Below are 130656 nucleotides of genomic sequence, written 5' to 3'. Positions count from 1 at the left end.
GTTGGTCTACATAATATTTAACCTCTATCACGTTTTAATCACCGTTCTTAGTGGTAGTTAATGGCCATTGGTTTTGATCATGGTTTTGATTAGCCTAAGCTTTTCTCATTTACATGGATGTAAACCAGGGGGCGACAGACAACAGGCTAAACCTATTCCTCCTTGTAGGTTATACCAGAATTAAAGGTGTCAGCAATTCTAGTAAATGCTTGTTGTCAAAATACCTTTTTGTCTTAGTCATTGAATCACTCCACGAGTCCTTAAGTGTCCCCTGAAAAAATATTTCAGTGTTAATGCCTGTTACTCTGTAAACAGACATGGTGCGAACTATAGGCCCCATCTGTTTACGGAGCCTAGTAACAACAGATTTCTTTCAGGGCACACATTTGTAACCTAAAGACAGGTAGCAGATCGAGAGGAGATATTCACTGATTTTGAAAAAAAAATGTGATTTTTGATAAGCATTCTCCTCAATCGTCATGATTTTAACATTTACCCCCATCACCAATAGCCTAATTTAATGGAGGCTAGGCCTATGTCTAAAGTAGCCTAGTCTAAATTGAGACACTTTTTTTCAAGTAGGCCCTAGGCTACACCAATAGCTACTTTCTCAATTTGTATATGTAGCCTAATATTTATAATTAGCCTAATGTTTTGAAGGGGGAAAAAAGTGTTGTTTTACTGTCACCTCCTCTGACTTTAGCCTACGTGAACTGCATGTTTGCTTTGTCCTGCCCAGATGTTTAATTGGTGACCAGTGCACTCTGAATAGGCCTTCTCTTTATGTCCTGGTGTAGAAATGTTAACTATGTTGCATCCGTGTGTTTATTTTTCATATCTGCCGTATCAAGATTAGGATCGTGAATGGATGAGGTATGGTGGAATACTCATTATACAGAAGAGCAATTCCAAAGAGGACTGTTTACAGTGGAAGCCTTTTCATGTGGTTTTATGTGCCTTCACTGCCCACATGGGCGGGTCTCAGTTGAGTCTTTTTTGGATGGTGATGTTGTACTGAGGGACTATGAAGGGAGCTCTGTTCTGCACAGAGGAAATGGGCGTTTACCTTGGAAAGTTTGGATGGAGTGACTTGAAAAATAAAGGAGGTGTGGCAAGGCCGGGAAGAAGTGGACCACCAAGAGGGGCACAATAGAGTGGAGAGTGGTGAAGCTGCTTCTGGGATTTCGTTCGGACAGGCAATAACACGGGTGAGTAGATATTTCCTTGACTTTTCTTTAAGAATTATTTTCTAATGGACACCTTGTTAAATCATGGTCTCACTTGTAAAACATAGATGTCATTTGAGTGAGCCTTTCATGAAATCTACAAACAACACATGCTCTAAAAGTAACGTCTAGCAAAAAGGCCACCAAAAGATTAATTGATTTTTTTATTGACATTCTTAGAGTCATGTTAAGACAGCTAAAAAAACTGGGTCAAAAACCCTGCAAGATTTATTTTGCTTTTAACCAATCTTAAAGTTTTTTTTTAACCTTCCATTCACTTTCATCTGATGGATGAAATCTAGTGTAATGGTATAATTTGACAGTAATCAGGACTACACCGCTCCCACCCATGGACCTCTCCTATACAGATACAGATCTGCACGTACAATTTCACCCTGTCTGTCTATTTTTCTTCTATGTCTTTTTTTGTCTCCCTGCATGTCTCCTTATTGCACAGTTAAATTACAGGTTTTGCTCTAACTATATACTCTGTCAAAAAGCTTTGTAAAACGTAGGTTGAACTACTGGTTGTTTACTACACGCAATGAAGAAAATTAGCCATTCAGGAGAGATTCATTGGGTAAATATTTTGGACCCATTTAGATTTCAGTAGGCCCGCCCAGGTTCTCTGCAGGTTTGCTGTACGATGGCAACACACAGGCCAGTCAAAGAGAAGTTTTAATAACTCATTGCACTCTGTTTATGCGACACAGAGTCTACTCTGTTCAGTGGCTCGGATTTTCCATCTCAAGTTTCAAGGCAAAACAGAAACATAACACTGATTTTTACTGTGGAACCTACACAGTTGTTTAATTGGCGTCTGTCTCTCAACTATTTCCTTGCTAATCGTAATGTTGGATGCAGATGCCCAAGATTGGAAGCCCAAATTGAACATGTTTTGTTTGTTTTTTCGACAGTGCCCTGAAAATGGCATACCTGCTTATGTTTGTGACCCTGCTGCATCTCATCACACTGGCGATGCTTTTCATTGCAACCATGGAGAAGGTAGTAGTCATATTTAGTACCTGGTCTTTGATGATTTTAAGTGTGTTAATTCACAAGTGCAACTTCAATCCAGTTATAGGCTATGTATCATGTCTATTCTCTCTTTTCAGTCCTGGTGGGTGTGGGATGGCATGGAGAACTCAGACCTATGGTACAACTGTAGGTTTGACAACTCCACAGGAACCTGGCTGTGTGCATCCTCAAATGAAACTGGTAAGCAGCAATTTTGAAGTTTGAATACCTCCTTAAAAGAGGATTTTTCCCAAACAGTTCTCTCCCAGATGTAAAATCTGAGGACTGAAGCTGTTTTTTTTGTTTTTTTTACATGTGGATACTTTTGTTCTCCTTCTCAGAGTGGCTTCAGGCAGTGCAGGTCCTGATGGTTCTCTCAGTGGTCTTCTCCGCAGTCTCCTTCTTGGTGTTCCTGGGTCAGCTGTTCACCATGTCTAAGGGTGGACTCTTTTATTTCACCGGACTGTGTCAAGTCTTTGCAGGTAACAGTGTGGTGTAACAATGTGCCACCGACATGCCTCTGTATAATGAGAACATTTAAAAAAAGGAAAAAAATAAGAATGTTACTTTTCTAGTACAAGAGCTTGGAATTGAAGAAATACCTGATACAATAATATGGTGGATTGGTAGGCTATACATCTAAAACAAAACAAACAAAAATAACCAGCTTTTTTTCCTTTTTTTTAGGGCTGACCGCATGTTCTGCAGCCCTCATCTACACATTACACAATAAGGACATCCTTCAGGACTCTAGAGAACTGACCTCAGGACACTTTGGCTACTGTTTCATCCTTGCCTGGCTGTGTGTGCCCTTGTTGCTTTGTAGTGGAGTCATATACATCCACCTACGCAAGAAAGAGTGAACAGAAAAAGGACCGCATTGTCAGCAACAGTTTTGGAGAAGAAAAAAACCTGACATCTTGTAAATCACAATTGCCTATATTATTGTTTTTGTTCAGGCTTCATTAAATTTGATTTTGTTCTGGAATTGTAGATAGGCCTGGATTTGGAAAAAATGATCAAGAAATAATGGGATATCTCTTTAGCAAAATTTAGCGTACTCCATGAAATCAATGTAGGTCTACAACACTGACCTCCAAGCCATGTTTGCGAAAATAGGTCTTTGTTGTCCACTGTTGATGTCCTGTGTTGATCAAGAGTGGCAAATACCCTACCAAAGCAGCATTATGCATCTTATATTAGTGTTGTAGGACTTTTGATTATTTTAATTTCTTTTAGCCTAAAGTTAGAGTTAATTAGATATAGGCCTATATAAATGAAGGCTATATATTTTTGTACTTAAAGCTTTTCTGTATCCTATATTTAGTGTTATTTGTAATAATTATTGCACAAAGAAACAGAACACATGCCAAGTCCATTATATTCTTGTGACCATAAAATATTATTTTTTCTTTGAATGAAAATAAATTAGACTTTTGATGCCAAATAGGTTTGTAAATTCTCAATTGTATTATAGAATGTATGTTAAATTATCGACAGAATGGTGTGTCCCAGTGTATGTGTGCGTATGTGCGCGCGCAAGGGAAACTACTGGTGTCGTTGCCATAGCAACCATAAACTTAAGGTTCTCTGAATAACTGGCTAGCTTCATCTGCTTATTTTATGTTGGGACTTTGGAGGGACAATAGCTTGCTTACTAACTTGTCGTGTGTCTCAAACGGACTTTTTTTTTTAGACAATGGAAACTGAACCTCAAGTTTTGGGTACAACAGCCAAAATAATTCCTCTTGCTTTACCCAAAGGAGAGGAAAAGTTGTGTGAACTTTGTCAAAGATCAGCTAACTTGCAGTGCTCCGAGTGTCGGGTTACATTTTACTGGTAAGATGGAGTTGTCCTTACTATTTTATTCATTTGTTTTTTAACTCATGAATCAGTTATTTCAGTGTCCCTTTAGAGCATTTATTTGTGAAAGCATAATTGCCATGCTTGCAACTTTGTGTAGATTATGTAGAAGCACGTCTCCAGTTTGGACGCTAGGAGGCGGTGTTTGCCACGTTTCTTCACGGAAAAAATCGAACAACAAGTCGGTGTGAAGAAAGCCCACGTGACTGCGTCGTAAGCGAGGGAAGGGGTGGATGAGGAACAGCTGGAAATGAAATTACCACGACAGTTATTTGTGTTCACGTGACAGTTAGAAAATGTTTGCTTTTGTTTGTATGAACAATATAAATATATAAAAAAAAAATATTTGTATGTAAGCAAACATAGCCAAAACTTTCGCGATATCTCTCCAGAATCAGTTACAGATAAGCTAAATCATAAAGATGGTGGCGGGTGAAATCCTCGCAGTACGGTGAGTTCACAGGAGCATGTGTTGACATCCCTGCCTGGAGGGATTTATGTTAAGGGATGAGCCACTAAACCCAGTCCCTTAAAGGGAGCTTACAGACTCTTATTGTCGTTGCTTCCCTCTCAGCATTAGAAATACACAAGTCAAGCACATATCTTCAATTCAAATGAAAGCATATATAGGCTATGTCATTTGTTGTGTCTTTAGAACATTTACTTTTTCACAATTTAGGACTTATACTACATTGATAGTGGCTAAATGACTTATTGGAGGCCTACGTATATCAAATGATCAGGCTGCTAGTTATCTAGTAGGCCTATACACACTAATGTAATGGGGAGACTAGGCTCTTTAGGCAGATTAGGAAATATAATGCAAATAAAGCTCATCAAGGACAAAAACAGTGCATTGGCCCTGCACCCTGAGATGACCATCCTTGATCTTCTGTATGTCTGTGTGCTTGTCTGTCTTGTCAAACACAAGCTATGTCAGCACTACCGTCGACGTGACGTGGCCAGATCACTGACTGCTTGTTGCTTCTGTCCCGAGTCCAGAATCACAAATGCACTGGAGTGAGCGCACATGCTCCACAGTAGAGAAAAAAACAACCCAAGGAAAACCAAGACAGTTTCCACAGGAGTGTGCAAGAGAGGAGAGCCACATGAACAAAATTACAGACCAGTTATGTAATGGCATACAATTTAGTCTGCCCTCTGTGCACTCAGATTATATTTTGGAAATGGGATATAGAGGCTCTGCTGTGGAAATGTTTAGCACTTCAGTTCAAACCAACTGGTATAACTGTGTAGAGACATTTCACAGATTAATGGCAAACATTGTTATAGTATAGGCCTACCGTATGTCTGCTGTTCTAAAGTCGATCTGATCCAAACTTTTGAAACCCATTCTAGCAGAGGGTAGCTACTGTTCTACACCTAGTACAAGTTGCAGCTCAGCAGTTCATTTCATAGCATGGAGAGAAAGGTTCCTTATCAACAGCCACACTGTGCCCAAAACTTAAAGTCTAAGGTGGCTAAAGTGGGAGAAGGAATTTGAAAGCAGCCGTCAAACTTTTTAAACATTAAAAAAAAACATTTTATTCCTCAGTGATATAGAGCACCAACAGGCCGACTGGGTGGGTATCCACGAGAGGATCTGTCCGTTGCTGGTTCCCATTCGCACCGTGACTCTCTTAAGTCTCCAGCGAGCTGGCCGCATCGAAACGCAACTTAGAAAGGTGAGGATGTTGGAGATGAGCCGGGACCACTTATAGGACTGTAAGACCAGAGCAGCCATCTTGTTTTGAGCTTGAGTGGTTTACATTTGTCTCTGTCAATGAAAATGCAAAGAAATGTATGAAATCTGAAAGCCACTCAAAGTCCATTTACGATCCATCTTTTAATTTCAAGTGGTTGTGTGTAGCTGCCAGGTTTCTGGTTTTAAGTTTCCTAATTTCATAAGTTCTCAAATAAATACCAGGAGCGCACAATAAAACGCTGGAATTAACTCTGTTTAAACCGAAGACTGCATAGATTCTGAAAAATACTCATTTGGACTGTGCTGCCATTCAGGAAACACAATGTACTTTTTGTCCTTCCTTTTTCTTTTTCCTTTCCTTTAACAAGCGCAGTGAAATGAAGACTCTTTCGAATTTTGATCCCTAGCTTTTTCCCTCTACTGTTTCCAGATGCGGTTATTTGGTTATTCATGTCAGTGATGTTTCTGCAGTGATATACAAGCTGATTTTGAATATTCCTGGGGTTCTCTTGTGTCATGTAATATTCATGGGAACTGAGTCTGATGAATGAATGGAAGTAACCTGATGTGCACCTTGGGTTGGCTTCCTTTACCTAGACAGAGCTGATCGAGATTTGCAAAACGGTGGCTGAGGGCAAGCTTGCTGAGGGGAAACACCTGGAGGCTCTGCCCGCTGCCCGGTTCTGCCTGCGCTGTTCCATAGATGTCCATGGCCCCAGTACTCTCCAATTGGTCCCTGCCTACCTGCTGCTTGCTGAGGCCAACATGGGTGAGCACAAATTGGTTCCTCAGCTCTGCTTCCAATACACAATGGTTAATGCACGATTGTGAGCGTGTTTGTGTACATGTTATGAGCATATTTGTGAGCGCTTCGGTACTTGCCTTTCCAGGTTTGCGTAACCTAGCCCTGGTGTCGGAGCTCCTGTCCCAGGCAGAGTGGGCGGTACTGAAGAGTCCAGAATGTGGTCATGCAGTCCACCAGCGGCTTCACAGGAGCCTGGGCCGCCTCCACACAGCCACTGGAAACCTTGAAGCAGCTCTGTTCCACTTTGCAAATGATGTCTGTGTTATTATTCACGCAGTACATTAACTATTTTCACCAATTTATTAACTGTCTCAATGCTTGTAAATATTTAAGTGAGTTCTCTCCATTTGTACACTATTTTGTGCTTTTACTGTCATGTGGACCCACCCAACACATGTAAATCCCCAGTATATATGAATAGACCTTATGAAAAAGCAAATGTATGAATCTGATGTTTTTTTCAGATATACTTTTCCAGTGAGGAGTATGGTCTGGATAGCACAGTCACCTGTAGTGGCTACTTTCTCATTGCTGATGTGTTCGCCAAACAGGGGAAGATGTCCATTGCTCGTTCCTTGTACTCTACGGTAAAATACATAACAGATATAATGTAATGTATTTCTGTTTTTCTAATTTTAAGTGGTTCATCATCTATTGCTTCTATTGTAGTTGGCACATACTTGGCATGGCCATCTGACCAAACTCTATGAGACCCATGTCCAGTATCTCCAAAATCCTGGCCTGCTGTTGGAGCCCTCTTATGGTACGTCTTGTTATATCAAATATGTGCAATATCAATGTCATTTAGAACCCATTAAACAATATAATGACGTAGATTTGTGTTTTGTCTACTTGTCTAATTCTACCATACTTTTCAATCACTGTGCATGGTGAATCAGAAAATGACATCATCAATACATAATTTGCTCCATCAGATAAACATCAGATACATTGGCCTATCACTGGAAAAGTAAGGTTAACAGCACTATATTAAGCTGGGCTGTCTGAAAGTTAAAGCCCAGATTTACATTAGCATGCTTAGGGCTGACTTTAGACCAGTGTTAACACATCTCTAGCTGTGCAGCATCCGCATCAATACCCTCTGTCACAGCTGCTGTCCTACATATGATGCTAAGCCTGTTAGCCGCACTTTCCCACAACAAGGTGGGCGTAAAAGGGAAGCGTGTTTGCACATATAGACATTTTATGTTGATCTCTAGTTAATTACAGTAAATGCAGAGGTACAGTACAAAGCTAAAGGATACGTGCCTCTTTGTCTCAATGTCTCTCTCCATGACTTTCAATCAGACAAAGCACATCAAGCTGAAGTGGACGAGATGTTAAGAGCCATGTTGGATGTTGAGCAGAGGGACTCCAGGAAAGAGTCCAGTCGGATTGCCCGGATGGCCCACTGTCTGGCCATGCTCTGGTTCCTCGCAGGAGACTACCCAAAGGTTAGTCACCTCACCAGCTGACCAGGCATTAAGGGTTGAGTCTGACACAGTGACACAGTTCTCCATTACAGCCTTCGTTGTTGGCCTTCTTAAAAAGGCTGTCTCAAGATGGGCTTATCTGTAATTGGTAAAGCCGTAAACAATGAGGTTAAATCAGTCGGAGGTAACGTGACTTCTACCTTAGTTTTGTGTTTGTGTGTGTGTGAATTAGGGCGCTATGATCTAGTGAGTAAGCCTGCACCATTGACTGTACAGTAGGCTGTTTACTAGAGAGCTGAGGGCCACAGACTTGAAACTTGTCAGGGTCAAAGTTTGGTTGGTTTTTAGAAGGAAATAGGTTGGAGATCTTATGGCTGAGCACAAGAGCCTCACTCCAGCAAACAGTCAATATAGAGAGATGCAACATCAGGCAGTTAGAGGTATACAACACTACAATCAGTTTATGTATGGTTCTCACTCTCAGTCATATTCTTATCTGGTGGGTTGTTAGGGCTGGATCAGATACAAGAGTATTTTTTTTACATTACAGAAACAGCTACACCAGTGTTACAAAACTACTTGAAAACAAAAAAGCTGAACACGTCTGTTTACTTTTAATTTTTTTAAATGCCGCCTTTTTCTACAAGGTCAAAATGTTCAGCCATTTAGGCCCTGTGAGGGAATTTTGGGTCTTTAGTTGTCATTTTAATGGTAAAGATTAATAGTTCATATATGCCTATTTTGTGTGTCTGTCTCTCAGACTCTAGGTCAGCCTTGGAGCCTGTTAGGAGACACTTAGGTCAGTTGTATAGATAAAGTCTCATCTCCTTAGACTCCAGAATGTTATGGTTCACTGTGTTCAGCTCTGAACCAAAACATTGGTACGCTTGGTGCCCGAGCCGGGGAGGTGTTAGAGATAGCGCAAGGTTAATACACAGCTCTAAGCATGAGTTTGTCAGAATTGAAGTGCAAGTCACGAGAGTGGCAGATCGGTTCTCCTTGGCCAAGTCTGTAATAAATATCGCTACATAATTCATCCAAGTCTTCTGAAATATTCTTCCACCTGAGTTGACCTCCAACCTTAACAGAACTTCCATCACAAATTGGCGTCACAAACAGGATCTCAAGATAACATCGACCTGGTATGTGCACTAAATTTAGATTTATGCCTTACCATGTCTTTGTTTGACGAGATCAGAAAAGAATATATGTGATAGTTCTAAAACTCGGCCTCAAGAAATAAATTGAAAATAAATGGTCAGCTTAGGGTAGAAAGATAGTCCTCTTTACAGCAAAGTAGGTTCGAGCCCTGTTTGACAAATAGATATTAAGTCCTGTTTGGTTTACACGAAGAGATACAACAAAATAGAATACAACAAATAAGATAAAGCCCTCTATACAATTAAATAGATTAACATTTAGACAATGGAGATCTTGGATGTCGTTGCAATATTGTGCAGTGTATATGTTTTGTATAAGTGAAATACATATGGTATATGTTAAATTTGTGTTTATATGAAACATCCTATCTGTGGGTCACAACATGTGTTCCAGCCAGTCCAAAGCAGAGGATAAGTCTAAAACAGAACACATCAAAACATTGAAGAAAAGCAGTAAAAATGCACAGACACATAATATGACAGAAGACGAAGAAACACAGGTTGCGTTCCGAATCGCATACTTTCTACTATATATTATGTAGAAAAAAGATTTAGGATGTACCGATTCTTGTGGCCAGATTTGGGATGGTGAGAAGTACCCGGATATCCTACTTCCTCCGGCCAAAATTGTTAGTGTTAAAAACTGCATCCTATTTGGGCGATTCTGACCCACAATCCAGTGCGCACGTGAAGTGACGTCACATCGACGAAGCCTCCATATGAAAACAAACGGGGATGCGACGGATATAAAAGCAAGAGGCAAGATCAAAGCGCAATATTATGATGAAATAAAAGAGTAAAAGTGTGTCCCAATAGTATGCCTACTGCATCCTAACTAGATTATTTTTATCGTCGGATATAGTATGTAGAATAGAAAAAAGAAAGAGTATGCGATTCGGAACGCAACCACACATTGAGAAAGTTTTTCCTGAACACACACCAGCAGGCATTGTTGGAAGAAAACATGGCTGGGAATATGTGGTTCCTTACACATCCCTTATGAATAAGCAGACAGGTGGAAAGTGGCCCATTGAGGGGTCCTTTGCCACAGATAAAATGATGCTTGCTAGTTCAACTGTGTATGGCACACATGGAGATCCAACTTGGGATGTTGTAACAATGAGAAGATGTGTGGCAATATGGTTTAACACCTCAGAACTGTATGGAAGTGGGAATGAATGTACTGAACGTGCAAATGTGTGCAAAGGGAAGGATGATCGAGTTTCTGAAGAACTTAAAGAATTGAAGTGCAAGTCACGAGAGTTGCAGTCTGGTTCTCCTTGGCCAAGTCTGTAATAAATATTGCTTCATAATTCATCCAAGTCTCCTGAAATATTCTTCCACCTGAGTTGACCTCCAACCCTAACAGAACTTCCATCACAAGCCCTGGTGCCACAAGCATAGCTTAAATAACATAGCTAACTATGCACAGTTACCCCCTGCTGTTAAATACCCACTTACAGTGGCACAATGGCTGTGGTAGGAATAAGGGCCAGGGCTCATCATGTAAGGATAATGCTAGCGGATTCTCCAGATTTTCCATAGTGACATACAGTTGTTTCTAGACTCTGCTGACTGGATGTTTCTATCATGGGTTAGCATGTGTTTTAGGGTGTGGAAGGATGATGTGCTCAAACTCTGTCTGTCTCCTTTTCCTTACATTTACATTTTTTTTTCTTGTCTTTCATAGCTCACTACTGAGTCACTAGTGGGTTGCAGCATGATCTCTGTACTTTGACAAGTGCACACCTTTAGGAACATACCATTTTTATTATGAGGATTTCTTGTTATTTTGAGGTAAATCTTCATTTGGATGTTATCCAAGGATGGCAGAAGCATTAGAGAGACTATTTATTATTGTATCAGCCTTGTACTCACAGTGCTGAGAGAGCTGTAGGTCAAAATACCACTAAACACACACTTGAGTAACAGACATACAACACATTTTCCCAGCTGTTTTCAAATCCTAAAAAAAAACTGCATGACATCCATGGATGCCACTGGAAACCTCAATGCATTACACCTTGAGCTTGGCATGTTTCCCTCATAGCATCCATGGTTATGTCAACAGTATCAAACTTATTTTCTATCCTAGTTTTCTCTCAAATAGATACTATAAAGGACAGTGTAACAGCCCAGCAGTTCAGGTTGTAGGAAGGGTAAAGTAGGATGAGTTAAGCCGACTAGGTTGGTTGCATTCCAATTTTCAGTGATAGTATTATATAAGTCAGCTTTATTCTCCCCAGAGATTCTAACAGCTGCAGCTGCTGTGTTTGTTTCCGTTTGTGCTTGTATGCCAGGCCCTGGGATTTGGGATCACGGCCCTGCAGGCCAGCCAGCTGATACCAAACCATGACCTGACAGAGACCATCCAGAGCCTGTTGCAGCTGGTGCAGAGCGCGCAGACAGAACCACACCCTGGCTCTCACTAGTCACCACACCTGGCACCGCCCATACATCTGCTTAGAGATCTGCTCCATCAAGACATCTGTTCGGCCCCACACTGATTCGTCCAAGTAAATGATTCCATTTAGTGTTAATCCAGATGATGTGAACTGGTGTCGTAAACTGATAATGAAAATATATCGGGGGAGGAAAAATAACATCCGTCCTCATTAAGATATCTCTAAGCAAATAAAAACTACATTTTGATATTCAAATGATGATTACAGTCGGCCAAAGGAGGAGGAAATACATTTTCATCGGTTTTGAATAATGAGTCATCTTTATTTTAATCTAAAAAAAAAGAAAAAAAAGAGGGATATATATTTACATAATTTTGCTCATTTGTGAATAACATGATTTTGGATTCCAGGTTGTAACACTGTCAGAATTATACAGAAAAGAATAATGGTAAGGGCATTTGCAAGGAAAAACTGAACAAAAACCTTTTTTCTCTATGCAATGTTTTTGCTCATCTTGTACCTAGCAGTCCAGAACCTCCTCATGGATTCAACATATGCAGATAGAATGAAACTTATACCTGTATGTCATCAACTGAGAGCTGGATCATTTCACTGAAGCATAAACATTGCATTTTCCTCCCGCAATTCAAAGTAAATTGTAAACCTTTGAGCAGACCTCAGGTTCATTTTAAAACACAGTGACCTAAAATGAACCCAGTGATTGCTGTGACTTCCTACACATACGTATACACTTCTGAAACATTGAATCATTATATCAAAACAAAGAATCACTTTTAAAATCAGTTCACTGCTAGTGTAATTAGTATTGAATTACACAACAAAATGTTTGTTTTTGGCATTCAGATTCATTTCTAAGTGTTAAGAGGCAGTAAAACATGGAAACACTTTGATTTCCGCAGATATTCCCTTTTTAATTTTCGAGCCAAATATACATTAGCAGCAGTCTGGAATGAAATATCAACCTTGTGCTCTGTTGAGTTGTGATACACAGTGACTAGTCCAGAGGTCCCTATGTTTCTGTTCTAGGCCAAGCACCACACAGGCCAATACACATTCCATAATTTCATGATTTGCACACATTATTTTATTCCTTCCTTGTGTCAATAACATGCAGTGCCCATTTCTTTCAGTAGCTCCCATTCGTCATATACACTTGACCAAGACCCCTTCAATACTCCCAGAGGAACCAGACAATGGAAGGGCATTTTAGAAGTTGTCAGGGTAAGTTTATTAATTCTCCAATGGCAAGGTGTGCTCCATCTGCATATGGATGGTGTATAAACCACAGACTTAAAGAGCAGGGCCTTTGAGAGAAAAGCACATTTCGCTCTTTGGCTGACTTTTTAATGTCTTGAAAGGATATGTGATCCTTGATTCACCCTAATGTACACAATGTAGCGACACATGCTTCAATACAGACAAAAAAATAAAAAAATTGGGACAACTGGAGATAGTTCACTCATGTAAGCTTTTAAGTTGGGATGTGACTTGTTGATGATCAAGTGGCCCGGCCCTTGAATGTCAGGAGAGTGGACCTCAGTGGATTTCACAGTTTGTTTGTCAGATCATTTTGATCAACATTCAACATCACAGTAGTGTTAAAGGTGTTACTCTCTCAGTGGAGCCACTACGATCACTTGACAGCAGACTTCCATTAAGATCTGCCTTTTCTGTTGTCTGGCGGGTTTAGCTTTTGCGCCCTCAAGCCCACAAAAAAGTGAAAATAAAGTCAAGCTTCACAGCGGTTTCACTTTATTGAGACAATATTAGTGCACACAAACCACTTTCTTTTCTTTAGAAATACCATAAATTAGGAAGAAAACAAGGAACAATATAAAACAAGCAAGGAAAAAAAAAGTGCATGTTAACCATGGTATACACCACATTGTCTTATACTGTAGTTTACAACCCTTTTTTCCATTGTTGTTTGTGTATCTTTTTGTCTGGCTGTAGGTATATGTGATATGTTGGACATGTGTCTAGCTCGGATGGATATGTCAGGCCTTTGGGGGGTCAGGGGTGAGATCCAGGCTGCTTCCCTGAGTTGTGTTCAACAGAAAGGGTTAGGAGCTTAAAAAACATGGACGTCACTATGTGGTACTACATAGGGTTTACATTTGTGCTTTTGATCGGAGCTGTAAATTATCCTTGGTGAACGGCATTTACCTCAGCGTAGCCTATGACTATGTTGATAGTTGTTTCAGAAGCCCGATGGGAGGTAAATCAACAGGAACGCAAACCGTAAGCAATAAGCTATTGTAAACTGAAATCCCTGGATTTGTTTTCCTTTCTTTTGCTCAATAAGGAAAATGTAAAATGCTATTCAAAGAGACTGCAAAAATATAGTTTCCATTTGTTTTATTTGTACATCATGCCAACATATGTTGTGGGTTATGACACTTAATTTTTTTTTTTAAACGCGAAAACAACAAAGTAAAATCTACAAATCATATGATTGGGAAATCACATTAATTTAAATCCAGAAATTTTAGCACCAAATTTCAGTTTCAACCTGCCAATATTGCAGGGTTGTACAAACAAGTTTGTCCACTATGTAATAGTTTATGAAAATTTCAATGTTGGCAGTTATTCCAGCCGTTACAGTTCCTTCAGCTGGAGTCTAGAATACATTAAAGCTAATTCACTACCTATATATTTACAAAAAAAGCTAAAAATAAATTTAAAAAAATAATACACAACTACTCTTTTAGCTCTTAGACATTAAGGGAAGGAACACCTGGTGTATCAGGCATGGTATCAGGGGCCATCTGAAAACCACAGGGGCTGATATGTACTGTATGTTTGAACATCTATGTCATCCTATGGCAGTGAGAAGTCACCATTCTGAGGTATATTTTGTTCGCAGGTGTAGAAGCAGCTGTCAAGCTCCATCTCATGTTACCTAAATATGTCATCTGAGCGAGAGAGAAAAAATGCATCTGTTTATCATAAAGTGCGAGACATTGAATGAATTTAAAAAAGCAGCAGTATGCTGCTGCTGCTGGTGAGTTTAATCACACAGGCTATCTCCTAATGTAAAATTTAAAATCCAGTAATGGCACTCAATTAATTTTCATATTCCAGGTTGTGACCTGACAAACTGCTGGTTGTTATTTATGCTACCCTTGCACATGTAAGGGTAGTTCTGCTTACATCTACAGGAGCCTGCTATATTCACAGTGAACAGAGAATTCATTTATGGACACTGTGTTAGCACCCAGGAAGATTTTCTGGTGCTATGTGAATGTAAATCTGGGTTAATAATATTCTTATTTAAGCATGAGAGGTAAATCATGCTGACACCAGCCTATTTTTCACTGTCAATGTAGCAGCTCTGGCTATTTTAATTAGTCATTCAAAATTAGGGTTTTATGGATGCTTATTATAGGACATGTTATTTCAAGTTTACCTGGTTCTAAAAAACGTGTAGAAAATCTGAGTGAGGACTGAATTCATCTCTAACTTCAGTTATCACAAACTATAAATAGCAGTAAATTTGACATGTAATCCCACCATCTCCAGTTTCTGCAGGAAGGCCCTTCAGTGTCCCTAACAGGTGCACTACATTGCTACATTAGAACCGACAGTGTAATGTGCCCATAGCACGTGGATGTGTTCTTCTTTCGAAGATCTAATCACTTTAAGAAACAAAAAAACACTTCATTTCCCCTCCAATCCACCAAACCTGACTACAATCTCTGCAGGAAACCCCTTTTTAAGTCAATATACTGTAGATTTGTCCTTGTACTGTATAATGCTATTGTGTTGTTAGGATACAAATAAGGCAGGTGTATGCCTTTATGGGAATTCCAAACCCACCCCAAAAAAAATTACCACCTTCACCCTCACCATTTAGCAAAAAGGAAACTAGGAAAGGCCAGTTTGGCAGTTATCATCTGTACTATATCCCACTCTTGCCTCCATGCTGCAGTGTAAGCTTAGTAGGGATAGTGGGGTTTGCAGTTTTGGAGCAGAGGGTGCAAAAGCGAGGAGAGTCAGGGGAGCAGCCTCAGATCTTTTGTTTTTTAGTAAAGGAATTAGTAAGATGGCTCATGTTTTGGTGTTTGAATTTTTCTGTCGCTGAGTCTGTACGTGTGTTTGGCTTTTGGCTCTGCTCATGTTTTGCATTTAGCAACCTACATTTTAATAGGTTTTGGATTGATATGCGTCTTATTTTTTTCAAAAGGAATGTCAGTTGCCATGCGTAAAAGATGTGTGCATGTGTGTGTGTTATGCATTTGTGGTGTGTTTGTGTGTGTGAGCGCAATGAAAGCCGCTTGGCTCTCACTCAGTCAATAACTTGATCTCATTGGCGAGGAGGGTGTTGAAGTTGTAAGCCGGATCAGGGAGATCAGGGAGATGGGGCAGAGTGGGGGCCATGGACTGGCGGGGCGAGGACTGGGAGGGCTCGGCCAGCTCCGGGTCACTCTCGCTGGAAGTCGATCCCACGCTCATGTTGCAGGCGGCCTCGGGTAGCGAGCCGCCGCTGCTGCCGCCGCTGGGCACGGGGCACACCTCGGGCTCGCTGTTCTCGCTGGTGCTCGACACCACCGACAGCAGGGACATCTTGCGGGTGAGACGGTTGGGGAGCATGGACAGGGCGAAGTCGGCGACGATGCCCGCCACGTCCATGCCACAGGCCTGGTCGAAGGCAATGAAGCCCACGTTAGCGTTGGCCTCGCAGACCACGAAGGAGCCGTCGTTGAGCTGCAGGAGGTCGATGCCGCACACATCCATGCCCAGGATGTTGGATACCTCTATGGCCAGCTGCTTGCCCTGCTCACTCAGTGGGCACATCATACCTACACCACCTGTGGCAACAATGCATAGAGGGACAATGAAATGGTTAATACCCAACACAATCTGTGGTTCATTTACTTCAATGTTCAGGCGGTCAAAAAATACCTCATTCTTAGAACAATCGAAAAGAAATACATGTGGAGGATTAAAGATCAATTAAAAAAAATAAAACTATAAAAAAAACTTGCTACTATCAATATGCAATATCATAAAATCAAAAAACAAAATCAGAGTTTCAACTTGATCTGTTACATAAATGCAAGGTAATCTTATGACTGGTGTCCTAAATATGTCACAGCGCATTACAGTCTCAACTGGTCCAAAACGGCTCATGCTTTGACACTGAAAATCCCAAAATCGCATCAGTTGGAATGCTGAGTCACATGATATCTCTAGGGGTAGATCTAGGCTTGTTGATTGGCACCGTTCCCAAAATTGGTTTACGAAACAGATGGAGTGTTAAACTTTGAAAAAGCTATGATGAAAGTTATAATATTGTATTCATACACACAGCAATGAATAGAGAGATCCTGTGTCTATCCATAGACTGGTTTATCCAAGAACATTGTACCATGACTCAGATCGAAACAGATTTTCTACGATCGGTATAATCAACACATTGCAAGTAACCACATTAAAAATAGACCAAACTTAAAGATGGAGTCAGTGATTCTGGAGAATTATTATTGTCAAAATCACTTTGTCAAAATCAGTGACTATCTCCTCACAATCCGCTACCTGCACATACTGTACGTGCACTGGTAAAACAATCTAGTGTTAATACACAGCCCAGGCTCTGTAAATGGGCATATTGCTAGTTACAGTGGGTCCCCTTTGTTGAAATACCCTTTTACAGAGCTAGGCAGTGTAGTAACACTGGATTTTGTTTCAGTGCATACATGATGGCAGGTTGGCCTGGAAGGAAAGAGGGGCCGACCAGTTACTATGAGGTCGCTGGTTCAATCCGAATAACTTAACACAGTACTGACAGGCAGCGGATCGATAGGAGATATTCACTGATCTTGATAACTAGTGTTCGCCAGAATCGCTGACTCCTTCTTTAAATGTTCTAGTGTAGCAGTGCTGGCATTGTTTGTAACTGTATTGAGAGGGGTAGAGGGTCCAGTATATGTATGTGTGTGATAGTGCCAGTGGCAATAGCGACATTGACGTCAGGGAACTAGCCTACCGAGGGAGCAGTTGCTCTGCATTCGACCATCAGTAGAGCAGCGCAGCATTGAGCCGATGACTCGGCCGCCAACCAAGACCACTCGCACATCGCGGCCATGCGACTCCTTGACATACTCCTGAAACAGGTAGGGGGTATCGTGGCGGATCAAGTGGCACAGATCTGTCAGGTGGTGTTTGTCCCGTGCCAGGAACACAGCCTTTCCTGGGAGAGGGAAAGGAGACGAGTGATGAACGAAAGGAAAGAAGGAAAGAATAATGGCCTGGTTTCCACGCTGTCTGGAAAACTAGTCCTGTTGTTATTAAAGATGAAATTAAGATGCATGTGGTGTCTGAAACTAGCAGAACATTAGGTGAGGATAACTTCTTCAGAGTTTTGCTGACAAATAGCTGCTTCTGCTGACCAAGTCGCATGCCAGTTCCCATAACTCATATAATAGACAGGACACTCCTCTTAGCAGCCACAGAAAGGCTTGTCACACAGAGGATAGAAGACGCCTGTATTAATTAGCACCTCTTGGCTTCGTCTCCTGCTTGTCAAGCCCTCTGACCCCTGTTCCAGCACCAGGGAAAATCATGTGATGGCTGTTTGTGTACGTGGGCACATTGTGTGTAAGTGACAGTCTGCGATAGATGACAAGGCCGTCCCTTGGTAACATCATAAAGATGTTAAGATGGACTGTGGCAGGCATGATGTAACACCTCACAGGAATGGAACCATGGTCCTGTGATTCAGTGAGACACGTCAACAAGACTCATTTGTATTGATGAGGTAAAAACAGCTTGTACTATATGCACCCAAAGACAAACATGGTCTGAATTAAAATAGTTCATATCCCAATAAGAGCTCAGCACATTTAAATTTGTGATACAGTAGCCTTATACCAAAATGATTCTTAAGGTTTTGAATGTATATCTGCTCAAGAGACCTAAGGCAAGTCAGTCCTCTATCAACAGTCAACCAGGGAAGGGAGGAAAGCAACCCTTCAGATGCAAAATTCCATTACAAAGGATCAAGGGGCACTTTACACTGTGAAAACGTGACAGTTTTCCAGTTTTTGGTTTAAAAAAAAACCCGTTCAGACTCAATTTATCTGACATCTTCACCCGTACACAAGTTTTCAGAGGAAACGGGCCGAAATCGCTGTAGCAGCAGTGCCAAGCCAATAGTCAGCGGTGACACAGCCTAGTAAATAGCTCTTCCGGTACAATTTGATGCATAAAACCTTACTGTAACCGAAAATTAATGCCACTAACGTTCATAAAGCGGTTGGTGTAAGCTTGGGGTTACAAATATTGTAAAAGACAAGCTTTCTGTCCTCTTATTTCACCGCATTGAACTCGTAAAAACAGAAGACTTGCTGATAGTGAAGGGGCTTCGTGAGCGGATAGCTTCCTGTTAGGCGTACTTCAAAATAAAAGTCAACTCACGTGTGTCCAGTGAAATGCTATTAATGTTTAGCCAGTGAAATGCTTTTACTTTGAAGCCGTAGCCTTAATGCTCCTTTTGTTGAACAGTAGCCGCTAGCTTAACCGCTGCACGCTGATAGTGTTTTTAATGTAGAGAGAGCCGTGTCCCTGGCATATAGAAGTGACACACGTTTATTTAGCTAGAAAAACAGGCAGAGCACAAATCTTTCCCCAGCCAAAGTGGCGGGTGGTCTCAATAACTTACTGCGGTAATCGCTTGGACTAAATTGGCGAGTGTTAGCCTATATTTTAGCGCTGCACGACACTCTCCGCTGATCACAGTGATGGTGCCGTGGGAGACACCGTTCATGTTGTCTTCTAACTTTATAACTCCTTGTGGGTATTTTGACAGCAAATGTTATAGACTACGCATGTGTGAGGGTGGAGCCGTGACGTCAGCGTTATCAGGGGAAATGGTTTCGGTGTTTACAGGAAACCAAAACCGTTAAGTTTTACAAAAAATCCTCCCTCGGAGGTGATCTCAAAAACCTGCGGTTTCATGCCTGCGTTTGCTGTTTTCCTGTAAATGATATAGTGCAACCGCGGGAATTTTTCCGCGTTTGCACCGTTTCGTGTTGTCGTGTAAAGTGCCCCCAAGTTAGTGGTCGACCAAACGGCTGCTTTCCCTAACAATGCATGGTGATGGCAGCCTGGGCTACCCAAGGTCCATTGCTATTCCTCCACACAATGGCAGAGTCAGTCAAGTGTCAATAAGCATGAATAGGAAAAGGGTAATGGGGCAGCAGACACTGGGGCTTATCTCCATGGAAGTATTATAGCTTATCTCTTGGAAGCTCAACAATTGTGGTAAGGCGGAAACTTCCCACTTTTTGGGGCAGAATTGGGAAAGTATTGAATATGTAAACTACGAAACAAAAATTATTAACCCAGGCCGTACTGCATGCATCACAAGCACCTGACTCTGTTCTGAGAGTGTTGCAGTGCAGTCTTAATCAATTAACATTCTGTCAATGAATTTAGTATAAGGGTGGTCTAAGCTGTCTTAATGGGGCTGCAGTATGCACATTGTTTAAGTGTGGTGTATTGAATAGAGCTTGCGTCAGGAGGAAGGGGACTTATTGTCTTACCTCTATGGCCACGTGCATTCTTCACCACCACTGGGTAGCCTAGAGGCTCTGCCTCGTCAATCATCTTACGGAAGTTGTCATGCCCACCTGTGAAATGCACGCACGCACACACACACACACACACACACAAAAGAGCACCCAAACAGGGTGGTAAAATATTGAAAAATTGTCCTTTTACAGCATTGTTCACACATTATAGCTAACAGAGGAGAGTGAGGGGGGAGGGAATTCAGCCCGTTACCATGGCAACAGAAATGACTCAAACAGCACGGATGTGGGAGTGTTGTCTGGAGCTTATACTCATTTTTCTGCTTGATTCATGAGATTGAAACAGAGCGGTCGCTGAAGGAAGCATTAATGTGAAGCAGCTGACCGTATCTGACATTGATCCAGAATGGCAGCTTGTGGTAACAGATGTACTACAGATCTATGCCCGCTTTGACAAGAGAAGTGATTCAATGATGTGCAGAAACATTGAAAAATGTATGTGTTGATAACTACTTTCCCCTTGCTCTACCTGTCTATCTATCTTTCTCTCTGCTGGTCTTTGTTTTGTCTGTCTGGTTTTGTCTGTCCTTCAGTCAAGAGAACAGATGTGAGCTACCCCTGTCACACGGCTTTTTCCAGATGCACTGGTTCACATGTGTTTTCGGTGAGAGGGAGAGAGGAGCAGGAGGTGGGGGTAGGTGGGTAGGGTAGAGGAGGATAGAGGGTGTACAGCAAATGTGGGCCTGACCACGTCATAAGCTGCTGAGGTGGAGAGCAGGGGCGAGAGGCAGAGGCATCTTTTATTTTGAAAAATCGTGAGGGGGGCATGGGGTGGGGCATTTGGGGACGGAGGGGGTGGCTGGGTGGGTGTTACATAAGCTTTCCAGCCGCTCTGCATGCATAGCCTGGCCTACTGTGCAGAGAGGCGAATGGAATGTAGGCCAAACACCCCCTCCTCTTTCCTTCTCTCTCTCTCTATCTCTCCCTCTCTCCCTGTCTGTATCCTTCTCTTTCTGCTCTCACAAATGCCACAGCATGTTGTGGATTTTGGGAAAACAGATAGAAAACGTGTGCCGTTGGTTGTCAGCCTTTGTTGCGTCTTATGAGAATCAACAGACTACACCAAATAAAAGCAACAGTATGGCTTGTGCAGGGAGGGCTGTTTCCGCCCATAGCGTTCACTTATCAACAGTAGTTTTGAGAAATGGTTAAAGAACATTATGAATGTATGTGCTTAAATGGACAGCTATGAGGATTCGACCAGATATCTAACTGGTTTTCGCTCTGTGATTTTTGAGTGAGTGCAGTGGAGTAGTGATTGTCTGACTGAGGGCATATTAATCTGTTATACAGACACGTGGACTAAAGCCTGTTATGCAACTAATGTTATTGAAATGTCGAAACAACTCAACAACAACAACATACTTGACACAGCAGTGCGGGTGTTTATGCTAATCCAGTTTACTATTAATGACTCTCTTATATTCCCTTTCATATGTGTTTATCCATAATTACAGACAATATTTACAACTGTTAAGTTTCCCCTGAAGCTAATGTTTGATAACTTACACTCCTGGACTTGAAAACTCAAGTCACTGACTTAAGCAGCAAGAGCTGTGCATAGAACCTATAGCATGAAAAGCAATTTATAAAGTAACAATTTATACTTTGAAGTTAGACTGTGTATTTGGGGTTTCTTACACAAAGTTGTTGACACCTCTATTATACACAGGGTGTCTCTGTATATTCATTTGTGTGGAACACTTCTTTAATGTATCCTGCTCAAGGAATAAGTCAGTATTCTGTAGTGTGCTTAATGCAGTGGGAACTCAGCTTTGTCCAAATGAAGGCCTGTACTTGTTACCCCCACAGTGGGAAGTTGATGTATTAATACATCTAGTTCCATCGCACATTCTTTAAACAACTTGCTGATTAATCGTCATGGGGTAGCACACTGGCAGTTCAAATGTCCTAGTTACAACGACAAGGTGTTACCACAACACATGGACACTGCGAAAACGATAAACGTCAAGCGGTGATTTACCGTAGGAGTAAGTGTCAGGGAGAGGCACCCCGTGGCCGGCCAGCTCCTGAAAGGTCCAGAACTTGTTGACACAGTTGAGTATGGCCTGGGGCCGGTTGATCAGCCGACAGCCCATCTTCTCCAGGTGGCGCAGCACGGTGATGTCGCTGTCAGACTGCACCCAGGGCGTGGGCACCCGTACCACCACCACCTGGGGATACGAGGTCACCAACTCCTGCTCCACTCTCAGGCCTGTAGCGTGGGAATGGAAACAAGAGAACCTTCATTAAACAAACATATTTGATGTATTGGCCTGTCCTCTTTGCTTGGCTTGACAGACAGTAATGTGTCACTGTTTCTCGCCATAACATCCTGAAAAGTCATATTTGCAGTAGTTAGTAACACTGTGAAAGTGGCTGGTGAGATTTGGAATCCATCATCTATTTGTGGGAAAGTTTACTCGTCTTATGGACACTGCTCCAGTTGTCACCACACAGCTAAGACTGAAACTTGGCCGGTTTACAGGAGCAGGCAGCGGCAGCCAGCTCCAAAGCTGGGGGTGTTAAACCATGAATTTGCAACCTGCCCTGCCAGCTGATACGATTATTTACATGCTGCCCATATCCACAAACAGTACTCCTCTCTCTGCATTGCTGCCAGCTCCTCTGCCTTTTGGGCCAATAATGAGCTCCCCTCGAATGAGTAAGGGATATCCTTGCTGATGTGCTGACACTATGCGCTGCTTTGTCTCGATGTAGGGCAGTGGGATAGGGAGATATGTCGGAAACCCCAAGGGTGAAGATCTTGAATTTAATTGCATGCAAACACACAGGAGAGCTGTGTAATGGTGACTTTCTAGACCACCGTTACTTAAAGTGGCTACGAGGAGCTTTCAGTTTTGGTTGATTCTAATGGCACCTGGACAAAAACTGTAGTGTTTTCACGACACTACCGCCAAAGTGTGTGCCAGCGGCGCGTGCATTTTTTGAGGAAGTAGTATGACTTTCTCAAAGATTAAGCTATGCAAATATTCCTCTTCAATACATTTGCTGACAAAGCAATCAGCTGATGCAACCAGCTCTCCCCACCTAGCCAAAGGCAAAACTCTGAGTAGCAAACTCAGATATGTATATAAATATATTTTTGAAAATCACACATGGGTATGTACGTAAAAAATTTTTTGCATCAAGATGCATTGATAATCGATTTTGAATCGAATCGTTGACCTCCGAATCGAATCGTGAGGTGCCAAGAGAGTCCCACCCCTAGTGTGTAATATGTGTACTACAATGTTACAATGATGCAGGGCTCTGATCGTAGAATCGCCCCAGGTTCAGATGGAGGAAATAAAACTGGCCTGGCACAGGATACACTCATTTTTCTATGGGGCTAAAATCTGGCAAATTTTTAACAGAACAGAATAAGATTTTTGAATATAACAAAATATTGGCTTGAAATTTGCCGGACACAGATGGCGAATTCAACAGCCATAGCCAAGGATTTGGCAGCACATTACCAGTGGCTGGTGTTACTTTGTCACCCTGGATGAGAAGAGAAAACAGTGACAGGCCGAAAGATTTTTGAGGGGGTGATGCGACCAACCAGCTCGTCAGGAAGAACAGATTGGGTGACGACAAAACCTGTTGGAACGTGTTGGTATGCACGCACGCGCACACACACACACACACACACACACACACACACACACACACACACACACACACACACACACACACACACACACACACACACACACACACACACACACACACACACACACACACACACACACACACACACACACACACACACACACACACACACACACGTATATTCAGGAAAAGAGGAAAAAAGACACATTTGTAACTGGCACAGCTCTTCACCTCTATCATGACCTGAATTTCAGCCATCTTAGAAACTGCAGACTCACAAGACTGACAGCGCCACACGCTGGGATCACCAAAGGTCACGAGAAGCTCAATGGTAATAACATCAGACAACTCTTAGTGTGCTGGCAGACGCAATGTGTTTCCAGCCTTTGTAGTGAGAGCATTGTGCACACAGTAAGGGTGTGACCAGCACTGATGTTTAAGGGTCATTCCTTGCATGGCCAGGTAGGGAGGGAACGAGAGAGGCAGCAGGCTGACACGGGCAGGGATTGTCTTGTAGCCTTAAGACAGAGGGAGGGGGGGGGGTACAAAGAGGCGAATGAAAAAAGCAGTGTAAGCCATGAAAAGACTGCCACCACCCCTCCCCTTTTCTCCTCCTCCTCACAATCTCAGCATAGAAGCAAGAGGATTCACGGTCTCTTCAGCCCTATTCAACACTCACACACTGATCTGATTGTGTGCCCATTGAGAGTACTGTATGTGGTGTTACAGTGGGAAGTGTCGGGGGATGTGGTCTCATGGTTTTCGACAGACAGTATTCTCTGTTTGCGGTGCTCGTCTCCATCTCCAGGGGAACCAAACAGAGACCAATGAGGCAGCCAGATGAATCAGTCCTATTCATTTGTGTAAGCGTTCACTGTGTGCGCTGCACCGCCTGTCACGTGACCATTGCAACAAAAACTTTAAAAAAAAACCTTCCTGACCATGTCGGTGTAGAGGCAACATAGGTTTTTTCTGGGTGACAATGGTGACATTAAATGCGGGTGTGACCCATTTGTAGTTACAACTGACGGGATTTTCTCAAACCTCTACGAGAGTAACGTCATGTTTTTGTGGTTCAATGGATTGTACATGCGCGTGCCACTTTCAATCTGCCTGACAAAGCTAACAGGCATAACAAGCATTCTGTGCATACCGCTGCAACGTCACAAAGCAGGCGATGCCGACAAACGCTGTGCCAATGTTTGGCTGGTGGTTCCTGCCAGCCCTGAATAGAGTCTGGGTCTGGGTATCCTCTTGTCTACATTAGCCGGACGGGGCGGCCTGTTCCCCCACAGTTTCCTCTGGTTTGGTTTGGGCTAACGATGACCTCTATAGTATACCCCATTTATATATTTGTCATCAGTAGCACCAGGCCCGGAGTGGCTAATTGGGAGAACCGGGAGCATTCCCGGTGGGCTGCTCTGGTTTTTGGGCTGCGAGGGCCGGCCCAGTCATGGCACTGGGTTAAAATATCATTATACCTACTGGTGCATTAAAAATCATTATTAGTCCGCAGTTAAGTTACTGCTAATGGAAACTTAACTGACCATTTCCTACAGCTTCAGTTTCACATTAAAAGCATCTAACTGGCGTAACGTGAGATGACTTTTATTTTGAAGCAGAAACAGGAACTTAGGGCCTCCGAGCCCTGCTGCGTGTCTCTCTCTAGCAGCATGTCTTCCATGTCGGACTACGCGGTGAAAGAATAACTTGTAATTCTGCGCTCATACCAAAGGCTTCATGAAAGTTAGTGACAGCCCCAAGTCATTTATGTTCAATGCATGCTCGGGACAATGGCGACTGGAGCGTCGGTTGCACTGGGATGAGCCCGAATCCGATCATGTGGGGCCTAGGCTATTCGGATGAGCCTATCATGCCTATTCATTTTGCCTATCATGCACTAAATTGACGCAGCGCGTTCTGCCTTAACATGAGTGGCACCTATCAGCTGTTCATCTACGCTGCCGTGGCGGAAAAGAGATAGACCGGCTGCGTTTATGCATGGCCCCGTGAGCCGCGGTCTCTCTCCATTTGGCTGGAAGTTTCTGACCCCGAGTCACCTTCAGTCCCTCCTGACTTTTATTTATTTCAAATCTCTGAACGTGAACCACGTCTCTCTAATAGCAGGCAACGGGCTGTGTAATTCATTTAATAAAATAGATCGTTAAATATTCGATCTGCAAACACTTCGCCTGTTTAGTTCATACAATCTGTTTATAACTAAGAGATTTGCTCAAAAAAGTTTTGTTTTTGTGCGTTGATCACTTAGACCACTAGATTATAAAACGCTGTCTCCTAGTCTAAAGTAATTATTCATTGAACTAAGTTAGAAATTAAAAGAGACGTAGAGAGAGAGAGCGCGACAGAGACAGAGATAGGCCTATAGAGAGACAGAGGGAGAGAGAGAGAGAGAGAGAAGAGGGAAATAAACGGCCAAAATAAATCTTATCTAGATCGATGGATCATACATCTTAGTTTAGTTAAAAATAAAAACGGACAAAGATGAAAAAATAAAATAAAGTGGGCAAATTAATGATTTACTGTGATGTAATAGGCCTACTGTTTCAGACTCTGAATGTTCAATGTCCCCCAGTCAAACGTGTAGGGGCTCAGACAGTTCAAATAACTTATAATGAGAGAGAGAAACAGATGAGAAGTAGGCTACAGTATGAGTAAAATATATCTAATTATTAATAATATGCCAATATTAAATCAATTTGAGGCTCTTAAGGGACAATAATTGTTGGTGAAATTTTTTTCAGACATAAGCCCCGGCCACTTCCGGTTTCATATCCGAATACAGGTACATATACAGATAATTGTGTTTGTTGAACAGATACAGATAATGACGTCTCCGTACACTCCTACTGCACATAGTAGCACCATGGCAGGCACCTGAGTAGGCTACACAGGAGCATGAGTCCACACACAGTCTACAAACACAGAATTACAAGGGTGCAGAGAACAGTGCACTTTTGCAGACGTACATATTAAAGTTGTTATTACATTATATTAATAATGTCGGTCGTGAACTAAAGTGGGCCGGTCTGAGGCATGAAACTCCAGGGCTGAAAATGAGTCCCACTCCGGCCCTGAGTAGCACCCATCAAGACAAAAACCTCCATGTAAACCAAGACATTACAAATTCACAACTATTTAGCTAATGTGAGGCTGAATACCATGTAAACCCATCAACACACACATTCAACAGCCATAGACAAGATTAAATAGGCCAAATTCCAAACCTCAACTATTATAATTTACAGACAAGAGTCATCTTGCAGTATGGTTTAGGGCTGGGAAGTATTTCAATATCGCTGTGTACTAAGGGCCTGAACGTTTACATGCTTAACTGTTTCACCCTGGGGGTGTGTGGCCGACGTCATTGTCATCATGCCCCCCGACTGCTCTTGCATCGGGAGTGCCTTTCTCGCTTGCACACATACATACAAACATTTGTTTGTGTGCCTGTAATTATTGCCTTCATTAATTTCTACCCTGAGGACGGACAGAGTAGATTAATAGCCTATTGCTTTTTTACAAATCCATGTTTATGCAGGTTGAACAGGAGTATAGAAAAACTTTGGGCTTTTTAGCATTGTTCACGTCAACTGGGTTACGTCAGTCTTCAGTACCGTATAGCTTTCATATCTCTGCCGTGGCTTCCCGCGCATGTGTGTGTGTCCACAGTGCCGGCTGACTGACACACACACACACACACACACTCTCTCTCTTTAGACTAACTGTTGTGTAATTTCCGATTTGAAATTAATTAATGCGTGTTTCCAGAACACATTGAAGTCATTTTAAAAATTAGTACTTATGAGCAACTTGTTGTAGGGAATTGATGAGTAACTACTTGGGTTTAGCGACAGAGTGAGTCTACACACACTTTTGCCAAACATTACTCAATGGCTATTTTTATATTTTTGACATTATGTGGCTAGGAAATATTTGTTATCCACCAGGCACAGTGGCACCGGCTGGTAATACTGACTAACCTGATGGTGTTCCAGTTGTGTTGTATGACAGGAAAATCGAAATGCATCTTGATCTTCTTCTCTCAATAATCTGTGTGGGTGTGTGGTAACTTGCAGCCTGTATTCCCTCCACATTTCATACATTGATGCAACTTTCAGCTTCAGAAAGTATAAAGTTAGAAGATGTTTGAGTCCAGTAATCACTGAGCAGAGGTTGTCCTCTTTGGATACTGCAGCTACTGCAAATTGCAAATGTACAGTAAGTGCTTATTTGCGGTTGTATGATCATATACTGTATAAAAAGAGAGGCAAAACCTTCACAACAACTCGGATGTGTCAGGAAGCTACTCACACAACATTAATGACCTGCTATTCTTCAAATTAGCAGGTGATATTAAAGTGTATTGCCAAGTGTGGACTATGAATTGATATGTGCATTCTTAAGTGTGGTACAGTGTAAAGTAAGATCTAATAAATGCTCTGGCAACACCAATATCAGAACCTGAATGAGATATTGCTGCCTAGTATACAAACACGCCATAATAAGTAACCCATAACAGAAAAAAACTCATACTCTCTCTTAGTTGTCTTGAAACTTATATTACTGCGATCGAGACCCATCAACTCTCCCTTTAGTATTGCATGAACACCTGTAAAATAACAGGCAACAGCTTGTAGAAGAATCTCAATGGAACAACTTTGCCATACTGCTGTCTGATCATAATTTAGTCTCATTTATAATAAAATGGAGAGTATGTGCTTCATAAATAACTGAACAAGGGATCAGCAGTAAAGTTACAGTATCATTCTCAACCCCATTTATGTGGATGCTGACACACGCTCACATGTCTGGTGGTAAATTAGGATACCGAGTCTGCCATAATGTACCTTCTTTCTGTTACATGGGTGTGTTGCATTTGCCATCTTTGTGGTAAACGTGTGCCCACAAGGATCACAAAGGATTGTAACATCAATTTATATCAGATCTCTGTCTGACCAACTCAGAGGCCAAATCATGGGATGTGAAATGCCTCTAGTTAGCTGAACACTGGATTTGCTTTTGGTATGTGAGAGACCATAATTGGTTATTAAAACTTAACGTGTGTGTGTGTGTGGGTGGGTGTGTGTCTGCAAACCCATCTCTCCTCCTGGGGACACCTTGAACTCATTAACTTCAGGGTGAAATGTGGACCTCAAACTGACAGGAGAGCACATGTGATGCAAGAGCAGTAGAACCTTTGAAATTGCAAGCTCTAAACACTGTTATCAGTTTTAGGACGGAGACTGCATTCTGACCTATCTTAAAACCAATACTCGCCTCTTTTTGGTTAAGGTTCATAATGCAGCATCTACTACTAGCAGAAAGCTGATCTTTGTGTCAGTTCCAGTATCAGAGTTCCTTTTCTTTATATCTGTTTCCCATATGATATCAACTTTGCAATGCCATGCATTCATTCAGGGACAAAAACATGTTTTTTTTTAAACATGCTCTGCTTTGTAAATTAATCTCTGAAATAGTTTTTAGTTTGTTTATAATAATTCTATATGACGTGTCATGCACTGCGTCAAATGTGTGCAGATTTAATCGAATGTAAGTGTACTCAAGACAACAGGCAGACAGTAGTGGTTATGAATAACTTTAAGGAGGTGGTTAGAGAACACAGTTATTGATCACATGATGGTGGAATACCACTTTTGCTTCCTATGCAGAAACAATGATGAATTTACAAACTAACTGTTCTCCGCTCAGTCACTGCATATGTTGTTGTATACCCTGATGTTTTTCTTAAATTAAAGGCTTTCTTTATGGCAAGTCAAGAGCTGGGCCAATCTGTCCCCTGGCTGTTAATCTGTGATGTCAAGCCAAGGCTCAAAAGACATTTACACAGTGTGCAAGCATGGGGCCAGCATGGATTACAATCAAACTGCCTTGCTCCAGTAGAGGTTGTGTCGCGAACTACAGGTCTAGACAGCTGTCTTACTTCCTATCTGTGTTGTGGCCAAGTTGGCTTTCCTTTTGATGGCATGTCCTAAATGTATTAAGCATTTCATGATAGCTGCTGATTAAGCCTTTTCTTTAGGTGGCATTATCAAGCTAATTTGGGATTTATAGTTGTACCCAAATATTCCTTAGCTGTACAATCGTTTGTGAAATGTATGTAATTTCTCAAATGCTAGGCCTTATTATCCACTGTTAGCATTTGAAACCATATGATTGCTCAGTGTAATTCTTGATGTTACGTGTCTGCGACAGACATGCTGCACAGGTTCACCCTCTATTTATACCACACCCTCTCCCAACTATTCAGCTTCTGCCAGTGCCAGCCTACACCGTTAAATGTGTTAATTGAGACCTACATGCCTCTCATCTGGTGACACAGCCCCACTTCACGCTGCCTTGATGAATTCCATGTGTGTCTGTTTGTTGAGACTTCCTACTGTTACCATCACTTTATCAAGGCCTCCTGACTGGCCTCCGCACCGTGAATTTTATCATATCAAGCGGAACAAGAACAATGTGCTGTGGACAGAGAAAAGCTAACATGACCACAAAAGATATAATGATATGTCAGTAGAAGAGTTGAAGTCAAATATACAGAAAACGTAGACTGAGTGAGTAGTACATTACGATGATAGATTGTAAATTGATTTCCTTTTGGATGATCAATGAAGCGTCAAGAGTAATAATTCATTTAGAAAATTGCAACAAAAAAAATCTGGTTATGGTTCCACTGATTCAAGATTTGTTTATTGTTTTCCCGGCTTTCAATCTGATTATAAACAGTGTGTATACAGGATATAATGAAATCAGTATTAAGAGCTAGCTTTGGATGGCTGTTACATGTAATCATTACCTTTCAGATAGTATACAGAAATCATATAAATGAACACTCTAACTCAACTACTACTACTCTGCTACATGTTTACAGGCTTGTGTCTTTTTAGCTGGGGTGGTTTTTAAGGAAATGTGCCTGGTGCGATTTGGTTTCCACATGACAAACCTCAGTTAACATGTGATGGACTAACAAAACACTGAAACTGCATCCTTTGAGATCAACGTGGAGTAAAATGGCAGCTCTTCAATCTGTTTTCACTAATACACCTATGATTTAATTAGCATGCTTCTGTAGATTAGGATGAAAAACTTGCCCTGTTAAGTGTGAGTAAATCATGTCATCCAAAGAATTGTTAGGATTGCAATTGTACTCAAAATTGAATCAGGCATCACCGCTCGCTCCCCCTCGGTCTGGAGGCAGTCTAGCTGGAAAGTGGGTTAGGCGGTCACGGCAGTGGTTACACTTCGCATCCTTGCTAGCAGGCAAACCGGGCTAGCCCTCCCTCCCCTTGCTTTACGGCAGCCTAGTCCCCAAACAATGACCACTTTCCGTTAACTTTGCAGGTTAAACTGCACCATTAACACACTCAATACACGACCAGGCGTATGCTACTTTATTGATCGGGTGATACTTGCCTAATTGTCCCTCGCTGATCGTAAGCACGATTTGATCCATGAGCAGGCAGCGGAATTCAACATCCTCGTCGGCGCAGCGCTCCTTCAGCGCCCGAAGGATCTGTACTTGGGGATATTCCTGGCTGATACGACGGTCAGTCACGAACCAAACCCGAGAACACATTATGTTTATGTGTGAATTTAAAAAAGGCTAAAAAAAATCCGTCTGAAAAGGTGGCAGAAAGGGATCCGGGGGATGCAGAGAGATGCTCACACAATGGAGAGACCTCGGCGGGTAGCGGCACGAGCAGGCTGTGCTGTGGCTATAGACAAGACCCGGGTCAACCGTCGCCTGGGCCACACTGGCTACGATAAAAAATCTTCTTGATCACCTTTGTTTCCCTTCATTTGCAGCCATTGAGTCTTCCCGCGGCGCAGTTAGTTGAATCCAGACCGCGCGATTCGACACAAGGGAGCCGAAAATGAACAGGAACTTGTCTCTTTCGAACCGAGATGCAGCTCCTGGCACTATTTGCCCGCCGGTGCGAACAAAGCTCAAGCTGTGCCGCTGTATATCTTCCACTTGCCGAGTCAAAACTACCAATGAAGTTTTCCCGCGATCGCAGCGGTTGTGTGGCGTTGCAAACCGCTAAGTCGTCGGTTTGTCTCAATAAATTGAGCTAGCCCACAACGACTACCCTCTCTGCTTCGTTTGGCTGCTATCCACGAGGTGCTGGTGCTGAAAGTACACGCGCTTCGTTTACAACTCCACTTATCCGCGTGCCCGTGCGCGGAGCCTGCCCCAAACTAAAAGGTTTCGAGGGGCGTTCATTTCTCATTGTCCAAACAGCACGCGGAAGGTGTGGGCGAGCCGCACAGCCCTGACCAATCACAAACGTCTAAACGGAATAAGGGGGCGGGCCGAGCCTGGTCGGAGCGCGCGGACGTGTGAGAAAGCAGTGCGTGGACTCTGCAGTGAGCACGAGACCGCGCACTTCCCGAACCGGTTCAGACCAGACGGTGTGGGGAGGTTTGGCGGATACCGACAGCGCTGTATCCATGCCGAAGTGGCAGGAGATGAAACAAGGTCATTATAAGCCAACAATACTATCCGCCTTCCTTTTTTATTAACGTTCTGTGTTGCTTTCCAAGGATTGGGAGGCGTTTATTTGATAATAGCCTAAATAAAAAAAACAAATATTTCAGTCAGACAGTGTCTGCTGTTGAGCAGTGCCATTCGGGGAAACTGTGTTTGCTGAGTAAGAGGGAAACACTTCCATGTGATAATTGTGCGAAATTAAGAGAGTGACCCACTTATCTTGTTCTCTTCTTCCTCTCTGTCTCTGTGCCCGGGCCTGAGTGTAAATGAGTGGTGACTCAGTCAAACCCGAGGGCTGAACCGGGCTGAATCCTACTACGGAGCGAGATTAACAGACTAGCGAGGTATGTCGATAGCCTGGCTCTGCCCACAGGCTAACATGTTGAGGCTTTTTGTCAGGTGATTGGTGCCACATAAGAACAAACAAGAACATTGCTTTAGGTAGGCCTACACCTAAACTACTGCACAATGGACTTAACATTTGTCAGAGATATCCACACAGCACAGATTTCCCTTTGAAATGAATAATTCCCATAAAGCCAAGGCATTATGGGAACTATAATAGTTCCATACTTTACATCATGATTGTCCCACAGGCCATGATGGGTGGAGCCTACTACAAATCCTTAGTTGGCTCACAAAACCTAAAACCCCAATCAGAGATAATGAGACGGCCATCACGATGGGGGTTATCAACTTTGTTCGTAAACCCAGGACCTTCAAGGCTCACAACCTGGACAGCTACCTACATGAAAGCTGAAAAAGAAATGGCAAATTCACGTCAACGTGTTTTGTAGCGTTACGTACAAGCAATGGCCGTGTTTGGCCGTGGTGGTTTGCCAAGTGGCTCCAGCTGCAGACAGACCCTATCAAATAACATGCTGATTTCAACACTAAAAATCTCGACCGGATGAGGTAGACATTCATATTTTTTTAAGTGTGCTAAATCTGAACACAAGAATTGGGACATCCTAGATATTCTTTCTAACATACCAAAGCAGAGAAGTATGGTTATTGGTAAACAGGGATGATGATTCCATTGTCATATAATACAACCATCCCCTTACATAAAACAAAAACCTCTGGGGAGAGAGATACGCCCATCTAGCTGACGTATACCTCCGAGGCGAAGTGAGGGCGGGTAGCTGTCACTCAAGAGACCACGCCTCTAATTATTCATACATTTTTACCTCCAAAAGAAGAAAAACTAGCCTGCTAGAAAAAAATTCACCCCCCTCAGTGTTGTCATGGAGATATGATCTAAACATACAAACTAGAATGGTTTTTTGAACCAGGCCTTAAATAGGTTTAAAAATCCTGTGAAAAAGGCATATTTAACATGGGAGTCGACGAGAAATTGCTCTGTTTTGAAACCTGGCCCTAGTGGCCACCCGATGCAACTGCACTTTTTGTCACTTCTGCATTGGATGCCGGTAGAACTCGCTGTGTTTGGGGTTTAGACTATACAAAAACGCACACAACACACGTCATAACAGTAGACATGGGACCGATCCGATCAAATATTGGTATCGGGTCCGATATGGCTGAAATCCACTCATTGGATATCAGACTGACGCCACCAATCACGTATCGAACCAAATTCCATAGTCCATAGTCCATTGTTGTTGTTGTTGTTGTTGTTTTTTTTTTTTTTTATCCATTAAAAGATCCTGCCAATGTTAAGCTACTTGAGTGACATTTTTAGAGTTCAAACCCCCTCCCTCAGGTGTTTTTCTGCTTATTTGGTTGTTTTTCATATACTGTTGTTAAGAGTTGTTGTTGCTGCACAACAACAAAGCCCTTCTTAAAGCTGGGGTAGCGATCTCCAAAGAACGTTTGATACAAATCGCGGCCAGTTCATCAGGAATCGACATTTTGGCAAGTGGCCTGGGCTGTAACATCCCCGAAACATCCATCCCCTACATACTGGTCGGCTTATGTTATGGGGCTTTTTGTTTTGTGGATATTTATTTTCTTTACACATCCTTTAAGACCTTGTGAAGGAGTTGACACTGATATACTTTCTGAATAACTGTATTGAAACTGTTCAAACAGTTTGAATAAATGGGTTCCAATACAGTTTAATAAATAATAATAAATACATTATACCCAGGGGGCAAAGTGATTTTATGGACATGGAGCGTTGTAAAAGGTTGTTCACCAAAAATGACATCTAGGACCTTCCACGATCACAACCTGGGTGGACAACCTTGTCAACAAGCTGCTGGAAAGCTACAGCGGGCCGACATAGCAAATCAGAACCACTGTTTAAGTGAATGGGGGTGAATGGGGATGGGCTAATGGGTAATTTTTTGAACTTATAGATATCATTATGAAACTTTGCCAGTTGATTACTGTCATTAAAACAAATACTTTTAGTTTTACAGTATTTTCGAATTTTTTTAAATAGATATGAAAAATCATCAATATCTTACTAATGATGCGTACATTTGCATATCTGCAAAGCCCCAAAATCTAGATGTTGGAAGAAAACAAAGTCAATTTGTTTTTAAATTTTGAAAACAAAACAAGTGTCCAACTGCCTGAAGCCTTTCCTAATCACAGTTCAAATTTGATCAATAACCCATAGAAAATAATTTTTTCACACAGTTACATTTCATGTGCTATGGACCAAAAGTGTCCTTTTGGAGTCTCCAGCTGGTATTTTAGGAAACGGCTAGACATTCCCTTGGAAAAAACAGTGTAAAAAATTCATTTTCTATGGGTTATTGATCAAATTTGAACTGTGATTAGGAAAAGCTTCAGGCAGTTGGACACTTGTTTTGTTTTAAAAATTTAAAAACAAATTGACTCAGCTTTTGTCCAACATCTAGATTTTGGGGCTTTGCAGATATGCAAATTTACGCATCATTAGTAAGATATTGATAATTTTTCATATTTATTCAAACTTTTTGGAAAATACTGTAATACAAAAAGTTGTTGTTTTAATGTCAGTAATCAACTTGCAAAGTTTCATAATGATATCTATAAGTTTAAAAAATTCCCTATTAGCCCATCCCCATTCACTTAAACAGTGGTTCTGATTTGCTCTATGTCGGCCCCCTGTAGCTTTCCAGCAGCTAGTTGACCAGGTTGTCCACCCAGGTTGGGATCCTGGAAGGTCCTGGGTATCATTTCTGGTGAACAACCTTTTACAACGCTCCATGTCTGTTTTTCCAAAAAAAGGGGTTTTGCCCCCTAGGTATTAGAAAAACAAAACACTTGAGTCTCTTCCTTCACATTTACATAGTATACGAGAGCTTGCGTTCCCAGTTCAAACTGGCCTATTGAGTCAGGGCTCTAGGATTGTTTGATAACATTGAAAACCACAAATACACATTGTATTCTTAATCTGCTCAATACAGTCATGGACTCAGTTCATTCTTCATTAGGTTAACGTACTTTACACACAAAATAAACAGATTATTTATACGTTACTCAGTATAAAATTTTGTTTCATTGATCAGTGGAAGATATAAAAAAATATGTGTTAGCTCCTCCACCTGGTGGATGGTGAATGACATGCACGTTCATAAGTTACTAAACATTAAATCATAAATATAATTGTTCCATTTTTATATTATATTATGGTATCATTTTCACTCTCATTCATTTCACTAATTTCGTCTTTATTTCGAACAATAAATAAAAATAACAAAGCAAGTATGACATATCATACAAATACATATAACACAAAAATACAATAATTATAAAGTGTCATAAACAATATTTATAAAAATAAATGTTGTGTCTTTGTTCGAAAAGGAGTGAGAGGAAGCCAAAGCTTATGTATTCCCACCCCTTATTCAACGGCTCTTAATTATCATAATGTACATTATTTATATTTATACAATACTCTGATATATACAAAATATACAAAGCCTTTTAAAAAACAAAACATTTTACAAAAATATTGACAAAAATAAACCAACAAACGAAAACAAGGAAGAAAACCAAACAAAAATAAATCACTTATCCCAATACAACCAGTGTAGCTAATATCCCACTCAAAATCACCTACACTGATCCCGGTATCGTTCAAAAAAAGTGTTTCTGTACCTATTTTTAAACTGAATTATGTTTGTGCTAAGCTTTACTTGCTGTTCTAAATGATTCCACAAATTCACCCCACAGATGGTAATGCACATACTTTTAAGAGTTGTTCTGAAATTGTGTTTTTTTAAATTAAGTTCCCCTCTCAAATTATACCCACCCTGTATGCCCATGAAAAGTTTTTGGATGTTTCCCGGAAGTAGTTGATTTCTTGCCTTGAACATGATTTGTGCAGTCTTAAATTGAACCAGATCAGTGAGTTTCAGTCCGTGTGACTTTAGAAATAATGAGTTTGTATGTTCAAGATATCCAACGTTATTGATAATCCTTATTGCTCTTTTTTGTAATGTGCATAACGGCTGTAGGTTGGTTTTGTATGTATTTCCCCATATCTCCACACAGTAAGTTATATATGGCAATATGAGAGTATTATAGAGAGTATGTGATGATTTGTGGTCCAGAATGTATCTTGAGTTTCCCAATATTGCTATGGTTTTTGCCAGTTTTGATTTAACGTGATTAATATGTGATTTCCAACAGATTTTGTGGTTTAAGATCACACCCAGAAATTTGATTTCATATACTCTTTCTATACTTATTTTATCTATTATCAATTGGATTTGAGGGTTTGTTTTATGATTTCCAAATAGCATTATCTTTGTTTTGCTTAAATTAAGACAGTTTGTTGATATCAAACCAAAGTTTTAATTTTTTAATTTCTGTTGTGATGACCTCCAAAAGCTGCTTCAAATTATCACCGGAACAAAAAATATTTGTGTCATCTGCAAATAGAAAAAATGTCAGTATAGTTGATAGACTCTACATATGTAATTTATATACAGAATAAAAAGTTTCGGAACAAACACAGACCCTTGAGGTACTCCACACGTCATGTTTACATATTTGGATTTATGATCACCTATTTCAACAAATTGTTGCCTGTTTCTTAAGTAGCTTCTCACCCAGTCCAATCCAACGCCTCTGATGCCGTACCGTTCTAGTTTAGTAAGTAAAATGTTGTGATTTATTGTGTCAAATGCTTTTTTTAGGTCTATGAATATTCCCACTGCCAGTTTTTTATTGTCAATGCAATTGGTGATTTCTTCGATAAGTTCCATTAATGCCATTGATGTTGATCTCTCTGTCAATCCATATTGATTGTCGACCAAAATATAAATTTTTTCAATTAAATTATTGAGTCTTTCTGCAAAGAGTTTTTCTAGGATTTTTGAGAATTGGAATAGTAAAGAAACAGGCCTGTAATTTGTGAAATGGTGTCTATCCCCATTTTTATATATTGGTATTACTTTTGCTATTTTCATTTTGTTTGGAAATGTGCCGGATTGAAAAGACAAGTTACATATGTGGGTTAATGGCAGGCCTGCCCATAAGGGGTAGAAAGTGGGAAGGCTTTCTAGGGCCCAGCCACTTGGGGGGCCCATGGTCTTTAGAAGCCAAGAACCTAACTAAGCTAAACTTTATTTTTAGATATTTATGTCAATATCTATTAAAAGTTGGGTGTTTACACAGAGCCGCGGCTCCGCTTATGGCCATTTAAAAAGCAGAAGAAAAGCAGAAATGTTCAAAATGTTTCAGATTGAGCACAGCAGAGTGACTGTCTCAAACATAATCCATCCTATAAACCCTTTGTGTGCCAAATGGTGACAAGATTGGGTTTTGATATTAAACAGTTTTGGCTGGATTATATTTCCTGAGTCATTCCTGCTCACGGAAAACACATGTAGGCCTACCTGCTACTTGCGTCTGGGTGTCGTTGTGAAAAGTATTTGGACCCCATGAAAAAACAGGTTGGGTACCTTTTGGGTTTTAGGTTGGTTTGGTTATTCATGTAGAGAACTGCCTTTTTTCATTTGTGTGTGAAGAATTTGTTGTTGATGTTGTTTTTTAAGTGTTATTTATTTCAACAATACCACCAACAGATTTCAAATGGTTTAATGTCATGTGCAGAAATACAAAAAAGTGCAATATTTGGTGCAGTCAATTAGTGTAAATGTATCTTACCAGAAACTAGTATCATAGAAAACGTGCAAATTGTGAAAAAACAGTTCGCTTTAGTGAATACTAAAGAAGAGCAATGTCTCTGTGTGAACTGATTATTTTGTAGAGATCTGTTGATCTGTTAAACAATTGTGGGAATCAAAATTAATTGGTAGGTATGCTGGGCTAAGTCAGAAATGTGCTACTATTTTAAAATAATAATGAGCCCTTGCTCCCCCAACTGTCCCTGCACGTCCCTGGTTGATAAGATACTTAGTCTCTCTACAAATACATGTATGTGTTTATTGAGGGATGAGCGCACTCACACTCATTGTTGATAGGAGTAATGGGTAAGGGGGGCCCATTGACTGGAGGTTTTCAGGGGCTCAGCCATTTGTGTGGGCAGGCCTGGTTAATGGTTCTGCAATTACTTCAATAACGTTTTTTATTATAATCATATCAATATCATTGCAATCAGTAGAGGATTTGCTCTTACATTTTCTTACAGTGTCTATGATTTCTTTTTCTTCAACTGCTCTAAGAAAAATAGAGCTGGTATTTCTATCCCAAAGCTCAGTATACACCACTTCATTTGTTCCTGGGTCATTCATTTTTTCTGCCAAATTTGGTCCCACATTTACGAAGAATTTGTTAAAACCATCAACCACATCATCCATATTATCTATTGTCTTTTCTTTCTACATAAAATACTCAGGGTAACCTGTATTTTTTTTATCCATTTCTAATAATACTATTTAGCACATTCCATAAACCTTTCATGTTGTTTTTGTTATTCTCAAGTATTTTATTATAGTATTCTTTCTTACATATCCTCATTATATTGGTTAATTTATTTTTATACTTTTTATACTTATTTTATGCTTCTGCAGTTGGATTTTTCATAAATTTTCTATACAGTGTATTTTCCTTTTTGCAGGCATTTTTTAACCCCTTATTGATCCAAGGACTATTTGTCTGTTTTTGTCCGTCCGTCACTGTATTGTTTCACAGGACAGTGTTTGTCATTAAGTGCTTTGAAAACGTTAAGAAATCCATTAAATGCTTTGTCAGTATCTTCTACCTCATATATTACCCTCCAATTCTGTTTCAGTAACTCATTCCTTAATGCATTTATGTTTTCTTCGGTTCTCAGTCTTTTGTATTTAAATTGACTGGTGTTCTTTGGTTTCCTATAATTACAGTGATACACAACAAAAACAGGCAAATGGTCACTGATGTCACTGTATAGCAGCCCGTTTATTGTATTGTTATCCATAATATTTGTGAATATATTGTCTATTAATGTTGCCGAATGAGAAGTAATTCTACTAGGTCTTGTTATTGTAGGATATAGACCCATACTGTACATAGTATTGATGAATTCTTCCGTCATTTTATGTTTTTTTGGATTCAAAAGGTCAATATTATAATCCCCACATATGAACATATTCTTTTGCAATGATATTGTAAACATGTTTTCCATCCAATCTTTAAATATTTCAATGTTCGATCCGGGAGCTCTGTATATACAGCTGACAATAACATTCTTGGTCTTTTCCATACATATTTCTCCTGTAACACATTCCAATAAATCATCAACCGCTGTTGTCATGTTTTCCACCACCTTGTATTTCAGTCTTTTGTCCACATAGATAGCCACACCTCCTCCACTTTTTTTTTTGCCTCTGTTAGTATAATTCAGTTCATAGCCAATTAGCCATCAATCCCAAAGTCAACACCTTTCTCAGTGCTGATCCAAGTCTCTGATATTGCAATAATGTTAAATGGAATCTTGAACTGTTTTATATATTCTTTTATGCTGTGGAAGTTGGCATATAGACTTCTGCTATTAAAGTGGATAATTGACATGTTGTTTACTGATTGGAAATGTATATTAAATTGCTCATCTGTGTAATAACTGCAGCTGTTTTTGAAGTTGTTAAGTAAGTTGTTTTCCGTATCAATGTCATTTTCTATGTCTTGTGTGTTATGCTCTGTGTATGCAAAGTTTTCTAGTCCTGTTAGAGAAACATGTTTGTTGTGAGGAATTGTCATGGTGAATTGTGAATTCCATTACCTTGATTTTGTGTATCTTATTGGTATGTATCCAGTTCATTCAGGTCCCTGATGAGTAGTACTTTGGCTTACTTTGTCAGGTGTTCATTCAGATACACATCCGAGCCTTTCAGTCGTCTTCCCTGTTTCAGCAGTTCAGTTTTGTGTTTCCTGCCTGCAAACCGAATTATTATTATACACTTGCTTCTCCGTGGGAGCAGGTGACAGGCCTCGATGTTGATACTGTCCAACTCAATCCCCTTTGAGTGGAGGAACGCCGTCACCTGTTGCTCCACCGATGTGGCGTCCTGCTCGCTCGCCTCCCCTCCGTTCAGCGGTGTTAATGCCCGCGCATATGTGCGGGGTTTGGTCTCCAGCCCAGCCCAGTGACAAGGATGTTGTTCATTCTGGTGTACTGTTCCAAATCACCCACCCTGTTCTCCAGCAACATAATCCGCTTGTCCTTCTCAGAGTTTTGTAGCCTCAGTTCCTTAACTTCCACCACTCAGTGAGTGCATTCAACATTTTATAAATGTGAGTGTTGAAATCTCCTGTGCAGCAGGGTGTGCCTGAAGCAACATGTAAATGTTACACAATCCACCTGCCTCCTTTAGAGGAGACCACTTTATTCTATCCAATGGCCAGAGAATTTGGAACCAAATTAGGAAGGCCTGTGAATTACCGAGCACGACCATACATGCCCCAATCTGGCATAACCATGCCTTCCCCCCATCGTTCACAGACTCAGCATTCAGAGATTGGAGCCGAAAGGGAATATTAACAATAGAGGACCTTTATATAAATGGTCACTTTGCTTCATTTGATCAGCTAGTATCAAAGTTTTCACTGTCGAAAGCCCAATTCTTCAGGTATCTACAGGTGAGGAATTATGTCAAACAGAATATACCATCCTCGGAGTCCCTACCCGCAGATGATTCACTGTCCAAAACTTTGCTAGGCCCATCAGAAGCTAAATACCTGATTTCATCTTTTGCAGGAATATTTTTAGACCGGCAGGACAAATCCACTTTAAAAATAAAGCAAGCCTGGGAAAAAGACTTAAACATTGGAATAACTGACGAAGTCTGGGAGGGAGCGCTAAAAAGCATAAAATCCTGCTCTATAAACTCAAGGCTTCAGTTAATTCAATTTAAGGTCACACTCAGACTGCACTATTACAAGGTTAAACTGCATAACTTTTTCCCAAATCTTTCACCTTTATGTAACAGATGTAAAACTGCCGAGGGTACATTGGCTCACCACTTTTGGGAATGTCCAAATCTTCACAACTTTTGGTGTCTTGTGTTTCAATGGTACTCTATTGTTTTAAATGTTTCATTAACTCCTGACCCGGAAACAGCTCTGTTTGGATATTCAGCAGCCTTGGACAAACAGGACCATAACGCTCGCACAATAATATATAATGAAGTTCTTTGAATTGAATATGGCATGATGATTGCAAAAAGATGCATCTTAAGGATGTGGAAATCGGACCTGGCCCCGAGGTTTGATACTTGGCTAGGGGAACTGGTGGGCATCCTGCACATAGAAAAACTCAAATATGAGCTGTCCAGCAGCACGCTGGGTTTCATTGCCGTGTGGGGCGCGGTGCTCCAACACATCGGGGCCTGAAGTGTCTGACCCCCCTCAACAACACCTGTAGTGGACATGAGAGGTGTGCCTCAGTTTTGTTTATTTTTCTCTTTTTGTTTCTGTGTGTGTATTTATAGCTTGTTTTCTTAATCATTTTGTCTTATTTGTTTATTTCATTTAATTTTTATTTTTTGTATTTCTTGTCTGTCTGGGTGAGGGAGGGGGTGGGGATTGTGTGTGTATTGTATGCGTCTACTTATATTGTCTTTTTGTCTTTATAAAAAAAAAAAAAAAAAAAACCATTAAAATATAAGTTTAAAACAAAATCACCTCAGCTAGTTTACCTTTACATTGATGATGTGGAAGACTTTTATTTAAAACATCGCCCTCTTATTACCTTGTTATGGTATGTGGGTGTGATATACTTCACCTTTAAAGATAATCTGAATGATTGTAGCCTGTTATTTGATATCTATGTAAATGTCATACAGATTATTAATAGCCTATAGGGAACTAATGTCGCAACTTTTGATATTATTATCGACGCTTCTATAATAGCATGTGCTATTACATAACAGTGTGAGTAAAAGGAACTTTACAAACATATTCACTACTTCACTGAATCACTGACATTAATTGGGTTAAGAAGCAAAAAGATGTGCATGTCCTTGAAAAGGAAATCTTGTAGAGTAGTTTTATCTCAGGTGGACTGCTGGCACCTTGAATGTTTTTAACTGGATCCCAGGTAAAGTTTGATCTGTGTCACTATTTTAACTTAGGGTTTGGGAGTCAAAACTTCAGAGCCAAAAATATAAACTTCTCTGACATCACTGGCAATGCCAGCAGGCGAGGGTTGCTTTTTGCAACGATATGAGACATGAGAATATATGTTCGTCATTTAAAATGCCAATGGCGTGTCCTTGTAGCTTGTCACATTTCCCAACGCTAGTACATATAGCCTAATTTAATTAATGGAAAACACAAATAGGCTAAGTGCACATTTATAGTAGAGGGCTTTCAATCGTTTCTGAAACCATGGCAACACATTATTAGGCGAGAGCGTCCTCTGGTGGTGGACAGACCGATTACAACAGTTGAAAGAAGTTCCCAAATCTTTATGTCTGGCCTACTAGAGTTTTCCACATATTTTCTGATGTGCTCAAAATGTCCATAATGGACATTTTTAGGAAGTTATAAAAAACTTAAGAGTAACATTTTCTAATTTGATAGGCCTATTTAAGGAGAACATTGGCAAAAAAAAAAAAAAAACACTGGTCAATTTATTACCATACAACTAAATAAGATAGTACACGTCCTACATAAGCTATAGGAATTGCTATATATTTATTAATTTAATGTTTTAATTTATTTTTATTTTACCTTTATTTAACCAGGCAGGTCATTAAAAACAAATGAAGGCTCCGTATCCGTATCTAACGTAGAGCATAAATGAGCCTTAAGGGTTTACCCAGGGCTCATTCCTAGCCCCCAATCTCTTTTCCTTGTAGCCTATATACACGATATTCCCATCTCTGTCATATCTCATCCATCCACCTCTATGCCGATGACACAGTCCTTTATACCGTTGGTCCCTATAGTCCCCAGATATACTCTCATCCCTTCGGGTTAGCTTCAATAAGGTCCAGCAGGCCTTCTGCCTTCTGCACCCCTCTCAGGCTCCAATATCTCTTCCCTTGTCCTGGACCAAGTCAACCAATAGTAAATACTAGTGTCTGACTAGACAGCACCCTGTCCTTCTCCCGCCACATCAACAGGTTACAGTCTTACTTGGTTAAGTTGCTTTATTTGTTAATTAACAAAAAGCTACATTGTATTTGTATTTGTATTTTATTGGGATCTCCATTAGCTGAGGCCATAGCCAAAGCTATTCTTCCTGGAGTCCACACAACACCTGTGCATCTATACACTGCAGTGCATTGAAATTTTCCTTTTTGCATATCCCCTCTCTAGACAACTTATTCCAGAGGAGGTGTGTGTATTGAGAGGGGATATGTGAAAAGAGAGTGTGTCCCTCTCAAGACACCACACTGCAGAGGGGGGTCCTCGCGCAGGGTCAGCCATAGTATAGCGCCCTTGGTGCTGGGGTTAAGTGCATTGCTCAACGACACAAGGGTATATGGTGGGCAGATGTACTGTAATACCAGCCACAACTAGTTTTGCAACTAACACCCTCCAGCGACTGATCTTGAAACGTTGAAACTCACATATATTATATATACTGTAGATACATTTTTTCGATCTCTTTCAGCTGAAGAGCATAATTCATGAAGAAAAGATCAAGCATTGTATTTTACTGCTTTGAAAGACATATCATTAACAATTGCAAAACCACTACCATCCAGAGGAGTGCAGCACTGAGTTGTTTTTGAGCCTTGGATGGGTCCACTTGGCAAGCTCACAGTATGTTCCATGCCAGCTTGTTAACAATACATCTACTGATGCACAGGCTTGGACACATCATCAGATTGTAGAAGAAAGGATATTTTAAGAACACTCATCAGAAATGTACGCTGTTTGAAGTTGTTTTGACAGCTTAATAATGGTATTTTAATAACGCTAAAGACATAAAGACACTGAACAACACTTTGCATGGAATGATAACAAATGGAAGTTAATGACTTAAAAGTTCACATGATATACTCATGATATATTTCTCTGGAGATTGGAAATTTGTGTTTTGATCGATCATATATTGGTTGTTGCCTGTTCAATTCATGCCACATATCATTGGAAGGCCTGTTCATTTCCCTTTACAATGATGTCCCATTTGGAATGATCATGCATTTGTTGAATGAGAAACACAGTTGATTATGTGGGTGGGCCCAAAGTAAAATGTGCCAAATTTGCGATCACCTGTGCTCAACAGACCAACCAACTCTCTTGCAGTAGTAGAACATGTTCATCATAGCAAACAAATAATTGACCCTGCCATGAATCTTACCCGGACAGAAACTGCCTCATCAGTGCCTCATCACTGAACAAGACATTCTTCCACATGTTCAAGTTCCATTTTAGACACCCGCCTAAATGGGCCTGATGGTGAATGGCAGTCATTGCCAGGCAAGCTTACAAGCACGGAAATTGGCTGTGTGCAGTCTGTTCCCTGGTGGTCTGATTAGAGAGCCGTCGGCTGTAACATCCTGCAAACCTTTTCCTGCAAATGTCTGGAAGACAACTACGGTTCCTCATTGATGTGGAGGTGGATAACCAGCCTTCTTGGGATGCCTTCTTCACGGCCTGTCTTTGACATCAATGTTAAATGAATACAGTCTAAAATAGCTATCATGTCTTGTTAATTCCTTGTTACTGATAGAACGTTAGTTGTTCTGCTAAGCATAGATAATGGTAAATGAGAAACATTTCACTTGGGAACCACCACTCACATAATCAACTGTGCTGCTCATCCCACAAATGCATGATCATTACAAACGGGAAATCATTGAAAAGGGAAATGAACAGGCTTACCAATGGTAACCAATGCAGATGCTTCCACACAGGTCCATGGTACTATTTAGCAATTGACATCCCATAATGTTCTGTGGCTTGTACACAGTATACAAATGCTGAGCAGGCCCGGTTGGTTCTGATTTTGTTTCAAGATGACAAGAGTAAAATATCTACTGTAAGTGACTTTAAAAGAAAATGCATTGTTGAAGCATGGATGGCAGGACTGTCAGTCACAAAGACTGTAAACTTCAAGCTAGTTTATGAAAAACATCAAAATTACAGGCATGCAGCCGAACTGAGGAACAGCTCAAATATAACATTAAAGACACTGACACCAATCCTATTGTAAAACCCCATATAACAGAACATTATGGTTCCATATTGCAGCACATGTTTCGTTGCACTTCTGAGCAGTGTTGAAATAGTTTTTGTTATCAATTCAATTATAAATATGTAATTATTCAATAATTATTTGTATTAATAGTGTTTTGTTTCCTAAAACTTTACCACCTAGCAAAATAATCATACTCCCTGTTATGTTTGATTATTTGTCCTTATAATAATACTAATTATTATTATCCTATAGCCAGTCCATCAGATGATCATGATAAGATATATATTTTTTAAGCAAATACATAAACCTAAAATAGTAGGCTAGTAGGCTAATGATGGTACAGTATTATTTTATTATTTATATTATATGTTCGACATGTGAGGTAGGTCTATGTGCTGTCTTGGTCGAATATCATTAATAGGCTATTGAAATTGGGAACTAGTTAAATGGACGTGATTTCATTTTTCCTATTGTGGTGCATGGATTTATCTTCAACGTGCTCCGGCTGGCGTTGGAAGTAGTTCCGGTGGTTTAGCAGCCGAGCGGATCACTGAGACCGGGGCTCTTCGTTTTGTTGAGCGCTAATGCGAATAGCGGGTCGAGACAGACGAGTCCGCCTGTCATGACTACCGGATGACCAGAGCAGCGGTCAGTTGGACGCCTGCGGAGCGCCGTGCATGCAGCCCGAGTGACAGCGTCAAGAAACCGCTGGAGCTTTTGTCTTCGAAGGGAATTTTCAAGTGCATTATCTAGGCGTCTGGAGCTTCTGAAGCAGAGTACAGGGGGAAAATTGAGCCGGTTCATATTCACCCACGACGGTGAGTAGTCCGTGCAGAAGAATTTCTGAATGTCAAGTCATGAATTGTTGTGAAACATAATGATTTAGCGCGGGGGAAAAAAGTGTGCGTAGAGGCCAGCGGTTTAACTCAACTGCAGGCTATGACAAGTTCGCTGCCTGTCACAATGTGCTTGCACGCAGACATTGTAGCATTGGTCTTTTAACCCAAGCCTCCGTCAAATAAAGTCAACTTGTGTTTAAGTTTACAGTCATTAACCCCATAGTCTCGTAGTGCAAATCGAAACGAGGGGCTTCGGGTAAAACAGCCAGTGTGGAATGCAGCGTTTAAAAAAGCAATTACCCATGTGCTGAATTGTATTGGACGTGCAAATATGCATGAGCAGAAGACAGTGCCTTGCCTTGCACAGCTGAAATCACTTTTTTTGAAGTGATAACAGCGGAAGCTTAATGTAGCCAGACCGAGCCACAATTCAAGCACGGAGAAGACTGAGCTCCATGGTGATAACCTATGGTTGTAACGCATGTAGAGGCATATTCTTTTCTATGACTGGGTGAATGCTTTTTGTTGTAGTTCATACCATCGTGGTAATGAGAAGAAGAGGAAAATAGGTTGGGTCACTTGAAAGAAATTGCTTCGGGGGATTCACAACATGTCTAACAAATTGTTCCACAGCATACATTATTTCGTATAGGTAGGTATGAATGGAATTTAATTTCTTATTGTCTACTTGTGTATGTGTGCATGTCATTCTATCAGTATGCACAGTATGTTTTCATGCATATGATTATGCATACTGTATAGGCCCATGAATCAAGTCATGGTCAGTCATCACACTTTTTAAAAAGATTATGACTTATTACCAGGTCAGATTTACACTGTGCAACCATTTGGGTGAAAGTTGACCTATAATTTACAAAATTGACATTAACCTGTCTGTGTTGTAGGCCTATAGCCTATGAGACAGGTATACCACTACTGTGAGCGTTCCTTTCCAGCCAGTTGTGTGAATAGCTGGTGCAGACAAAGACTTGTATCTTGCCACAACTCCCCATGTTGAGTGCTGCTTTTTCCATCAGGCAAGCAGCTCCTTTTTATTATACGTTTTTTTCCTCTCTCTCGACCCCCCCCCGCCCCCCCACATTTACACCAAGATTATCGATTATGCTCATCCATGAAGAGACCATTACCTTACCATAAACTGTGGCCATTTTATACTCTAAAGGGGTCATTATTGTCTTCATCATGCTGCAGTGTGGAGAGCCAGCCAGTTTACTGTACAATTAATTTCTTCAAAAACACACAGTCAAGGGGAGCAGAGTTTGTGTGTGTGTTTGTGATTGTTATGCTATATGTGTTTGTGGGCGAAAGGCTGAGAAAGCTTTTGGGAGAGTACCCTTCTCTTGATTTGGATGCGCCTCTAATTCCTATCAAGATAAGAGCTGTCTGAACAGATTTTTCTCATCATTATTTGCTCTGAGATTTACTTGCGCCTGTAAATGGTGTTGATTGAGGGTAATTTGGCTTTTTAATTGCTGAACAGCTGCCACACTCACTGCTGATTGCCATTGTAGACTTTCTCAGTAGATCACTCATAGACCCCTAAATGCCTCATTAAAACGTTATGCAGAATCGCATGAAACGTGAAGAGAAGGAACTCTCATAATGATTTACTGATTTTTGTTTTATCCTCGGAAAGGTCGTCGTAATTATCGTCAATGTCAGCAAATGCAAGGAAAGGAGTGTAGAAATTACTTTCTGAAAGTTGAATTATGGGCTATTTGTGGATACAATGCATGCTTTTCTGTTCCTTTGATAATGATGAACTCCATATGCCAATGTAACGGATTGGGACTCAGATGACTGATTGCCTTTATTCCTCTTCCTGCAGGCATACGATATAGTGTGTGAATATACTGTATACTGTATATATCTACTCAACTGTATACCACATGAGTACCATATGAGTGTTTCCCCCACGAAATGTCTTAGTCAAGGTGGTCACTGCCCATCCCTACAGGAGGTGCGGCGTGAAATTTGGGGGGTATTTTGCTCAAAGATGCCAATACGCACTTAAGAAATAAACAACTTTTTATTTGAATACAAAACTGACCTTACAGTTGTGCAATTTTGTTTGCTATGTGCAGGTACAAATTTTGTGCAGGCATGCAGATAGTACAAAATACAATTAAAGAAAACTTCTACTGTTTTGGTGCAATAATATGCAGACACACTAAATACAAATAATATCAGGCGGCCGCCTTAGCCATAAAGTGCTGGGGGAAACACTGTATAATATTTATATAAAATATTTCTCCAGGTTTGTCTCAACATATCTGGACCCTTATCAATGTAAAGCATCACTGTGAACTCTTTTCTTTATAATGCCATGCACACCACAACAATAGCATGAGACATTGAAAATGTCTACATTGCTTAGCCAATGACTGTATAGTAGTTTCATAAGTTTGTAAATGTTTACACTATTAAACATTTTTAAATGTAAAGTCAATAATACACAAACATATATATATATATATATATATATATATATATATATATATATATATATATATATATATATATATATATATATATATATATATATATATATATATATATACATATACCACTTGACGATTGGTGTGCATAACCAAATCATTTCAGCATAAATGGTCAGAAACTATTGCAGGGAAGCTAATCTGCATGCTAGTCGTCCCAACTGGGGTCTTGACCTCACTGCAGTTTGTAGTTCAAAGCGACTTGAGTGGGCAAGCGTCTGGAACTTCAGAGAAGTATTTTCTTCAAGGAGGAATCCCAGTTTTCACTGTACCGGGCAGGTGGCAGACAGCGTCATGCGGTAGTTCAGTGCCTAATAAATGTCTATTTTCAAGATAAACTTCACATTTTACAGTGGCCTTATATTGTGTCCAACCCTTAGACACCTGTGCAATAATCTTGCTTTCCAATCAGCATGGTCACACCTGTCAGGGGTATCTCATGAGAAATAGGAGCAAGAAACAAAATTGTAGCGCTTATATTTGTTTACAGTGTAGATTCCAGCTTTTGTGATTTGCTTATGACATCAAGTTCCTATCCAGTAGATTAAGCTTTATACCAAGAGCTGTATGGATTTATGCCTTGGAGCCGTGACCGTCCTCTACTCTTTATCATGAACACAAGGTAGTTTGGCAGTAGCTTTTAAAAGAGATGAGGAAAAGCTCTAATTTGCTTCAACATGAAGACCTGTAACCTAGCTCTGTAATTATCAGGTCAGTACAACAATACATGATACATATATATAACAATACGCCAAAAGACCTGATATTGGTGAAAAACAGAATAAGAAAACAATTGTTCCTTAGATGTTGATTTACCTAAACTGACTGTATAATATCAAAATCCTTTTTGGAACATGATGATTTGACAATGCATTAGAGCAGACTTTCTCTAAGTACCTCTGAGTTCTGAGTGCTCCCAGCCATTGTGATTTTTGTCTTGTCCCCGGAGAAAGTACTCATCATTTAAATTCAAATACAGAAAATCCTTTTATCTAGCAACAATCCTCTTTGATTATGTTAGGAAAGCATTGCTATGATTTGAAAGAGAAAGATATAAAGATGAAATGGGGAATGATCACTTTTAAAGGGCTGTCATTTGCACTGAACTCAGCAGCGATGCTGCCAGCGACAAGAGTTTAGTGTAGAGCTTCTCCTGTGAAACTGATGTAAGCCTTGTGTCTTCAACACAAGCTGGGAGTGTTGTTGCACTCTGCTGGTTATATTTTAATGAGTAACAATTGTTAGCCAATTTGCATGTAAAACAATGTAATTATAAACAAGCATCAAAAAGCTGTAATACTTCTAAAAAATGTAAATTACTCTCCATTATAAAGCGCAACAAAACCAAAGCCATGCCTCCGAGCCAGGGCCTCGAGGTTTTCGATGCTTGTTTCCATTATTAATGCTATTCACAAGCCAAACTTTTTAGGTTGGTGCAGTTGGGCGCTTTAATCTATTTCTGTTGTAAATTAATGAATTTTTAAAGAGGACTAGTCCTTGCTGAATAGGCCTGGATGTGGGTATGAAGCTTGAGTTGTGGTGACGCAGTGCTGTAGCCCCCTTTACTGTGCAAAGCCTGAGTTCGCAAACAGCATCCCATCTCTCTCTTGGGACTGTTCGATGGGGGAGTTTGCCGAGATGCTGCACTCCTATGTTTTATTTATGAAAAAATATGCCTTTTTAACTTTGTCGTTGTCAGAATCTGAAATTGTGATAGCTTTTTTCCTCGTCGGCAGTTGTTAGTCTTCTGGGTCGCTAACTTCCTCTACCTTGGCAGATGTTTTCAGGTGTTGAGTTCTGTGTGGGCTCAGTGTGAGTTAAATATTTTATTCTTGGCCTTCAGGGATTCAGTGGAAGCTTCTCAGTTTCCTTTCCTTCTTTCAATCAGATTTTCTTTCAGACCTGAGAAAAATTGTGTGAATCAGTACGTTCTATTTCATTTGAGACGCCTCTTGATTGACTTGGTTGACACGGTCCAGCCATCAGTTTTCAGAAGAGTGTTTTGCCATAAATAAATGATCGTCCTCTCTTTTTTTTCCACCTTTTTTTTCTTTTAAGCATTAGGTCAGCATTAGCCTGACCACTGGCTTTAAGAAATAAGGACACAAAATGAATTCCAGTTTGAAATGGTGCATTACATCAATGCCTCTCCAGGTCTCCTTTGAGAATAAGTATACGGTATCAAACGATAATTGCTTAACCCAGCTCCATTGAGAGATGAGCAAGCATCCACCATAAGGGCAGCTGATGTGCCTTCATATCGTATAATTGAACCTTTTCAGTGGTATGTTTTCTTGCAGCAAAGTAGAAAGTAATTAAGATCTTCAATACTGCTTTTTGGACCTTTTCCTCCTTCCTTTGAATGGCCCATACTCCTAGACTTGACAGCGCTCAGTATGCCTACAGACTTTCTTTTGACACATTAGTCTTACCCTTGCCAAGGCAGTCCTTCCCAGAAACCCCCTGTGCTCGGCACGCTCCGGGTGGGTATTTTGTCATTACTTCATTTTCTTCAGAAAATATTTTGATGCCTCTTTCTTTTGGCTCCCCCCCTTCTCTCACCCAACCCCTGACACTCTATTCAAAGTTCTCTATTAAAATGCAGAAGTGAAAAGCCTCTCTCAGTCTAAAAGCCTGCTAGCAGCAGGGGACTGTTAGCTGTTAGTGATGCATACAGCTGAGTGAGTGCATCACAGCTACAAAGTCTAATGGGTGAATACATTCAATCACACACAGACCCCTCAACACTTTTAAAAGGGACAATGTTCCCAGTCATGAAAACTCCATCCAGAGTGCAGAGAGCGATATATTTAAATTCCTTGGAGGAGAAAGATTTCTTGGTCATAAGCGTCCAAATCCTCGCTCTACTTTTTATATAAGTGCCTGTAATCTTTCCTTGCCAACTAATGTCTCAAAACTTCCAAGTTACCAAACTTTACTTTTTACGTGCTTATCTCTTGACTGGGTAAAAGATGAAAATCTGATAGGCCACATGTTCTCCTTTTTTTGCCAGATTCTGAACCTCTTTTGATACCTACTAATGTTAGCCAAATGTCTATCTGAAAATGTTCGTTCCCATCAAATTCGAGCTCCGAGCGTTCAAACTATCTAATCAAACGTTGCTTTTCTGTATGATCAGCTGCCAGAATATCCCCTCTTTGCTACTTTCATTTTCTATTCAACTACAGCTCTTTGAAATCTGCCTGATTGGTAAAGTTTTTGATGTTTCCTGATCAGCGGTACAAAGTTAAAGTGTGTCTGTGTTTGACTAGTATGTGCAAGAACTGTGTTAGCTTTAGTAATTGGTTCTCTCCTATCCCGCAACAAGGAGATCCTTTCTTATGGACAATTTAGCAAAATTTACTACATCTTTTCAGCTGTTTTATTTCTCTTAAACTGCGGTTATTTATGAACCAAAACAGATACATTTTGTTGTTATTGTAAGATTGAACATTCAATCTGGTCTTTTGATTGATCTGAATGAGGTTATGTTTTAGATCTTTTTATGTAGAGTTTAAGTTGTTCTCATAATAACATAATTTCAGTTTATTAAAAAAATTACAGTGTTGAAAGTGACACCAATTGTTAAAAGTTTGACATCAAAGGCACACGTTCTGATAAGGATCTCAACCTGAGTATGATGTAGCCTAGTCATTTCCGGGCCAACATTTTTCCAGGCTTCAAGGGTGACGTACGTTGAGAATATACCAATAGACCATATGGATGTCTCCAGACCAAGGGTTTTTGTCCGTTTAATTTAAAATCTTACAAAAGGACCAAACAGGACAGAAAGGGTTGTTTCCCCTCTCAATGTAAGTCATAATTGTACATATTACTGTAACACCATTCTCCATAACCATTAACAATCACCTACAATATGTTACTGTCTTTAACTGCCTAAGTATAAAGCATTCTGTTCAGAAAGTTTTTATAAGTTTCTATGTGTGCAATACAATGCAATGTATTTCCATAGGAAACTGATAGCCCTAAGATAAGTAGAGATATACTGTAGCTGTCTTCTCTGCAGTGATCATTTTTCTCCCTTGATACCTGGCGGGCCTCTGAGGCTGAAACACAGCAGGTATCAGGAACAAACAGGCACAGTGCCGAGGTTAGCCCAGTCACTGTGGGACCGGTTGACTGAGTCGACTAGGTAATTGGTTGCGTCTACCCACCCAGCAGGGCCCCCTCTCCCCAGAAGCCAAGTCATGCCCCTCCTTCCTTCTCTCTCCGCTCTCTTCTCTTACTCATCATCCCCGATGCCTCACCAGGCTAGCGGTGTGCACAGCTACACCGTGCCACTATATGCAGTCAGCCCACGCTCCCAACTTCTCAACAACAACAGCCACGGCGGCGCAGCAGGTCAGGGCTTGTGGCAGGCTGATTTGCAGCTTGAGCCTGCTTTTAATGAGGGGAAAATAAGTACTTGTTGTTCTGTGTCTTGTGTGTCACCACCCCCATCCCCACCTACCCACCACCACTACAACTGGCAATATGCTACCTTCCCTTCAGCAAGAGAGAGAAAGAGAGAGAGAAAAAGGTGCACTAATTAAGATGGCTTCCTGGGATTTGGGGGGGGGGGTATGGCTTTTCCCACGGTGGCAGTGCCTTGCGGAGGAGATGGGGGTGGTGTTTTGCAAGAGGCCTCATCGGGCATATCTCTTCTCAGTGTTCGACTTTCCTTACCCTGGTACTGCTTGCCTGACATGTTTGGCTTGGTGTGTCTGTTGCTAAACATTTGTGTTTTCTCCTTGTAATTAAACAAGGTTTTTTTTCATCCTGGCTCTCCAGGGGGATGGGTGGAGAGAGAGACAGAGAGGGCTTTGCGTTCCTCCTGGTAGGAAGGCTCATTGATGTTCTCCCACCTTGATTATTTTCAGTGAGCGTGAATGGAGAATGCGTGGGCCAATAGGCTGTTTGTTGTTCAAGGACAGACGAAGGTTACCGCATGGGATGGCAGGGGAAGGTTTCAGATGTAGATTTCTACATCCTTGGGAGACTGAATTCGTTCAGCCGTTGTTATTCATGTACCTTCGTTGTTGGCCCACTCTGTGCCTGTTTTTGTCATGAAACTTATGGTTTTTTGCTGCTTTTTCCCGAATGTAGGTGGTATATCTTCAAAAAGCACCAAGCACTAAACGAGTCAGTTTTCTTTGTTCCACCAGTGTGGTCTGAAAGCAACATCTTCTCCCCAGCGATGAGTAATAGTTACTTGACATTCAGTCCCTTAGTGACAAATTACGAATGTTCTGTGACCGAACCAAGTGCAGAACAGTTGGTGAGGAAGTTCTTTCTTGTGCTCAAAATGATCGTCTCTGTTCTTAATCTGAATCATGCTGAAACTATTCGCACAAGCCCCCACTACTCAAAAAAAAGAGAATGGTTCTTACTCTACTTTCACAGGACACATTTTTAACTTGCCACTCTAAAAATAGCTACAAAATTAAAAAGTGGATGCTTCTTGAGTTTGTTTCATTGTTGGTGTCTGTATGAGCAGGCTCTGAGGTGGGGAGGGTGGGCATGGACTTGACAGGAGAGTGAAGCACGTCGAGAATCAGAGAATGGGAACACAGTGCGGGGGGGTTGGAGAGGGAAAGGGGACGAGCCTTTAGGCTCCTCTAGAGGGTTGGAATTCCTCCCGAGCTGTTCCCCCCCCCCATTTGGCAGGCACTTGTGAAAACAATTCCCCAGCTTTTAGTCACTCTGCAGATCCAATTGCCATTTCCACTTTGGAGGGAACAAGAGTGAGAGAGGCAATCCAGATAGACAGAACACAGAGAGAGAGAGAAGGAGAGAAGATTTGTAATCTGGTTGGACAGATGCCGAGGCCATTTGAGCGGTTATGTGATATTAATATCTTATGAAGGCTGTCTGGCAGTGCAAGCTCACCGTCTTGTGTGGTTTTGTGTTTGTGCGTTTGCAGAAGCAGCCATTGCAGTGGCTTAATGAAGAACTTGTGAACATGCACGAGGGAAGGACTCTACCTTTCACTCCGGTGACTTCCCCAGATGCTTTGGCCCAAAGAAAGATGGAAAGGAATAGGAAGAGTAAGACACTTTAACTCATACCTAGTCCTTCATACAGCTTTGCTTTTCACTGTGTAATTTATGGAAAATGACTGTTTGATAAAAATAAATTCTTATCCATAGCTCACTTTGCAGATCATATTCATGTCCAATGTTAGACGACCAAGTGATGAACATGCCAAAATATTTAGTTTTTCCATTATACAAAGCTTCAGTCTATGTGGAAAACCATGTGCAAAGTTAACATCTGTGTGTCTCTGCCAAGAAAAGTGCTTTCTGCTCCAGCTAAAGGGAGATGAATAGGCGTAGTAAACAAACCTCTTGCTCTTCCAGACTTGAGCCAAGGCTGCTGCACAGCACCCATTCAGTGAGCCAACAGGAAGTCCTCCATACGCCACGTAAACCCAGAGCCTCTTCCCCCCCCCCATCCACTCTGCCCTGTGGAGCACCATGACCTCTGAGTTGGAGAGTAGCCTGACCTCGATGGACTGGCTCCCCCAGCTCGGCATGAGGGCAGCCATCCAGAAGACAGATGCAGGGCACCACCACGGCCATCACCACGGACACCATCCCCATGTTCACCCCCACCACACTCAGCATCACGGCCACCATCATGGGCACGGGCCGGGCAAGAAGATCACCCACGTGGAGCCAGGGACCACGCTGGACCAGGAGGAAGCAGCGCAGCACAGAGACGGTAAACCGCCCTACAGCTACGCCAGCCTCATCACCTTCGCCATCAACGGCTCGCCACGCAAACGGATGACCCTCAGCGAAATCTACCAGTGGATCTGTGACAACTTCCCCTACTACCGAGAGGCGGGCAGCGGCTGGAAGGTAAGAAACAAAACACGATGTGATGTGGAAGTCTTTCTCATTAAGGACTTAAGCTCCTATAGCTGGTTCCATACTTATAATTATACCAGCTGCTGCAGCTAATTAACATTGATTCTCTAACTCAAAGGAAGTCACAACACTCAACACAACTCACAGATCATGGCTGGACTGTGAACAGTTTTTGCAGTTAAACAAGACCACAGAGAACACAGTAAGATTTAAGTACAGTGAATTTCAGGTCTTCACAAGTTGGTTCTGAAACTGGACCGGGGTCCAACTGAGTCCAAAGTATTCTTAGTCTTATCAGGTTGCATTTTACTGACACAGTCTTCGGTATTGTGGTAACATTTGTAAAACCCCAGTGGAAGGGAATGGATCCCTCCAGCACTGATCACATGGTTTCTCATAATCACAGAAACTATTTTAGGAAATCAGTAGCTCATGTAAAGGATTAATCCTATCAGATAGGCTTTATTATAGTAAACATTTATGTAATTCCTTTATAGACATTGTTCTTAGGGTTTTATAGTTATATTGCTGCTCTCTTTGACCGCAGTTTCTTATTAATTGATAGCACGTCATGCTGCTGCTCGGGTTGGTGCGGGTCTCTTTTGAAAATAAATATCTTATTAATCTTGGGTTCTGGTAGCTCTGTTTCAAGATCGCATCAAACATGTCAGTTCTGCTTTCATGATCAGCATACATCATATGTATAATTTAAACTTATCAACTTTTGAGTTCATGCAGAACTTTGTTTTGGAGCAAGTAGGTCCTGAAATATAAAAGGTATTACAAAAGTAAGTATGGCGACAATTTATTTTCTTTGTTTAATCAATCTCGTTTTAGTTTAAATTTGTAGCGACTTGTAGTGCTTCTTTCCCACGAACATTTTAATCTTAAATTCAACTATTTTTAACTGTAGCAACGTTTAAACCCACATTTGATTAAGGATTCAAAATGCAGATTTGATTCTGGATAGTGTATACACATTTAATGAAATGCTATCAAACGTCAACTCTATAGCTAGTGCTCAAAAGGCACAAGTCTGATCCATTGGTTGCCTCAAAGAGCACAGAAACCTTTTAGCAAACAAGGAATGATTGGCATATGCATTTCATTTCATTCAGGCGGCATTATGAAATCCTTATGTTAATGTAGCTATGCAAATCCTGGCTAGCCTGAGCAGAAGAGGGGGCTGTGTTATTGGAGACAAATGAATGGATCCCTGCGGGTGTGTCTTGGGGATTCTCTACCGTATTAGCGAATAAGGGGATAGATGCAGTCCTTCCACTGACACATTGGAAAAGGCTGTCTGCAAACTATCAACCAGTTCATCTCTCTCAGAGCGGGAGCATTTTTTCTTCTTCTCTCATTATTTCTCTCTCTCTTTCTTTCTATCTTCATCTCCCAAGCACTTGCACTTCACCCCATCCCCCCTCCCCTCCTTTTTCCTTCTCTGTATTAGTCACTCACTCCTCTCCTCTTTTCTTCTTTCCCCGTGTTTGTTCCCCGCCTATAATCTTCAGCACACCATTCCCAGAGCAGAGATGGATTCCAGAAACGGGAGACAAAAAGGTTATGATACAAGCCAGGTTATGTTGGCAGAGCTCCTTACCTGCATGCAGGTTTCAATCAATTGGTTTTTAGTTCGGAGAGAGAGGATAGGGGCTGTTAAGAGCATTCAGGCTTTTCTCTCGCTGCAGCTCATGCCTGTCTTCTCCTGCTGGTCGTATTTGGGTGCCAGGATGGTTCACTATCCCATAATTACACCTCTAGATTCATTGATTTCTGCGTGTGGCTGCATTCTAGCAGCATCATTAAAGCACAGTGCTGATGGCATTTGTATATAGCCTTGTTTCCAATAAGCGGTTTGGTTCAGTTTTATTTGCGTTTCCACTGTCAGCAGTTGGGAAGGGTCCAAAAATAAGCGAGCGGAGCCGCACCTAATTTTGGGACCCTTTCGTTTCCACACTTCAGTCTGTTAATAATTGGTCGACAGAATAATTTGAAATACACTGCCTTGTGTAATCTCCTCTGCAAGAGTAAAGACTATTGTATTTATCGAAAAAATGCCTGCGCATAGCTCTTTGTTTATTGTGTGGCGTTTTTCCTTTTCATTGAATTGATCAGCGGGCTACACTGAGTCCTGCTGCTATGATGTCACAATAGTTACGTAGCTGCTGCGGCCAGCATCATTCAACGGCTATGACCCGTAGACTGTATATACTCTGACCACTTTAGTCGCCGTCCGGCAAAACCACACCTACAAAGTAAGGGCACTGTAGGCAGTGGAAACGCAAGCCAGATCTATTGTTACTGTGCTCTGCCAACTGAACTGCTCAGTGGATTCAAGGCAAATGATTTCACTGTAAAGCTGTGTTCCTTTCCCCTTTAGGCCAGGGCCATGTGAACAATACACAATGGTACTTTCAAAGAAGAGTTCTTCCCCAGTCTATGGGGATTACCAATAAAGAGTTTAGCATAGATGTGTGGGGGGAAAAACCCCACTTTCACAACCACTGACCTAAGCATGAATAGAAACAAATGAAGTGCTCCTCTGTAGCACAAGCCGAGCTAAAGCACGAGTCACATTTCTGTGAAAAGGCTGTACACTTATGCTTCCTGGATGACCTGAACTCAACACAGCGGGGGCTTGTGTTATACCAGGGAAAGTTACATAAGTCTGGTTCATTCCAGTTCAGGTGATTGCTGTCAGCTGCACACAGTGGGACGCAGACACACGGAACCCCCTGGCTGCCAGGTTCGGCAGACGTTGTTGGCTCCCGAGAACCTACACGCGTTTTACTGAAGGTACCATCTCAACACTACAACACTCAAGCTCGTCGGTCGTGCTTGCCGTCTCCCACGCCCTCTGCTACACACTCGTGGGCGCACACAAAAACACACATACACAAGCTTGTACACGCATAGAGAGACTCCCACTCAGGTAGGCAGCGTACGTGTGCAGTATGCAAATTACACCCAGGGAGCTCAGCAGGAGAGGAGGGTGGGGGTGGGACGAGTTGGAGAAGAGAGAGGAGACTGCCAGAGAGCAGAGTTTTTACTACCCAACACACGCACTCCGTCTGCTCTGTATGATAATGCGAGAGTGCAGGAACGGCAGAGTTGAAACCGGGACAACACACAGTCATATACACACACACACACACACACACACACACACACACACACACACACACACACACACACACACAAACACAAACACGTTAGTTTCCATCCTTAGAAATCACACAAATTTGTACCCTGGTTGAACACCACAGGTTCGCTGCGCGTGTCTACATGTCGACACACACGCACACACAGACACACACACACACATTCACTCACACTTTCAAGTGCCTATTTAGTTAGCCGTTTAATCATGTAGCTTTCCAAGGTCATGAGATTTCTGTGTCTTTGCTGCACATGAATATGAAGAGCCTTTTTCATCTAAGAAGTAATGATGAGAACCTTTCTTCCAGAGCTGTAGAGGAGGTTTAGAATCTCTAACAAAATATCTGTGAAATGAAATAGCACACAGATGCATACACCATTTGTTTGTGCAGCTCGTTGACGCTCTCAAATTCATCTTGTGTAACCTGCACGCATGGCATTTCTGTTTTTAAAACGAAGGAATAAACTAGAGTGGAGATACAGTATACTGGAGGGGAATGCATCTGGCTGCCTCACATCACTTTTTTGTATAACAGGAACAGCATTATCTACCCCTTGTTATCTTCAATAGTCTCTCCATGTACTGTGCACCACTGTGCACTGCTCTACTTTCCCATGCCCTCTGCAGCTCCCCCTTTGAGGCCCTTTCACAACCACATGTCCCTCCACTCTAGGGTCCACCTTTATACCCCAACTTGTAGTGAGTACGCAGCGGAGACCAAACCCACAGGCGTTTTTTTTCTGTATTGCTTACCATAGTTGTCTCCTATTTGTCGGATTGTACCAGGATATTGCCTTATAGGTGCAGTGTGTGATATAGGTGTATTTTGGATTCTAGTTCTAGATTGCAAGGCTCCACCTCTATTCCTCCTGTTTGGAGAATCTAAAGAGGCTACTGTGGCATTCAAGGACAAGAAGCTCGTTACTAAAGATGGCATCATCCACCACTGCCTTAAGTCTTTCCACAATATCAAGAGATGAGGCGAACCCACTATATATAAAAACGTGTAAGACCGTTAAGTTTGTCCGTTCTGTGCAACATGGAGGCGCGCCCCGCTCCTATGTAGATATAAAAGACTCATTCTAAGGTCATAAAAGAACATCAACTTTTATTTTCAAGTGAATATAAACTAATTTAAACATACCTATGATTATCATTATAATTCAATTTCTACAAATTCTGTTCTTAAAAAAAAGAAGTGCCAATGCCCTTTACACACTGCCCCTTTAATTAGCTTTCCTTGTATGCTGTTTTAGTAATTAATTTCAAGTTCATGTTCTCTTCCATTTAGTATTTATTCTTTTTTGAAAGAATTTTCACTGACATAAGAATTCATCAACAATTCAAGTCATCAAGCAGCACAAATGGCAAACATTCACTGGACAAATTGTCCTATACCATCGTCAATAGGTTATCTTCGGGTTTAGAAATATAAAAACATCTAATTTGGTTCCCTGAACTGGGGGACTTTTCACTATTTTTTATATTTGAACTAAGTCGGTTTAAAAGAGCAGAACTATTTTTCTGTATTGCATGTTGCTGAATATAATGATATAATGATGTCGTAATTCAAAACTCACCTCACCATCCTAACATGTAATGTGCAGGCCTTCCCATTATTTACCACATGAGTAATGGAGACTAGTTTGTCTCACCAAATAGGCTGTTGCAGTCTGTGCTGACTAACCTGCTCTCTTGCGACCCTGAGGCCTCAGGCTTGCTCCCATGCAGCCAAGCTAATTGCCTGTGAATTAGCAAGGCCTAATGTGACGTTGTAAAGGGCAGCGCTACCACGATGGCCTTTGGCCTTTGGCTGAACACCACATGTCACAGACAATCACCTGATATGAATCAGCACTGGGCCATTATTCTAGCTCCAATACTCCCCTGCCTGCTCTGTGGGAGATCTGCTACTCAGTGCAGTGTAGGTCGCTGCACAGTGTCAAGTGTACTTATGTATGTGGAGGAGGGTTGTTGTTGTCTGCTCCTGGTCATTATGTGGCTGTGGCTGCACTGATTCTCCTGAGTGTGTTTCTTTTGAACACAAAGATTTTACAACTGTACTGAGCTTGTTTTGATTCAGCTTTGAGACAATCTGTGGAAAAATCTCTGGAACAGAGTGTGCAGAGTGTGTGTAGTGCTTGTGTACATGGATGGTTCAGTGTACAAGCTGATGTGTCCATGTGTTTGTGTGTGCACACTTTTGACTGAGGAGAGTCATTTTAATGTGATATTGGAGGCTGGGAAAATGCCACTGCCGTCTGTTTGTTTTATTGAGTCTCACCTCTGACTCTGTGTTGATTCCCTCATCCCTAGAAAAACACATGCAGAATTGTAAAATGTTTTTGAGCATTCCCAGTTTGTCCCGTTAGGCCAGTCTGCTGTCCAGATGTGTGTGTGCCTATAGGTCAAGTGGTCTCTCTGGATATAGTTTGGGAAGTCTTAATATACAGTACAATGTACACTCACCGGCCACTTTATTAGGAACACTGGGTCAATTTCTTGTTAACACATATAACTAATCAGCCAATCACCAACTCAATGCATTTAGGCATGTAGACCTGGACTGCACAACTTGTTGAAGTTCAAACCGATCAACAGCTTGGGGAAGAAAGGGGTTTAAGAGACTTTGGTTGATGGTGCCAGACAGGCTGGTCTGAGTATTTCAGAAACAGCTGCGATTTTCATGCACAACCATCTCTAGGGTTAACAGAGAATGGTCCGAAAAAGAAAAAATATCCAGTGAGCGGCAGTTGTGTCGACGAAAATGCCTTGTCGATGTCAGAGGTCAGAGAATGGGCAGACTGGCTCGAGATGATAGAAAGGCAACAGTAACTCAAATAACCACTCGTTACAACCAACTCTAAGGTATGCAGAATACCATCCCTGAACGCACAAAACGTCCAACCTTGAAGTAGATGGTCTACAGCAGCAGAAGACCCCACCAGGTACCACTCCTGTCAGCTAAGAACAGGAAACTGAGAATGAACTACAATTCGCACAGGCTCACCAAAATTGGAAATTAGAAGATTGGAAAAATATTGCCTGGTCTGATGAGTCTCGATTTCAGGTGCAACATTCAGATGGTAGGGTCAGAAATTGGCCTAAGTAACATGAAAGCATGGATTCATTCTGCCGTGCACCATCAACCACATTTAAAGTCACTTAAATCCCCTTTCTTCCCCATTCTGATGCTTGGATTGAACTACAGCACGTTGTCTTTAGCACGTGTACCTGCCTAAATGCATTGAGTTGATGCCATGTTATTGGCTGATTAGCTAGCAATTGAACAGGTGTACCTAAAAAGTGGCCAGTGAGTGTATATAAAAACCTTGAAATTCAAATTCAACCTTGACCCTAAATTCACTTTTTTAATACTTTTCTTTAAAACGTGTTTGTGTAGTAGGTGGAGGAAGGTTGTTGTTGTTGTTGTTGTTGTTGTCTGCTTTTGGTCGTTATGTGTCTGTAGCCGAACGGATGCTCCTGAGTATGTGCCTTTTGGAAATTTCACAGCTGCAGTGACCATGTTGTGATTGAGCTTCGAGACAATCTGTGGAACAGAGTGTGCTCAGTGTTACTCTGACTGCACATCTACAGTGTGTGGTGCTTTTGTACATGTAGTCCTTTGTGTGTGTGTGTGTGTGTGTGTGGGGGGGGGGGTGTCTGGGACGGTCTGATATTGGTGACTGGGAAAATGCCACAGCCGTCTGTTTGTTTTATTCAGTTTCACCTCTGACTCTGTGTTGATTCCCTTGTTGTAACTAAGTCACACATGCAGATACGTGGGGATGTGTACCTACCAAGTTTAGTACTTTTAAGGATACCTACCGAATTACGTATGTACTACCTAGTAGGGGTGTGCACGTGTACACGTGTACACGTTTAACCGTTTAGTAAATCATAACCGTTTAGGGAAAATCAATAAACGAAAACCGTTTAAAAAAAAATCTTAAAAATTTTAAATGTTCTTTTTTTTCCTCAAAGTTTTTAAATATGTTCTGGAGACACGCATTTATTGATTTACATCACTAATAAACTACTTGGGGATGATACAAGCTAGTCGGCCCAATCTGTCTGTCCCTCGGCGTGTGTGTGTGACTGTGTGTATAATCGCAAACACACACACACACGGGGAGGCGCCGTGCTCGAGTAACAGCAACGGACGAGTGATGAAAGATAACCTAAAGACTAAAGTTACCCGGTTGAAGTGAATTACGCGCGTAAGTAGCCCGAACTTTATAACACCTGTTCACCCTCATAAATGTGGACATGTAGAAAGCGATAGGCTATATTTATCAGGAAATGAATGAAGGGCGATAATGACGGCCAACACATGTAAGGCGAACGCGTATGTGTGTGTGCCCGCGCGGATACAACACGGTGGGCGCACGAGGACAATGACGTCACGGTTAACCGTGTACACGAAAAAAATTCCGTCGTGTACACGGTTAGAAATTTTTGTAAACGTTCACACCCCTACTACCTAGTCCTGATTATCTTTAAATCAATCTCTGCCATTTTTCGGTACCTGTGTATTTGGGTGATAGAGAGAGAGAGAGAATCACTGCTGTACAAATCAACGGTAAGGGCAATGGTGAGCTGAAAGCGGTCCCAAGTGTGGTTAAACTTTTCAAAAAAGAAAAACTCAACAAAACTATTTCCCCCCCTATTTTCCCCAACCTCACTTAACTAACCTCGCTGCTACAACTCCTAGATCTTGGGAAGGATATAACATGTACTTCCTCTGAGAAGCGCGTTCTCACGCTATGCCCTGGTAATGACAAACTATGATTGGGGGATGTTGCAGAGAGGAGGGAGGGAGGTAGGGAATAGGGATGTTTTATTTATTGTGTGTGGTGTGTACATGTTTGTTACTACAGAGAGTTAAGTAGTGAAAATACTGAAAATAAGTATGTAACCATCACAGTTAACTATACTCCTGGTCATTGATCTTTTTACATAAAGGTAAATGAGAGACAAGTTGCATCATTTATACTTTCCCGTCTTTAACATGAAATCATCTTAGTATGAGTGAATCAAAATATATACTTACTTACTTACTTACTTACTTACTTACTTACTTACTTACTTACTTACTTACTTACTTACTTACTTACTTACTTACTTACTTACTTACTTACTTACTTACTTACTTACTTACTTACTTACTTACTTACTTACTTACTTACTTACTTATAAAACTATATTTTTATATTGAACAACAAAAAAGTATTTCTAAAATTGGGCATCGTGGGCATCGTTTTTCAGACAAATATTGTTTACTTACCACAATTGTATTTAATACAAACAGTATGAACTGTTCGACAAATTGAGAGCAGTGCCATTTTAGTCTCCTATCATACACGCATACTCACATATACACAAACAGCACACATACATGCAGCTATTAATTATACTTTTATGCGTAACTCTGCTAGGGCTTTTAATTACATACTAATCACTAATAGCAGTCTCAGTATTAAATTCTTAATTAAAAGCGAGGAATTTCTCTTGCTATCTCCCCGAGGATTTGGCATCCATCCAGCACCGCCATTCCCTCTCTAACCAGCCAGGCCCGTAGCGCTCTCCATATGGCTAATAATAGGCTTAAGGCTGGTTTCCGTAGCACTTTGGAATGCAACAATTATACCACAGAATGGGCTTATTCGCTAGTCTTTGGGTTTGTATCCCACAAAGACACGCGGGCCTGTCTTCTGTCAGAGCCTAAATAACAACATTAGACTTTTTTATGGCACAAAAGAGGAAACTTGATCTTTTTCTGGTTTGGAAGGCAGGCCATGCAGATAAAGTGAACACTGGTATCATCAGTTGATGCCAGTATTTTGCGGTGTTGCAGTACGTCTTGAGACCACTTTTTGAAGGTCTCTGTCTCGTCTTGGAATCGACCGCATTTTTACTCTGCCTCCCCCTAGGTCTTATTCAAAGAGGATTTTATATTCAAGCCCAACCAGACCACAACTGTGCGGATATCACTTAACACGTACACGCATACAGTTTATGGCAATAAAAGAGGTGAATGAATGAATCTTTATTTCTATTTTGTGTTTTTATGGGGATATAGTTCTTTCATATCAATTTACCTATGGTTTTTAGCATGTTCAACATTTTAACCTAAGTGTGTCTGTGTCATGCAGAGCAGGAATGGAACTGGTCTGGCCTTGATCCTGTCTTGGCCTGCCTTGGTCTTGACGACACACGCTCACACTGGCACTTTAAGGTCACTCAAGTTGAGATCTATGTACAGGTTCTGGTTGTTAAAACCGCAATGGAGAGCAAAAATACACTCTACGATGTATTTTCCGATTTCAACAGCTTAGTGTGGATTGTGTCTTACTGGCTAACCGGTGCGGTTTCAGTGTCATGAACCGAACACACTTGCTGAACAGCTCAACACAGCTCACCTCTATTAAATGAATGAGTTCATTACTTACTCTTCATTTCATCAAGTGAGAACTAGAATAGAGAAGATGGAGGTTGTCAAACATTATCTGGAAGCCGAGTGCAATCAGAGCACTCCTTCAGGCTCATCCTACTTCCCCTCCTTCCTCTTTCACTCGCTCACTCGCCTCCTCTGCCCCGGAAAGCGGCTGACAGAAGCTGTCACTTCGCCACAGCGCTCTGCTCCACACAACCAGCAACAGGAAGTAAGCCACCGTGACCTCTCGCTGCACTGCAACCTAGTTTAGTCTCTTTTGTTATTTTTGAAACACCGTATTAAAATAACAGCTGAGAGGATTTGTCTGTTTAGATCCGTTGTGAGATGAGAAATCATCCTACTGATGTGACGGGGAGAATGGTAGCTAGTAGAGTGACGTGTCTAACCGGGCACCCGAGGGGTCACAAAATAGTCAAAAAGATTGGCCCTAATCTTTGCTCCTTTATTATCAAAGACTGGCACAGTGTAAGTGTTTATCCACTGCACAGCATGGCAAGGTAAAATATATGTTTTTCAGGTAAAAAAGGTGCTCTTCTAACGATCAGCCCAGCTAACATCTCTGACATGTCTGATGAGTAGACATTGCTCCACTGATGAAGCAGATTTAGGACGCATTTTACTGCAGGAGGCTCTGCTGGTTGGAATGACTAAATCTCAGTGTGCTCTTATTGTGTTGGAGTTTCTTCCTGGATCCCCATAGGCAGCCGAGCAGCATCCCTTTTTCCACCTTGACTCAGATGTCTTTGTGCCAATCACACACACACACACAAACATACACAGTCACATTCTCTCCTTTGCTTTCCATCCCCACACAAACACACACATTCATTGAGCATTAAAATAAAACAGGATAAGCACAACACTGACATAATCATGCCAGGCAAGTAGTTGCCGATAATAGGTCGAATCAAATAGCAAATAGGAATATCGTGACCAATCACATTGAGCTTATTCTTTTAAATTATTTTTTTATTCAATTTTTTTAATCTTTATTTTTGGGGCATTTTTTCTTTATTAGACAGATTTTGGAGAGACAGTGTTGAAATGGGGCAGAGAGGGGAAGACATGCAGAGAACGGACCTGGGTCAAATTCGAACCTGGGTCACATTGAGCATAGTCTTGAGCAAACGACAAAACAAAAAGAAAACTGGAAATAGAAAAAGAAAAAGAAGAAACCATTGTGTATTCATATGTTTGGGCGCAATATGTTGACTCTCCTCCATTAGTCTTTCATTTTAATATACAGTATGCAGTCTGCATAACAGTATTGGTATCGGACGATTTCCAAAACCCAGATATCGGAATCGGATCGTACTAAATAAATGGTGGACCGGTGCTTCTCTAAGTGAAACCGCTTTTTCACGGTAGGGTGCCTTATTTATAACGGCACAACACCTGGCGAGTTGGAACTACGTCCAGGCCAGTATGTTACACGTGCTTATCATAGCCTGCAAACTATGGTTCACTCACCAGGAACTCAAAATACAGTATAGTTCAGCGGATGTTTCAGCAGTTGTCTTTTTGGCTGCAGCTGCAGGTACAGTAGCTGGTAACTGGCAGCGGCTGTATGCAGTGTGTGTGTGTGTGTCTTGTTTTGTTTTTTTGCATGCCTGCCAGACGTGACTGGGGGCGGGGAACATTTCGTTCGATTTTCAACTAACGATTGAGATCGTGACACCCCTAGTGTATACTTCTCACAGGTGCATGGCATCTGCCTATATACACACTAATGAGCAGGTGCATGCACAGGCAAACAGCTCAACGCACACAAATGAATAAACACACTGCACTGTCACACACACACTTACACACTCTTCTCATCCTATAGATGGTTTGTGTGCTAGTGAAGAGGGTGGGGCCAGGGGGAGGGGTCCATCAAATGAAATGAATATTTATTAGATGAGTTTTGAAGTAGTGACTTGTATTCAACCCCGCATTCTCATGGAGCGTCTGTCACTCCGTTGCCATCAGGATATAATAAGGTATCTCAATGATGCTCAGAACCCAGGAGACTTTCACATCTGAGACACCTGTCCGTATGTGCGCGTACCCACACACACTCCTCCTTCCAGCGCAGACTCCCGCTCTTTATTTCTTTGTGCTTTATGTCACCCTACCCCCTTCCAGCTCCTCCTCTGCCTTACCTTCAAACTTCACCACATTTTATCCTCTCTTTATTCACGGTATGGGTTCAGCCCAAAGTTAATAAAATCTCCTCCTCCTCTCTTCTCTCCAAATATCCCCTCTTGCTGTATCTTCCTTCCCTTTCTCTCCGCTTCTCTATTGTTCTGTCTGTGTGCGCACAAGGACTGCCTCTCTGATGCTACAGTGTATTCATCCTGAAGGGCATGGGAGAGACTCTCCTGAATGCTATTGTGTGGGTGTGCATTTGTGTGTGCATGTCAAACTCCATAGGCCCCGACGTAGGTTAATACCCTGGCCGGCAAACCTATGCCCCTTTGACCTCTGTGTCCCTTTAGACAAAGTTAAGCAGAGCTTTCAGTGGGATTTACACATTCACAGACATGAACGGCCCCTTTCTTAAACTGCTATGTAATGGAGACTCCAACAGTTTACCAATCCACATTAGTGAATTTTTTGTCAGACGAAAACACTTTTTCTCTTTTTTTCTTACTTCATGCTGTTCAACCCAAGCCCCAAACTCAGCGATTTTTACCAGCGTCCAATAAGGAAGTTACCACAACAGTAATAACCCGGAAGTGCCACTGGGGGTGATACCAAGACTGAGCAATTTTTCTTTGACTCACTTGTTAGACAGGCCGTTTTCAAAGTCTTATTAAACCTATTTACAGCCTGGTCCACAAAGCCATTTTAGTCTGTATGTTTAGGTCATGTCTCCATGACAACACTGAGGGGGGTGAATTTTTTTGGACCACGCTAGTTTTTATTTTATCGGAGGTTAAAATGTATTGGCGCGATCTCTTGAGTGACAGCTCTCCGCCCGTTGTTCCTCACTTTGCCTCGGAGGTATACGTCAGCTATCTCCCTCCCCCCGACGTGAGGCGGAGTAAAAATCTCACAAAATGGCGACGCGCACAAACCAGGATTATTGGATCTCTCCCTCTCCCCTTTCCCCCCTGGAGGTCATTCACCTCCTACCAGGCCATTGCTTAAATAAGACATTGTTTCTTAGCAATTTTTGCCTGTTTAAATAAAGGTTGATGATGATGATGATGTGTGAATAACCGAGGTCAGCCCGGATGCTACATCCATATTATTTACTATTTATGTGTTCAACAAACCCCAACGATTCTATACGACTAAAGTCTTCCAGGGAGAACACGAGTCATTAGGCCGAGTAAACAGATAATTGAACATTGGAGTTTGCATTACAGAAGCAGAGCAAAAGATAGGGAGTCGTCTTACTGTATACAATTTACTGTATGTAAGAGCATAAGAAATTTGAATTTGCTTTCAATTAATCGTGATATTGATTTGAGGTCAAATTGCCCAGCCCTAATTTCCGACAAAGTTACAAATAAACATCTTTTGGTATTAGATATAAACTACTCTGCTTAATACCGACATGTTGCCAGTGCGCCCAATTTCACCAACCAACGATTTCAATATAATCAGCACTGATTTGATTAAGCCTTGTTGCCTCACTTGTGAAACGTCACCATTCAATAGTGTTAAATTGAATTTAGAGGAAATGTCATCTCATATTTCCCCCTTTTATTTTTAACTCAGCTGCCATGACCCCAATCCTCCAAACCTACCATCTTATGTAACTTCAGTCTTCTCCGTGTGACCTGTTTCTTTGGCATATCTGCGTGCATGCACACACTCACACACTTCTCTAACCTGCACTTTACCTCATCTGTGCACACTCGCATACACTTACTTTGGCCTTTTCAACTGTCAGCTGTCAAACTTGTCAATCTTTCTTTGATCACATTCACGGACTGATCCCCACACACACACACACACACACACACATACACACACACACACACACACACACACACACACACACACATATATACACACACATACACAGTATTACACTCCTTTACTTGTCTTTCCCGTCCACCCGTAAGCATCTTACCAAAACCTGACTTTTTGTCACACATCACATTATATCACATTGCATTTAGTCAAAAAGTCATCCATGCTTATCCAGCCCGCCTTATATAACTAACCTCTTCAACTGAATCTTACGTTTAGCTGGAGCAGCAGCAGCACCCACTATCTCACCCTAACATAAACAGTGTACACTGTATATACTGCACATGCATGCACAAAGCCTCATCTAATAATAACTGTAGAAATGTTTGACCTTATTTTTCTACAACATTAATCTCCAACTCTCTAAATATTTCCTGTACAATCAGTAACCATTATGATGTTTGATTGGAAAATTCCCTGGAATCTAACTATATATACTGTTGTCATTTAATTATTATAATATTATTATAATTATAATTAATTATTTGTCCTTAAATCTAGTCAAAACTTTTAAATCAGACTCTTTCCACAATGTGTCCACTAAGTTGAGCACTAACTTTAAGTTTAAAATATACAGTGCTTTCACTTTACTCTGTTATCAAATTGAAATAGATGTCTTGTTATTCACCAAATTAAATTCTGACGTGTAGTCTCAGAACGCTTGGATCTGCACTACAATTTAAAATGTAAAAATATAGACATTAAATTCAACCTAGCATATGGCTGGACCGCGTATGGTCAATCATGGCCAAATCGTTACACAGATAGTCAGTAGTAGTGACTGTATTCACCGTTAAAAGTAAAAGTTTCATCTTAGTCATTCAGGCAGACTGGAGACTCAGATCTTTAGAGTTGACTGGCAGGTTCATGCTTGAAAACCACTTTATACAATGTGTCGTCCAACCACGTCAAAAATAAATGGTGTAGTGTCTATGTAGTTGTTCTGAACAACTACACTGCAAGGCAGCAGTGAAAGGAATTGTTTAAATAATGTGGAGATAACTTGCCGATTATTTCACCATGAGTTTGTCTCGACTGTATAGAGAGGGCAAATACTGTCGATAGAGAATGTTGAGACATTTGCACTGGAATCTGCCATTGTTTATGTTGTCATTTGTAATGGTCTCATACCAACGTTATGAACCGGTAGTCTCACCCAAACAGACACACTCACACATGATGCCTGTGACTGTGTGTGATCCATCAGCCACTGGGCAGGAATGGCACAGTGCCATTCATCAGGCAGACTGAGCAGTGGGTGGAAGGAGGACAGGCCAGGTGGATCTCGTTATCTCACTCCGTAGCGCTGTTAATCACTACATGTATCGATGATGACTGTTCCCTTCCAGTGAGAGGGGATTACTGTTTCTGCAACACCAAGGAAACAAGGCATATGGAAATATGGATATGTGCAGTCAGTGTGTGAGTGGGGTCAGACTGATGCTCTCCGGATGGAAGGATAGGCTCTCTTCTCACTAAACAATTATATATAAAGACACACACACACACACACACACACACACACACATGCATTCCTTCCTGTACAGTACGTCCTTGCAGACCACCAAGGCTCACCACAGTACATTTTAGAAATGACATAGTCAATTATTATAGTTGTAATGATCATTCTGTTAATGGAGAGTACATAACATCCAAATTGAATTGAACGATAATGGTTTAGGATAATACAGTGGTGGACTGATTACTGACATGCTCAAATTTATCCCCAAAAACTTGAAATCAGCATGTATTGATGTAAAGCTGATGGTATTCTGTGGTTTTTAACAAAACATTTGGGCAGAGGAATTTAACTCAAGGCAGCAGAGAGAGCCAGAAAACACAAAAACAGCTGTAATATGATATCCACAATCCCATATGATATTTTGAATATGAAGAAAATAGATGCTTAGCTCTATGGATGCATGGCAATGTTGGTCTGCACTTGGTCCATCATTCTGGCTCCTGACTGAAATATCTCAACAACTACTGGATGGATTTCCATAAGATTTGGTGTTTTGTTTTTTTCATACTGGTTTCATCTAATTTCATCATCACATCAAAATTTTAATTAGTCAAAGATGTCGTTTTATGACCAAATCCCTGCGAAAATCATTTCACGCCCATCAGCTGTACTTTGTGTTTTGTGCATGCTTATACTAACTGAGATCACCATGCTGTCATGATTGTGAGCAGGATGATATGGGGATTTAGCTCACCGCTGTGTCTGAGCACAGCCTCACAGAGCCGCTAGCATGGCCGACTGTCTCGCTTAAACATATGGTCTACATTTTTAAGTTATTTATAATTTGCACAGCTTTATTGCCAGTACACTACTACACTAAATAACAATGTATAAACTAAATGGGCAGGACTTTTTAATTCAATTCAATTAATTCAGCTAAAAAGAGACAACTCTTACCGAACATAATGCCGTGAACAAATTCATGCCGAGAACTGATTTCTAAAGTCGGCACTGGCAACCGTTTGGTTTGGTACGCACCCCCAACCAAGAACACACACGCCTAAAAGTGTCAAGAGTGTGCCAAGTCTAAAATACACAGGGTTTTGCAGAGATTGCAAGTAGTGTACAGGTGTGCAAAAAACTGCTTGGGTAACAAAATAAAATGGTGTAGCTAAACAAACAATAGAGGGTTAGCAAAGTCGGCCTGCTGAAGTGACGGCTGGACTTGGTGTTAATGATCCAGCTTCTCCTCCCCACAGGAAAGTGTTCTGGAACAGATGGTTTACCTCTGGGCTCGTGACAGGCAGTACTCCTTAGCCATTTTCACCACCGGACTGTCACACGCTTCCTTGATAGACGGCCGCAAAAAAAAAGCCAGTGACCCGTTAAGTAGAGCAGATGGAAAAAAAACTGCCAGAGTTTTTTTTTACCAGGAGGAGCAGGGCGAGGCAGAGGTAGAGGTAGACTAACATTACACCAGAGACGGAGAGAGAGAAAAAGAGAGAGAGAAAGAGAGAGGTGGTTTTTGTAAGAGAAACAAAGCCAGTGTTGAGCAGTGAGAGCTCAGGAGAAAGTGCAGAGATATACCTTCCATCCCTCTGTCTACTCCCCTCCTCCCCCCCAGTGGTATTAATTAGCAGCAGCAGATGAGTGGAGAACGGCAGCCTGAAGGGAGAACAGGTTCATGCCAGGGTAGCCTGCACTGTTGTAGTCTCTCTCTCTCTCTCTCTCTCTCTCTCTCTCTCTCTCTCTCTCTCTCTCTCTCTGTCACTCTCTCTTTCTCCCTCTTTCTGTACACAACATACACAAAAGGACGTGTTACAAATTGTAGACATGTCAGTTTCCAATCACTATGGTCCACTCCAAACTATGAAGTTGTTATATCCTTTAATAATGGAGGAGTAAGCCCTCCCTCACATACTCAAAAATGCGTTGAGCAGTATGGGTTTGATAGTATAATAACCGTAGATGTAAATTATTAAGTATAAAAAGTGAATGTATTGCTAAATATCTCTGTTTCTCTCCGTCTGTCTCTCCCTGCAGAACTCTATACGACACAACCTGTCCTTGAACAAGTGTTTTCTCAAAGTGCCTCGCTCCAAAGACGACCCCGGAAAAGTAAGTATTTCCTGGACAATGTAATGCAACAGAAAAGCTCAGCTTGAGTTACAGAGCGACACACAATGACAAATGCGAGCCTCTTTCCTCAAGCTTACAAATAAGGCGAGGCTGCGGGGGTTGCGATTGACCTTCACGTGTTTAGGCGCCCCTCTTGTCGCATGTTGTGCCCACACATAAAGTGCACCCGAAGACACCCATCCTCGGCTCTCATTCTCTGTCTGTAAAGCACACGCACGCACACACGCACGCACACACACACACACACACACACACACACAAAGAGCGTCTGTACTTAAAAGCAATTTGTTGCACCATAACTAACTGAATGCCTAATGCTGCTTTCTCTGTTTTTCTCAGCTCTTCCGATATTGATTCTGCCAAGTCATAATGTGGTACAGGCAGTAATGAATAATAAGTATATGTAGGTACACTCCTTCAGATGCGAGGACGTTCACGCATCTGTTATGCTTTATTAGGCCCCATTTCTCTCTCTTTTTCTCTCTGGCACACACACAATCAGAGTTGCCATGGCCACTTCAGGTGCGTCGCTTTGATAACAACAATTTGTCAACTCCGTGTTTGTGTTAAATCAAAGGAATTGCTCCGACAGGGGGAAAATATATAATTATAGTTGATCTCTGGAGCTTGCCTTCACAAGATTATTTTTAATAAAAGCTCAAATGTCTACATCTGAACTCAATCACAGGGCTAATGTGAGAAGTTGTTCACAAACTGAAAGGCCCAAACTTTTCACTGTGTTTGAGTTGCAGTGGAAGGGGGGAGTTTCTCCAGGCTTTGAAAAATGAATTGGGAGGGAAGAAGGTATCAATAATTCAAACTCAATCCTTGGGCTTTATTGGAGGCCTTTAGACTACGAAGACACAAAGAGAGCAGCTCCCCCCTGATTAGCCTGACTTGGACCTGACCAGCACCTTAATTCACACAGTGGATCGAAGCGGTCAATAGCTTGGCATGGGGAGGGGGTGGGGGGTTCATGTTTGCGTAGAGAAGTTGAATGTACAAGCTCCGATTGAAACCGTAGAGAGAAGGGAGAAGCTAAATCATGCATGTGCTTACGCTAATTGGCTGTGTACTGTTCAGCGATGTGGGACTAAGAGACAGGGGGAGGAGAAGAGGCAAGGATGGTGGGAGGTGGGGGTGTATGTTGAGAAACTGTGTGTGTGTGTGTGTGTGTGTGTGTGTGTGTGTGTGTGTGTGTGTGTGTGTGTGTGTGTGTGTGGCCTAGATGAACCTCCTGAATTCAGTCTGCAGCTTTGGACCTCCTTGGGAGGGAAGAGGAAAAATGAAAGGGATAAAAATAAGAAAAAATAAAAGGAAAAAAATCAGGCCAGGAGGAAATCAAGGATCTAAAGCAATTGATTTCCTCCTGTCTCATTGTATGTGTTTATTTTGGAGGCTGCCGTGTTTACACATTGTGAATCAGAAGGATTGTGGTGGATTTTCCGGGGAAAGGAAGCAGAAGTATACACCACAGGAAATCAAAAACCTACAGATAACTGATTGGATACACGACTAGAATCAAATCTATATTGATATAACATTGAACTGGACAATGTGCGGATTGTTTTTCCATAGGAAATTAAAGTCCTTTAAAGGTTAGTTGGGAATATTTTTTTTGTCTGTTTAAATGTGTTGAGGCCAGTGTCTTGTTTTATGCTGTTGTATGGCTGGAGTAAAACCATCACTGCAACTGGATTGATGGGTTTGTTTAAAAAAAGCTGGATATATGATTGATTGGATTGACTACCAGTTTTGGGCAGTAATGCATCCGTCTGTAAAGCGTTACAGTTTGCAGCACAGATGTGGTCTTGGAGTTAGGGCTAGGCGATATGACCTAAAATGAAAAGGAAACTGCCTATATACTGAAACCTGTGTAGTTTTTGGGATGTGCTCTGCTGGCACTGCTGGTTCCACTCACCTATACACAGGTGTTTTTATTAGTGCTGTCAGTTTTAACGCGTTATTAACGGCGTTATTAATGTTTGTTATGCTATGGAAATGGCTTTCTGCAATATAGGCTACCTTAGCAGTATGTTATAATTCTGTATTATTTGCATTCAGAACTACCTATGTAACTGACGGTCCATTGCGAGTACAAGGACAAGTGGGTTCCATTTAAATACCCCGCTCCTCCCCTGCCCAGTCTCCCTCCGCACTCCAAGTTCCCTCTGTGCAATGTATGCTGTTACGTCATACCAAGGGCTGAGGGTAAATGAACGAGGGGAAGTGCAACTACTATTGGAATGCAGCTCCAGAGTCACAACACAGAAGACTTTACTAGTGAAGGTCGCGCAGCTGAGCTAGGAAGTGCTAGGTTCCGGTTTCTGCTTCAAAATAAAAGTCAGAATTGACTTGACGTTTCGCCGTTTTGTCAGTTAAATAATTTTAATGTGAAATTACGCTGTAGGACATGTTCCGTTTGAATTGACAGTAACTTAACTGCGAGCCATAGGCTATGTATAGTTTGTGGTGTTTCAGTTGTTCTAACATTCTAGTTGATACAACAGCATGAAAAAACCACAACGTTTCCTAGGCCATGACGAGCGTTAATCGCGCAATAAAAAAAATTACGCCGTTAAAATGGGTTTGCGTTAACGCCGTTAATAACGCGTTAAACTGACAGCACTAATATATATATAGTATATACAGACCAGTGAAAATGAAATTCAATAATTTCACTTTGTATTTGAATACCCTTGTGGTGTTGCTTTTTTGGTTAAAGTGATAACTCTTCCACCAATGACTCCTTATTAAAGTTAAGTAAGCCAAAGAAGAATATATATATGAAGGTGTACCTAAACCTATAGAGTGATCAAAAGAACTGGTAAAATACACTAAACAAAGGGTTAATAACACTTTTTAATTTGGGTCTCTCTGCAGGGTTCCTACTGGGCCATAGACACCAATCCTAAAGAAGACACAGTACCAAGCAGGCCAAAGAAGAGGCCACGCTCTGGAGAAAGAGTAAGTAACCTTAACCAAGCCTTATAAAACTCTTGTTTTAACACTTCAGCTACCTTGTTGACCATTGTGCAAATGAAAATGTCTTTGGAGAAAATGAATTGTTTAATTGTTTACCTTGTGATTTTCTTCTTGCTGCATGTAATGCTTGCTTGAAGGATATTTACCAGTCTAAGAAAAAAGGTTAACCCTAACCCAAGGATTTGGCGTTCAAAAATTATCTTATTGTAATGATGATGTTACAAAGCCAATAAAATAGCGCAGACCTTAAATACATTGTGCACTTTACTCCTTGGCATGGGTACACATGCAGGGTTATCTTTAATACCAGATTTGCTTTGTGCCATTTGACCCACTTTGATTATTGGAGAATGTAATAAAACATGACTGTGTCTGATAGACATACCCCAATCTCCAGCCCATGTGTTATTAGGAGACACCAGGGCCTCCATCATTATACAGATGATAATGACATGTTAATCAATGTCATTATATAAATTCATCCAGATTAAATAGGGGTTGGCAGGCATACTCGTGTCTCCCAGCTTTGCAGATTTTAAGATCCCAAAACAGACATAGAGTTACAAGCCACAGAATAGATGTGAGAACACCCAATGTAAGTATGCAAATGTATTTGGGGGAAATTGATTGACAGCGGCCAAGGCTATAAATACATATAACCCAGTCAGTCAGCAACCTGAGGATCTGGGATACAAAAGCAGTGAGCTCCATGATGTATCGCAGGTGTCGTATCACCTCCGTCTGTTTGTTAGCACAGTCATAACCAGTGTTTGGGTTTAAAGAGTAACATTTCAGTACAGCCTCCAAAGCAAACTATCAGGCTCTTTGGATAATTTTCGAAACATTCAACAGTTTAAATTCTCTTTTGACTGCTACTGCTCGACTGAGCTTAAATTAACCGTTAGCTAAGTGTAATGCTTGACAAGGTTACACCAACTGATCTGAGCAAATGACACCCGTTTGTAAATGCTGCCGTACTGAGAACTACAGAGATAGTTTTGTGGAGCTGATAAGCTTAATCAACTTTGTCGACTCATTTGGCAATGGCTCGAATGTAACCAGCATTTATTCACATGAAAAATGTACGCACTATAGCTTTAAAACCAGCATTCAGGGACCCTCCATGTTTTTATATTGGATGCTGTAGAATAGATCTTTGTATCCAGCAGCTGACCCACTGAGATTGTTGTGAATTCACACACCTGACCATGTTAGTTGTTGCTTTAGAAGAAAACCTCTTTCTTTTGTCATGGTTCAACATGACAAAAAGAAATCTCCCTTCTTTTTTTCTCAGCCGGTGTCTCTGTCACCGTTTGTGCACTTTTTGATCATTATCTTTCCAATGCGATTTGTTTATCTGTTTGTCTGCCACCCTTCCCTCCTCCATCTCTCCATCCCTCCATCTCTGCCCGTATCGTATGCTTCAGCCCTCTCCTCTCCCGGGGAAACTCAGGCAGGCTCAGAGGAGCAGCAAAGTGCACAATCACAGTTGCTCACTGTGGAGGAAGAATTGAGGTGAAATAGAGAGAGAGAGAGAGATAGAAGAGGGGATGGAAGGAATTGTGAAAGAAAGGATGCAAAAGAGAGAGAAAGAGACATCAAGGTAGAGAGAGCAGAGGGGGAAATGTCAAGCTGCAAGAGGGAAAGGAGGGGTAAAGAGTTCGAGGGAGGAGAGTGTTTCGAGGCTTGCGTTCCAGTTAATTACCACAGAATCCCCGGGGCTGCCGTTAGACATATTTTCTTCACTGATTTTTTTTATTTTTTATTACAAACATTAATTAATTCAGAGCCTTGTCATCTCGTCTTACATGTACGGGCCCTTCGACCCCTTTTCTTCCGCCTCACTTGCACCGCTGGCAGACACACTGTGGGGCTGTCACATGGGCTAAGGACAAACAGGGCATTTTTTTAAGTACTGAGATTTATAGCAGTGTTACCGCCTGGGGAAGAAAGGAAAGGCTAAATATGTTGCACTGTTTTCATTGGGGTTTTTTGTTGCACCTAGGCTGCACCGTCAAAGTCTCTTAAAGTCTCCTGATGACAGCGGCTGTGCAAATGCAAAAGATTTGAAGTTGGCAGCGGGGCTAAACGTCAGCAGCATAAATGCATTGTACCAATGTGTAGACAGGCAGTGTACACATATAGTTTAGTACCCGGAGTCTTCGGCGCCCTAAGCATAATCACTTTCTTTCATTTGCCGTACACCTCTCTGTCTGCCTGTCTCTCTGTCCGTCAACACTCAATTATCTCTCCAGCTATTCTTCCCTTTCTCTCGCCCTTTTTCCACAAGCCTCCCTCACTTCCTCTCTTCACCTCTCCGTTGTTTTCTTCTTTTTAAGTGCTTCTAGCAGGGAACCGGCAACCCATTTCACTGGGAGTTTATCATAAATTAAAGATTGCATTGTTGGCGACCAATCCTCTTACTGTAAGCAGTTTGGGAAAGGCAGGCGAGCTTTCTTGAACCTTGAAAGGAGTCAGACAAGGAAATAAATATTGTTCTCTTTAAAAATAAATTAAAATAAAATAAAATACTCACTTGCCGGAGTCAGTTTTGCCCCTCATCGATCTTGAAATAGTCATACCCTCACACTCCATTATCCCAATTAATTGCTATTGCAGATACTTCAATAATGCATGAGGATGGCTTTATTTATCTTATCAAGTGCCAGTGACGTGTCCACTTTTTCAGGCTGTTTCAGTGTCCGGCAATTTAAATAAAGTTCACCTAGACTAGTTCACATAGTCCGAGCCTGCGGCATGGAGGCGAGGGTTGTCTGGAAAAGGCCTACAGATGATGACTTATTTATATTTGTGTGTTTGAATTCTTAGTGTGTTAGACTTGCTTAACCAGGACAGTGTGACAGTGATTCCTTATGCACAGTACAGGGGCCATCACATTGAAAAAGCTCAATGGAATTTAGCCAACATTCTTGAAGCATACATTTATGTCTTAATTGTTTATTTGGTATGTGGATTGGATCCCTCATTTCTCGTTCTCACTGCTCTTTCCTCTAATTCAAGGCATCCACTCCGTACAGCTTGGAGTCTGAGTCTCTGAGAATGGACTGCGTTATGTCAGGAGGGGCATCCCCCACTCTGGCCATCAATGCTGTCACCAACAAGGTAGGACACCCAAGTTTGTCTTAGCAGATGTACTTAACTCCATTAAGCAAGAGATGCTGATAATGAACAAGTCGTATTATGGATCCAGGATCCACTTAATAACCTGCAGAACTTTTAAAAAGTTAAATAATCTCAGAAAGGTGCTACTTAAGTAGCCATTTAGTTCTAATGAATATTCATATATTAATGATGTGTGATGATTATTTTTGACGGATGAATTAATATGTAGTCATTTGTGCTGGCATCTGTGAGGAAAGTGTTAAACGTTGCAGAGGCTATAATTAATACTAACAGGATATAAGACGTGCCGAAAACTACAGCAGAAGGAGTCATTGACTTTAACACCATAAGTGTTACACACACACACACATACACACATGCATATGCTGACTTAAAAAGCTTGACTGGAGGTGACTGTCTGTACGAGGGTCAGAGATCAACTAGCAACTGGAACCTTTGACGCCGGATCTGGACCACACACACACACTCACAGACACACACACACACACACACACACACACACACACACACACACACACACACACACACACATGCACACAGACAGACTGACAGAATGTGCGGTACGTGACCTTTTCGTCTGACCCCGACCACCCCGAAAATTTGAACCCACAGCAGCAGCAGCACACATAACTTTTAAGTGTTTGGTCTAGGCATGATGTGAAGGTCTGGACTGGACACCTTATTCCACCTTTTCTCTTCTGCACTTTCAAAGATCTTCAAAATTCCCAGAGGTTCATTATTGTGTCAATACGAAACACATTTATGAGAGTTTTTTATTTATTATCATATTACGACTTGAGTTGTCTTTTTAAAAAATTGTTACAAAATCCTTAACCAACATTAAAATAGCCATGTATTCACTTACTGTATTTACTTATTGTAGTCTTTATATCCAATTTATTGTCATTTATCTAGCAAAATGATTAAGCACCCGCTGGTTCCTGCCTCTGTAATGTGGAAAGGTCGCTGCTGTTTTCGGTTTCAAATCATTAGAAGTTCAATGCTTTCTAAATTTTGACTTTGTCGGACGTTTTGGGTTTTGGGAAGGTGATAGGTTTGTAATCAATTTTTTTTACATCTTATTTTATGACAGTATTTAATTCAGTTGGTACCATTACATTTACATCACCATTATTGTTTGAATAATGCCGTCATTGACTCCATCGACTCTGCAAATGTTTCTTCAGTTTTATTAGATACACACACACACAACCTAGTTATAATATTTGACAGAAAACAGAGAGAACCATTAACAGCCAAGGAAATGAGCATCAAGCGATTATCTTTGCAACATTTCCCCTGACGGTTTGCCTTATCAAAAAATTGAAGAAAAAAAATTACACACATTTAACTCATTCTGTCTCACTCCAGGAAAAACTAAAACTTGACTTATCTCAACCATCACTATACATGTTGAAAGCAATGATTCAGAGCAGGGAGAGGAAGACCTTGACGATAACAATGCCGGTGTCTGGTGTCCACCCACATCCACACAGGTGTCCACAAAGGCCACCACAACAAGACATCTTCAGGAGTAACTCATCAAAACACTTCTACCAACTAGAAGATGTTGTACCTAGCAGAGGCACTGCTTCCAGAGAGCCTTAACTGTTGTCTTAACCAAAGGCTATAATTTCACATTTGTCTATACAATTAAATGTAGCCTGGAGGTAATGCTAGCTTCTCAAGCAGTGACAGTCAAACAAAACAAGGGAAACATGATTCAACATAAACCCTGAGGCATTTCTTTTAAAAGCCTTCTAATCTCTCTCAATATACTGTGCACTTCCTCTTGTTCAAACTCTCCCAAAGTAAAGCAATTTCTTAAGTTACCCTCATTAAATTACAATCACAATTTTCAAGGGAGAAAAAAAAAAGCATCATTAGGTTTAAGTTCTTTGCTTTTATGTAGCAGCAGGACCAATTTGCATAGACCAGCACCTAATTTCCCCATGTTTCCTCATGAGCTGCCTCATAAGTTAATGGTGCATGGGTAACTACTCGAGGTGGGCACTGTTCACTTTAGCCTTGATATGAATTGGCAAGCAGACGGTGGGCAATGAAATCATGAATCACTGCCTTTCAAGGAGCTTATTCGGTGCTTTGCTTCGAAATTTTGGCCCTTGTAATTGCGTTTATTGTCACATTAACATGGATCTTGTGTGTGTGTGTGTGTGTGTGTGTGTGTGTGTGTGTGTGTGTAGGTAGCGCTGTACAACCCCGAAGCAGAAGGCAGTGAGAGTCCTGGGAGTCTGGGCAGCAGTCTTTCAGAGCAGAATTTGGCGTCCGTCAACCTTAACAACCTGAACACCGCCGTCAGCAGCAGCAGCAACCTACACGGCTACACACCAGTGAGGCTTTTTCTTTATGTCTGGGGTGACAGTCAAACCATCGATGCAGGAACATGTCTATTCTTTCTTATTTCTCTCTCTGCACAAAGACAACGGTTAACCAGACGCGACTACCTCTGTTCAAGTACATTCCTGCCTTCTCTCACTTTCTTCTGCTATTTCATCTTGAAGGGTATTTTCTTTATATATGATCTGTATTCACTCAATTCTGATATTGTCTGGATGATTCAGTCAGCAGTCCAGACACTCTGAAGATAGATAGAAAGAAGGTTGTCTGCTCGACCCTTCGCAGACTGAGGAGATAAAGATGTGTGCGTACGCTGGCTCTACAGCACACACTGATGATAAACTCTCTTCTCCTATTTAATGTTTAGACCTTGCAAGAAAATACAGCCAAGTGTGCTTTGATGACATATGCATTATCCTGGACAATACACACACCAACGGACACATTCTAATGCCTTTTTTTTAGCCTGCTAATTTGATCTCACCCACTTACTAAATATTTAAGAAAAGTTTGAGCTTTTAAATGGCTTTTTCAGTCAGTGCTTCCCATTTAGAGAATATCTATAAAGATCTATGATTTCTTCTATTCAGAGGTGTGGAAATGTAATTGAAAGGGCAGATTGATTGTAATAGCAGCTTATTGTTGAATGTTGCTTTAATATGCACTGACTATTTAGCTTGTGAATTTAATATTTTTTTTGCAGCCTGCTATCAATTCATTAATTACATTTTTTTTTATCGGAGTATAAACCCCCCTTGAGATAATAATACATTTTATTTCTGGATGCAGCAACTAGTTTTCAATTCTGTTTGTAGCGCCTCACACCCCTCAGCGTCGACCAGCACAAGTAAATTGTAAAGCTGTGGTAAATGCTCAGTGTCGTCCCTTTGTATTGACAGTTTATACTGCTCTAGTATTAACGAATTTGGGACAAAAGGGCGAAATTGTGTACATTTAAGAGGTTTATCCTGTTTAACAGCAATGAAGCACTTTGATTTTGCTTACTCTTTGTCATTTAACACACACACACACACACACACACACACACACACACACACACACACACACACACACACACACACACACACACACACACAGGGTTATTTAAATCGAGGCTGTCCCATGTCGTCTGCTGTTATGGTGCCTGCGGTCTTGGCCGGTGTAAAGTACACCCCAGACTTGGCAGGCCACAGACAGAGACGTATTTGGCCAGATTTTACACTGACTGTTTAAATGATTCTGTGTCATTTTATTAAAGAAGGTCCTTTGGCTATTTAAAGTAATTAGTCTCAACCAGTGAGTGTGTTTGTGTATGAAATGATAATAAGTTTCCTTTATGAAGCAGAGACTAGATTGTCCGACCCTTCTGTCAGGAGCTAAACTGTCCCACAAGTATTTAAAAACAAAACTGTTCATCACCATCAGATCACATGCAGAAAATGGTTGACAACCTTTGCATTTAAAATGTGAAGTTTTACAGGTCTAGTATGGTGAAGAGGTTTTACTTAAATTGGCACTTGGACAGACATAAATTAATATTTTACCTGTGGTTGTTAATTTCTTGATTTCTTTGTGTGAAATGCTTGAATCACAGAATGGGATGCACTTCACTGCACACTCAAATCGATGAACTCATACACACACATATAGTTAATGCAAAGATGCAAATGCACATACTGTATGTACCGCACATACATTTCATACCCATAAGTAGATGTATATATGACTTTTAAAAAGCTTTTAATAATGTAACCATGTAAACAGCAGTAATTGCTAGTCGCTAGTTGTATTTGACTATGGGGAAAATATTTAGACATGTCTTAATGCTGTTGTCAAGCAAGCAGTATGACCACATGATCTCCCTTCCTATAAATTGAAATAAATACAAATGTATTCCCTTCAAACTGGAAATGCTTATTCATGCATCCCAGATGATGAATCATGATTATTTTGGTGACCCACTGATTATTCCAGCATGATCCATGACAGGGTTTACTTCCAAAACAGATTTTTGCATTTTTATAACATTTGTTTTGGGATGTTATGCTCCCATAGGATAAAGCAGTGAAAGCTGTTTGAAATGTTGCTATGTTTCTTCATATTTCCTCTTAATTTATTATATTCTTCCATTCTGCTGCAACAGCCTGATTTCCCAATTGTAGTCATTACAGTAGGTTTCCACTCTAATCGAATGATTGGGAATATTGATGTTCCTGTAGTGCAATTGATGTCTGGACGTGTGTGTGTGTGTGTGTGTCCCTCTTAAACTAAGCATAATACAATTTTAAATTCCAGTCTCGGCTCAAAAACATTTGGTCAAAAATTACAAGAGCTGTAAAAAATAATAATAAATAAATCCCAACTCTCATTATTTTCCCCCTTGTAACAGCTGCTCCCCTTTTTACCATCAATCACTTTTCCCTGCTCACCTCCCACCTGCATTAGCAAAGGTCAGTGCAATCTCATCTCGTTAACCTCTCATTTTCTAGAGGCCATCTTTTGTTTTTCCTCTTCCCTGCCCCCCCCCCCCCCCCCCCCTACTTCAGACTTCATCTGTGATCTAGTCCAGTGGGATCGGGGTTAGTTCTGCCTCATTACCTGGCCCAGGCCATACCCATAGCCTAACTGACGGTGATTACTGCTGGTGGCATCACTGGCAGAGACCGCAAAGAAGCTGAGAAAAGTTGTTGGAACGGCTGCCATTATTGATTGAAGTAGATGTGTGCTGGCTTATGTTTGTGGAGGCACACCAAGTCACAGTGTATTGCTTGTGTTTTTCTGGGCGGATGGTAGCATGCGATGAGACGACAGAGGGGCGGAGGAAGATGGGCGATGTTCACAATAGCAGCAGATAGAAATTTGGAGCACAGTTTCTTTTGTTTCTGTGTGTTGAAAGCAGTGCCAGCAAAACTTCCTTTTAATTGCAGGGAAATTGAATTTTGGTCGTGATCATCAAAAACAATTTTGTCGAAAGAATTAATGTGAAAATCCAATTTGAAGGGCACAATTGGAAAATAAATTAAATTTCTTGTAAGTGAATGTGATGTTTTATTGGGTATTTCTTTAAGCTATTTTACTATGCCGTTCTCCGCAATTGAATATGAGGTTTCCCAGTTTAGACTCAGCTACTACCGAAAGACTGTGTGTTTCCCTGTGTGTTGACTGACAGGTAGCAGTACGCTCTATTGCTTAGTTGCCGCACACTGTTCACTTTCTGCTTTCCTTCTTTTGCAGTGCCAGGCTCACAAAGCTCCTGTTGGAACATACAGTAATTTATTAAAGATGAACGGCGGGATTAACAGAGGGTTTAATTAGTGTTATTGCACACTGACAGATTATGATATGATGGGTGAACTCACATAACATTCCAGTGATTGACTGTTTGACATTAGCAGCAACAACTTGAATTATAAGGCCCTTGTCTTACTAAACTATAATATGGGGATCAGTGACACAATTAAATACAATCTACAATCCAGTATGTGAGACTTTTCAGATACTGAAACACTGCACAGTTTCTCTTTTCTTTTTTATTACTATTTGAAAAAATGTTACAACGCATTTTTTTAAATGATGGATTTTATGATTGTGAAGTAATTAGATATATATTACTAGGAGATGTGTCCTCTTCCTGTCTCTAACACTAGGCAGTCCATCTAAACATTAGGCGCTGCATACACAACTGCTAAAATCTGCATAACTACCTTCTACACCACCGCTGGCTCTCAGCAATTTCACTCCTTCCGCTTCCACAACGTCCTCCTGTATTAGCATTTAGCTGCCTATCCTATATTTTTGAATAAAATTATCATTAAATGTTATATGTCATGCTCTGTCAGGGAGCTGAGGGAAAGCCTGCTGAGATTTGTTTCCAACCATCTCTTGAGCAGAGCCACTCCATCAAACTAAAGTGTGAATGTTTGTTGCAAATAATGATGAAAAAACCTTGTCATGGCTCAACGGTAATCTATCATGACTGTGCACATACGCATATGTTATAAGCTAGCAAGAATGAATGGTATAACATTTTGGAAAAACCTTTACAATAGGCCTACATGATTTAAAAAAAAGTTTTCTCCCCATTGTACCGTGCTTTTACTGGTCTCATTTGAATGAATGGGAAGTCGTTTTTTTTTTTTTTTTTTTCATTTATTACATGCTGATGTAAATCTGACAGCAGCCCTTTCATTTTTTAATTCTTTAATGTATTTTTCACGTTTTTTTTTCAATTCCTCTCACAGTTTATCCATTCTTTCTCTCTTTCTCTTCGTGTCTTGAAGGTGAATAGCCACTCGGAGCCCTCGTCCCAGTCCCTGAGCCTGCAGCAGCCCTCCCAGCAGCAGCCTCCCCCTCCCCCTCCTCCTCCACAGCCCCAGTACGCTCTGCCTGTCCCCGAGGCCCGGGACAAGCAGCTCTGCTTCTCTGACTTTGAGGACCTCAGCGCTTCTTTCCGCAGTCTCTACAAGTGCGTCTTTGAGCAGTCCTTCTCACAGCAAGGTGGGTGTGTCGACCCTCCTGTTTGTTACGTGGATTAGTTTGCATCTGTTCCTGTGTGTGCCTGTGCAACATCTTAATTGACACATGTGTTTGCAGGTGGGGGGGGGGGGGGGGGGGGTGAAAAAAGCCTTGTAAAACCTCTATGTCAGGCTTCATACGCATAATTAACTGTCAAGCTTATTCGCTCCTTATGAAATTGAAATAATTTAACATTGCTTTTACGTGGCAGTAAAAGCGTTCGGGTATTAACCTCCACCGCACGCTACTCCTACTCTATTTATTTTAATAAACAAACAATTTGTTGTTCCGCATATCTGCATTTTACGGCTTGCTCAGTCAAATGAGTAAAGGCAATTAAGAGGAAGAATTCAACAGAAGGAGAAAAGAAAGGGAAAAAAAAGCTCACAAACACATCTGCAGTCGAGCAGAGCAAAAAAGGGTTCTGCAGCTTTGATAGCAGCTAATTAGATTGGTTCTAAAGTTTGGCTAGTATCCTGCTAATTGCTTCCTGAAGCTTTCAGTTCACCAGGCCTCCTCCCTATAAGTCCCCCCCCCTCCCCCCCACACACACACACAAACACATCACCATCCTCCCCATCACCTTCCCTCTCTCGCTCTCTTCTCCCCGTACACATCCGCACGTACGTTCTGTAACCGAGGAGATTGATGCGCTCTGTTGAGCTCCGCTGTCTGGATTCAACCTCTGACAAAGTCCCCTTCAGTTTGTGGTCAGGGATGCACACACAGAAAAGATAAGACAAGCGAACAGAAGTTGTGGTGGGGGGGGGGGGCGGTGTCATACAGAGAAAGAAAATGGATTTAGCAGATCCTTGAAAGGCTCCTTAAGTGTGAGGCTTAGCAGGAAACAGTGTCAGCAGCAGTCATTGTATTTGAGAGTTTTAAGTCACAATGAGTCACCCAAACGGCGGAGACCCACAGAGAGAGTCCAAGACTACGTGCCAAACTATAGCTCAGCTCGGGTTTTGTTTCTGACAGCTCTTCATCTTTGTACATTTTCACATTAAACAATAGAGTCAAAATGAACACAAGTGAATGCAAAGCCGGATGTGTACAACAACAATCTAAGCTTCAACCATAATCTACTCACCTCTTATGTCACATCTACATTAAAGGGAACATAAATTGTACTGGGTATGTTTCAGTGCAGTCCAGAACAACTTTATTTGTCCCCTTGAAGATAAAGCCGAATTTGAATAAAAGAGACTTTAACATGAAGGTAAAGTGGAACGACTCCCTGAGGGGCAGGAGTGAAATTGTATCCACTCGGATGTGCTCAGATAGACGCAGTATGTTCATCGATTTCCTTTTCTTTTCTTTTTTTTTGGTCACAATCACAAACAGAACTCAAGTCCCTTCTGTTCCACTCCACTGTTCTCTTTGAAATAGATCTTTACAGTACTATTCAGGCCATTCCTGTCTTTCAGTGATAAGCAATGTTACAGAAAATGAATGAAAAGGTGGAAAGATTCTCTAAAAATATTTTGAACAAACTTTAGAATGAGTGTACTTACGGAAGATGTCAGAAGTCTGACAAGGCTGCACTCCAATCCAGTGATTATCCACGTGAAACCTTTTTTCTAGAAACATTCACATTTACTTACATTAAATGGAATAAAATAAAATAATATGAAAGCCGGAAGAGCACAACCATGGTCTGACTCTGTATCAGAAGAAAACACAACTGAACGGCCCTGGAAATGTAACAAGGTAGCTGCTAGCTTTACCGCTTCTGCAGCTGTCAGTATCCTTGATGAGAAGTAAAGGAGGTAAAACACCACTCTTGGGGTGAACCTGTGTATTCAAAGAAAACGAACAGCCATTGACAAGGCTGTCTGTCAGTCAAAAGAAAACTCAAATCCATGCGTGTGTGTGTGTGTGTGTGTGTGTGTGTGTGTGTGTGTGTGTGAAAGGCTCTCATAACAATATCAAGGAGAATGAAAAAGTTCTCTGTCAGTTTTCCAGACTTAATTATTTTACAAAAGCTACCTGAAGGTCAAAACTTCACTGTGAAATATTGTTTCTACACAAGGTATGAGCCCTGTAAATTGCATCCTGTACTCCTCTAGAGATTGTGACCTTTTTCTATGTCCTTCGACAATTTTTTTTATTTCATTTTTGAACACTGTCCATCGTTTGGTAAACATTTTTCACACAACATAAATGTCTGCACAACATGATAAACGGAAGCTGGTCAACCTCAGACATTTCATTTGGCATTAGATGATATCAAATAAATTAGGAAATCAATATAGGATTGACAAGTCACTTAAACGTGAAAATATATGAATGATTATTCCGATAATGGAAATTCACCACAATCAACATATTGCAAGTATCTTTTAATGTGATTGCCGATACAATCATATATGGTCCTACCCTTTACCCATGCTTTTTCCCAAAGAAGCATTTATGATTGAAATGCTCAGGGATTTATGAGCAGCACCAAACAAATATATCTTAGTGCTGCTCTGCTCTTAAGTACAGGTCACACACTGGTATTCAAGGTCTTAATACGCTGATTACGTTCTCCAAAAATAAACTTTTGAGTTGCAGAGCGAGAGAGCCACTAGAGAGACACTGGCGCCAATACATGAGTGGGTGTAAATATGTAGAGAAAACGCCGGGGAAATAGCTTTTTTTTTAAGGCGGATGTTAAGGGCAAAGTGAAGTGGACAGCAGTTTGAAGGTTAAATGCATACAATTTCCCCAGATCACAATATTACCTTTTCCCTCACTCATTCCTTTCAGCTATAGTTTATCCTCGCCTTATACATATTTTATGTTGTGTGTTCTCTTGCAGGTTTGATGGGTATGCCTGTGGACTCCAGCCAACAGGCCAGAACTGCCTGCTCCTACCAGCACTCTCCTGGTGCGGGAAACCACCACCACCAACACAACCACGGTCAGCCGTCACACCACACACACCACCCCCAGCAGCAGCAGCACCTCTCCCCTCACTCAGCCCACAGCCAGCACCAGGCCCATGGGCAGCACGGACAGCACCCTACTCACTCCCACCAGAGTCACACTGGACAGACCTGCCCTTCAACAGGTGAGATAGATATATAAATACAGTCATATGAAAAAGTTTGGGACCCCCTTCTAATTTTGGGGATTTTTGTTAATCATTAGCTGGGATTTCAAAGAAGCAAATTCCTTTACATATATGACATACCTTAGGTAAACAGAAGCAATTCAGCGGTGTCATTTTGTTTATTGGAATAATAGAAAATATGCAATAGGCATCATAACAAAATTTGACTGGTGCATAAATTTGGGCACCCCAAAAGAAAAATTTCATCAGTACTTAGTTGAGCCTCCTTTTGCAAAAATAACAGCCTCTAGACGCCTCTGGTAGCCTGTGATGAGTGTCTGGATCCTGGATGTAGGTATTTTTAACATTCTTACATACTAAAGCGATCCAGTTCAGTTAAATGTGATGGCTGCCGAGCATGGAAAGCCTGCTTCAAATCATCCCATAGATTGTCGATGATATTCAAGTCATTGGACTGCGACGGCCATATCAGAACATTGTACTTTTCCCTCTGCAGGAATTTGAACTGTGTTAAGGGTCATTGTCTTGTTGGAATATCCAACCCCTGCCCAACTTCAACTTTGTGACTGATGCTTGAACATTATCCTGAATAATCTGTTGAAACTGGGTTGAATTCATCCGACTATCGACTTTAACCAGGGCCCCAGTCCCTGAAGTGGCCACAGCATGATTGAACCTCCACCAAATTTGAAAGTAGGTAGCAGGTGTTTTACTTGGAATGCAGTTTTCTCCTTTCGCCACGTAAAGCACTTTTTATAAAGACCAAATAACTTATTTTTTGTCTCATCAGTCCAAAGCATTTTCTTCCAATATGAATCTGGCTTGTCTAAATGAGCTTTTGCATACTCCAAGCAACTGTATCTGTGGCGTGGGCGCAGAAAGGGCTTCCTTCTCATCACCCGGCCATACAGATGTTTTGGTGCAAATTGCACTGAATTGTTGAACCATGTACAGATACACCATCTGCAGCCAGATGTTCTTGCAGGTCTTTGGAGGTGATCTGTGGGTTGTGTGCAACCATTCTCACAATCCGCCGCATATGCCGCTCTTGTACTTTTCTTGGTCTGCTAGACCTGGGTTTAACTGCAACTGTGCCTGTGTCCTTCCATTCCCAGACAACATTCCTTACAGTAGAAATTGACAATTGAAACCTTTGGGAAAGCTTCTTGTAGCCTTCCCTAAACCAATGACAATGAATAATCTTTGTTTTTAAGATCTTGGGAGCTGTTTTGATGATCCCATTCTGTCTCACTTCAGCAGAGAGTCAAAGAGAAGTGCAACTTGCATTTAGGCACCTAAAATACCTTTTCTCATGATTAAACAGACCTTTATATGAGGTTCAAGGCTTAACAACATAATTCAACCAATTTTGTGTTTGAAGTCCTCAGTTTTACATACTGTTACATGCATTAAAATCAGCAAAACCACAAGGGTTCCCATATTTTTGCACAGCCAGTTTTTCACATTTTATTTAATTTCATAAAACTAAATACTGCTTTTCAAAAAATCTTTGTTTGGAAAACATCCCAGTACTTAGCTGTTCCTGGTAAATGAAAGACATACCACTTTTATCTTTTTTGTGTGAAAGCAGAGTCAATTATAATGCCGGCTGAGAGGGGTTCCCAAACTTTTTCATATGACTGTATATACCGGTGGTAGGATGGTCTTGAGGAATGGTGGCCGACCTGGCTGGTTCGGGCACCGGACAGGAGGGTGTTAGTTGTAAAACTAGTTAGTGACTGGTATTACGTCTACGGTGCCCGCCCATCTCAACCATTGTGTCCTTGAGCAAGACACTTAACCCCAAACTGCTCCAGGGGCTCTGTACTACGACTGACCCTGCGCTCTGACCCCCTCCGAAGTGTGGTAACTTGAGAGGGGGTATGCGAAAAGACACATTTCAATGTAACCATTGACTAATAAAGTATATAAAGCCTTGATTCCATTGAGCCATGCGGTGAGGAATTTGCCTTTCCATTGTCAAAAGTTGGGAAGAGGTACCAAATTAATCGTACCGGTAGTGGAGCTTCACACCGCACTCCGTTGATTGGTCGGCATAATAATAGTCATAATAGTCATTTCCGTGCCAGAGATAAACCACCGCTTGTAGTCACCTCGGCAAGAGTGAAGAGTCTTGTGTTTTGCGAAAAATGATGGTGCGTATCTTTCTTCCTTACATTGAATGTATTGGCAAGCTACACCCTGTCCCGCTGCTATGATGTCACAGTAGTTACATAGCTGCCGCTGCAATCGCCTTCCGACATACAGTATACCCCACCTAACAAGTAGGAACACTGTTGGCAATGGAAACGCTAGCTAGATCAACGCATTACTTTGGGAGCCTGGGTCTCAATATAAGAATGAATCTACACTACTGCAGATCTAATCCTTGTGTAATGAATTTACAGAGTAAACACTAGTTTGCCATTTCATAATATAGATGCTGCACCGCACCAAACAAGGATTCTACTTCTCCTGACTCCCAAAACCACACTGGGTTGTAAATGCAATTCGACCTAGCACGCCAGAATAAGCTTGCCTCTGCACAGACTCATTGCATTTATATTATACTCTTCCCTCTGTAGTGTCCCATGGCATTCAATATCATGAGGCCGGGCTGATACAGACAGGCATATCCAAAGCTTCACAGAGGCTTTCCTCTTCATATTCCCAGTCTCTGTTTTTTTTTCTTTTCTTCTCTCTCTATTCCTTTGTGTCACTGCAACACAGCTCTCGGGTCAAAAAGAGGGACTATTCAGACATTATTTATCTAGGTTAGTTTTCCCCTCAACCGAGCTGAGGATGAATGAAAGCCATCCCTCTGTCTTTGATCCACAGCCTCATAATGTAATGTTGTTTAGTTTGTGGCGGTGAAAAGCATCTCCTTCCCCCCCCCCCTCTGTCAAAGCAGAGCTGTGGCTGGATTTATTTCTGTGTCAAGTCACGCCACCTTGTGGTTGACTGGAGAGAAACATGTCACTTTTGAATCTGAAACAGATTCTCAAATGTGAGAATGTTCAGCATTCCTCAGTTTTATATAATTGTATCGTTAATTGAACATTTAACAAACAATTTTTACCAAAATTTCATTTTTAAACAAAACAACTGAACAAGGAAAAGTATTTGAAATAACAATGAGACAAGCTTTATGTTTTAGCTAGCAATTACACAACATTTCTAAAGGGGTGTGTGTGTGTGTGTGTGTGTGTGTGTGTGTGTGTGTGTGTGTGTGTGTGTGTGTGTGTGTGTGTGTGTGTGTGTGTGTGTGTGTGTGTGTGTCAGACTGGTACCCTAACCTGGACTGGCTGAAGGAGAGCTGCCGCATTGCTACCAGCTACAACTGGGCAGACGTAGACCTCTCCCCATTTCAAGGTAACACACACACACACCACACATACACACTGTGAGCAGCATCTGAAATTAACATTGATAAAGCCGTCTGCTGCAGCCTGTTTCGATGCGGACAGAATTGATAAAAAGCTTATGATGCCAATCAGTTACTTTGATTAAACCATTAGGATTCCTCTCTGCACACTCATATGCACTCACCCTCTCCAGGCACAATATTGTAATATCTCAGGTCGTAACAGTACTGGCCTAATAAAAGTCATTATTCTGCATCTGAATGGTTTGCCACTGTCTGTTTCCCTCTGTAGTTCTCTCTCTCTCACACACACACACACACACACACACACACACACATACACACACACACACACATACACACACACACACACACACACACACACACACACACACACACACACACACACACACACACACACACACACACACACACACACACACACTGTCTCCCTCCTTCCCAATTGTATGATGTGAATAATCCAATTAGGCCCCGGCTCAGTAACAACCTCTTATCACGGTCAGCGCACAAAGGCCGCCAACATCCCCACACGTTGGATGACGGCGGCTGGTCTTATAACACACCGATTTCAACTGCCACTCCTCTCTCTCTCTCTCTCTCTCTCTCTCTCTCTCTCTCTCTTCCTCCTCCTCCTCCTCCTCCTCCTCCTCCTCTAATGCTAGACCTCCCTCACACTGTCCCTGGCTCACCTCTGAAGAGCAGGGGCCGTGCCTCTCTCGTAACCGTCTCCGCCAAGCACAAGCCTTATGAATTCTATTTTGTGCAAAATATCGGACGGCAGTTTGTTTACCAGAAGCCTAGGCGTGTCTGTGTTTTTGAAGGAGTAACTAAGAAAAAAAAAGAAAGAAGTGTTCTACGTTCAGGGTCTGGTTCTACAGCGTTTGGAATTTGAACAGGTGTGCCGCTGTAATATACAAATATTAACATTCATGCCCTATTTTCTACAGTGTTTACATAAGCTAGTTAGTTCACCTCATTTATATCTTCGCATATCTTTTATCATCCGTGCGTTAACCTTCTAAACCCTGGAAACCAAGGATAGGCGCTAAGAACATTGTATTAACGTTAAGATGAGACAAATCAAATGCTTGATGTGAATGAAATGAATCACAATGGCTAATTAGATTAGGTGCAGTTGTGCAGCCGCCATAAAGCACGTTTGAATGATTTGGGATGTTAATCTAGACACACTTATTCAGTGTTTATTTGTTTGATAAAAAGCTGTATTGAAGAAGTAAGGAAGACTTTGTTTCTTAGATTATTTGCCCTCTATCACATAACTCAGCAGGACCACCTGTGTAAAAGTCAAACCATTTTCTAACTGTATTTACGACTAATGTTCGTTGGGGGAAATAAGAACAAGATTTAGGATTTACAAGATCAATACAGATACTGTTAAAGATTGTGTTAGGTAACATCTGGTGAGACTGTGTTCCATTGCAGACACTTTCTTGGCTCTTGACTGTGGCTAAGGATTATTTAGAACAGCACACCGCTCTGTTTGCATCCCACTCCATTCATTCAGAGAGCAATTAAAAAAGCTTGTTGCTTTAGCTTTCTAATTATATAAACTAGGCTGTTAAAGTTTTAAGTGCCTTCATCGTCTTGATAAATACGCCAACTTTCTAAATTTCCAAGAGTGTGTGTGTGTGTGTGTGTGTGTGTGTGTGTGTGTGTGTGTGTGTGTGTGTGTGTGTGTGTGTGTGTGTGTGTGTGTGTGTGTGTGTGTGTGTGCGCGCGCTTAAGATGAAGGCCGGGGTTGGCTGTGCACAAAGAGGAGAAAACCTCCTACTCAGGGCTAGACCATTGCCCCAAGCCAAACAACCTACTCCCTTTCTATTTTATCTATTTTAGGTGGAGTTAGCGATTCTGAAAAACACTTATTGTCAAAATCAGTGAATATCTCCTCACGATCCGCTTCCTGTTCGCACTGTGTGTTCGCGCTGAAATCAAAATCTGTTGTAAATATACAGCCTAGGCTTTGTTAACAGGTATGTGAACAAAAGGGGCCCACCCCTATCTAGCAAAATTACCGTTTACAAAGCCTAGGTTTTGTATACACACTGGATATTCTTTCAACGCGCACACAGTAGGCTACAAACAGGTGGTGAATTGTGAGCAGATACAGTATTTAGTGATTTTAACAATCTTAGGGTCTCAGGGCAGAGGGTGTCATAATGTACGGAATGTAAAGCCCACTGAGGCAAATGTCTTTTTGTGATATTGGGCTATATAAATAATGCTGATTTGATTTGCTTTCTGTGTGTCTTGCAGGTCTGAAGGAGAGCATGCGACAGGCTGAGCTCAACAACTGGTCTCTGGACCCCGCCCAGATGGCTGACCTGTGTTCCTCTATAAACCGCTTCTTTGCGGCCACAGGGGTCATCCCCCCTCAGGGCGCCTCACACCCACAACCTCAGGCCCAACATCAGACACCACCTGGGGCAGCGCAGCACCCGGCCCAGCCACACGGGGCCATGCACCCAAAGGCCAGCCAGCACAACCAGCACGGCCAACACAACCAACACATCAGCACGGGTCAGCATATAATAGAGTGGGGGCTGTACACACCAAGCATATGTTCCGTATACTGTATGTCTCAATCAAAATAAAAGTCATTTTTAGACTTTGATTCTATGGTAAAAACTAAAGAATATGGATTGTGATAAAGAGTAGAACTTATTTTGTCCGCGAGGTATAAGGTTTCTTAAATTTTTGACATCTTGGGGATACAAATAAATGTTTACAGACAAAAGCTATGAATCATGAGCTTATCCCTCTTGTTGCCTTCGCTTGGAGATGATTTTAGTGGATTAAAATAATTACAGATTTCCTCCCTCAGAGATTAAGTTATGAAATAGTAGATAATAGTTCTATCCACAATACTACTTGGTCACTTCCCACCTGTTCTTCACTACTGTGTGTGTGTGTGTGTGTGTGTGTGTGTGTGTGTGTGTGTGTGTGTGTGTGTGTGTGTGTGTGTGTTGGATTACAGTCTATATCCTAACTGTGCCATTGTTTGCCCATCATAGATGTACAAGAGAACTATGACTGTTGTCAGCTTCATAGCAAGTTACGCTATGAGGGGCGGGATTTCTCAAGCTAAGCATCACATAGCAGTTAAACTGATAGCAGCTTTGTGTTCCGTGAAGACACATACGCATGTGGGAAAGTAGGGACACTAATCTCACAGATAAGTCATTGGCCTTTTGTCTGTTCTGTTCTCCCACAGGGAGCATGTACATGGATTCGAGACAGAGCATTTCCTCTCTAATGGGCCCGCCAGGTTACCCCCACATGCCCCCAGTCAGCAACACGGCTCCATCCATGACAGGTGACTCCTCCTTCGCTCTCTTCACAGGTCAGGGGGAGCATATAGGAATGCAGTGTGTATGTGTGTGTATTGAGAATAAACTATAGATGTATATACAAGGGTGTCACATACTGGCTCGATGTAACGGGTACATTTAAAGGGCTACCTCCAGTAATGTAGAGTAGCACTTTCATAATGTTGGGCCACTCACAAGAGACAGATAAAATAAAAATAAAAGGCAAATGGTCAAATGTAATGCTGCAGGGGCTGAGAATATCCTGCATAATAACCTTGAGAAAATTTAATTTTCTAATCTTCATGAAGATACAATGGAATATACTTTTATCGCATTGCATATGCAATGCGATAAAATCCTTGATCATTCAAGGTGCCACTCCCTATATTTATTTCAAAATTGCAACAGTGTTTAATTGAAATCACTTAAATGCTATAATACATTTCACACACGGCACCACAATATAATCACTAGTTGTTTCAACCGGTCTGGTTGTATGAGACCTTTGAGACATGGTGGACTGTTCGATGCTGATTTTGATGGTTCTATACTTTTTCGGCTTAATGGACATTTTTGGTTAATCCCACTCAAATGATATACAGTTGTGTTCAAAATAATAGCAGTGTGTTTAAAAAATTTAGTAAAGATCAAAATCCTTATCATAGCTTTTATTTCCAAACACGCAAATGCATTGGGGACATTGCACGTTCTATTCCAAATCCAAATATGAAGAAACATTCGTCAAATGTTTCTTCATCTTTACAGAAAGTGAAGAAAAAGGAATATTAGACTGTTCAAGAAAATAGCAGTGTCTGCATTTTTCTTTACAACTCAAACATTTAGGGCCAGTTTCACAGACATGGATTAAGCCTAGTCCTGGACTAAATGGAATTTTGAATGGAGATTGTCCATTGAAAGTACAATTTAGTCCAGAACTAGGCTTAATCCATGTCTGCGAAACCGGCCCTTACTGTATCAACTGAAAAATGCATGAAGATTTAGCTTTCCTATGAATCACTGAACTAATATTTAGTTGTATAACCTCTGTTTCTGAGATCTTTACTTAATTTTTTAAACACACTGCTATTATTTTGAACACAACTGTATAAGGAAATAATAACTCAGTAAGTGGCGTTGATGCAGGAAGTGCATGTGACTTGTCACTGTGTGTGTATCAAGTATCCTGTACTGAAGCTTGTGCTGTCCTCCCATGTTCAGGCCATCTCTGCCAGCTGAGTCAGCAGCAGCAGCACAGGCTGCCTCTGGGACACTTCCAGGTCAGACGGATGCTCACCGCAGACGACATCCAGGACGACTTTGACTGGGACTCCATCGTCTGAACTGAGTCAGCCACATGGTGGAACAGAGGTATGGAACTGGCCCCACCTGCTTCTCTCACTCCAGCCAAACAAAAACACACAACGAGACAATCCAACAGAAAAAACTAATGGGAAAGTTATTTTGGTGAACTAGCTGGCTTTTCTTTTTTCTGATACGAGCCGATGGTGAGTCTAAAGACAATCATAAGAGAACAGAGACTTATATGGGATTGGACCAAGCCAAGATGTGGAACACACATTGTTCAAAGCAAAAGGCTGCCTGAAACTCTTTGAACTTGTCTTTTGTTTTGTCAACTGTCCCTGCCCCTCCCCCCAGTGCCATCAGGGTTACTTACAAGTCGCCAAAGTGTTGTCAAATTGTCTGTGAATTGTTTAAATCTTTTGTGTTTCCTGCTACAACTTGTGTCCCTCGTCTTTAAAGTTACATCTTGAAATGCCTGAAATGAAGGAAACCTTGTCTTCTCCAAACTCCCTGCGGGAAATCTCCTAACCTGTTTTTTCTGATCTAACCACCTCATCCTTTGCTCCTTGTAACATTGCAGATTTTAGAGAAAGAAAATAAAATGATGGTGATCCTCTGGAATCAGTAATGGTTGAAAAAAACGCCACCTGCTGGTGAAAGCAGGCACCACATACAGTAGCTTCATTTGCCTGAAAAGGTTCTATGCATCAAGACTTGTTCTGTTCTATACTCTTTTGTTCTGTCACATTCGACATCTTTGCTAAACTTTTCCTCAGTTTAATTTATCATGTGAAAATGTTGTTATTGTGTGTGTGTGTGTGTGTGTGTGTGTGTGTGTGTGTGTGTGTGTGTGTGTGTGTGTGTGTGTGTGTGTGTGTGTGTGTGTGTGGAACAGTCCATAGTGCCATGTTCTCAGGGTGTAACATGCGTGTCAGACCAACACAAAGCCATTTCCAATCTCTGTATGTGAGGTTACTGTGTGTTGTACGGCGCTATCAGTGTCACTCCCTGTTGGCGAACAGCGGTCCTCCTGTTGAAAAAAAAAATGTAATCTTCACTTGTCAGTTTATAAGCTAACTGATATAAAATACTGTGGAATAAGCTTTTAATTTAGTCAGTAGCTCAAAACAACAGCCACTAATTCAAATGAAAATGAGACGTCGGCTAGAACAACAACTTTGCCAACAAGAATACGAAACACTTTCCTGAGATATAATTCAAGGTTTTTTTTCAAAGTTTTTTGAATTTTTGGAAAGTTGCATACGAATTATGAACAGGCAGTGAAGGTTGGCCATGATTTCGAGACGCCTCATTTAGGAGACGACAAGCATTTTTTTTTTGCACAATGCCAAACTTGATAGCATCTAGTGGAGGAGAGGAGTCAAGGAACACATCGAACATTTGTATTTCTTTGTTTCAAAAGACATTGGAAAAAAAAATAATAGATCAGCGAAGGAGCAAAGACTTAAGAAAAGTTTTAAACGCTCAACTTTTTTTTTTTACTGTGATGTTTAATTCTGTCTGTGTGTACGAGTGTGTATAGTCCTCTCTGATTTACTTAGAGCTCGAAGAAAGAAACATTTGAAAAAACAAGTCATTTGTATGTATTAAGTGAGTACAAAGTGAAATATGGGACCTTAAAGTGCTCTTTGATTTGGAAGATCTCAGTGATTGTTCGAATGGTCAAAACAAGGTCTCATTGTAGAAAAAAAACAATTGAAAATACTCTTTATTATTGCCATTAAATGCTGTATTACAGTGACCAGCATAATATATATATACAATATATATATCTTGTATGTTTGTGTGTGTAGTTGTCCTTGTAAATAACAGTATGTTACTCCTATGTTTGCCCTTGAAAAACACAGACTGATGAAAAAGAAGAACTGCAAATGGAGAGAAAGTATTTTGTTATTTGTCCTTCAGGAGACAGTTTGTACATATCTTCAGTATATTGTAAATAAGTGAGAGAGAAAAAAAGATGGCATCGGCGTTTTGTGTGTCAAATAATCGGTGTATGGCGGTTCAACGGTTCAAATCTGTTTCAGTGTTTATTAAAATGTCATTGACCATTTTTACTGCGCTTACCTCGCATCTGCTGTCATTCTTTCCAGCAGTTGGCATGTTTGAATTCAACGGTCGACGCTTTCACATTGATTCTGGGCAGTTTCAGGTGCTCTACATGATTTTGAACACGCTGATGCAGCGTTTTGGAGTCTGGGAGAAAAAACAAGAACTAAAATAACCAAAAATAAGAATTAATTCTTGGATTAATGACATAACTTTCTACTGCTTGGCTGTGTGCTGTTTTGACCCTCTCAGCTTGTTGTCCAACAGGTGTCAGCCTAGTGCCAAGCAACAGTTTGTTTGCCCTCCAGCGCACGTAAACCCAGCAGCCCACCCATGCTTGCCTGTGTGAAAGTCACACGATGTTCTAACTGTATTTACGGCTCCTGTTCATCGGAAAACCCTGTTTTGAAAGCAACCCTCTCTTGCTGCTGCCTGTCAGCCACAGATGTACGCTGTCACTTTTCTCTTAAAGGACAAGATTGATGATTTTAAAGATCACTACAGATGCATGAGGGATGCCTGGTTCATTCTCTGTTTGCTTATATACTGTTAAAGATTGTGTTAGGTAACATCTGGTGAGGCTGTGTTCCATTGCAGACACTTTCTTGGCTCTTAACTGTGACTAAGGATTATTTAGAGCAGGCTCACAGCCCTGTTTACATCCCGCTCCATTCATTCAGAAAAGCTTGTTGCTTTAAGCTTTTCTGATTATATAAACCGGCCAGTCATAGTTGGAAGCGCCTTTATCGTCCCGATAAATAAGTCAATGCTCTACTTATCGCTATTGTCCAAGTGTGTGTCTTTGTGTGGTGTGTGTGTGTGTGTGTGTGTGCTGTTGATATTGCAGGGTTTTTAGCAAACAAGCGGGCCTTGCACCAAGAGGAGGGAGAGAGAGCGTGTCCCACACTTGGGGCTGGACCACGAGGGGTCCAAACCACCTTACTGCCCCAATCCAGACACCCTCCCCTCAACCCGCCCAGCCCACCACCACCAGTACCAGCACCCCTCCTCCACTCTCGGCTCAGTCACTCAAGACACACTCTTTTCTCTCTCTCTCTCTCTCTCTCTCCTGCCGTGTGCCAGTCCCTCTCTCTCTCTCTCTCCCTCCACTTCCTCCGAGTGGCCACAGCTCCTTTCTTCTCTCTTGTCCTCTTGACATCCCTCCACCACTTGTATTCCAGCTGCAAGAGAGAGAAGAGAGCGACCAGCCTTCCACTTCCACAACAAGGATCTCAGGCAGCAACAACTTACTTCTCCCCAAACTTCTCCCAGAGAACTTTTATTTTACACTCGTGACCTTTTTCGGTCCTTAACCCTTCCCCTCCGGAGAGGCTTGCCTTGGTGTGTGTCTGGCGTGTGCGGCGGCGTGTGTGCGAGGGCTCCGGTGTCCTGCTCTTTGCCCCGAGGGAAGTCCCTAAAGGTTGCTACTGACCGAGATACACTTTTCCACAATCCACGATGAATGTTCAACTGCTGCTCCTGTTGGCCCTGGTTGGCCCTTTCTGTGCCTTCACACGTGCAAGTAAGTGAGCTCTCTCTCCCTCTCTCTCTCCCGCTATCACCCCCGCCCCGCTGTTAGCACACTTTGTCCCCTCCATGTGCCCACACCTCTCCACTCTTTGTCTGCTTTAATCCCTGTTTATCGAAAAAATAATAATAAAAAATCTCCGCAGGCTGCTTTTTGGAATACATTCAATTGAATTTGTGTTTGCTTAAACATTTTAACTTAGTTTCTTATGTTCAAATCACTTAAAAAAACTATTTAATGTTTTTGTTCTGTTAATCCATCACTGGTAAACCGATAACCGTAAAGTTGTGACGACTGCCGGCTGTAGTCCGGCCCAAATGTTCCACCCATAGACTGTGTAGGTTCCACCTTAGCTATGTAGGTTCCACCTTAGCTATGAAATAAGCCTGATGGAAAAGCAACACTGATTGAATTTGTTAACATAACTGTGAGGGGGACAACTCAAATGGATAAACTGTGTGGATTTTAACAGACCCACCTACTGTACCACTACAGTGTCACTTTCTCTCATTTTCACACCAATCCCAAGCTCTATAAGCAGGAGCAAAAAAGTTTGATTTGGGGGGAAATGTGATGTAATTGCAGAAGCTCCGCTGCCTCGTGTCTGTAAATTCTTGGCAACCGGCAGAAGAGAAGAAGGGAATATCCTTTGGAAGGCTCCCAAAAAACAGCGCTCATACACAGGGAGGGAGGGAGAGAGGGCTAGGGAAAGAGGGGGTGCGCTGTAAACTGTAATACACACCGTAGCCTACGTATTTATCTGAAAGCTTATCCACTGCCTCCTCTCACTTTACTCTCTCACTGCAACTACTTTTCCTCCTGCTTTTTTTTCTGCTTATGCTCGTCACTTTCTCTCCCTTTGTGCATGTTTTTTCTCTTTCTTAATTCCTTTCTTTCAGCTTCCTTCCTTTGCCTTGACCAGCAGTTGAGCTTGCCCAGGCCTAAGCAGCAGCAGGCACAAGGGGGTGGGGTGGGGTGGGGTGGGGGGGTTGGTGGTGGTGGTGTGGCTGAGGCCTGAGGGAGCTGTAGGGCAGGGCTGCGTTTGCGTGTGTGTATTAATAGAGAGAGGCTCCATATTTAAGAGGGTCATATGGATGAGAGAAGAGCAAGAGACGGTAAGAGAGAGAGAGAGAGAGAGAGAGAGAGAGCGAACACCCGGTACATGATGAGCTGTAAGAGGCGCCCCACCCTACTTTACCCCTATGTTGTTAGACCGTGTGCCGCCCCTTGGCATTTACCCATCTTTGGTGGGGTATTAAGCTTTACCACTTAAAATCCCCCCTCCCCACACAAACACACACGCACACACACACACACACACACACACACACCCCTTTTCCCACTCTCTTAACAGTTCTCCGCCTTTCTCCAACTCTCTGCCCCCTTCCCCTGTTCCAGCTTGATGAGTTTGGACCCCGGGGACAGGGTTGGTGTAGACCTGGGGTGGGGGGGATACGAGAGGGGCTTGGTCTATTTTTAAACAACAACCTTTACTGGTCGGACACGACGTGCCTGCCTCATTCCCATGGAGGTTTACTCTGACAAAGAAGTGTTTAAACTTTTTAGAATGATTCCCAACTCAGTCGTCTCAGGCTTCCAAAGAAAGGGGGGAATAAAGTCAATGTGCAAGCCCTATGCTTAAAAAATGGGGTCTTAACTCCCTGGTGCTTGCTCACTTAACTAGCGAACTCCATGTATCCTGTAAAAGCCCCCCCCCCCCACTACCCCTCCTCCGGTCTCCTTCTTAATGAGCTTTGTCTGCCTTCTCTGGGCCTATAACATCCCCATCACATCTGGCTGCTGAAGGGAGAGGTCAATGCCCTCGGTACATGCCCACTTCTAGAAGTGACTCAAATGTTGCGCTCATGCTCCAAATATGAGACACATACCAATAAAGAGGTCCGCGGAAAAGGAGCACTTCTCACGTCAACTGAGTATCACTTTGAGAGGGAAAAAGAAGCTCAGTCATACCTCCAAAATTTTCCGTAGAAAGAAGTAGAAAGAAACATCTGTTTATGGAAAAGGAGTCTGAGGCCATTTTGGCCAGGCCCAGGCCCCTGGCCACTGGAGACACTGTAGCATGGCTTCAGAGTAAGGACTCCCAGTGGAGTGTTATTTGTGTGTGTCTCCTCTGTTAACACTGACACAAATGTCTCATATCTGTAGCACCTACGTGTGCTGCGGGGTGAGACATGGTGCCAGGAGAAAGTAAGGGAGGACAGAGCTGCTGACTAAGGAACACTTACACAATTGGGTGGGTGTGATTTTATGATGTGGGATTGGATTTGAAGGACGGCAACATTACAGGTACATTTGAATTGTAGGTCAAGGCTGTTAAGTTGGACGGTCAAAGGGCTTCCAGTGATGCCACAGCAGGATCTGTTTATTTTGCCATTTCTACGGTGGTTGCATCCAATTGTTGTCTCTACTCCGAATCATTACAATTTAGGAATGTAATCAGTAATCTGTTGGTCACTGAGATTAAAGGCCCACTTGATCTAGGTCTAGGCCACTTTCTGCCCCTGGCCATTACAGTCCAGATGGGAGCCTGCTGCTTGCTGCACGTCCTATCTTTCAGTTAGACCAGGAGGGGAAGATCACACACTAGTTCCTGTGTGGAGTGGACGCTCATTGTTTTTGTGTCTGTGATAACACCGGCTGAGAATATTCCACTCCAGCACGTCTCCTGCTTTAAAACCTTCCCAGTGTACACAGAGCATGGCACACCCCAGTATCTCCGAGGCGAGCGGGGGAGGTTTTCTCCGCGCGCCATCTCATCGTAGTGCGGACGAGATGGGCAGGGCGCTTATCTCCCTCACATTTCCCTCCTCCAGCGCTTGCAAAAACATTCCTGGGCTCCAAAAGGTGGACACTCACACTCCCTCACACCGTCTGCGCGGGGCCTTTCCCTCCTACACATGACTGTGAATTAGTAGCATTCTCTCTCTCTTGCACACACACACACACACACACACACACACACACACACACACACACACACTTACACACACGCTGGGGCCTCAATGACAGCTGATTGTGATCGTAATGGATGGAAGCTGCTACTCCCTCCTTTTCGTGTCTCACACTATACTCACACTGTGTATCGTTGTGTCCCTCCCTGGCTCTTTCACTCTCTCCGGAGGTTGTATATATGCCAGGCAGGAGTGATGCCCCATATGGGTGCCCCCGCCTCTTTTTTTCTGCCAGTTTTTTTTGCCTGTATTTCTTTACAACTTCTTTTAGACTGTTTTTACAGACAGAGCCTCATTTCTTTGGACCCGCTGTCCTTTTTTCTGTCCCAGTTCTCCTCGTCCCAACTTAAACGAGTGGGAAAAGTGAAGTGAGAAAGTTTAGTTTTTTCAGTGAATCCATCCTCTAATGCCTGGTCAGTAGCTGTGACACACAGACACACACAGACACAAACACACACAAGAGTAGACATAAACACATGCATTTTAAACTCACAGGCACTTGCTGGCATGGGACGATTTCAGGTCCGTTTCACTCTTCACAAGGAAATGAATGCAGCGAAAAGCGCGTGTGGTCCAGATGATGTAATGGTGGGTAAAATGACCTGAGTGCACCACCGACCGAAACATTTTGGAATAATAAGGACAACGCCGCAGTTACGTAAACGTTTTCTCTAGTCTAGGATTGAAAGAATGAAAAAAAAGGAAAGAAAGAAACTTGGAACTGCTTTCAACTCTGCGGTGTGTTCTACTTGCCGAGGAGGAGTGCAGGGAACTGAGTTTTTCTTATGGGCCCCTCAAGTTCTGGATGTTTTTAATGTGTCTGGTCATCATTAGATGTTGGAGAAGCACCAGTGTCATGGTACACAAAGGCATGTCATATCAAGTTAACTACGCTGCAAACAGTCAACCCCCTGTGTTGGTAGAAATCCTCAGCAGCTTCATGGCTCCCTGTGGAAAAAGAGGGATCAAAAGGACAATACACTGCACACAGATAACATATGCTGCTGTGAGCACAAAGCCAAAAAAAGAGACTGTTGTCACAATGATATCAAGCAGCAAAAGGGACACAGGGCTGCTTCCCAAACTCCCATCCACTCTCCCTTTCCATTCTCTCTCATTCTCTCCAGGGAGTCAGCCATCTCAGAGGTTTTTTAGCAGCAACAAACCTATCCCTAGGGAGTGGCAGGGTCACGGAGAGGAAGACGGCAGAGCAGTAGATTAAAAGGAAAAGAGAGGAGATGGGATGCAGACCGCGACGGTCTTACTGTGTTACTCACTCACAGCAGCCCGTACTTAGGACAGTCGGCACAGCGGGGAGGAAATGCTACTCAGAGCTAATTGTGGGAACCGTACACATAATGAAGCAATTGTTACAAGGAGGTTGAGGGGGCGATTACACATACCGTACATACGGCCACACTCACTGAAGCGCAGAGCGGTTTATCATCGCTCGCAGTCTTTTCAAACAAACAGTCCGGGGTCGCCTTTTTAACCCCTACCCCCTCCCCTCCCCACTTCAAGTACTCTGCTGCAGTATAGGAACAAATGTTATGTTATATTTATCCCCGCCTGTTGCTAATGAACACGATAGCCAGCACAGGACTAGGAATAACTGCACCGGTTGTTCGACAAGTCCAGCTATTCAGAGTTATTTTTACCCTTGTGAAGTATTCTCTATTATTTCAAGTATCAAGGAACAATTGGGAGAAACAAGTGAGATGGAGAGAGCATGATGTCAGAGGCTAAGTTTGGAATAGTCACACAGACGCTCGTCTCTGGTCTCTCTTCTGGAGTCTTTTCCGAAGAGAAAAAGAAGAAGAAGAAGAAGAAGTGATTTCAGGCCAACATCTTGTCAGTGGAAAGTTAGCTGTAGACCGTAATTTCAGTGCCACACAAAAAAAAATCTACCTCCTTGAAGCAGCCCTGTCCAGGCTAGGATTTTTTTCAGTTGTGGCTGAACGTGGGGGGATGGAGTGAGGGTTATTAAAGGGGAAATGATTAGGTTGAACCCATGCCGCTTCATAGTCCAGACCGTGATGAAAGACACAAGGATAAATACATGTCTTTATACTGTTGCTAAATACAAAATGGGAGCCTCCATTTTGCAGCGAGGACGGACAGTCTTTGGAGCTTTTCTTTTAAAGTATTGCAACAACAGAAAAGTGGCTATTGGATGATATTTCCACATAACTCTATTAGGATTCACTTCGTATTCATGAGTGCAAGTCATCCAGTAGTGGGTTTTTCTCACACGACTAGGCGTTTTCCCTGCGACCCCACCCTTCAATGACTGCACACATGTTAAGTGACTGAGCCTTCCTGCACTCCGCTCACACTACTGCAGCAGCAGCTCCCTACACAGGAAATGAGGCAGAGGATGTGGCATGTTAGTACGCTAACGCAGAGCCCTAAAGACAGGATGGAGGGGGGAATGCAGAAGGCTACATTTTTTTCTGAAGTCTCGGTGGCCATGCTGTCACGATAGCCATGTGCTGCTGATGGGAGGAGTGTTTCAAGAGAGCGTGTGAGAGAGAGAGAGAGGAAAGGTTACGATACCGTATCGTTTTACTTCGAGGAGGAATCTAAACATTTACCCTGGCCATTTTGACCTTTTTCCTACTCATCCCCGAAAGACTATAGGCGCCCTTTCCATGTCAGCTGCCATTTTATCCTGTAACAGAACATATAGTACATATATAGTACAATGTATAGGCACACTGTACTGAGTCAATGTGACATAAGCTCTAGTAGCTGGGCTAACATGGAATCTTCTATATAATTGTCCCTTTGTTCATGTATGAAATGATCATTTGTCGTGTCTTAAGTACATTTCTAAAAAGTTTAATTGTGAAGTGTCACATCTGAAATATTTATATTTATATATATATATGATATGCTATGCTATGCTATGCTATGCTATGCTATGCTATGCTATGCTATGCGGATGAAGGCAATGTTACTTCATCCATATAGACCAAAGGGATTTGTTTTCAGCTTAGATGTTTCGGAGAGAAGATTCTGCCCATTCCTATTTCTCAGCGCAGGGTGTATGATACAAAAAATATGGTTAAACCACTAGACCGTATGTATAGTCAATGGGCCTGCTTTAGCTTTACCTGTGTCGATGTGTGCATGCGTTCATTCCTCCATAAACATACATACAACACATAGACTAACTGGATTTATAGTATAGGTCAATTAAGTGTGAAGCATATGGGTTTTAGAAACATTAAAGCAAGGCACCAGACGCAGATACATAGTGATAGAACGCTTGTTTGGTTCACCTTTTAGATGTGTAGTTTTCAAGATGAAATGGGCTATATTTTACTCAAGTAACAATAAATTAAATGTTTGTGTGAATATTTTGGTTCAAAATAAAGTTTAGCTTAGTTAGGCTCTTGGCCTCCAAAGACCCATGCCCCTGCCCCCCCCTCCTTTAAGTGGCTTGTCCCTAGAGAACTTATAGGCAGCCCTGTACACACTTACAACAACAACAAAAAAAACGATCCACAGCCACCAAAGCTTCAGATTGTCCATCTATGCCTTCATGTGAACCCACCTCTGTATATTTGCTCTCCTCCTCAGGCCCCACCGCCCTCCCTGAAGAAGACCCTGCTGTCACTGATGCTGCACCAGAGGCCGGCCCTGAAGCTACGGAGGCCGCCAAAGAAGAGCTGGCTGTAGTCACCGGCGCTCCTGCTACTGATCCACCTGCAGCCCCAGAAGAGCTGGTGACGGAAGCAGCCGAAGTGGTGACCGACGCCGCGCCGGTCGAAGAGACGGTCGTCACCGAGGAGGCCGTCATCGAGACAGAAGCCCCCGTCATCGAGACAGAAGCCCCCGCCGCTACCGAGGCACCAGAAGAAGAAGCCCTGGTTACTGAGGCTCCCGTTGTGGAGACCGCCGCACCGGCCGAGCCCACAGCGGCCGCCGAGCCCGAACCGGTGGCTACGGAAGCAGCCAAGGTCGAGGAAGAGGGAGACGTGGTCATTGAAGAAAACACAGAGGGTAAGGAGTGTGTGTGTGTGTGTGTGTGTGTGTGTGTGTGTGCCACTCGGTTGGAATTTAGAGATTCACAGATCCACTCTTTTTCAGTACGATCCGATTCCGAAATCTTGGTTTTGGGTATAGGCCGATACCGATACTGTCCGATATCATAATTATCATACATTTCTTTGTTGGTGTTGGTGATGTTATGAATAAGGTTAGGAAGGCTTAAGCAACATAGCAATTCTAATGTAAAGAGCAACAAATATACACAAATACATAAAGGTTTATCTTAAAGGAATACTTCACCCATACGGAACCAGCGTTCTATCATTATAAAATAACTATTATAATATAATGAATGAGGTTTTCCTTCCCTCAGTCTTCCCTTAGTCTTCCCTTGGCCCAGCTGTCCTGTTATTCCTGACCCTTACTGTGATGTCACAGTAAGGAAACTGTAGGGTTAGACAGTGAGACCATAAAACACTCTTTCTGCCTTTTCTCAGGCTAAGATGATCCGATTTCAATTTTTTTTGCACATTTATACTAAATAGGATATCCGAGTTCAATGCACCTTCATATTCCAACCGGTGAAGTAGGGCTTTAACTGCTTTGAATCAGAACTCAACTTTTGAATTGTTAAATTCTAATATTAGTGTGTGCTATATCACAAAGCTATGGTCTTAACATGTTAATGTCTTTCATAGTTCAAATAATTTAGATTTAATATATATATATATATATATGTATATTATTATGCCTATTGCCAATTTGGTATTGTTGACTCTGTTAGACTAATGTGGAAGCTGATCTGTTTGGCAGTGCCATAAAGGGTTTTAATCTGTCTTTATTAGATTTGGTAAATGTATCTTCTCATATAGGCATTTGATTCAGTCCAAGTGTGAAAATTACTCCATGAAACCTAAGCTGCTATCAGAATCAAATCAGAATCCTAAATAGTTTATTGATCCCCGGGGAGGGTGTCATTTGTTTTGTTATAGTTGGATGTCACTAAATAAAGCCTAACAATAAAAATCTAACAATAGTAATATAGGAATAAAAAGTCAATAAGTAACATTATACTACAATATGTTCACAATGTAAATACTGGAAATAACAAGTATAGCAAGAGTATGTGTGAGATTTGTAATGTGTTCAAATGTTGACATCAAAAACTTGAACTCTTTATCTTTCTGTTCTTCTGCACAGAGGAAGGCGTGAGTTCTGGCCAGGTAGTGGGTATCGTGATTGGCGCCCTTTTGGCAGTGGTTATTCTCATCGCCGTGGTGATTGCCGTGGTGAGGAGGATGGGCAAATACTCGTAAGTACCTCCCTTCTATGGTGGATACACATTCGCACGCACTCAGAGCTTGAATCCACGTGAATGGTTTGCAGACAGTTATATTATCGTTGTGCAGTGAGTCATCACATCTGGCTTCCACCAAATATGGAGTGAAACAGCATGGGCTTTTAGTCATCACTGACACATCCTGTGATGAAATAACAGAGCCAGTGATGTAATGTGGTCTCGAAGAGAGAGAGAGAGAGAGCAAGAGAGAGAGAGATAGAGTTCCTCTGTGTGATAAGATGACTTGCATGCCCAACACAAACTGTGTAGCGTTTCCACCAAAATTGGACTAAGTTTTTATACTTATTTGAAAGTCAACCAAGTGACAGCATTCCCACGAACCGCACCCTCCCCTCTGAGTATACTGTCAGGAGCTGCATGTATTGCTAATGACGAATGTTTCTTGTGTCACAGGTCTGCCAAGAACAAAAAACCTGCGAAAAAAGACAGCATGGTTTCTGTAAATGTCTCTTATTTGACTGTTTCCTTTAATCATTTTAACCCCATACCCATCCTGCTCCTTATTCACAGATGTTTAACAGATGTCTTTTCCCGCTCATAAAACCACTGACAAAGTTTGATGTCTGTTGCTGCCTTCGCTGACACACAGTCCCGTGGCCCGAATGAGAATAACTGGGCATTCACGGAGACAAATGGCTCTATTTGGCCTTTAAAATTAGCTTGTTTATTGACTCAGTGTCTGTACAAGTGGCCAATGGTCATCAAGCAGACTGGTTTCAAGTCAACAGCTTGATTTGTTCCCTAGAAACAGGGGGGCTTCTGTTTGTCAATGGAATGGGGCAGCAACACAAAGTCCACAACTTTTTCTTTGGTTTTTCGCCCCAGGAACTAATTATCAGTGTTTCTGTGGTCTATTTCAAAAATGTTTTTTTTTTTCTACACTCTTAAAGGGGTAATGTGGTCCAAAAACTAATCATGTGAACACCCCAACAACCCAGCTTTGAATCAAAATGGTTTTGACAAACATGCCTTTTCTTATGTTGTTTATTTTTTTTTATATTTTTACCTCATTTTTAAGCATCTTTAATGTTTTCATCAAATGTACCTTACAAACCAGGGGAGGAAATTGATTTTAAACCAAGCCATAATGATAACAAAATGTTTCTTAATTTAAGTTGATCCTCAAATCCTCTAACAACTGTAAATGCCACAAACTTCATTTTTCACCCACTGACTGATTCTTTCTCCCTTTTTTTGTTATTTTCTTTCCTTTCAAATCCCCATAGCCCTTGAAGAGAAAGTCAGCCAAGCAGCCGGAGCGCACCAAGTTCTGGAAATTCTGAACTACTGAGCTGTGACGTCATTGCCGATCCTTTAAAACGAGACACCAGAACTAAACCAATCTAACCAGGACTCTGGACTGTTACCAAAAAAAAAAAAGAAAAAAGAAAAAAAAAGGGGGGGGGGGCAGTTGTGTGTTTTAATGTATGTACTGTATGTATGTGAAATAAGAGGGGTTTGTGAGCAAAAACGTCCTCCGTGCTACCTCCCTGGCCCCCAGGAGCCGCTGTTATAAAAAAGGCTCTGTCCTCCCCCTACTCCCTCGGAGAGAACAAAACAAGGTGACGGCAGGATGTCACAAAGAATTTCAAGCCCTTTCCCATACATATTGTTCACAAAAAAGAGGGGGTGAAAGAAAGGTAGGGGATTAAATCTCCTTTCTTTAAAGAGTGACTGATTTCAGATTTGCATTGAAGTTTGAAAGGACATAAAAAGTGGAAACATACTGGCAAAACTACAGAAAACATTTAAACCCACAAGGAAGGTGTGAGCAGGAGAGCCTGCTACAAATTCCACAGGATGTATATATACAATGCAAAGGGGACTACATACTTTACAGCTAATGACTTTCTCATGTGTTGCAGTTGCATAGGCTAGCATTTCATATTATGTAACACACACAGTACATACAGGCGGCCTTCGGATTATTGTTGTGGCTAACAGAACCTTTTTAAGCACCCCTGAGCACCAGTTGAAACATTTTCTCACATAGCCAGATTCCCCCTGATATGTTGGCCAACTGTATGAAGCACCGTGTGCAGAAGTTGTTTCAACATAACACTCGTGAGCTCTGCTATTAGCATGGGGCTAACAGAAAGTAGAAAAGGCACAAGAGTAACGTGACATTCTGCCCACTTTAACACTGACGTATAAAAACCTAATACATATCTGTGAAATTTAGCAGAAGGGTTTGTGCCACTGTCGCTGGTATTCTCTAGGTAGTTAGGAGGATTTAACTTTTGAAGTGCATTATTAATGTGAACTGACTGTACTTTTTAACTGCCACCCATTCCAAAAAGAACAGCTTTGTTGACTTCTGGCTTGTTCCTTTGTTAAGGCTTACACACAGCCAGTGGTTTTTAGACATAGTGGTATCATTGTCTCGGCAATGTATTCATAGTACTTCTGTTGATAGCTAGATTACCAGAACAGCCTTCCAGCCTTTTAAATTGAGCTAACCCCAGATTGCGTGCACGGGATGACGTTTAATAGTTGCACTTAGTTTTAGTGCAAAGTGTTAGGAAACAATGCCCTTTTTTGTTAATTTTCGCAATTGTATGTGTGCTAAATGGGTGTACAAATATTAAAGCCTCAGCTTTGCTCCGCTTGCTTTACAAACTCGTTTAAAATGTGCACTGAATGAGTTGATGTAATGTTAAATGAATAGGCTTTAGACACTGCAAACATTTTTGCAACGACATGTCGTTTTTTCCCTCCCTTCTGCTTTGCCTCAATATTATCAGTTCTAGGTTTGTATCTTCATCAGATTTGTTTGAACCCTTTTAATTTAATTGCAGTGTTTTTTGTTCATACTGTTTCAATAAAAAACTGTAAACACTTCATTTGGTGACCGAAAGTTATTTGTGTGTGTGTGTGTGTGATATCTCTTGAATAGCATTTTCAAATATCCGTTCATTGGCCCAGATATTCCCAGCAATCAGATTACCATACCACCGTAGTTACCGTGACAACACCTTAAAAGTCAACACATTCTTAAGCAGCACCGTATTCGGACTTGAGCAGGCCAAAACACTAGTGACAGTTAAAATCTCATGACACCTATGTTTTTTTTCTATTTCCAAGTGCAATTCACCCACATCTTTTTACAAGCTTCCACTAGGGCAGAGATCCAGTCCACTCTGATTGGCCCATTCAAGTAATGCCTCAATTTCTTTTTTTAAAGAAAAGCAACCCCTTTTCAAACAACACCAAATATGGACGAGCATATGGCCTCGAAACCGTTGAGTCGGTTGAGCCCTCTGACAGTTAGGTGTGTTTTTTATGTCATGTTGTGGACTTTTTTCATACGGGGCTGTTAAGCTGAGGCAAGGCTCCAACAGTAGACTGTGAGTCGCACAGAGATGCTCTGTGTCTGGCTTCCTCTCCTGTGTGTGGTTTTAGGCAGCGGCCCAACGCCCACCACCCCAGCCCGCTGCCCCACTGGCGAGCTTCATAATTCTCTTTAGCTCACTCTCTCGCCTCAGACTGTGGGGAACAATGGAGTCTTTTGAGAGGGGCAGATGGAGAGGCTATGGGCCGTGGCTCTGAAGCTGCTCGCCAGCAGCTCCCTCTCTCCCCCTTCAGCTACAGGGGGAATTCTGTGGATGGCTACAGGGGTGGAGGCACTTCCTGGGTGGGCCCAGCATCGATCATGTGCATTTACACACACACACACACACACACACACACACACACACACACACACACACACACACACACACACACACACACACTTAGAAATACTCTAATAGGGTCCTAAAACACTTACTCTGTGTAGATGAATACATGTTAAACTTATCATGACGGTCACGCTCCAGCAAAATGTGCCAACAAGAGCAGCTATTAAGAGACACATTAAAGTGTGATTCACTGAGAGGGTCTCAGACAGATTCATGACACATGGCTACACACAGGTCTGCCTCATATTCGACTATCAGACCCAAAACCATCTGCTTATGTGGCGTGCAGGAATAAATAAGAGCAGAATGTTGTTGGGTGTTGGAGCCTCTGCATATTCACATGTTTTTGTGTCCGTCTTGTACTTATGTGCTATATCTGTAAATATGAGCCTATATGTGTACAGACAAAATATATATTTCCCTCTAAATAGGAAAGGGATGGTGTATTTTAATTCAACAGAAGAACGTGTGTTTGCAGGTATTTTTCTCTGTACAGTGGGAACCAGAAATACCAGGTCACTTATAGCTGACGGTTAGCTGCCTGTTTGTGATATATTTATACATATGTATTCCACACAGAAGAAAATCTGTGGTTTAAACTAGTCATCGTTTTTATTAGTAGGAAAACTGTTGGTGCCCACTCAGCAAATTATAATCCTAACAGTGTACTGAAAAAACACAGATTATATAACAATAGAGGAATGAGGTTTTTCCAAATGAAGGGCTTTATGTAAACAGCAGGCATCAGGCTAATTCTCTTGTTTTTGGCAGGTAAGGCTGTCTACCCAACAAGATATTTTTTCCTTTAGAGAGTCTGTTCTCACTCCATACTCAAAATTAATGGAAAATTGCACAGGAAAAAATTACAATTGATTTAAAAAATGTTAAAAAAGATGCGTTAAACTTCACTACGAAATCCTACATTATCACTTTCCATCACAGGATGTTTATGTACAGTATCTTTATTTATTCAATGAATCTCAAATCAATCAATCAATCAATCAAATCTTTTGTATAAAAATATAAGTCAAGTCAGCTGTAACTTATTACTTATACAGATGTACCTGGCCTATACAATCACTTGACCTCATCCAGAAAGGTATGAAAAAGGAAAGGATTATTTAACACAATCCAATATATCCAACTGTTTCTTAAGACTATAAGTACAGTTTTAGTAACTATTGTATTTCTTAGAATATACATATCAATGCTTATAAAACCATGGGTGTTTTGCAAATTTGTGGTGGCAATGGTGTGCTACATTGTTTCCAGTTCTCGTAATTGTTAAGGTGCAAAAATCTCAGATAAAAGCAAAAATTCGGTTGTTCTTTTACCCATTGTAGTAAAACCTATTTTAGGAAACACAAATGCATTTAAAGCAAATATTTTGACAACCCAATAGACAATTTTGCATGCATACAACTGCACCTATTCAATTTTGTGACCCAGTATTTTTTTATTGTCCAAATAAATTAAAAAGGACATAAAACCAACTTCATATTATGTGTTTCCACCATTCAGTGTGTTTGGTTTACATAAATATTATGATACTACAGTATATAGGGGAGAGTGGCCTAAGTTGCATTTTGGAAGTTGTGCCACCCCTTGTTTCTAGAAAACCGTGGAAGAAATTGGAAATGTGACCACATATTTAAGAAGAGCCATCCATTTGACTCATCCTGTAAAGAAGGGAGACACAAGGAATAAGATATAAGCACATTAAAGCTCAAAAACTGTGTTTTGCCTTTCAAAGTAAAATTTCCATGATCAAGGTTTTTTGATTATTGTGTCTGAACAATTATAGACAAGTTTGAAAACATTTGACACGTGTTATAGTGCTTTGGTATGCTACACTTTGTGTATATATAGTTAGCACAATGTCAGCCCTAAATTGCTGCATCATGCTTATTCTCCAAATTTCTGGGATTGGGGTGATTTGTGCCAAAGGGCCGAGGTGAGTTATAAGTAAGTAAGTAAAAATGTATTTATAAAAGCACATTTATGACAGTTTGCACTGTCCAAAGTGCTGTACATAGTGCATTCAGTAGGTAAACAATGAAGGTAAAATAACAATAACCAAAATAAAAGACGTAAAGCCCATACATCCACATAAACACAGATAGTAGTGCAGAGGTAAGATAGTTAATGATAGGAAACACCAGGGTGTACATATGGGTTTTGAGCCTTGATTTAAAGGCAGAAATGTAGGGGGAATCACATTTGTCAGGTGGCAGTTGGTTCCACAAGCACGGAGCAACTAGTGCAAAGTACATTTCTGAGAGTTGTGCCAGTGGCATGGCTGTATATGCTGGTCACCAAAAGAAAGTGATTGTCTACAGTAGCTCAGAAGAGAGTGACATCTCCATTCCACTTAACGACACCACTGATGAGAGTTCAGATGGCCAGAAACATGATAATGGTGACTTTGTCATTGTGAGCTTTGCAGGTAAAACCACCTAGATCTGCTAGGCCTTGTTTAAGAAAATTGTCCTTCAATCTTTGTAAAATATTTACTTTATTTACTTTAAATACACCTTAAATAAGTGATTGTCTAATGGATTTGTCTTGCATTACAGTTTATGAGATATATATCAATGGCACAATTTACCCCATGGTATTCTCTCCAACCGCACAACTTACACCACACCGGCAAGTTGTGCAACAAGACAACTTTTTTTCCGAAAGCTATATTTCTTCAACAGTTTATTCCAGATCCAAAGTTTTTATTGCCAGGGATGCACAACATCCTGAAATATATGTACATATTTGAGTTGGAGACTTTACTGTCAAGGCCTTACTTTAAAGTCACTTTGAGTGAAAAGTTGCACAACTTAGGCCACTCTCCCCTACAGTATTTAAATCACATTGGAATACTGTTAAATAAAACATACTCTATACTCAAATAGATCACTTTTACAATGGTGTATAAATACAACATCATTCCATTCTCTAAATTCCTTTTCCAGGGTGGCACAAATCACAGCTCAGAATGGGTGAGAAGCGTGCACATAACATAGCATGTTTCTGAATGTGGGAGGATACACGAACAAAAACACAGGGAGAACAGTCCACACTGTAGGCCTCTGCTTGCCCAGGACCTTGGTGCTGCTATCATGCCACTGTTTGTCACGTAGCCCACAGCATGTTAGCTATACAGTCATAACAGAAACCGCTTTAAGACGTTCAATGGCCTCGATTCATTTCCTTTCATAAAACCACTATGTAGAATTGACATTTCAAAATGCATTTGGGGTTTTGAATTGAGGCTTTTATTTCAAATCCACAGGAAGTGGTTTGAAAGTTTGATTAATGTTATAGATATAAAGAAGTACGAATATTTATCTTGTGTATAATACGTATTTGTCTTCTTAATGACGGACAAGACACTGGTGTGAAGATAGTCTTGCAAAGCCAGACCAAACTACAGCTAGTAGCATAGTGTAAACAAGCAGCAGTTTTTCTGTCCATGTGTCACCAGTTTAAATGTCTGCACTCGCTGACATGAATGCCATCCCACGGTGATCGGAGCTGTGTGGCAGTGTGTAGGTATGCTTGCGTGCGAGGAGCGCCACATGTCAAGCCTATAGAGCGCAGGAGTTTGTGATGTCATATGATAAACGTTCCCCATAGGCTTGGGGCCTTTGAGTGCTGCAGACAGCTGGGTGGATGCAATGGGTGGGACAGGGGCGTGGAGGGGCGAGGGAGGTGAAGGGGAGAAAGTTGGGTGACGGGCTTAGATAGTGGGCTTGTGGTCAGATACGGTATGGGTGATGCAAGGTTATAGCTGAATTTGCTTGTGTGGAACTGTATGGCGGTGGAAGATGGTGAAAGGGGAGAATGATTGATGTGCAGTGTGTGTGTGTGTGTGTGTGTGTGTGTGTGTGTGTGTGTGTGTGTGTGTGCGTGTGTGCGTGTGTGTGTGTGTGTGGGTAGTATTCAAGTGTGAGTGTGCAGTATCTTGACATATGGTGTGCTACTTAATGGGGGTCAAGGTGCATCTACTAATGTGTGTGTATGTGCAGAAGTGAGAGGGGGCAGTGATTTTGGGAGGCACACGTGTGTTTATACGACGTTAGGGGATTATAAGCATGGGTGGGGTGTGTGTGTGTGTGTGTGTGTGTGTGTGTGTGTGAGTGTGCGTGTGTCAGTACATAAATATACAGTACAGTAGGCTACAGTTGTGTGCAACTATGTAGAGTATCATGTGTTTTTGCACTGAACAGTTTGTATCTGTGTTCCGACGCGCCCACATTTACATGTTCTTCCCTGCACATCTGGCGTCCCACGGCATGAAGCAATAAAAGTTTTGTCTGAGTGACATGGCATGTTGTCTGATCACAGGCAAGGCTTTGTCTGTGCTGTGTGGCACACATGTTCTATAAGGGACCTCTCATTGTTTCCTACCAAAGGCCTGCTCACTGATCGGCCTGATACACAGGCACATTGTTGCCACCTCTCCCTCTTTGTCTCTCTTGTTCTATATGTTCATGTGGATGGTGAATGTTTCATTGTGTGCAGAGCCATTGGCACAAACCGGCGCCCAATGCGGCAGGATACGCCACCGTGCATGTAATGTGGGCCACACTTTTCTCTCACAATCACTCAGTTTCCTGTGTGCTTTACAAAGTTGACCTCAAGATTATTAATAAAGCCTATAGACCTTTAAAGGGGAAGTTTCTAAAATATTTATACATATTTACAAAATGTATATTCATTTCATTCTTATTACGCTTTTATCTGCCTTTGTAACAACACAAGAACCAAACATCCAGCTCAGACAGAGGCACACTGCTACACCAGCTGCTATGGTGTGCAAACAAACATATAGCTGCACAGATAAGCTCACACATACACACTCATAAAGGTGAAAATATCATGACATAATGGCTACGTATGAATTATTCGTCTTACTTCAGTTGGCATTGATGCAACAAATAATCAACTGAAAAAATATAAATGCAGATGTAATTTGAGTGGCGGAAAACGTACATTTTCCAAAATTATACATGTATCTTTTATTGTCATCGCATATAAAACACAACACGATTTTTTTTGCAGCCTCAGCAAATAGCAGCATTTAAACTGGCATAAATAGGTAATAATAACTAAATAGATACATAGGCATCATAGAAATCAGTCAGTTGTAAGACAGTTCAATAGAAATAATAGATAAAAAATAATTGTGTTAAAATGAAATAAAATAAAATGGGATCAAATGAATAGTGCAGCATGAGTATGTGTCACTTGAGGTGTGTTGCACTTGTCCATCTAGGTATATTGCACTGGTACTTGCTCTTGTCCATCAGTATATACATGTTTTATGATTTTTCAGTATTTTATACAGACCAGAAATCCCATGTTAATCCTAAAGGTGTCAGGTGCCATTGCAAATATTTCAAACCTTTATATCCATGATGCGAAGTGGCACAGTTTCTGATACACTTTATACGTATTAAATTGCTATTTGTTCTAGCAGAACTCATTCCCATAACATGACTGCTTAGCCATGTGTGTGACATGGCCTCCAAGTGCTCAGCACCTGTTTATATGATCATGGTCAACCTGACACTAAATGAACTATGCATGAGAATCTTACCCTGATATATTTTGTTCCTCAAGAGTAATTTCACTTCAACACATCACATTGTATCTGCAACTTTACTGCAAAGTTTGAGAGGTTGAATGTGAAACACAGAGAAGGAGAAAAAGCCTGAGTAGAGGGAGGCCTGTCCTTTATGATCTGTCATTATGGCTCGCAGAAGTCTGGCATGTAGTTTGTCAGTGAAACAGCACTCAACCCACATATAACATTGCAGGAGAAATGCTGTGAATGTGCCAGGAGAACACCACCCATGCGCTGCACGATGTCACAGATGTACATTTGGGGCCTGGCTAACTCGTACAGATCGTATCAAAGAATGTATTGTATGTTTGCATGATTCTGTAGGTGGAAAGAAATGCCATGTGAAACCAGAGGGTAGCTTTCTATCAGTGTAGGTGTGTGATTTATGTAAGACAGGGCCTGGGGAGTCAATTGACAATTGTTGGGTGCAAATAGAGAACTGCTCGGGGGAAGAGAGCACATACATACTAATGCACATCATCAATCTTCAGCTCGTCGGCTCACTTTGGCTTCTGTCTTCTTAACAGCTGTGAAACAGACATGACAATGGGCATTCAGGATGTGGAGATATTATATGGCCTGGCTACAACATCAGAAGCAAACATTTTATTCTTTCAAGATGAAATAAAACAAGTGCAGAATGTATGCATACCAGTACATGTAAATACAATAAAACACTATTAACTTCAACATATTGCAAACAAGCTTAGCCTACATGATTGCATTTTTCTTGTTGCATGTTTATGAATAGAGCAAATCTCAATACTACTGCTGTACGTATTACAATTTACACAAATAAAAGACTTTGTAGTATGCAGCTTTGATGTTAAAGACCTTAGTTACAGTGTAATCCACTGAAGTGCTCTGACGTAATTAGCAATTCCTTTATATTGAGACTTTATTATATTGCACCCTCTACAGGGCAAATACATACACTGCAAGGATAGAGTTTGTTCAGAAATAAAATGACACTTGTCAATGATGATTGTTATGACAAAAAACATTTTTAAATAATGTTCATGAGTAGCCTATGCCTTTATGTAAACCACACTCAACTGTTTCAAACGAATAATTTAAATACATTTTGTTTAATTTTATCTTGTGTTATCAAGTTACTAACATGTAGCATATAGGTGCTCTCTGGCCCTACATTTATATGGTTTCAGATTTCTCACAATTTGAGATTGACACAGCATTCATTATAAGCCTACCAAAGAAAAAATGAAAAAAAAAAGATAGCATGTGAGGAATATCTTTGATGATAGCCAATGTAGACCTATCTTAACCTCCAGCATTAGGTTTGTACATTTTGATTAGACAATTTATACCGGCTGGCACTGATTTTATACATTTATTGATACAGCTATTTATTATTATTGAATGTCATACTGTAGGCCTACAGACAAAGGCTATCTAGGATTATACAGGAGCAAGAGGGGCAAGGGGTATTGTACATGCAACAAAAATATTATACAGCCGATGAGGATAGCCTTTTTGTAAGTTGAGTCAGAAAGTAGGCATAATAAAAAAGAAATCTCGATATCCTTCAAGACAACAGAAAAAAACTAAAATTAACATTTAGGCTATGAACAATAAAATAAAATCCTAACTTCATTATCGACTTTATCTTTTTATAAAAAAACAAACACAACATTTATCCACACAACTCTTAATAAATAGGCCTTAATAAATAAAAAAAATCTGGTCAATTACAAATTTGCAGAGGTTGTGCCAAATGTTCAATGCCAAAATAAGTTACAGTTTCTGAATAATAATCACAAAACGAGCAACTTGAATGTCTTTTGCACTGTCAAATGTTCCCACGTTAGTCCGAGATAACAGGTGACAGCTGCCTTTTGCTGTGATGATTTTTCTTCTTCTTCTTCTTCCAGCAGCGCCTTAACAAACCTATTCCTGATTGGTCCATATTTCACATCCTCATTCTCTGACCAATCAGAACGCCAGAACCTTGTTGGTACATTTGGGAAGAACACACAGCTGTGTACAACCTGCTAAAGAGGAACATTTAAAACCGTTCTACTGCGGTTTGCTCTCATGCAACCAGAAAGTATGTACCGAAACTGTTATGTGCACTTTTGTTACGGTCAGCGTTCGTGACGTCCGTGTCGAACATGCTAGACTAAATATAGATAGGGCTCGCGAGCTAGCATTAAGGCTAGCAGTAGTAAATTGTTCACGCTTAAATGGCGATAACAGCTGATTCCTTCAATTAAGCTTTGTCCCGGGGCATTACAGGCGGGTTTAGGGGGTTATTTTACGAGTGGCTCCTTTGTGTTTGGAGGACAGTGTTATAAATACGTTCCTTTTTCAGTTGGCGAGCTAGCAGCGTCTGTGGCACAACAGTAATGTGACGACGTGTTGTGTGACCAAGCAGCAATGGTGCAAGGACGGGGAAGCGTCAACCAACCAGGTGAAGCAGATGCGCGTGAACGCACCCCAAATAAAAGCGTATCCTAGTTGTAATGATAACATGAGTCAGATAATGTTTTTATTGATTTGTTTTAAATCAATTTGATGTGCGTTATGCGCCCTATGAGCCTGTTGCAGCGCAGATGGATGGAAATAGAAGTTGAATGCTACGAAACTGGCTCACATAATTTAGTGTGTAGGCCCCTGTATGGCGTTCGAACAGTTTTCGGTTCTGATCATATGTCATCGTGGCTGATTTTGGTTTTACTTGTGCAACAGCAACTACATGATCGTCTTCAAGCAATTGAAAGAAAACGTATTAACATAAGCTACAATTACTTTGTTTACATTTCTTGCCGTGTCTACAAGTGCCCGAAAACTGCCAGTAGCCTTGGCCTATTAAATAATTATGCAGGATTATTTGTTTTTTGCTAGATAAACAGAACATTGAAGCAACAATTAAGTCGTGTATTTGAATGCTCTGGGTGCTCATGTAGTATTGAGCAGGTCACGACAAACCTCAGTCTGCACCCATGATGAGACTGCCATTTTGTCTTACCACAGCAGGAGACGAATGTCGAAATGCACCAAACTTGGATCTTTTTACCAGCTAAACAAATAAGCTTAAATTAAGAGATTTAAAAGAAAAGACAAATGATTGAGTTGTGTTATGGCTGTATGATTATGGATGTGTGTAAACAATGTAGCAGGTGGAAGACAACCATACCAGGAAATGGGGCAGTAGGCCTAGCTGTAAGTTATAGGGACAAATTCGCTGTTTTTTTGGAGGGGATTCTACTCATAGTAGCCAACTACTCATTAAAAAGAAAACACTTGAGGTGTAGCCTATGCCTTTTGAATTGTTGCAAAGTGTGGTTGACGTCCTTTAGCTTCTCCTGTGTTTGTTGCTTCATAATGTAACCTTCGGGGACCTTAGCATCTGTCAACAAGACCTGACTCAAGGATTATTCAACAGCCAAATAACCAAAGAGACAAAATTCACTGTGCTCAACTACTTTATCACCACAGCTGCCCACTCGGATCCGTTTGTGCTTCTTATCATTCAGTAGTTTGAGTGTTGAAGTTGTATGCCACATTATGGAACTGGTTTAAAGGTGGATTCAGTGATTTGGAGAAAGTTGCCAAAATCACTTTTTGTCAAAATCAGTGAATGTCTCCTCATGGACCACTACTGTGTTTGCACAGAAAAAACAAATCCATGGTTAATACACAGCCATGGCTCTGTAAATGTATAACACTGCATTTTTTTCCCGGCGCACGCACAGTAGACCTACAGACGGGTACTGTAGCAGATCATGAGGAGATATTCACTGATTTTGACAAAGTGATTTTGACAACATGGTTTTCTAGAATCGCTGACCCCCTCCCCCATTTAACTTCTTTCCTTCTGTATTTTTAACGTGTGTCTTGCTGTTTTTCCCCTCTTCCAGCAGAAAGAAAAACCCGTGTGTTCATCTCTTCAATCATTCAGTCTACTCTCCACTCAACTGTTAAAATGGTAAGATGGTGTGATAACAATTATGTGTTAATTGCATCATAGTTAGTTTTGTCATCAACATGTGGACAGTGGAGGACTGTTCTAATGTAGTTGCTATCACAACAAATAATACACATTTTGCCCCATCTTTGACGAATAAACTGAAGCTCAAAGTGTTTTTATATAATAATTTGATGAAGCATACAACTTCAACAGCATTTGTAATAGATGTATTTGCAATGTGGTTTAAAGTCTGAATGATTAGACTGCACATGTGTTTATGAAGGATGCTTAAGTTCATTTGAAACTGTCCTTAAATGCCAATTCAGCTATATTATGTGTCAGTTTGCTAAATGAAAACACACGCTTTATCTATTCAATAGGTGTGACAACTGTCAAAAAGTACTCGGTGACAGACTTCCTTCAGAGGGCTGGACACAACCTCGACAAAAGATGGAGGACTCTCCTCACTTGTACATCTCTGAATTTGGAGACAATGAGGATCCGGAGAAAGGAGACGATGAGGACATTTATCAAGAAGGAATTCACATGGAACCAGACATGGTTAAGTCACTTTACCCAAATCTGCATAAACATCCCAATCTAGATACCGATCGAGACTCAAACTCTTTTCCCTGTCAGCACTGTGAGAGACATTTTACCAGCAAGCAAGGCCTGGAACGACACAGGCACATCCACAACGAGGCACATGCACACACAAGCTGCAAAGGCAACATGTCCTCTGGTTCAAATCTTGGCCAGCTGCAGCATGAGACAATAAGGCCTCTGGATTCAGAGTGCTCAGTCACGCAGCCTCATACTTCCTCTCCTACCAGCTCCAATACTTCCGTTTTCTCATCTGGAGACCACACGTTTTGTCAGCCAGACCAACAGGGAGTATCAGACGGTCATCATGCTTGCAAGTACTGTGAAAAGATATTCACTTCACATACCAACAAGCAACGGCACGAGTGCAGGAATCACGAGCAGCGCCTGCAACTCGAGTGTGTAGAACAAAGTGAGCCGCCCTCGGAGGAAAATCTTCAGAGGACATTCGGTGGAACATCTCAACACCAAACCGAGCTCTGTGAAAACACGGCACCCACAGCTGTTCTGGAGAATGCTGGAGAACATGCAGAACAATACATGCTAGACGTTTCTAGCAATATTTCAGAGAATCTCAGCTTTTACATTGACGGGAAGATAGTGTCGACAAGTACAGTGAGTAGCTGTGAAGTGGCTGAGGTTCATTCTGGGTGTTCAACTTTAGTAAGACTGGATACCCTGATACTAGACCCCGCTCAGTTTAGCCAGGTTTTTAACACCGACTCAATTACAGCAAAAGAGATTCCTGGTCAACCGTTGGCCAAGAGGAGAACTGCCACACCACCTCTTTTGCCCCAGATTAAAACTGAACTGGAGTCTGAGGTGGTGGTGTCGTCATCCTCATCGTCACTTGTATCGTCTCTAATAGAGAATCTTCTTCCTCAGAATACAGAGTCAACCATTGTGCAGAAGGAAAGAACAGTGTTTCTGTCACCGAAGCTTCAGCAGCTCCTGGAGAAAAAGGATAGCCTCGAACCTGCACTGGCCCTCATCACAGACGGCCAGAAGCCCTGTTCACCCGTCTCTCTCTCTGTCCTGCCTGCTGGAACAGCAAGATATAAGAGGAGGACTGGATCTCCAACACGTTCCCCACAGCCAAACCAGACGTCTAACGAGGAATCCCCAACGCTAGACATAGCCGACTGTGATGCTGGAAGTACAGGACAGTTGGAGACCCAACATAGTTCACCTGTGCACCAAACAGCCAATGAGAAGGATGAAACAACTCAATCGGTTGAGGATCCACCAGTGCAACCCGCATCGACAGAGAGCTGGCCACCGATGACCGGCGGTAATTCCTGTAACCAGCAACCCCTCGATCTTTCTAATACAGTCAAACAAAATGACGATGTAGCTCTAGCAGACAGCGTGCTAGATTTAAGTTTGCAAAAAAATACCCTGTGTATGGTGGAGAAGGCATTGATGAATATTGGAGAGCAAAATGTACTCTTAACGAATCCTGACACCCCTTTAGTCACAGACTTCACCATAGTCACAGGTCCAAATATGATGACCCCAGTGGAGCCTGTTGCAGAAGGACTTGTATATGGACTTGCCCTACCCCACACTTCCCTGACTCCATCCTCCACCTCCCTTACCTCCGTTGCCCTGCAGCAAGCTTCACCGTGTACTTTTACATTTGCTTCCCCGTCCTGTCACACTACTACTCCTTCATTAATCACAGTTTTGGCTCCACCACCCCCACTTATTTCTCACCCTTCCAGCCAACCAATCCAGGTATTAGCCCCAAATATCTCTCCTGAGCCCTTGGTAATCTGCACAGAAACTGCATTAAATTCTTCACAATGTGATTTAGCTACAGCATTTGCTACTGCAAATTCTGCAAACCTTTTAACTCTCTCCCAGTCCCTTGACCCGACTTTAAATTTACCTGGCCATGTGTTTCTAACCGATCAAATAGCTATAAATCCACCTATGGTTGAATCCACTCCTGTGTCAGAAGTGCAATTCACACCCACATTAACTTTAAATGACTCCCTCATCAACTCTTACAACACAGTGTTGATAGAGTGCACAATAGCTCTTGAAGCCCCAGGGAGTCTAGTCAATGCTGCGATGACCTTACAAGAGAACACTGCTGAGCCTCCAGCACCTTCACAGCTAGTTGTTAATCACATAGAACAGCAGCAGATTGTATCAGTGCCCAACCCTCAATCTGTGGACCCCAACGTCCTTGTGTCCTCCATCGCAGAATCAGTAACTCTATCCACTACCAACTCTGTTATATCTGACTCTCCCACTGTGGGTGACTCAACTCATGACCCGTCTGCTCTTGAGGCAAAGCCACCTACCACAAAAGAGGAGGAGGCTGCTGACAGTGCTGTTTCCAAACCTGAAATCCTAACCAAAGCCTCGCCACCTTCTGAGGAAGCTGAAGAGGAAGAATACTCAAACAACACACAAAGTGATGCACAACAGCAGAATTTCACCAAGAATTTCATCTGCAATGTGTGCGATAAGCTTTACCATTCAATGAAAGAACTAGGTCATCATGTAGGCCACCATGCTGATGAATGGCCCTACAAATGTGAATTCTGCGTGCTGCTCTTCAGAAAACCCACCGCTTTGCTTGACCACCGGTCGAGCCTCCACGGCGTCGGCAAGACGTATGTTTGCAGCGCATGTACAAAAGAATTTGTCTACCTTTGCAATCTGAAACAGCACCAGGAAGAATTGCATCCCAGTCAGCAGTGTACGTACACAGAGGAAGAAAAGGGAAAACTAAGACCTCAGAACAACAACATCTCAACAAAAGTCAAAACGGAACCGCCAGTTCCCGACGTTCCAGAGGAACCCAAGAAACTGGTTAAAAAGGAAGAAGGGGAGGCAGATGTTGCAGCTGAAGAACTGTTAACAACAATAAAAATCATGGCCTCAGATGGAGGTAAAATCAAAGGGCCTGATGTTCGTCTTGGCATCAACCAACATTATCCTAGCTATAAGCCCCCTCCATTTCCTTACCATAACAGATCACCTGCTGGCTCAGTGGCTTCAGCCACAAATTTCACCACCCACAACATCCCACAGACTTTCAGTACAGCTATTCGGTGCACCAAGTGTGGCAAAAGCTTTGATAACATGCCAGAGCTGCACAAGCATATCCTGGCTTGTGCAAATGCCAGTGATAAAAGGCGATACACGCCTAAAAAGAATCCCATCCCACTGCGGCATTTTGCAAAAAATCAAAATGGAGTTCTGTCCACCACCAATTCTACTAATGGCCTAAATGCTTCAAACCGACACAGCCAGTCAAACAGGCCCAAACCTAACCAAGAATCGCAAGTAAAGGTGAAGTTAAAGGTACTGGGCAAAAGGAAGAAGAAGTTGGTCCAAAGGGTCTTGCCACAGAGGAACAAGTCAGTCCCTTCATCAAATAAGATTTCACCCACACAGGTGGACGAGCAGCAGGAGACCTTTGTCTGCCCACACTGTAGCAGGGAGTTCACAATGCGTCGCAGCAGAACCAAACACATGGCAGTCTGCCCCAAGAAACCTAAAGAGGTGAAGAAAAGGAAGGAAGGAGGAATCTCTGTGACAAAGGAAAATGATGGACACCTGCATAGAGGGGTTGAAGAGAAAAAACAAGCCTCACCTCAGCATAAAACTAGACTCCAGACTTCTGGCCCTGCCAAGAGGCCTGCCATCCTACCAGTGCAGACTATCTTTTCAAACAAAAGAAGTAAAATAATCATAAAAGAGAGCATGCAGCCCAAACAAGAGACAGCCACTCTGAATGAACTTCCCATTGTTCGCACTTTCAACCCCTCCATGCGTCAGTATGGCAGAGTGCAGCATAGCGTCAAAGGAATCCCTATTAAAATCTCCATAGTGAAACCACTACCAACTGCGCCACAGAAGGATGAGCTGCCCCCCACCCAGAGCCGAGAACAAGCATCTGTAGCTGTTACCAACAACTCTAAGCAGAGTCCTTCAATTTGAAGATGACTCAGTCGCCCACATCAGGTATTTAAAGCACATTTAAAGGCATACTAGGTAATCTAATCAAGATTTTTTTTTTGTCAAAATCATCTTAATATCTACTCACCATCCACGTTACCTGTCCTTTGTTTGCGCCCGCTGAAAAAAGTCAGGTGTTTACAAACAGCTGCGACTCCGATAACAAAGATCTAAAAAGCCTGGCTCTGAGCCAGCAGCTGTTTATACTAACCGCCGCCCAAAATGTCGCAGATTGACAATCGGGGAACGGTCTGGGTCGGGCACTCGCTCTGAGCATCAACTATTGATGCTGTTAGTATAAACATTAACAAACGTTCGCCAAGTGTTCGCTGGAGATTACCTAATATGCCTTTTTAAGTTAATTTGCAAAATGCAAAACATAAAAAAGATATACACAGTAATTCCTCATATGTATTATCAAGTCATATAGGTTAAATACAACACAAGTAGCTTCTACAATAATCAAGCCAATTCAAAGCTATTGTGTTACTTTTTCATATAAATGAATGTCGTAAACATTCAAGCCATTGCCTTACGAGTTGACACAAAGTTGATTAAGCCTATCAGCGCCACACAACTCTCACTGTATTTCCCAGTATGGCAGCGTTTTTTCAGTTGTTAATTTTACTGCTAAGAAAAAACCTGGATGTACAGCAGAAGGAATAAAGTCCATGCATGATCACAGAATGCCTACCTCACATAGATGCGCTGAGATTGTGTTGTTGTAATTACTCAGAAATTCCTATAGTTTAAGACGATACATTATAAACGTGAAATTTTACATAGGCAGCATTGAAATAGATAAAGCATCTGAAAAGAATAGCCTATTTGGAACAAACAGAGGATTGCAAGCAAGTGAATGTCCATATCTCTCAATATATCTTTTCCTCGTTTCCCCTTTCAGGACCCTGCTATGTGGAACTCCTCATACATACTTGTCTCACAGCGATACTAAAAGGTGATGGTAACTGCTAATTGCACTGCAAGCCCCATTTGTAAACCCATAGATTGCATCGTACTGCACAAATGACGACTGACTTGAGAACGGATCAGACAGACGACTAAGGATACGGCAGTGACTAGATTTGGGTATTTGGATGCTTCTTTAGCAGGTTGGAGTTTTGTAAATTTCTCATTTCGTAAACTTTCTGTCAACGGCTTGGATTTGCACTTTGAAGTTAATCCGACTGCTACATGTCACGAAGTGGAAAGGAAGTGGGACGCTGCTCTCTTAACATACTCTGCCAGTTTTAAGGGAGGATGGCAGGTGGCAATCATTTTCAGCATGCATTTGCACTTTTCCTTATCTGTTGTATGTGGCCTTTTGGTTTGAACTTTTACTGCATGCTGCAAACTTGTACAACAGCAACCTTTAATTTTAGGATGGATAATGTTGATGCAAGTAGATCATTAACCCTGCATCTGATGTTGCTCTGATTGACAATAACCAGTATAATTATATGGAAGACGCATCGAGATTGCTTCTAACTTCACGACTAAAGAATCATAGAAAAGAGGGGGCGTTGGTAGGGCCCCCCCGCCCCCCCGGGCGGGGCCCAGCAGCAGACCCGTGTTCGATTCCCACCCGCGGTTGTTCTCTGCATGTCACTCCCCTCTCTGCCCCACTTCACCTCTCTCTCCGCACTATCAATAAAGCATAAAAATGCCCAAAAAATATCTTAAAAAAAAAAAAAAAAATCATAGAAAAGTAACAGACTATAATAAAGTGTGAAATTGGCTACAAGCTACCTATTAAAATCTTTGTAAAGGATAACAGCACTGCTGATTACCATTAGGGAAGTCAGTGTTTTCATTATTGGCTTGAATGTAACATTGTAAGATCATGCTACCTGCCTTGAGATATCCAAATGGTATATGTATAAATATATATATGATGGGCTTGGTGGTTATGTAATTGTATGAAGGCTTTGACAATAATGCTCTTCATGTGCCATCAAATGTATATAATATGACTCAATGTGGCACAAAGGTGGTGAAGAGTAAACATAGTTTAGTGTTTATTACGGTGACCACTCAAATAGAATCATTTGTTGGTCTCTTGAAAGATTCTCGGTGGAACTGCAGTTAAAAAGTGCAGATAATTTAAAATGATCTAATCCGCCTAATCTCTTAATTGGATTTTGGAGTTTATGGGCCACCGCAGATACGTTTCCAACTTTCGGAGAAACAGCAGTTTGATGTTTTTGCACTGCAATCCCAAACAGACATACTATTCCGTACAGCTCGGAAATGTACGCTTCTTTACAGCATTGACAGAGCCAGCTCCAGTTCTCGGCCTCATTGCATTGCTTCTAATCCTGAGATATTATATATTTACAGTAGTTCAGTTGGCTTTTGGTTGGCCTTATTTTGCACCTGTTTCACAAAATGCTTGTCAGAAATCTGATTTTGTGTGTTTTATCCCATTCAACGACACAAATCCTAATATTAGAATTGACAGTCTGTTTAGGTCTCCGTCATCTATAGCGTACAAGCTCTTCAACATTGTGTATAATCTGTATGACAGTTTAATCGTGTGAAGTGTCTGTAATGAATTCCAACATGTAAAAATCACAAGTTGGAATTGTAAAATCAATTATAGGGTGTTTTTTTTGCTGGAACCCTGTAGTGACACATGGAAATATTTGTGGCAAGTTGTCACTAATCTCAAAGAGTAAGTTTAATGCATTGTCTATCTGTTTTAATTTGATGTTATATTAGCTTTTTGTTTGAAGATCCATTGCTATACAGGGTAGTTATTTGATTATGACTTATATGAGTTCTATTAATTTGAGCAAACTTTAACTTGACATTGGCCCTTTATCTGAGAGGGTGCCGGTACTTTTTCTCTAGATTTCTGCCTTTTTTTAAAACCCTCGCTGGTAATATTTCATGAAATGTGTCTGGATGTACAGGGCCGTCTGGGAGACTGTTATTTAACTGTGAAAAGTGCTTGTAGCATTTCAAAGTGTAAATTGATTCGTGTATATTTATTAATAATTTAAAAAAAAATCATGTTATCAATATCTGAACAGTTCTTCTGTATGATTTGCACTAAAGGTTTTTTCAAGCGAGTATTCAAAATAAATGGAGAATGTTAAGGTAATGTGAAGTTTGTGTAAAACTTTCTTTAATAAACAAATCAATGTAATCACATTGTTATTGGTTGATTATTTTTATGAATAAGTAATTGGATTTCATGTTTGGAAAGGATCAGCAGAATCTCAGTCATTTATTTGATTCCAGACTTGCTTGTACCCTGCTGCAGTACTGCCTAACTATAAAGTAGTAAAATGCCCAGGTGGTGGCACTCTTTTCATACTAAACCACTGCACTGGAGCAGTGGATTCAAGGGGGAGCTCATAAAGTAATACCACATTTCTTCTGCACTCCCACATTCAGTCACATTGACACATGTTTTTAAGCTAATTTTAACATTGGTAATCCGCATGACAATTGTATTTTTCTTCCATGCAAATGTACCCAGATATACCAGCTCATGACCTGTTTTCTGGGGAAGCAGTGAGTATTTTTTTAAAAA

The 130656-nt window shown here is 41.5% G+C and overlaps 6 protein-coding genes across 7 annotated transcripts; 5 read left to right on the top strand and 1 right to left on the bottom strand.

The window, feature by feature from the left end:
* Nucleotides 1–1118: 1118 nt before the first annotated feature.
* On the top strand, nucleotides 1119–3811 carry emp3b (epithelial membrane protein 3b (MAM blood group)). The gene is made up of 5 exons (XM_080031283.1): nucleotides 1119–1208; nucleotides 2144–2231; nucleotides 2342–2444; nucleotides 2585–2725; nucleotides 2931–3811. Exons 2-5 carry the CDS (start codon nucleotides 2154–2156, stop codon nucleotides 3104–3106), a joined length of 498 nt encoding a protein of 165 aa, XP_079887409.1. The 5' UTR covers nucleotides 1119–1208; nucleotides 2144–2153; the 3' UTR covers nucleotides 3107–3811.
* Nucleotides 3812–3942: 131 nt separating this feature from the next.
* Nucleotides 3943–11641, top strand: zmynd12 (zinc finger, MYND-type containing 12; the record flags this gene model as incomplete). The annotated part of the gene is made up of 8 exons (XM_080031711.1): nucleotides 3943–4082; nucleotides 5662–5791; nucleotides 6409–6580; nucleotides 6702–6871; nucleotides 7081–7203; nucleotides 7286–7379; nucleotides 7925–8070; nucleotides 11510–11641. The coding sequence occupies 8 exons, from the start codon at nucleotides 3943–3945 to the stop codon at nucleotides 11639–11641; spliced, it is 1107 nt and encodes a 368-aa protein (XP_079887837.1).
* A 389-nt stretch (nucleotides 11642–12030) lies between these two features.
* rimkla (ribosomal modification protein rimK-like family member A) lies at nucleotides 12031–31961 on the bottom strand. The gene is made up of 5 exons (XM_080030504.1): nucleotides 31297–31961; nucleotides 22214–22444; nucleotides 20182–20268; nucleotides 17625–17828; nucleotides 12031–16446 (listed from the first exon to the last, which is right to left on the bottom strand). Exons 1-5 carry the CDS (start codon nucleotides 31457–31459, stop codon nucleotides 15920–15922), a joined length of 1212 nt encoding a protein of 403 aa, XP_079886630.1. The 5' UTR covers nucleotides 31460–31961; the 3' UTR covers nucleotides 12031–15919.
* A 14487-nt stretch (nucleotides 31962–46448) lies between these two features.
* LOC307253120 (forkhead box protein J3-like) lies at nucleotides 46449–99335 on the top strand. The gene is made up of 13 exons (XM_080030997.1): nucleotides 46449–46693; nucleotides 55157–55280; nucleotides 55593–56096; nucleotides 73203–73277; nucleotides 76182–76265; nucleotides 79305–79406; nucleotides 81632–81778; nucleotides 86066–86282; nucleotides 89104–89355; nucleotides 92641–92730; nucleotides 95018–95281; nucleotides 95976–96077; nucleotides 97291–99335. The coding sequence occupies exons 3-13, from the start codon at nucleotides 55710–55712 to the stop codon at nucleotides 97410–97412; spliced, it is 1842 nt and encodes a 613-aa protein (XP_079887123.1). The 5' UTR covers nucleotides 46449–46693; nucleotides 55157–55280; nucleotides 55593–55709; the 3' UTR covers nucleotides 97413–99335.
* A 1125-nt stretch (nucleotides 99336–100460) lies between these two features.
* On the top strand, nucleotides 100461–112141 carry pdpn (podoplanin; the record flags this gene model as incomplete). 2 transcript variants are annotated; one of them, XM_080030669.1, is made up of 4 exons in its annotated part: nucleotides 100463–100966; nucleotides 107530–107952; nucleotides 109141–109252; nucleotides 110527–112141. In XM_080030669.1, exons 1-4 carry the CDS (start codon nucleotides 100903–100905, stop codon nucleotides 110531–110533), a joined length of 606 nt encoding a protein of 201 aa, XP_079886795.1. In that variant the 5' UTR covers nucleotides 100463–100902. The 2 variants fall into 2 exon arrangements, with proteins under 2 accessions (XP_079886796.1, XP_079886795.1); XM_080030670.1 differs by lacking the exon at nucleotides 110527–112141 and having other exon boundaries at nucleotides 100461–100966; nucleotides 109141–109256.
* An 8422-nt stretch (nucleotides 112142–120563) lies between these two features.
* prdm2a (PR domain containing 2, with ZNF domain a) lies at nucleotides 120564–130252 on the top strand. Its single transcript, XM_080031010.1, has 4 exons — nucleotides 120564–120671; nucleotides 122485–122552; nucleotides 122915–127121; nucleotides 128020–130252. Exon 3 carries the CDS (start codon nucleotides 122985–122987, stop codon nucleotides 127095–127097), a length of 4113 nt encoding a protein of 1370 aa, XP_079887136.1. The 5' UTR covers nucleotides 120564–120671; nucleotides 122485–122552; nucleotides 122915–122984; the 3' UTR covers nucleotides 127098–127121; nucleotides 128020–130252.
* Nucleotides 130253–130656: the final 404 nt, after the last annotated feature.

Source organism: Ammodytes marinus (assembly GCF_949987685.1).
Source record: "Ammodytes marinus genome assembly, chromosome: 7".
Lineage (NCBI taxonomy): Eukaryota > Metazoa > Chordata > Actinopteri > Uranoscopiformes > Ammodytidae > Ammodytes > Ammodytes marinus.
This window is presented reverse-complemented; position numbering and strand designations above follow the sequence as displayed.

Excerpts from the sequence above, each read along its gene's own strand:
- emp3b (XM_080031283.1), top strand. The coding sequence starts at position 2,154 with ATGGCATACCTGCTTATGTTTGTGACCCTGCTGCATCTCATCACACTG. Across the intron at positions 2,445-2,584 it reads TGCATCCTCAAATGAAACTG|AGTGGCTTCAGGCAGTGCAG; the intron begins GTAAGCAGCAAT and ends TCTCCTTCTCAG. Across the intron at positions 2,726-2,930 it reads ACTGTGTCAAGTCTTTGCAG|GGCTGACCGCATGTTCTGCA; the intron begins GTAACAGTGTGG and ends CCTTTTTTTTAG.
- rimkla (XM_080030504.1), bottom strand. The coding sequence starts at position 31,459 with ATGTGTTCTCGGGTTTGGTTCGTGACTGACCGTCGTATCAGCCAGGAA. Across the intron at positions 17,829-20,181 it reads GAATGCACGTGGCCATAGAG|GAAAGGCTGTGTTCCTGGCA; the intron begins GTAAGACAATAA and ends TCCCTCTCCCAG. Across the intron at positions 16,447-17,624 it reads GCAGAGCAACTGCTCCCTCG|GTGGTGTAGGTATGATGTGC; the intron begins GTAGGCTAGTTC and ends TTGTTGCCACAG.
- LOC307253120 (XM_080030997.1), top strand. The coding sequence starts at position 55,710 with ATGACCTCTGAGTTGGAGAGTAGCCTGACCTCGATGGACTGGCTCCCC. Across the intron at positions 56,097-73,202 it reads AGGCGGGCAGCGGCTGGAAG|AACTCTATACGACACAACCT; the intron begins GTAAGAAACAAA and ends CTCTCCCTGCAG. Across the intron at positions 86,283-89,103 it reads GCAGTCCTTCTCACAGCAAG|GTTTGATGGGTATGCCTGTG; the intron begins GTGGGTGTGTCG and ends GTTCTCTTGCAG.
- prdm2a (XM_080031010.1), top strand. The coding sequence starts at position 122,985 with ATGGAGGACTCTCCTCACTTGTACATCTCTGAATTTGGAGACAATGAG.